Source organism: Carassius carassius, chromosome 45 (genome assembly GCF_963082965.1).
Source record: "Carassius carassius chromosome 45, fCarCar2.1, whole genome shotgun sequence".
NCBI classification, from domain to species: domain Eukaryota; kingdom Metazoa; phylum Chordata; class Actinopteri; order Cypriniformes; family Cyprinidae; genus Carassius; species Carassius carassius.
In genome coordinates this window covers 5,651,203-5,764,489 of record NC_081799.1, presented here as the reverse complement: position 1 = coordinate 5,764,489, position 113,287 = coordinate 5,651,203, and the positions used below count along the sequence as shown (strand labels likewise).

The following is a 113,287-nucleotide window of genomic DNA, read 5'->3' as shown; positions in this document are numbered from 1 at the left end:
TTACAATTATAAATAGTTGTATCATTATTAAACACTTGTTAGGCACTTCCACTTTTATAACATTGTGTTCTTTTTTATTGAAAATAAATTCTGTGACATGTGATGGCAAAAGTGAGAAGAACGAGGTTGGCAAAAGCCGGACTCTAAGACAATCAATCGCGTTAAAAGCTAGTTTTACGTGCCCAAAACATTACTGCCTACACCACTGAAGCTGTTATTCACATGTGTCGTATTTAACCTTATGTGTCGATGGAGGGCGAAGCTACAGTAGATTTGCACTTAGTAATAGACACTCAGAATAATCTTGTTTTCCATTTGCATTAAGATTATTTTTATTACCACACTGGCATATAATTTTACTTACGTAAAATACACTTCATTTAGATCCCCCCAGGAAACAAGTCTAAGTATCTTATATCATTTTCTTATATAGAAAATCAATCTTTATTTTATATATTTTGTTATATATTTTGTACTTTAAAAAAAAAAAAAAGAAGAAAAAAAACACTTAGTAAGAGGAGCATTTTTCCAGCGTGCATTAATTAAGTGTTTAAAAAGGGGGAGGAGACTGAAAGAAACTCTGGGTTTACCGAAGAAAACCTGCTCCTGACCAGGTTAGGTTAGTAGAGTAAGTTACCATGGTAACTGACTCTGAGTATAAGTTACCTCTCTTTCAGAAATGGGCTTGACTTAGCCTGCTTTCTTGGGTTTGACAAACCTCCCATTCTGAAACAGAAAACCTAGAGTTTCCCTCATTTCAGGGTTAACATACTCAGAGCTTTCACTTAACCTCCTTTGTGAAACGTGCCCCAGGACCAGCAGACTGAGGGACAGCTTCATTCATCAACTCCCTCCTGATTTTCAAAAAGTTGCTGTCTAATATAACACCCAGATTTTTGACTGTAGAGGAAGTAACAGTGCATCCGTCTAGTTGCAAACTATAGTCTACTAGATTCTGTGTCCAATAATTAATATCTCTGTCTTATCTGAATTTAATAGGAGAAAATTATTGGTCATCCAATCTTGTACATTTTTAACACACTCTGTTAGCTTAAGTTTCATCTGGTCTCATTGAGATATATAGCTGAGTATCATCAGCATAACAGTGGAAACTAATCCTGTATTTTTCTAATAATATTACCAAGGGGCAACATGTATACTGAAAATAGAAGGGGACCTAGGATGGATCCTTTTGGCACTCCATATTTTACTGGTGATAAATGAGATGACTCCCCATTTAAATAAACAAAATGGTAGTGATCAGACGGGTAGGATCTAAACCGTCTTAGAACCTGCCCTTGAATACCTGTAGTTTTGTTATCGATCTATGAGTATGTCATTATCTATGGTGTCGAACGCAGCACTAAGATCAAGTATCAAGATTCATTCTGTGGAACAGATTCATTTTGCCTCGGTTGAAGTAAAAGGGAGTCTTTTTGCTCACTCACAGAACCTAAAGACCTCACATTTGATCAAGTTGTAAGATCCTTTTTGGCCTTAAGATTATTTTGATAGAAACACATATTTGTTTTACTATATATATTGGATTCTTCTCTGCTCACGACTTGGATTTTTTATTTTAATGTTCCTTGAGGTTCACTTATTATGTTAATAGTTTTTTTTGCCCCCAAAACAAAATTATTTTCAACCCTCATACTGACCCTCTCTAAAGCGACCTGCTTTAAGGGGCGTTGTCAGTAATCAGCCACTGTTATGATTGGCTAACATCATCGAATGGGACATTGGGACTCCATACTTCATGTGAGTGTTTTCACAACGTGATCTAAAACAGAACGGTCTTTCCAGACGAAGCATTAATATGAAATCATTACCTTACAGTTTTGAGACGGCTGCAGTCAGATCTAATACCACTGCATCCTTCAACAAATGTTTCTTTGTGAACTCTCCTTGACACGGTGCCTCGTTTACAAAAACAAAATGCTCCGATCAAGCCTCTGACACGATCTGGGATGATTATAAATAAACTATCCACAACTCTGTGAAGTTGGCACCCCATAAAAATAAATAATCACCAAAATGATGCCATTCACATGTTTTGTGCGATTTAGACGAACTGGGGTGGAGAGTGACGTCACAGCCTCCGAAAATAGATTGGATGCATCTACAGAAGGAAAATAGATAGTGTTTGTTTTAACGGCACAAACGGGCACAAATCGACCACAAACGAAGTGCGCTGGTTTGGAGCGATCTGGGCGACATGGGGTGGAGGGTGACGTCACACGGTCAAAAAAGAATGTTTAATATCTCAAACACCAAACCAGCACAAACGTTTGTTTCTGTGGCACAAATCAGCACAAACGTAGCACAAACGAATGGCATCATTTTGGTGATTATTTCTTTTTATGGGGTGCCAACTTCACGGAGGTACTATACACTTGTTCTTTAGGCTGGGATCCTTCTCATATCTGTAGACACAATAGAGTGATTTAAACCAAGTGTGTCACATTTGATTTTTGTTCCACAAACTCTGATGGCACAGAAACGTATGGAAGGCCAAAAGGGCCAAAACGTGTGAAACTGTCGCGTTAACACGTATTTACGTGTTAACACGCAATTTACGCGTTAACACGTCATTACGCGTTAACGCGTATTTACGTGTTAACGCGTAAATTGCGTGTTAACGCGTAAATGGCGTGTTAACGCGTACCTAAATTTGGGACATTAGCACCACCTACTGGTTTGGTGCTGCTCTTGCTCAAACACAGAGAACCTAAATTAAGCTTGTAAATAGCAGTTTTTAAGGTGAAAATACATGTTCAACAATGACTTTTCAGAATAATTACAGCATATTTTAAATGGGCATATTTAGACAGTTAACTATAACTGTTCAAGCCCTAAAAGTCATGACCATTTTCACAATCACAATAGAAATTGTGTAATATATTTACACATTTCTCCAAACAGTATTTACATGTATACTTTTACTGTAGCATATTTCTAAAGTATCTTTTTATAATTGAACCACTATGCATTATTTGTTAGAGAACCCCTTCTGTTAACACCATTAAGCCTTGAATCTGAGAATTTAGAAGAATCTGAGATTTGAGATGCATTGTTTTGCAGTATTTTTCGAAGATAACAAGCTCAATAAAATATAACAAATAATATATATATATATATATAGGCTATAAAGGTGGTTATAAATTAGAATGTCTTGGAAAAGTTAATTTTTTCAGGAATTCAACTTAACAGGTGAAACTGTCTATAAGCAAAAGTGTCCCAAACCAAGTATTGAGTACATATGCATTATACTTTTCAGAGAACCAACATTTCTGTATTTAAAATCCTTTTTTTGTTGATTTCATGTAATATTCAAATTTTCTGAGATTTTGAATTTGGGGGTTTCAAAAGCTGTAAGCCATAATCATCAAAATTATAACAAATAAAGGCTTGAAATATCTCACTTTGCATGTAAAAAGTGTATATTAGTTTCACCTGTAAAGTTGAATTCCTGAAATAAATGAACTTTTCCATGACATTCGAATTTATTGAGAAGCGCCTGTATGTATATGTATATATATATATATATATATATATATATATATATATATATATATATATATATATTACAAAGTTATATTACAACACACACAAACACAAACACACACACACATGCGTAATAATAATAATCTAAAGTGATTGGCTTGAATTTTTAATAAATGAAATGAAACAGAACTTCTGCTTTTCTTTTTTTACAATGGATATTACATTGTGAAATCATGAATATAGGACCAAAAGTAATAATATTTTATTAATACTACACAGAACAAGAGATTAATCTATATTCTCGCCAAAATGTTGGATAGATTTGGAGTGCTAATACACTCGTGATCTATCTATTCAGTTTCCTGGAAGTTACCCTTCCATCAGTGTCGTTGCTCATGATGGCTCATGAGGTATGTTCAGCGTAGTGCTTGAGTCACTCTATCATGAATAATTCAAATAAAATAAAGGTGTTGTGTCACGGTGACACCGCCTGTCGTTACTGTTTGTAATCATTCTCATGACTATTAATTTGGTGACGCACACCTTCGTTTTATTGTATTTATTCATGAGATTGCGAAAAAGCGCTTACCTCATGGATACGATGAGCCTACGTCACCTGGCATCTTCCGTTCCGTGAGCGCCCGTGATGAGAATCGTATAGAGAGACGGGAATCCATACATCGTTTTTCCAAATTATATATTACACTTCTTTACAGGTAACTTTGAACAAACTAGCTTTCGGTTATAATAAACACTGTTAAACATATTACGGTGGGTTGAAAATAGTTTTTTTTTTAAACTTTATTTAAGTTTGTCATGAGATTGTTGCTTCGCAATTAGCGCGACAGCCTGCCATTATATGCAATACATCAAAAATACCGTTGCATGGAATCCATAAGAGTTGATGTTTCAGAGTTATGCATTTTCTTCGACTCACATATTTGGTCATTTAACCCCCTGTGATATGTCTATTAACAGCGAGTAATAGTACTAGAATAGGCTAGCCTATGTCTTAACACATTTAATCATTTTTTCCCCCAGAGTTTCCCCACATTTGTATGGTATTTACAAGATAATTAAATAATCGATATCAATTATATATAAAAAAATAAATACTTTAAGGCTTTTACTTTTATGGCACAACTAATCAAATAAAATGATGACACAAAAAATCTAGAAATTGGATGCAGTTATTATATAAACTTTATTATAAACTGAATAACACAACAAATAAGTAAAGATAGATAGATAGATAGATAGATAGATAGATAGATAGATAGATGGTTTTACTACAGTTCTATTGTATCAATACAGTAAAACCATAGTAACCATCACTGTAGTAACCATGGTTTTACTAAATTATCTAGAATTACATTCAAGCCATTTTGTTACAACAAACATCTACAAAATAACAACAGAAAGAAAAGTTACCATTCTATGATACAGAGTTGATGACAGACAGACATAACTAGGCTACATAGATATCTATCATAGATAGATAGATGAAACCATCACATCAGCATTATTTCCTAAATATATTCCTAACTATATTACACTTATTTTATTCCTAAGTAACTATATTACACTATAATACACTTCTTTTCAGGAGGATTACAATGGCGCTGGGACAGTTTCTGTCAGATTGCAATAGAGCATTTCGGGAGTGCACCCGATTGGCACAAACAGACGACCAGGACTCTATTGAAACAATAATTACAAGGTAAGTTAACCTAAAAGGCAACTGATTATTAAGAAATATCTGTTCCAGCTCCTCTATTTTTGTATTTGACTTAAATTAAGGTAAGGCTATCCATTGATTGCCCTGTTTCTTGTTAAATTCTGTCTAGAATGGAAACGATGGCAATGGGCAAGTCTTCAATGGGCAAGAGGGAGACTTTGTGAATCCCAACTAGCTGACGGACTCTTAAATTTAATTGACGAGTTTGTGGCAGATGTTCGGCAGCAACGACAACCTGGTGGTATTGTTGTTTTTCACTATGAGAAACTAGTGGATGGGCTGGACTATATCGGAACTCTGATGGATAAAGAAATATACTTTCACATTAGAGGTTTTAATGTTCAATGTACCCACACTATAATGGAAAACATAAATCATGCAGTTGGATAAAGTGTAAAGTAAAGCATACTTGGATAAAGTGTAAAAAAAAACAAAAAAAAAAAACAGTCAAAGTAAGGTGGATGTTAAAGCACTAATCATTGTTATATCTAATTCAATGTTTTCTATTGCAGCTTTCCTTGGTTATCAAGTTCCACGCGTTAGGGGACATACTGGGCGTCCAAAGTGCCACATCACATCTGAACAACTGCAGTTTTTACTGTCTTTACAGTTCACCATACCCCAGATTGCAGAAATACTGGGCACTTCAAGTCGCACTGTGAAACGACGTCTTGGGTAAACATAGATCTTACTTATGAACCCAATGGTATTGTCATAATTTTGTTTAATTGCATAATGATAATTGTCAGCTTGACTTCACTACTTACAAACTTAAAATCATATAGATTTATTTAAAATTAAGTAAAATAAATCAATGTTACACTCAGAATTATCTTTAAATGTTTGATCCTAAACAGATCATTCAATCTATCTCTGCGTGGCCGTTTCACAAACATCTCTGATGCGGAGTTGGATGAAAGAGTCAAACAGGTGGTCAACGGCAATGACTTACTGGGTCCAGAAGCTGTACGAGCAAGACTTTTTGGAGAAGGTCTGCTGGTGCAACGGAGGCGTGTTCGCCAAAGTATGCTCCGGACCAACCCAGAAGGGGCTGCACGCAGAGCCATGTCTTCCAGACTACGCAGGCGGACATACCGAGTTGCAGGGCCAAATTCTTTATGGCATCTGGATGGCAACCACAAGCTAATTAGGTAACTTCCTCTTATATATATATATATATATATAAAATACTTCAGGTCAGGACAATGTTTTTTTAACAAGTGTATTAATATTGCATTTCATTTTCAGGTGGAAAATTGTTATTCATGGGGCTATTGATGGTTTTAGCAGACTTGTTACATTTTTGGAAGCTTCAAACAACAACCGAAGCAGCACTGTGATGGAGAAGTTTGTTGAGGCTGTCGACCAGTATGGTGTGCCATCAAGAGTTCGCTGTGACCAAGGTGGAGAGAACAACGCCGTTTGTCTTTTCATGGAGGTTTTTCGAGGTTCTGACAGGGGGAGTGCTTTGAGGGGAAGGAGCACCCACAATCAGCGGATTGAGAGACTGTGGGGAGATGTTTGGAGAGGTGTTGTTAATGTGTACCATTCACTTTTCACCCTTTTAGAAGACGATGGAGTAGTAGACTGCAACAATGAGAAGCACCTTTGGGCACTCCATTACATCTACCTTCCCCGAATTAACCAGGACTTACATCTTTTTGTCAATCAGTGGAACCATCACCACCTGAGAACTGCAAGGTACATGTCGCCATATCAGATCTTTGTGCGTGGCTGTCTTCGCTTACAGGCTCAAAATCTGACTGGGATTCAAGGAGTGTTTGGTGCTGATGAGCAGCCTGCTCAACTGGATGCAGAAGTGCCTCACTCACCTCAGGTACCCACTTTTAACTGGCCAGACAGCGTTGAGGTCCCCTTGACTGAATATACCCTGGACAATGACCGCTTGGGTGAACTTCAGCAACTTGTTGATCCCTTGGGAGGACCAAGAGACAACCTTGGAGTGGACCTCTTGAGAGAGGCCATTAGGTTCCTTGACTCTCTGTAATAACCTTTTTATTGTTCTTTGTACTGTTTTTACATTGTATTTATGTACAGTACATCTCTCTTTCCCCATTTTAAGCACTGATTCATCTCGCTAAGGTTTGGTTTTGCTTTGTCTAATACATTCAGATTTTCCTTGAAATGTTCATAATATTTCTGCTTCAGAATCCTAGTTATTATCCAGTCAATTTAGTTTAGATGTTTCATTTTACATGCAGTTTACTTGATATCTGCAACATTCATAAGACAATTCTTTCATGTGTTAAAGTCAATAAAACTATAACAATATAAAATATTTCAGCCTATTTATTGTGTGAAATGGTGAACAGGGAAACAGTTCAGTAAAAACATCCAAACACGTTAAACAGGAATAAAAAAACATGAATTTGTTACAAAGGAACAAATGTAAGTAATATCTACTGAAGGCAAGTTTGAAGAACCCAAGTGAAGTATTTATTCAGAACAAGATCAAATATAAAAAAAAGGCATGCCGTGGCCTGGATCTCAAAAAAAAAAAAGTGAACATAGACTTACAAACAGTGAATACAGGAACAATACTTGACAAAGACACACGGCTAACATGAGGGCTTAGATACACAAGACTAATTACTAGACAAGGGTCACCTGTAGACATAATCAAGACAATCAATCAAGGACAACATGACACATTCACATGAGGAACACATGGCAGGATCACATGACTATAACAGGACTGTAACAGACATGAAACAAAACCAAAACATGACAGGAACTCAGATAAAATACAAAACTTGTCTACAAAAAAATAAAACATTTACTGGAAACCAAACTGGTCTGAACAGCCAATCCCTGTTTCCATTGCACTTTTAAACTCCCTATAGGTATTCTTGACTGGAATTCTTAAAATAAGTAAACATGTGTTTGCAGTGGGGTACATTGCCAGTCGTTCATCACCCTCATGGAGGAAGGACAGCTCTGGCTGGGGTTGAAACCCCATTGCTGGAACCCTCTCCAATCCTGTGGCAAATATTAAAATATCAGGTAGAGAAATTGGAGCTGCATCTCCACCTCTCAAGTGATGACAAATATGTATGATTATAAACTCTTTTGTTTAAGTACTTAGTAGAGCTGCACGATTCTGAAATCACGTTTTTTTTCTTTTAAATAGATCACAATTCTCACACAATTCTGAAAAGACAATAAAAAAAATAAAAATAAAAGTAATTTACTCAAGGTTCTGACAAACTGTTTATTGCTGCAGTCAATTTAATAAAGTTTAAAAATTAAAAAAGAAAAAGTTTGAATGAATGATTCAATGACTCTCTTATTAAGACTTCACTTGTTTAATCACTGGATGAATCATCATTTTTGAACAATCTCTTGCATTAATGATACAATGACAAATACATTAAAGGTGCTATCAGTGATGTCACGCGTTTTTTAGGCTAAAACATTTTTTTCACATACCGCAAACATCTCATCACTATCCGCTAGCTGCCTGTCCTCTGAACACACTGTAAAGAAACGTGGTCTCTGTAGACAGCCCAGGCTCCACAAACACAGCTCAAACAAACTGAGCAACAAACAGTTCGACCTGTATCACGAAACATAACAGACTGTTCCAGCCAATAACCGACAAGAATGATGTGGGGTGGGGTTTAGGGGGTTATTGCACGGATGAGGAGGAGGGAGGGTCTAGCTAGCTTATGTTTGATAATAATTCAAACATCAACAAGAGGTTATGCCAACCGAGATCACTGATAGCACCTTTAAACAGTTGCTTGTCTGCTGATGTAACAACGTAATTGATACAATCTTTATTTGAAGCACTTTTATTTGAAGTTACTTTCAAAAAGTGATTTACTCTATTATTTTTATCACTGTTATCCAAACTAAAAACTTGTATCGCAGTTCTTCGATTATCTATGATCATTTGAATTATTTTAACAAAAATAATTATACGGTGTGGTTGAAAAATACAATTTGTGAATTTCTGAGTTTGAAAACGGTCTTACCCTCCACCTCCAGAAGCCAGTCCCGCCAGAATGCAATGGTCCTGGTCTCTTGTCTCCTTTTATGGGAGCCTCTTGTTGAGCTGAATTGTGGCTTGAACAGCTCCACAATGTCAGCAGCAGTAATTTGGGCATCAGTTTTCAGAAATTGTTCTTGAAAAACTGTTGGGTGAGCCACAAGCTCATCTAGGAGCCCAAGGGCATTTAGACCTTCTTTGAACCTAAAGTAAAGATGGTAGTAGGAAAAATATTTTGTGTAAATACTAAATATATCACAGAGTAAACATTTTTAAACCTATTTGACCACTCAATGACATCTGGGTTCCAGAAAGTACAATGTGCAATTCTTTGAGAATAATTTAATATTAACACAATTGAAGAAATTTTCATGTATTTTCATAGAATTGCATGTACTATAAAAACAGTTAGTCCATTTCACAAGCACTACACTTATTAAAATCACACTACTGCTGTACGAAATTAAGAAATCTTATCATGGTAAAAACAAGCTCCACACACCCTGAATCTGAATGCTTTACAAGCTTCATTACGTCTCTTAGTTGGAATAAAGACTTATTGATGCATCTGCCACACAAAAGAATTCCTCTTCATCATTTTTCTTCATTCCTTAAACCATAACTTACTGCTGGAGTGCGGCATGAATACGGCCCTCTGTGTAAAACTCCAGGATTGCTGTCATCAGTTCGTCTCTCTGGGCCATGGAGTTTAGGTAGCATAAAGCTCCCATAAGAGACAGCTCATCTGTGGCTCCAGTGATTGCCTCTCTGGCCTCCTCTAATGTACCAGCACTTGCTATCTAGTATGAGAAGGAAGGAAGGAAAGGAATGTAAAGCACAACTGGAAGGCAGATATCTACATTTTCTGGAGAAAATGTGAGTGGTGCTTGCTGTGGCAAAACTCAGCAATCGTTTGTTAGGGTGCTTTACATGATTGCATACGAGCCAACAACCATGTCTGTACGATAGTGTAGGGCTGAAATATGTTGCAATATGGTTTCTAGGTGGCTCTAAATGGTTGCTGGGGGGTGCTAGACAGTTTGTAGTTGACACAAATGGTTATTATGGAGTTTTTATAGACTTCTTAATATGTTATTAACATGTTAACAATAGAGGAGAATTTGATGCTTCACTAATGGGAAATTTCTGAAGTTATAACAAACTCTCAAATCCATTTGTCCTTTATAGACAATGGATATATATCTATTAAAACTACATATTTAATTAGTAATTACTACTATTAAAATAAATGCATGGAAACACTTTAACCTCTTTACATGTGTGATGTGAGAGTTACAGGTCCAGTTCATAAAAAGAGTCATATCTACAAACCAGTACATTGCCGCTTGACTGTTCTAACATTCTAATGATATTACAGTATAAAGTAATTTACAAACTTGCCTTGCGCAATTTGTCCTTCAACTCTGGGTCTGCCACCTCTTCTATGGAAGGGGCAAGCGGTGGAAGGCCACAGACTTGCCTGAAGAGCCGATCGGAGAAGAAGTGTGGAGAAACCCCTCCCTGAATTAGGCAAACTGCTACCATTTGGCCCACAAGCCTATATATCCCGTTGTGCAGAGCTATAGAGGAAAATTGTTTAAAATGTAAGGTCTTGATGCATTACCATTTATTAGTGTTTAGTGTAGGATACCCAGTGACTAATGTTATAATATAATAATATTAATATATTAATATAATAGTATTAAAGTGACATTTAAGATGATTGTGTGGAAAGCAAACATACCAACACTGTCTAGAGCCAAAGCTCGTGATTCGGAAGGCCCTTCAAAAATATGGTGCTCCTGGAGCTGGACCATGAGGAGACGACAGAACTCCCTTGTTGGCCCACCTTCATCAACAGCCCCTTCACCCACTCCACTCTCATCCACAAACACCACATCCAGCCTGGACTGAGGATCAAATGTGGACCGACTGAAAGCTCTCACCGCACAATCAAATTCCTCCCCACGGAGGACATTAACTTGATTGGCAGTGATAGCCCTCTGCCTCACCCTCGACCGCAGGCAAAGCATAATGTGAGTAATGTCCAAATGTCTGTATTGTAGATAAAAAATACATTGACATAAAGAAGGAATTAAATTACATATCTTTAAAATGCTCATATTCTGATACACAAGCTTAAACATGTTGTATAACACTTGGATGCTACTTTTCACCAGAATAAAGACTGGTAGATCTACAAAACAAGAGAATTTCACTTCATTGTTTTTTTCTTTTCTTGCAAGTTAGTTACTTGGCAGAATAAATATTGACCTACAAATGCAAGCATGTTGTGTTTTTAATTGCTTAAGAGCAGTATTGTCTGTGAAAGCATTAGAATTAGTAAGCATTCACTACTCACTCTTCAGGTATGCCAGGTGACAAGAGAGACATGTCGGAGCTCGGGGGTGAAATGGCGGGCCGTGGAGGTGAAATGACGTATAGTGGGGGAGAAATGGCGGGCCGTGGAGGTGAAATGACGTATAGTGGGGGAGAAATGGCGGGGCGTGGAGGTGAAATGGTGGGGCGTGGGGGTGAAATGGTGGGGCGTGGGGGTGAAATGACGTATAGTGGAGGAGAAATGGCGGGGCGTGGAGGTGAAATGGCGGGGCGTGGGGGTGAAATGATGTACCGTGGAGGTGAAATGGCGGGGCGTGGAGGTGAAATGGCGGGGCTTGGGGGTGAAATGATGTACCGTGGAGGTGAAATGGCGGGGCGTGGAGGTGAAATTGCGGGTCGTGGGGTTGAAATGATGGACTGTGGGGTTGAAATGGTGGGGCGTGGGGTTGAAATGGCGGACTGTGGGGTTGAAATGGTGGGGCGTGGGGTTGAAATGGCGGACTGTGGGGTTGAAATGGTGGGGCGTGGGGTTGAAATGGCGGACTGTGGGGTTGAAATGGCGGACCGTGGAGGTGAAATGGTGGGGCGTGGGGTTGAAATGGTGGACTGTGGGGTTGAAATGGCGGGCCGTGGAGGTGAAATGGTGGGGCGTGGGGTTGAAATGGTGGGGCGTGGGGTTGAAATGGCGGACTGTGGGGTTGAAATGGTGGGGCGTGGGGTTGAAATGGTGGGGCGTGGGGTTGAAATGGCGGACTGTGGGGTTGAAATGGTGGGGCGTGGGGTTGAAATGGTGGGGCGTGGGGTTGAAATGGCGGACCGTGGGGGTGAAATGGCGGGTGAAAATCCAGTCGATGAGATGTCTGTATTTGTAAGCAATTCCTGAAATGATAACACATTCATCACATATATTGTACACTTATACATATATATACTTATACAATATTATATATATATATATAGTTGAGGGAGTGAAACCTGCCAATGAATGAAAAATATCTGTAGTTATTCAATAAAGAAAATAATAATGATAATGCACAGATAATTACTATTTGTAGTAATCACATAATAACACACATGTATCACATGTTCTTACCTGTACCTCATCCGAAGATAACCACAACACATAAAGAGTGGAAGGCCCATCTATGCCATGATCTTCTAGGGTACCTACTAGATTGCTATATAACGGAGTTGGTGAGAGTGGCAACTGCACTGAGAACACTTCACTTGCCATGTCATCAACACCAGCAAATGCAACCAGGTCCTGTCAGAAGCAAAATAAATTATCAGTAATTGAAACAACTTTCTTCAACAAATTAAAAAGTAGATAATAAAATAGCAATTAACCTGAAATGACTGAGAGACATTGAATCTCCTCTTCAGGATTCTCCCATCTGGGTATTTAAATTGTATCATAAGACCATCGGCCGGCTCAGGAATTGCTGATATATGCCTCCGGCGATCATCTATTGCCTTTTTAAAAAGTTAAACATTTTTAGTTACATACACAGAAAAAAATATTGTGGCCAAATTTTTGACGACATCATATTTGAATATACCTTTCTGCGTCGCCTTTCACACTCTTCCATCTGTCTCCTTCTTATCTCCTGTTACATTTGAAAATGTACAAACACAAAATAACATATTTTGAAGAACAGTTTCTTGTCGACATTGACTTCCATAGTATTTATTTTCCACTGTGGAAGTCAATAGCTACAACCAAGTGTCTGGTCACCAACATTCACAAAATATCTTATTTTGTGTTCAACAGATTTTTTTTTTTTTTTTTTTATCATACAGGCACCAAACAACTAGTATTATTTGTATTATTATAGGCCTACTTACCCTTGCTCTGTCAATTTCCAGGGAGTTTTTGTACTCTATATCTTGTTGTTGCCTTAGGGCCCTCCATGCCCTTAAATCCTGCACAGATCCATATAAACACATGCTTATTTAAGAAAAAATAATATAAATGTTGATTTTGAGGTAGTAGTGCAGCATATAACACAATAAGAAATACTACTCAATTCTGTTTGTAAATAGAATGAATCCATGAATAATGAATGGAACTGATCTAGCGAACAACAGCTTGGTGTAACTCTGGTCTATTAACCTACTAATTGTAGTGAAACACTTTTTCATTTACATTTTTCCCCAATCACATTTTCAATCATAAAAAATTAGGTCACTCAAAAGCTTAAACACTCAAATTTCATCCTGTGAAAATCGCCAGAAGCTGTTCTTAGAAAAGAGTTTACAGTACACAAATATTACTTGCTGAACAAAAGTTTCCTTTTAATATCTTAAACAAATTGTTACATTGTCATCTTGCACTATAGCTTCATCCTCAGCTGGCTCCAAAACCTGAAAAAGATCAAAAAGCTGTTCTTAGAAAAAAACATATCCCTTGCTGTAAACTGCCACACATGTTAATCATGTATTGCTTTCAATATCTTAAAATTAAAAAATTGTTACATTGTCATCTTGCACTATAGCTTCATCCTCAGCTGGCTCCAAAACCTGAAAAAGATCAAAAAGCTGTTCTTAGAAAAAACCCATATCCCTTGCTGTAAACTGTCACACATGTTAATCATGGATTGCTTTACATTTTAACAATTGATAAATTTACATTGTCATCTTGCACTAAATCTTCATCTCCAGCTCGCTCCAGAACCTAAAAAAAAAAAATATATATTCTATCAAAACAAATTACTTGCTGAAGAAGTGTCATTTAATCACATAAATGATCTACTACAGTTTTTCTTCACTGCTTTTGAGCATTTCTCAGATCAGATAGGAAATTCTCAAAACTGATTGGTCAGATGCCACATCACGTTGACACTTGTGCAAAATGCACATAAAAGGAGCTGAGCTGAAAAAACATTTAGATAGAATCATACCCTTGGTCTAATGTACACAGCAGAACGTGAGTTCCTGAGTTCTTGGCAGGACTTTATGGTAGCGGGGCAAACTGTGGGGAGGATTAATGGGATAATCTGCCTGTGCCGATTTAATCGGCAGAGTGTGAATTCACACTGCTGCACTTCAGGAAATTCCTCCCTTATTTTTGCCACAAATTCCCTCTCAGACATGGAATGTGGGACAACCAATAGTTTTTGTGTTGTTCCAGCTGTAAAGAGGGGTAAAAAAAGGTTTAGGCAGAGCATGAGAAAGAACAATTTGATTGGTTACAAGATCCACTTTTAACAGCTGTTTTCAGAAATAGCTTACTGCACATTTAAAGGCCCCATATTGTTCACCTTTCTAAAGTTTTATTTTAGGTTTTGATGTCCTTAAGAATATATATTTGCTGTATAAGCACCAAAAAGCATCTCAATATTTATTTTACAGCTCCTTTCTCAGGAGCTCTGCCAAGAACAAGTCGATTTTGGTCTGTCTACTTAATATTCATGAGCCTCTCTTCTGATTGGCCCGTTGTTTTCTGAGTGAGCCACCATTGGTAGGGGTGGAGACTGAAGGCGGAGACTGAGTAGTTCTGACATCACATTTATACAGAAGTCACAATGGCTCCTGAAATGGCACAGCTATTTTAAAACAGTCGTCTGTGGATCGACTGTTTTGAAACTTATATTATAGTTTTACAGACCCTAGAGCTCTGTTATCATGAAGAAAGCCAAGGGATTTCAGTTTTGACAATATGGGACCTTTAAAATAATCTTGTCATGTACAAGTTATGTGAAATTTTACTTTACACTGTAAAAAATTTGTAACCCTCCCAAATCAAAAATTTCAATTGACCGATAACATCTAAATTTTTCAATTGGCCCAAGTGAAAATCTGTACATTTAATTTTAGAATTTACAGAATTTCACTTGGTCCAATTGAAAAATTTAGATGTTATCGGTCAATTGAAATTTTTGATTTGGGAGGGTTACAAATTTTTTACAGTGTAATAGTTACATATTTTAGCATAAAATATGCACTTACGCCTTGGCATATATATTGTGTCATTCCCATTTTGAATCAAACCCATTCTTATTCTTGCCAGGCGCACTCTCGGTGGTCGTTGTGTCGCAGATGTTCCCTGTCCCCTTTGGAACATCCTCAGTCTTATTCAACACAAAATACAGAACACATTACTTAAAAAATGAACAGGTATAACTTATCAAGAGCCCAACTAAAGCAGTCACTAATCACCATCATGGTAACTAAAACAATAAATCAACAACATCTAAACCTCTGTTAATTCTCAAACAGAACTGTAGCAGAACAGAAGTTAAGTCAGTCTGGTTAGTAATAAGTGAAGCTGGTAATGCTGTTTGTGAGTGTTGTTTAATCCTCCTTTGCTGAGATCTTGAGGGATTTTATGTTTTTTATGTTAATTTGATTTCATCAAGGCTGTGTCTGAAGTAAGATGTAGTTATTGTGTTTCTGCTCGTCGCTTCTCTCTTCTTTCTGTTCTTGTTATTTCTCTAAATTGACATTCCCAAAATTCCCTGCGTGAGACTTCACATTTAATGTTATTTCATTTAAATAATTATGTTTCTTCTTAGTTTTTGTTTTCAGTTATGTACATTTGGGGTTTATATTACATATAATTTGTTTAATTAATGTCTATGGCATTATTTGGAGTCATGCGTGTCACTATGATGTTTTGCATTTGTAGACTGTACACCATCTTTACATTATCATGTACAATCAACTTATGGAAAACGAATGGTGGTGATCTTTGAATCATCACAATCTATTAAAGTTACTGCATTGTTATAGGCAGAGAAAGTTTGGGGGTTTTTTCTTGGAGTGTGCGGGTTTTAAGTATAGCAGAGGTTTTAAGGTGGAAATCATCAATATAGACTAGGCCTATTTATTAGCCTATTTAAATTATTGTTCATCCATAGGTAATTTTGATCAACGGCGAAGGTTTTACTGCAAATAATGTGGTAAAACCATGGTTAATTTTCATAAGGGTACAAATTACTAGTCACATTGGATAAAAGAATCTGATAAATGCAATGCAAATGTATCTGGGTCATTATACGAAAACGTGCCATTTCCCACTTTTAATGTTTGATTTTCAAAGTACTGTTTTGAAAATCTTTAAGCCCCTTTTTGGATGGAGTAGATCCTGCTTTTCTGATGTATCAAATACTTATGTCATGCAATAAAATGCAAATTAATTACTTAAAAAATCATACAATGTTATTTTCTGGATTTTTGTTTTAGATTCCGTCACTCACAGTTGAAGAGTACCTATGATAAAAATGACAGACTTCTACATGCTTTGTAAGTGGGAAAACCTGCAAAATCGGCAGTGTATCAAATACTTTTTCTCCCCACTGTATATTATGTAAATACTATTAGTAAGAAAAGTACGTCTGTGAAAATTCTCAGTCACCCAGGTCATAGTTATCCAAGAAGGGTTGGCTCAGGGGTGACAACCCCACAGAGGTTAAATACCTGGCACTCCCCATCAGTCATTTAGAACTGAAGAAACCCCTTGGATGAGAGGCAAAGTCCAGTTGCCCTTGATTTAACCCTTCTTGGGTTTACAACATGGGTAAGACACACAAAAGCATACTTTCGTCAACCCTGTTACCCTGGAATGATAACAGGGTTGACGGTAACAGGGTTGACGAAAAATGTTATTGGCTGCCATTACTAGCCATGAGGTATAGGTAATGACACCACATTATGTGCCTTATTGAGAGGCTTAAATGTTGTAATATATGTACATTTTTAAATATGTACAAATAACTTTTTAACCTATGCTTTTCTGGTAACAGGGCTGACACAATGAGCGTGTCCCTGTCTTTCAGACATTACATAAACATAAAGAAAATTCATTAAAAGAAGATAACACTTACTTGTTTTCTACCATCAACATCATGAAAGGCAGATGATGTCACTTCCTGGAACTGATGCAACTTTTGGAACAGTCTATTATCTTTAAAGAGGTGTTTTCATAAAAAGTAACAGGGTTGACGAGAACCTAGGGACCCGACTAAATTGTGTTTTTTTTCTAAATTTGACACATGTTAAGAATAAAATCCATTCATGACTAATGAACTGACACTTAATGCTTTATACAAGTATATGGTTTTTTATGATATTTTGACTTTTTTGGCCTCAATAGCAAGTAGAAGTAGAAAAATCATACTGAGGGACAGGCCATTTTCAACATTTCTGCAAGATGCTTTGCACAAAAATGTGATTAAAATCCTTTAAAAACAAAAGAAACAGAAATTAATTTATTCTTATATTATGAGACATATTATGGAAACTAAATTATAAAATATTTTATTTGTTTTATGGTTTATTAAGATTTACAGAGCTTTTTTTTCTGAGGGACACAAAATGGCACGTTTTCGTATAATGACCCATCTATTTCATCTGTTAACTGAAAATTAATGTAATAAAAATAAATTTGCAACTGCCATTGAGATTGGTGTACATTGCTTTTTTTTTTTATCCATTATAGTGAATTTTGGTTAGCATGAGTAACTGATTATAAATCGTGGACCAACCGTGGTCCGCCAGAAAACACTTATTATAAACCAGCGGCACGATAGCGGACCACCGTCGGGAAAGCGTCGGTGATCCGCCGGTGGGCCGCCACTGGCCCGCTGGACTCATGTTAGCTGGGTAGGCTTTTTAGAACGTATGCATAATAATAATAACAACAATAATAATAATACCGTAATAAGAAAAAGAAGAATAAGAACCCATTCTACCATGCGAACCTACAAGTTAAGCAAGCATTACTAGGCTTACCTGTCGATTAGTCCTTCTCCTGCAGAATTTTCTCCGTCTTCTGCCAGTCTGTTTTGAATCAAAGAACTGAACCTATCTGCCAGAGAATTCAGCCTTCTGTGTCGCTCCATCAGCTCTCAAAGTCTCAATATCTTGATTGTCGAAAACGAAGACCTCAAATCACAAAATGGAGTTTAAATAATGCGCGGGCAGATTCCTAACCAATGGACGGCGGCGGCGTTTCTTAGTGCGAAATTTTGAATTCGAATTCTACCCATAATTCTTCTCAACGGGGCTATATGGCCTATTATTATTAATAATATTAATACTAATTGTTATTAATAATAATATTAATACTAATTGTTATTAATAATAATATTAATACTAATTGTTATTAATAATAATAATAATAATACAGGGCTTTTCTTGGGTCAAATTATAGTCTTCGGTGGTGGTCTTTTTTTAAGATGTGATTTTACCACTGGATTTCATAGCTTTTCATAGCTTTTCTATTTTGTTGACCTGATAATTATGTTGGTATATAATCATTAATATTAAAAAAGTAGATGGAAAAGAAGCAATGAAAAAGTTTATTTTGTAATTTAACTTTTTTTATTGTTCAACAGTCAAAACTTGGAGTCCTCACCATTATTCAGTAATCATCTTTGCAATTACACATTCAGCCAGTAGGCTAGCCACCATCAGTCAAACAAAACAAAAGCACATAAGAAATAGCCTAGTTAAGGGACCCGCACTTCACAATTAAATTTTCAGAGCCTAATGCAAATGCAAAAATTAAAAATTAAAACCAGACATACTTTTTCTTGTTTTTCCAGTATCAATGGATAGTTGCCTTTTCTCCCCCTTTTTAAATTAATTGTGCTAAATTGTGACTTCAGAAACAAACATTTGAATAAATGAAATATAACAGATTTTCTATTTTTTCGTATTAAATTTGCGCCGTGCACTAACTTTATCATTTCATTGATGCAACGGCTTTATTTACACTGCATGCACGTTGAGAAGTTTGAAAGACGGAACACAGGACGACATTTTTTACCCAAAGTAGCAGTTTTTATTGTTAATAACTGCACTGTTAAGTGTTAACCCTTGCGGTAGCCTAAATAAAGGCCATATTCTGACAATATCATTTTCCATTAAAACAGTGTTGCCAGTATTTTACTGTAAAAAAAAAAATGGTAAGGTCTAACAGTCTGTGCTAACAAAACATTGAATAAGCTTGGTTGAGATAATCTAACATAGCCAACAACAACTAGGCTATGCGGAAAAATAATTCGTATTCGTAAAGCATAACAAAACAAACATAACATAGAACAAAGACGCTGCTTCTCTGTCTGGAACGCATCTCTCTCTCGTTTCTTCTCCTCATTGCCGTCAACCTATGAGAAAGAGAGCTGCGCGCTCATAGAGGCAGAGCGACACAGAAGGGAAACAGAAAGAAACATAACATAAGACATGGACTATAACCACCGACCGTAATAGCCTATATCATAACCTATAACAAGAATATCGTTGTATGGGTCTAAAGACAAAACCTCAATAGCTAATAGCCTATATGACATAACAAAAATGACATTTACAGTCTAATGATCAGATGCCGTTCATAATTCCGGTAGTTAGTGTAGTTAGATGTTCCAAACATATTTTCATACATAGCCTATTATCCTTTCCACTCAATTGCCAAAATGGGGACATGCAGAAAATGCTTCTTTTTTTTCTTTTTTTGTAGTTTTTATTATCCTAATGTTTTTAATTATATATTTAAAATTTGTAGTTAGCTTAATGGACATTAGGCTTAATAATAAAATGTATTTTAGAGTTATTTTTTCATGCAATTTTATTGCTGTTTTATTTTATTTTATTCCTGGGGACAGAAGAAAAGACATTCCCTTTCGGTGGAATGACTCATAGGCTATAGGCCTATAGGCCATCTGCGCATCTATACTTTACAGCTATTATATGGAGATAAATTTGCTGCCAACACTGATTAAGAATACACTATTAATAAACAATTAAAATGCTATGTAATTTTTTCAGACACATTTATTATCATTAGCCCACTTTTGCCGGTGCTTTGCGGCAATATGCATGCGCTTTGCACTCAGGATTGAATATAAACATGCGATTAGTCCGTGCTTAAATGAATGACCCTAGGAAAAATATTTAGTCTATGGCAACTCTAATCAATAGCCCATTAAATAGCTGACATGATTTAATTAGTAGCCTAATTAGTTCCCAGCTCTTACATTAAACTGAGTTAGCATAATTAGTTAATTAACTAATAAAATCACAAAATAAATTTTCATAAGATGCTAACATATAGCATTGCTTATTCCACCACACAAATGACTGTTTATAAGGTGACAATCCGTTATACGATTGTAGGCTGCATCTTGAAGATTTTTGTATTTTATTGTATCTTCGATCTGTTATAAACACGAAGATTGACATTTCGTTAATAAAATAAATAATAACACAATGTTGTAAAAAAATAAACAACTCTAAGTTCTGGCTATTGTCAAAACGCGCTGAGTGGAAGACAGACTAGAACAGGATGATGAAGAAAGTTTCTTTAATACTCAAAATAATTTCCAGAACAGAGAGATACTCACACACATGTAGCCAGGGCCGTTTCTAGGCATAGGCAAACTAGGCAGTTGCTTAGGGCGCAAACAGCCGGGGGCGCCAGTAAGAGCCCTAGTCACACCAAGAGATTTTTTTCTCGCCCAAGCAAGTGGAAGAATTTTTTTTTTACATTTCCAATAACAGACAGTATATTTGCACAAAATTCCTGTGTTTATGACAAAAAGACACCTGCCACTAAATATCTACAGTGGGTAGGTCGTTGGGCGCGAGGTGATTGAAAGTAGCTTTTTTTACACATTATAATGTATAATGTGCAAAGTGTGTGTTGATATATATACGATATATATCAATCAGATTCACAAGGCTTAATGTGTTATCAGAAGGGGCTCTCTAACAAATAATGCATAGTAGTTAAATTATAAAAAGATGCTTTAGAAATATGCTACAGTAGGAGTGTAGGCTACATGAAAATACAATTTGAAGGAAATGTGTAATATTATCCTAACACAACTTCTATTGTGATTGTAAAAATGGTCATGACTTTCAGAGGCCAATTTAAAATATGCTGTAATTATATGTAGGCCTAGTTGTAACCTATATTCTGAAAGGTCATTGTTGAACATGTATTTTCACCTTAAAAACTGCTATTTACAAGCTTAATTTAGGTTCTCTGTGTTTGAGCAAGAGCAGCACCAAACCAGTAGGTGGTGCTAATGTCCCAAATTTAGGTACGCGTTAACACGCCATTTACGCGTTAACACGCAATTTACGCGTTAACACGTAAATACGCGTTAACGCGTAATGACGTTAACGCGTAAATTGCGTGTTAACACGTAAATACGCGTTAACGCGACAGTTTCACACGTTTTGGCCCTTTTGGCCTTCCATAGAAACGGATTCACACAAGCGAGCCTCTTTCTCTTGTTCAGGTTTCATGTGGGGATGGGTTGGAGAAAGGCGAGCAAAAGTATTTAAAGTAGACCTGGGTTTGCATAACCGAACAAGACTTTGTGTTGTGCATAAGAGTCTGAAGCCAAAGAAGGAACAGCAGGTTATTTAAATAAGCAACTCGAATGACCAAGAAATAAAGACCTCCAAGCTTTGAACTTAAGAGTTATAGGAAACACAACTATAAAACGAGAAAGACTGTAGAATTACATTTGTAAATGTGTGTTAGAACAACATGCATTGCACAAGAATAGGACACAAGACCACAGATCTGCTTCTTGCATGTGAAAGTACAAGTAGTTTCAGGCTATAATTCATTATAATTACTTTAAGACTTCCAATACAAACTAGACTCTCTTTGGTTTCACAATCCCATTAGATCTCTGTTCTGGCATTAACCCTGCGGCTTCTTTTGTGAAATGCTGTGTCAATATTTATTGAGAAAGTACCTGCCGTTTCGACATCTTTGGCAAGTTTATATGCAACAAGCTCTTTTCTTGACATTGGACTTTGCATGTTAAAAAATAACATGAAATGGTAGATTTTTTTTTCAATCATTTTTACTGAAAAGTGAGGCACACCATATTTCTTGCAAATAATATATTTTTTTATTAGATCAAATAAATAAATAAAAATGCATCAGCTGACAACAGTGGTGGTAATGGCTGGAGTAATCAGAGCCTACAGGAAAGAGAAAAAGAGTCATAAGATTAAATTATGAGTTAATGTATGAGAAATTTTTTAATTCTTTACAAATAATGATTTTTCATCATTCCCAAGATCTATGACCATATTTTCTATGTGGAATACAAAAGGGGAGGTTTAGCAGAATGTCCAGGCTGCTCCTTTCCATACAATGAAATTTGTACGAAAATAAAAAGATAAATGTTCCACATTTTTGGATAAATGGATTAGGCTATTATAGAAGTAAAAAAATTATATATATTTATTTGCAAAAATAGAGATCCAAAAAATGTATATTTATAAATTTAACTCACAAATCTTACCCTATTTATTTGTGAATGTTTATTTTTTGTACATTTCTCATTTATTTGTGGATCATAATCTATTTATCAGGAATTAAACCACATAAAAAGAAAACTATTCTAATCCCATACCATTTACTGTCATTGTACTGTATGCAAAACAGCCGTGTAAACGTTCTCTTCCTGTTCTCTAAAAGAATGTCATACATATAAATATATACACACGCGTTAGTATAAGATTACAGGAACCTCATCGTACCGTACCTCATCAGGATCGTACAACTCATTAGCAAAGTTTTGAGAGTAGGTTGTGCACTCTTCCACTTCAGTCACAAGTGTTTGTTTTTCTGTGGCCTCTTCCCGAGCTGCTTGTGCTCTTCTGCAAATATAATGGGGGGGGGGGGTGCAGTTAGCATCTATGTGCTTTGTACAGTAACAACTTTAGACCGTTTACAGTGTAATAGCTTGAATAATGTGCAGTCTGTGCAAAATATGAGTAGTGCAATACATGTTATATATATAATACAAGTATGTGCTTAATAAAAATCCAGATCTATTATAATTAAGAAATGAACCTCCTCTTGAGGATGACGGCGGCTATCAGAGCACCTCCGAAGAGAAAGGTGAGTGTGATGGCGAGCGCAGTGCTGCTGGAGGCGGCGTTCTGACACAGATCCCCGCTGTATCCCTCCTCACACTCACACACCGCCTCACCCTCCACACTCACACACGTCCCGTGACCGCTGCAGCGCTCCGCCTCACACGACTCACTGCCAACAGCAGAGCCCAGAGCAGGCAGACGGGCCGCTCCAGGTTTGGATGAGACACCTGGTTTGATTTTCACACTGCCACCTGCCAACAAGCAGCACATTACGGAGGATTCAAACAGCTGATAAAACACCACAATAATCCACACCACTCCAGTCCACCAGTTAACGGCTTGTGAAGTGAAAAGCTGCCTAAGAAACAAATCCGATATGAAGATGTTTTTGACTTCAAATCTCCATCCAAAATACTTTCTCCAGTGATAAATTCATCTGGTCTCAAACAGGTGAGGAATATGCACAGTTTACAAGCCAAAACATTCCCAAACCGTTCTAAACAAATATGTGGAATGGAGTTTTTCAATGAAGGAAGCGTTGTTATTATGAACTCATATTTTAGCCAAAAGTAAAAAAAAAAAAAAAAAAAAAAAAAAAAAAAAGGCACCTATAACGCAAAATTTACTTTTACATTTTGTTTGAACATACATGTGTTAGCAGTGTACAAACCTGCGCTTTACTTTTTTTTTTAATCCCAATAAATCATAAGCAATCACGAGCTGATCACAGAATCTGTAAAATGACATCATTTTACAAGCCCCGCCCCCAACTGTTAACAGACACTGCTGTATTAGCAGAAAAAAAAAAAACGCTACAGCATATAAAAGCAGAATTCTAGGAAGAAATGTCTTATTAAATCTACATAAGTTATTCAGTCCAGAGCAGTGAGGGATTTTCTGCTTTTATTTTATTGTTTGGTTCATATTAACAGCATAGACCGCAGTAGGTACTGTATATTACGCTGCTTTCAATTAATACACAGACCTAATAGAAAAATGCGATTTCTTTCCCAGCCGTTTACCTTCACAGACATAACCAACTGTTTTTGTAACTCACTTTGTGTTTTTAACTTGTATTTGACAGTTTAAGCGCAAAAATACATGAAAGAGAACAGCCTTTTTCTGCTTCCACTCAAAATAGGCATTTTTAAAGTGATGTAATATCAGGTCCCCCCCAGAATGTGTCTGAGATCATTTATTATATCTTGGCATAATGGGTGCCATGGCATAATGATGGATTTGTTTTTTTACAATCACACAGCTTTTCGCTTCATAAGACATTGATGGACTGGAATGCTTTGGATTGCATGTGGATTACAGTGATGTTTTTATCAGATGTTCAGATGCTCATTCTGATGGCACCCATTCACTTCAGAGGATCTATTGGTGAGCAAGAGATGTAATGCTATGTAAATTTCTCTAGATTTGATGAAGAAACAAACTCCTCTACATCTCGGATGACCTGAGAGTGAAGTACGTTTTCAGCGTTTTCTTTAATTTTTTGGTGAACTACTCTTTTAAAACACAAAAGGATCTGCTGGTCAGATAATCTAAAAAGAAAAAGTCTCCTAGCAATGCCCAAGAAACCATCGAGAACACCTTTGCAACCAACAAGACCGCTCAAGCAACTTACTGGCTATGTACTGCCTAGCAGTTACTCAGGACACATTAACACGGTTGCAGTGAGTCTTTAAACTAATCTAGAATATTGCAAAATAGAAATCTGAGAATGACAGTCGTGCAGAAGAATGAAGAACCACTCACACTCCTCATCCGAGCCGTCCTGGCAGTCTGGGATCTGGTCACAGAACTTGGCCAAAGCGATGCACTTGAGGCCGTCTCTGCATGCTTTACTGCCCACGGGACACTTGAGGTTGGAAACACATTTGGTTTTGTTGACCGAGAGGTAGTCTTGTGCGCAGCGACACGAGCGTCCACCTGGATACGCCAGACACAGGTGACTGCAGCCCCCGTTGTTTTCAGAACAGACATTGGTCCCTGGTCAGGAAGAGAAAACCAGACAGAGACAGAGGTTACATACACCACTGTTATTCTATGGAAGTAAAATAATGACTTATGTCTTTGAAACAAAAAGCATGCTGAATAGCACTAATTGAAAAATAATGCATTGAATTAACAGTACTTGCATTTTAATGCCTTGAATTTCCAGGGCTTGCATTGTTAGGTCCTGAAATGTTATAGTTGTTCGTTTAAGCTGTGAATATTTCAATTCAAAATATTTCACACACCATTTCATAATTAAAAAAATCAATAATTCATATGCACGTTCCAAAATTCAGGTGGTTAAAATTCGGCAGATAATTGGCCCTTTCACATCCGGGAGCTGCAGGAATAGCAGTAGAGCACAGAGGCATGATCTCCAACTGCTGTCAGTCGCTCACCAGCAGGTGGTGCAAGCGGCTTCTGATGAAGACCAAAGTAACAGGTGGATTAAGTAATACAGTTACAAAAACTGATCTGCAGAAATTAAGCAAGCGCTAGGTAGAAGTTTTGATTATCGGGGCATTTGGAAAAGCTGATTGTGCGTATGTTTATTTCAAAATCTTTGCTGTTTCCAAGTAAGCAGCATTCAAAGGAGATTATAATGGTGTTTTACCCAACGCTGAAGTACAGAACTAACATTACATCTAAGGAAGACACATATTGCTTTCGGTTGTTTAGTTTCCGTAACTTTGTGTCATGGCTTGTGCCTCAGCTTTTCCAAATGCCCCGATAATCAAAACTTCTACCTAGCGCTTGCTTAATTTCTGCAGATCAGTTTTTGTAACTATTACTTAATCCACCTGTTACTTTGGTCTTCATCAGAAGCCGCTTGCACCACCTGCTGGTGAGGAACTGACAGCAGATGGAGATCATGCCTCTGTGCTCTACTGCTATTCCAGCAGCTCCCGGATGTGAAAGGGCCAATTATCTGCCGAATTTTAACCACCTGAATTTGTGGAAGTGAATTTGGAAAGTGAAATAAAATGGACCGAAATTTGCCTGTCGAATATTATACTTCATATTTTTTTTTTAAGCGATTTAATATTTTGGAAGTGAATTCTGGAACGTGAATATGAATTATTGATTTTTTAATTATGAAAAGGTGTGTGAAATATTTTGAATTGAAATATTCACAGCTTAAACAAACAACTATATAAAATTTCAGGACCTAAAGATGCAAGCCCTGGAAATACAAGGCATTAAAATGCAAGTACTGTTAATTCAATGCATTATTTTTCAGTTAGTGCTATTCAGCATGCTTTTTTGTTTCAAAGACATAAGTCATTATTTTACTTCCATAGTATTCTCCCTTGTTCAGTTCACTCTGTCACAGAGATGCAAACTGTGTTCAGACTAACACACTGAAACATCAAACAAACAAATAAAAAAATATATTTTTTTTTATTTAGTTATATATCATATTGAATGATATATATATATATATATATATATATACACATACATACATATACACACACACACACTAAGACGAAATAAATAATTTTTGCTTGTTATTTTTTATATGTTTTTATCTTATTTATAAATTTAAATAGGTTAATAGATTAAAAAACATGCATACAAAAATAAGTAATGTAATTTGATCTAATTTACTTATCATATTCTAAGTAAAATAAGAAAGAAAATAGTTAAAAACAAATAAAGGTTCAAATAAAAAGGTTGAGAAAGATAGAAATACAGACAAACTGTATATTAAATAAAAATTATATTTTAGAAAAAAATTAACTGAATACAATAAAGATTAAAATAAGATCAAATTAATGATGATAGATACAAACAAAATAAACTATAAAAATAAACAAATTAAAGAGACGGAGATAATAAAAAAAAATTACAATCGAGAAAATGTACATATACACACACATATATATGTATGTGTGTATACATATATATATATATATATATATATATATATATATATATATATATGTATGTATAAGTCGCCATGATTTTGCCAAGTACGACATGTTCCTGGATCGACATTAATTAAAATATATTTTTAACCCAATCCCTACCCCTTAACCTAACCCATAATTTGTTCCTAAAATCAGTGGGAAATTATAGCTGATTAACAAGAGTGTAGAAGCACCATATATATATATAAATGATACAATAAAGTAAAAAAAATTAGATTAACATATCAATATTTTTAATCAAATATGTAAAATTACCTTTTGTCAGACCAATGAAATTGTTAATGATAATAATAATTCTGCAATCACTATGGTTTATTCATCAGACTGGAAAAGTAAGGCCAAATCAAACACACTGTGGGATACAGTACTAGGTGCAGTGAACTCTGCTGTGCAGGTGTGATCTGGGCATTTCAAATATACAGGACATTCATGCACCAAAAACAACACGCATACTACATACTGTACAAAACAGAGCAGTAAGAGTCAAGCTGAGGAGCGGCGAGTGAGTCTGTGCTGCACAGCTTCCCTCCACACACACACACACACACACACCTCGGATCACACAGAAGTACCTTTCTGACTGGACCTGCTGTAGGCCTTCAGCTCAATGACGTTAGCCTTCACCTCAAACCACATGTGTTTGGGCTGGAAACCATCCGTGTACCACACTTGAGCAGTACCTGTTTAAAAAAGATCAAGATCAAACTTAAACTCTGATAGAATATTTTAAGGTTGAAAGACTGGAAGTCGATGGCTTCATGTTCTACACAAAACATCTCAACAGGTCTGAGATAGTTACCGTTGTCCAAAGTGATCCAGAAGAAGATGTTCTCAACACGAGCAAAAGACAGAATGAAGGCAGATCCAGTGCTGTACTCCTTATAATCAGAGCCATCCATATTAATAGAGCTAATCATTTCATTCCCTTGGATAAAAGGAAAAAAATACAAATAAATATCCGTTAGCATTATTGATTGGTTTGGAAGAGATCATTTCCACAGCATTAGATAAGACATTAAATTTCATCTCACAAAAACTTTTACAAAAACTAATTGTTTGCTTTTGTTTTGATAGAGTTAGTAAGAGTTAGCCTGATTTAACAAAGCTAGCTAAAGACCAAATATTAGTTTGTAGTCCTAGATCAACTTTCTCAGATGACAAACCGTATTAGTGGATTTAATATAAATTATAATAATATATTCATAAATGTGTATTTTTCAATAAACAAAAACAGTTTTCCTAAAAAATAATAAAAGATGAATTTTTAATTTTCAAATAAAATGCATTTTGTACAATAAATAAAAATAATACTATAAGTCTATTTCCCCAAATAAATGAAAATAAATGTATTAGTGCTTTTATAAGAATAATTATCATATCAAATAAATTAAATTGTATTTTATAATAAGAATAATAATATAAATAATAAATACAACAAATACAGAAGACTATCTCCCAAACAAACATAAAAATTTTATACTAAATAAATGTTTATATATTAGTGTTTTTAATTTTTATATCATAATATATATATTATACTAGTACTACTAAGTGTTCTTGTTTTCTTAAAGTGTATAAAATATGAATATATTTTTGTTTTAATATTGGGACATCAATCTGTACCCAAATGTGGAAAGTGTAATTAAATGTTTGTTTTTAACGCACCAACATCTGCCCAATACAGCGTTGTTCCTTTCTCAGAAAAGGCGAGTGAAGCAGGCATCTTGGCTTTGCTCCACAGCAGCGTGCGATTGCTCCCGTCCATGTGAGCGCAGTCCACCTGAGGCAGAGATTGGGCTGCCCTCCGTCCCACTGCGGTGAAGCACAGGCGGCCCGTGGGAGGGTGCAGGGCGATGGAGATGGTTCCCTCCAGCTCAGCCGGCAGCACCAGGCTGGTGTATTTCCCTCCGGGGGACGTGACGTACAGCTGGGGGCTCTTGACGCTGCTCCAGTAGAGGTTTCGGGTGACCCAGTCCACAGCCAGAGCGGTCAGCAGGTCCCCTTTGAGCTGAAGCACGTGACCGATGGGTGTGAACCCAGAGCTGCTGAGTTTGAGCTGAGCTACAGATCCTCGTCCGGCGTCAGCTACAGAGACGGTGCGGTCCTTGAGGAGCAGATCGAAGTCTGAAGCTTCATTCACGGCCGGCAGAGCCAGAGCACGGTGCTCCGGCCACGTCTTCAGCCCCAATCCTGCCTGGAGGCTCTTAGTGAAGATCTGAGCGGGGGACAACGGCTTATTATTGAGGGATTAGGAAAAGTGAAGCTTAATCAGTGGCATTTTGAAAAAAAAAAAAAAAAAAAAAAAAAAAAAAAAACTTCATTTTATTTTATTCAAAAGCATTTTATTTTATTCAAAAGCATTTTATTTTATTATAAATTCTTTTGAATAATTGTTCACACATTATACATTTTTACAGATTGGCCAAACTTCCATTCCAGGGGACTTAATGTAACCCATTTAATTTTTCTTATTTTTTGCAAAATAAATAAACAAAAAATAAAAATGACAAATAAATAAAATAAATAAAACAATCCTGTATAAATAAAATTAGAACTCCACTTTGTACCGAACATGACTTTTTTTAATCATTTTTAAATCTTTTTAACCATTTTATTTTAGGAATTTGATGGTGAAAATATTCAATTCAATGAGAAAAAAAAAATTCTCAATATAGTTTAATTGATATATTTAATAATTATATTATAAATAATTTAGAAGTAGATATATATATATATATATATATATAATATACACACACACACACACACACACACACACACACACACACATACAGGTATATACACGCACACAAAAAAATGAAAAATTGTAATTATTTGTCATGTCAATTAAGACATTGTTTCATTTAATTATAACATTATACATTACTTTTAAAAACAAAATTACATTTGCAATTAAAAATAATTCAAATTACACAATGTAATAAATGAATTATATTTTAATTGGATCATAGTTCATTTGTTAGTTACCAATTTATAAATAAACAATTTTGGCTTTTGGTTAACTAGGCAATGTCAGCCAGAAAGTTAAAAAGAATTTAAAACCATCAAATACTTAAGAATATAATACAGTGTGATGCCAAAGGTTTTACTCCATAATCAGGAAAAGCCATTAAATCATTGTTCTTGGGTTGGAGCACCTGTGTAATCATGGTAGGAGACAGCAGCATCAGGAAAGAGGAGGAGGAGTCCACAGGTGTGGTGCAGGTGAAGCCGTCCGAGGCTAAGAGAAGCCCCACGGGGCAGCGACAGACCGCTTTGGGCCCCGGAGCCAGCAAACACACATGAGAGCACCTGAGCTTCTCACACGGGCCGGACACATTGGGCTGCAAGAGCGCGTGCACAACCTAGAACAGAACAGGACGGGGAAACAATCAGTAACGCCAGATGTAGAAGACGACTGCGGCGACATTCAGTAACGTGCACAGCATGTATCCTCACTTTGAGGTCGAAGGGCTGTCCGGGTCTCTTAAGAAGAACTTTGCGGTTCTTGCCAGTCAGTTTATTGGCCCCTTGAACAGATCGTCTGTGCGTGTCGGACCAGTAGACCATGTCATTAAACACCGCCACAGAGAAGAGACTGGGCATCTCCGACAGCTGCAGCAACTGAAAACACAAAAATGGTTCAAAAATGTAAATTGTGCCATTTATTGTTTGTGCCCTCTTGTAGCATTCTGTATTACCTTTATGTGTTCTCCATCCAGCGTTGCTGAGCCTATACACCGGAGCTTCTCGTCAGTCCAGTATAGTCTGTCAGTCAATGTGTCCACCGTCACGCTGACAGGACGCTCGAGTCCGCGGCTGACAACCACCTTCCTGTCTGAGCCATCCATGCCAGAGCGCTCGATCTGTGCCTGACCTCCGATCTCTGACCAGAACATTATCCTGCAGACAGTATCTGGAAACATTCATCTGCATCCATACACTGAGTCTCGTAACTCATGTAAGAGGGGCTTCTTACCCCTTCTGAGGCAGCAGCACAAGCGAACGAGGCTGATGCAAATCCTGTTCCACAACTACTATGTAGTTTTGCGACTTTACAATACTGCTGGTCAATCTCACAGCTAGAATCTGCCCAGCAACACCATCCACCCAGTAAAGGTTCCTTCCCATCCAGTCGACAGCAATGGAGTCTGACTTCACACCTGAACGTGCAACATTGTTTGGTTACAGCAGGGATTTCCAAACCTTTTTTTTGGTAAGCCGAAGACTTTCTAAAATATATTTCCATATTTTTTTGGAATATAATTTACCATTTTTTTTTTTTACCTATATTCCAAAACAACTTCCAAAATGCATTTAACATCAAGCAATTGTTACTTCTAATTGAGGCCATACTTCACTCTACAATAAACCAACTTTACAAAAAAAAAAAAAAAAAAAAAAAAAAAAAAAAAAATTGACATATACATACATATATATACACGTATGTATGCATGTATGCGTGTGTGTGTGTGCGTGCGTGTATGCGTGCATGCGTGTATGCGTATATGCATGTATGTATATGCGTATGTGTGTATGCGTGTATGTATGTATGTATGTATGCATGTATGCGTGTGTGTGTGCGTGCGTGCATGTGGGTGTGTGTATGCGTATATGCATGTATGTATATGCGTATGTGTGTATGCGTGCATGTATGTATGTATGTATGTATGTATGTACATGAATTAGCAGCAGCTTATATGGATGAACAGAAGTTTTTAAGTCTTATTGTCATGAGAGCACCAGATTTAGTTTGGTGCTTACACTGCACTTAGCTATACATTTTTTTTTTTAATTAATAGTAGTTCTTTAAATTAAAGTTTAATACTTAGTATTTATTTAAAACTCAATTTAAAAAAATTGTTTAATATAACATTGTATCTACTTTTATTTCTTTATCTATGTTCTTTTTTACCTTTGACGATAGTTCCAGTGTTGTCCTTTTCTCCGTGAAAGGCGTATTTGATGCTCTGTTCCTCCAGACTGACCCAGTACACCCTCTGCTCTCTCCGGTCGTAGTCCAGAGAGAAGATGGCCTTCCGTCCTGGTGCGATGAGGGCTTGGATACTGGAGCTTCGCAGACCCAGATTTAACAGCTCATACTGCTCAGAGATCAAAAGACTGGGTTCCTCTGCACAAAAAAAAAAAACATGACTTAATCATAAGAACAATAATATTAAGAGAGAAGAATAATAGTCAGAATATAAATACTATTGGATTGCAAGTAGATACGGTTTATGTACATTTCCACTATTTTCAGCATCTCCTGTGTGCATCACCCATGTGTGCAGTTATTTAAATTCATTTTAAATATATTATTGTAACATTTCAGGTGAGACCATCCCTTAAAAGGCATGCAAGTGTAATTGTGGTTGGTCACTTTCAAAAAAAATAAATATAAGAAAGTTACTTCCTGGTAATACTTGACTAGAAACAGCAGCAAAGTGAATCAGATATTGCAGTAATAATCAAAAGTTTGGCTACGTAAGGCTAGCTAGCTGCTTTAAACCGATACCTGCGGTCTTGCAGCTGCGCCCATCCGGCTCCAGTATAAATTCAGGGTGGCACTGACACAGGTAGGAGCCTGGTGTGTTGAGGCATTTATGACTGCAGGCAGCAGGCTGAATCTCTTTACATTCATCTATGTCATTGCAGGTTAAACCGTCAGACTGAAGCCTGAAGCCAGTCTTACAGCCACATCTCTGGAAACACAAGAGGATGTTTGAACACAGCTTTTTGCGTTCCACTAAATCTTGCACATATCAAAAATATACATTTGATTTGACTGATAATTTGTGTTTTGGATAATTGAGGTTATGATAAATCTTTTCTATAAAGCAATAAATGAATGTTTAACCGCTCCGTGTGGAGTGTTGATGCAGTAGTGCTGGCATGATGGGCGGCTGGGACTGGAGCAGTTGTTCTTCAGACACCCCACACCCTCATCAGAACCGTCTGCACAGTCAGACGCCCTGTTACACACCAGATCTGGCTCCACACACTCCCCACTTCCACACTGGAACAAGTGTGTGGGGCATTTCACTTGACCACCTACAAAACAAGCCATTTTTACACTTTAGTATTATTGAACAGATTCTAATACGGAGTTTAGAACGGATTTCGAACGCCCACTCACATCCAGATTCATCACTCTCATCTTTACAGTCCTTTACACCATCACACCTCCATGTGATCGCAATGCATTGAGTTTTAGATGCACACGACCACTGGAACGCTCCACACTTCAGTGGAGTCAGCCTGCAGTTCTACACAGGAAGAGAAGAGGTTGTATGGGGCAGATGGATACATTGCAATCATGTGTAACCTTCTGAAAACATGTCTGCTTAGGACTACTTAGTTTGAAATAGACTTGTATTAGAGACACTGCATTAAAAAAAAAAAAACAAAAAAAAAAAACACCAAAACGCTACTAAATTAACAAACACCACCAAAAAATACTCCACAGGCACCAAGCGAAACTCCACAAACAAAACACCATTAACAAACCACAAACACCAAACAAAAATGCCACAAACAACAAACCATCACACTGCAAAAACAATATACAAAAACACCAATACCACAAAAACCACCAAAAAAAACAAAAACACTAAACAAATCTCACATATGAAACAATGGCAAAAACAAACAACAACACTACACACAACAAAAGCAGTAGGTTCTCGTAGAAGTGGATGACTGGACCAGTGTGGTTCCTCACCCTCTCATCAAACCCATCACTGCAGTCCTGGTCTCCATCACAGAGCCATTCTTTCAGCAGACACTCGTGTGTGTGGGGGCAGCGCTGCTCCACAGGACAGTGTGGGGGCTGAGGACAGCCCTTCTCATCCGAGTGATCACGACAGTCAGCGTGCCCATCACAGCGGAGAGCCAGCGCCACACACTGACCGTTACTGCACTGGAACCGCTCTCCAGAACAGGGCTCTACAACTGCAGGACGAACAAAGCCCATGTGTGAGAAACAGTCCAAGCTGAACTAAGCATTAAAAAGATGAAAATATCCGAAGTATTAATTCGAACCAGATGATTCCCATTTAAAAAGGTACACTTTTCAGCTAGCTCACCAGTGACAAAAACAAGATTTTTATCAGAGCAGACACCACTGACTGCAATGACTGATAACTTTAACATTTGAAAGGATACTATGGCAAAGTTATTGCTTTCTTTATTCAAACTGATTTTTCTTTTACATGAATATATGGTTCATCTAAAGAATGAAAGCGGTGTCATACACTTGGAAAATCGTGAGCTATATCGACACTAGCATGTGACAATACACTTGGCTCACGAGATGAGAAAATACACATACTTGGTTCACTCGAAAAAGACAGTATTTTGATACTATTTTTAAGAACTGTTTAAATGACAATATTTGTCTCTTAATTACAAAATGTAAAAACGCAGTTGTATTTAGAAATATTTTAATCTAGGGCTGTATGATGATTATTTTGGTAATCCAGTAATCTACGGATTATTTTGACGACTGAGTAATCAGGGCTGTTTGTGTTACTAAAAAATGTCAAAGTGAAAACCAGGCTTTAGTATAACCATTTATATATAAACTAACGATGAAGGAATAATAATTGACTGAAAATATCAAAACCAAGAAGTTACATGATTGCACTGAACACTGTTAAAATACATTATGTCATTTGCCTATATATAATATGAACAAACAACTTTGGTTTGGTACAAGTTTCGACTTTTTTCAATCGTGGATCTAATGACGTAGACAAAATCGGTCCTTATATGAGCATTTCTCCTGGAAAAGTGCATCCGCGCACACGTAGGCTAGAGGAGAGCTATACCGCGCACATCAACGCGCTTCAAAATCATCAGCAGCGCTGCATGGGATTTGTTCGAGAATGCCTCCAAACAAGTGCATTTGAGACTGACCACAGATCCTTATCCATTAACTTGCTACCATAAACACTTCATGCCGTTGACCTACCACAGTTGTCTTCATCAGTGCCATCCGCACAGTCTCTCTCTCCGTCACAGAGGAAGGTTTCAGGAACACAGCGGGTTTTATTGTCACACGGGTGCCTGCACTCCTCTGAGAGCTTCATGCAGTTGATTTCATCTGATCGGTCCTGACACTGAGGTGTGCCGTCACACACAAGCTTCACGTCTATACACTTCCTGCCGTGAGCGCATTGGAACTGGCCTAGAAGGTTGAATAAATAGTATATATAAAAAATGTCCAGTTTAATTCCTCAACGAATAAGGATAAATTGTATTTCTACTGTACCTTTTTTACATTTACGTTCACAGTTCCTCTCATCAGACCCATCTTTGCAATCTTTCTCTCCATCACACACATGGCTGTACAGGACACACTCTTTCCCATCACTACAAGGTTTGGATCCCAAGGGACATTTCAGTGGTAATGCAGCACTTGCAGCCACACGACCAGTGTCTGAAGAAAAAAAGAAAAAGAATGGAAAGTTGCAATTAAACCTAAATAGTTCACCAAAAATTTTAAATCATACAACTCGTCTCATGTCATTCACTAAAAAAAAATAAATTATAATATACAACTAAAAGATATTTATGCATGCACAGGGACTTACAGCAGATTTTCTCATCTGAACCGTCTCTACAGTCTGGTTTTCTGTCACAGATCTGCTGGCTCGTCAGGCAAACACTCTTCTGGTCACAAAGCAAAGCACAGGTGGGGCATTGTTTCTCATCCGAGCCGTCAGCACAGTGTGGATGACCATCACACACCAGAGAGCTCTCAACACACTTCCGTCTGTCCTTGCACAGAAACTGGCCTGATTGGAGTACAGGGTCATCATTTCATCAATTCGGAATTGACTTATAAATATAACATTTAAGAAAAGGACAAATTCCATCTGTTACCTAGATCTGGACATGAATATATACAAGACTGCTCATCAGCTCCACTGGGACAGTCCGTCTTTCCATCGCACAGCTGGGACTGTGAGATGCATTTTGAGGTTTCATGACAAAATACAGAAGGGCTCAAGCAGACTGGCTGGTCTGTGACAGATGGGCCAGTAATGGGAGCTACAAAACAAATCAATGAGTACTTTTTTATATAAATGCATATTCTTTAAAAAAAAAAAATGTTTTAAATATCTCAAGGGATTTCATTTCTCATAAAATCAGACATGCCATCCTATAAATATTACATTTTTTTCCCTCAGATTTTCATGCCAAAAAAAAAAAAGTTAATTTGTCATTTTATATATATATATATATATATATATATATATATATATATATATATATATATATATATATATATATATATATATATATATATATATATATATATATATATATATATATATATATATATATATATATATATATATATATATAAAAAACAACAAATAGTGAATAAATAAATGGTGATAAATACATTTTACAATAACTTTTTTTAAACAAACAGAAAGGTTTAAAACTTAAGCTTGGTATTTAATTTCCATAATCAAGAAGGCTTCAGGGCGTTACCACAGTTGTGTTCGTCAGTGGCGTCCACACAGTCTTTCTCTCCGTCACAGAGGAAGCTCTCTGGGATGCAGCGAGTTTTATTATCACACTGATGTCTGCATTCGTGTGAGCGACTGAAACAGTCCAGTTCATCAGAGCGATCCTGACACTGAGGTGTGCCGTCACACACCTGCTTTCTGTCGATACACATCCTCCCATGAGCGCACTGGAACTGATCTACGAGGAAACATCGTCAGTGACACTCGTCTGAGTTACACCAGACACTTATGTATTAATTTCATGAGCTTTACCTGCTTTACACCGATATTCACAGTCGTGTTCATCTGATCCATCTTTACAGTCCATCTCTCCATCACACACATGACTGTACAGCACACACTCACGGCCGTCCTCACAGGGTTTAGAGCCCACACGACACTTTAATGGTGTGGAGACGGTTTCAGGAGCAGTGGTGGGACATCCCGTCTCATCTGACCCGTCTGTGCAGTGAGAGCGGCCGTCACACACCAGATCCCTCGCCACACACTTCCTCCTGTCCTCACACAGGAAGTCACCTATAAGAAAAAAAATTAATAGAATTGTGACTACACATGCTTTAAAATAGCCATATTTTTCCATTATTAAACTGAGTACCTGCATTTGGACATCGGTCAAAGCAAAATGTTTCATCATATCCATCAGGACAGTCTCTCTTCCCATCACAAAGCATGGTGTGAGGGATGCACAGCGACCCGTCACGACACAACACCGCAGGACTCTCACACTTCACCACCTTTGTGGGGTACCCTAAAGACCAAACCAATAAAATTGATTAATTTCATTAAATGTGTAAAATCAAATCACATGTAGCACAGAAGGAACGATTCCCACCGCAGTCAGATTCATCAGTGCCATCCACACAGTCTTTCTCTCCATCACACAGGAAGTTTTCTGGGATGCAGCGAGTTTTATTGTCACAGCGATGGCTGCAGCTCTTGCTACGAATGAAGCAGTCCCTCTCATCTGAAAAATCCTGACACTGTGGTTTGCCATCACACACTAGTTTTGAGTCTATGCATTTCCTCCCATGGGCACACTGAAATTCCCCTGAGGAACAACAATACCACTAAGTCAGAGATTTGAAATCAGTAGTAATCAGGACACAGTTTTTACCAAGTCTCTCCTCAAAAATATCATATGAAAGGTATAACTTCTCTGCCACTGTATATTTATTAATTTACAATTGTTTTATCACAGTCGTGGCCAACAGTTTTGAGAATTACAAAAATATTAGTTTTCAAAAAGTTTGCTGCTAAACTGCTTTAAGATCTTTGTTTCAGTTGTTTCTGTGATGTACTGAAATATAATTACAAGCACTTCATACGTTTCAAAGGCTTTTATCGACAATTACATGACATTTATGCAAAGAGTCAGTATTTGCAGTGTTGGCCCTTCTTTTTCAGGACCTCTGCAATTCGACTGGGCATGCTCTCAATCAACTTCTGGGCCAAATCCTGACTGATAGGAACCCATTCTTTCATAATCACTTCTTGGAGTTTGTCAGAATTAGTGGGTTTTTGTTTGTCCACCCGCCTCTTGAGGATTGACCACAAGTTCTCAATGGGATTAAGATCTGGGGAGTTTCCAGGCCATGGACCCAAAATTTCAACATTCTGGTCCCCGAGCCACTTAGTTAGTATATATGAATGTGTGTGTGAGTGTGTGTGTTTTTTATATATATATATATATATATATATATATATATATATATATGGTGGGCATAGATTATTTTTTTTCCATCTAGATTACCTTACGCCTGTTTCACACATACTCCATCTGCAGTGTGTATGCGTTGCATATTTTTTTACGCACCCATGTTAACGGATTCCAGTTGCGTTGCGTCTGCAGCAGAGCAGCGATAGTTTACATATCCGAGTAGCGAACTGCAAACGCGTCCTGTGTGAAAGCACATACACCACATACGTAACGCACACGGACTGCATACGCACTGCAGACGGAGTATGTGTGAAACAGGCGTGAGCAGACGGAGCATGTGTGAAACAGGCGTGAGCAGACGGAGCATGTGTGATACAGGCGTGAGCAGACGGAGCATGTGTGAAACAGGCGTGAGCAGACGGAGCATGTGTGAAACAGGCGTGAGCAGACGGAGCATGTGTGAAACAGGCGTGAGCAGACGGAGCATGTGCGAAACAGGCGTGAGCAGACGGAGCATGTGCGATACAGGCGTGAGCAGACGGAGCATGTGCGATACAGGCGTGAGCAGACGGAGCATGTGCGATACAGGCGTGAGCAGACGGAGCATGTGCGATACAGGCGTGAGCAGACGGAGCATGTGCGATACAGGCGTGAGCAGACGGAGCATGTGTGAAACAGGCGTGAGCAGACGGAGCATGTGTGAAACAGGCGTGAGCAGACGGAGCATGTGTGAAACAGGCGTGAGCAGACGGAGGCCGTAGCTGGGGTCAGCGGGGACACGGTGAAGGTTGTACCAGTGGGCCCTGTTTGAAATTGTTTAATTTGTATGTTCTTTTATTTTTATTTATTTGTGCTATTTACACAATGTTTAAGATTTTTCAAGTTTGTAGGCGTCAAGGTACAGAAACCAAATAATTAAATGTAAAATAGCACTGGATAGTCTTCAATGTAAAAATGAAATCTACAATCAAACCTACATTTATTCAGACACCTTCAACATTTCTCACATTATTACAGTGTCTGGTGTCTGTAGTTTTAACAGTCAAACCAAAAATTATTCAAAGTAATTCAGTCAAGAGCAGTGAGTGATTTTCTTTCATTTTCTTGGATTAACATTACAGCAGCTAGAAGCTAAATTAGGCGCGGTCACTTTAAGAGACGATGAACGCATCCAATATAATACACATCCCATGTTTTTCCTCAACTGTTTACTTTCACTTAAGAAATAACTGACAGTTTTTTCGAGCATAATTTCCAAAAATAAGTCAGTCGGTTATATAAAATATCAAGGTGAAAGTCATCATGGCTTGCTTAGTATAGACCCAGCTCCCAACCCAACTTTGAGAATAGATACAGTCGGCATCTAGTCATAGTTGGGAGCGTGGCAAGGGCGGAGTCGGCGTGGGGGAAAACACTGCGAACATCGTGTGTATCTGAATGACAAAAATGCACATATTGAGCACTCATTCCCAGAGACACGTAGAACAATTGTAGTCTCTTTTAACTTTAATATTCATATACACTAGTCCATATCGATATTTGATTCATTTTACAGCCCTAATATAGATGTATTCATTCAAAAATAGCCAAATTCCGTGACGTTCTGCTTTATACAGCAAATTCTATTTTTGACTGGATTCCGCGATTCAATCGTTTCGCAAACACAGACGGGGTGAATTTATGAATGAAAGTGTAAAAGTTCTGACACAAAACTAAGTTGTTACGTGTCCACACGCTTTTTTAAGTGGGTTTATTTTCGACACTAGGCTAACGTTACATAGTTTAGCTTCAGGTAGAATGATAAGGCTAATTATATATACATGCCACTTTCTGAAACAACCTTACACAGTTTTGATAACGTTAATAATGAACACGATGTTAATATAGCCTGCCTGTGATGAAATGCCTACTGCACACACATACACATGCTTAGTCTTGGGATTCCACAACTTCCTTTGACCATCCTCACAACTTATTGCTTGTAGCCATTTTGTCATCATTTCCGGTTCTGTATGTTTATTAGGAAGGATGTAGAACTTCATTTCATAATTTGTTAGTTTATTGGAGGTACAGAAAATGAAACAATAACTCTTCAGCATGATTGTCCCGTGTATTTCAATTAGCGCCAAGGCAATGTTTTCCCCCACGGGCTAAATTCACATCATGTGACGGGGCGTTCCCGGGGGCGTTCCCAGACCAACAGTCTGTATCTATAGATTAACGGCGATATTTTTTTTTTTATCGCCCGATAAGAGTCTCACGTAAACGCCAATAACGGCCCACCACTAATATATATAAATAAATAAATAAATAAAAGAGACAAATACATATGAATATAAATACAGAAATAAGTACATATAACTTACACATAAAATTATCCTTTTGATTATAAAGTGTTTGTTTGTCTGTATAAAATGATCTCTGGCTAAACTACCTGCTTTACAATTAAAATCGCAGTCAGCTTCGTCCGATCCATCTTTACAGTCCATCTCTCCATCACACACATGACTGTACAGCACACACTCACGGCCGTCCTCACAGGGTTTAGAGCCCACACGACACTTTAACAGCACTGTGGTTGACGTTTTAGGTGCTGTAGTGGGACATCCCATCTCATCCGAACGGTCAAGGCAGTGAGAACGACCATCACAAACCAGATCCCTCGCCACACACTTTGTCCTGTCTTTACACATGAAATCACCTGGAAGAAAATGTAATTGCGAAGCTGTAAGACAGCAGGAACTTCATCCCAAGCAAAGCATGTTACCAGTAAAAAAAAAACGGTGTTCATTACTGCGATATGGGCAGTTGCGAAGACACGGTCTCTCATCAGAGCCATCAGGACAGTCTTTTCTCCCATCGCACAGATATCGCTGCAGGATGCACAGGGATGTCCCTTGACAAGCCACGTAAGGGCTTTTACAAGGTGATGGTGGAGTGGGCATAGCTTAAAAAAAATTTAACATTTAAACTTGATTTTATTTCCATTTAGTGAAGTAACAAGTGATGTGCTGAATCTTTTTGAGGCGCATTGATCCAGAAACACATTTTATTATGGTGTGAAGTAAAAAAAGTATTTAAATAGTTACATTCCCTTTTTACTTATTTTGGCGTCAACAGTGGTGCAAAACCTGCTCATCATTTGTTTTTAGATCCCATATGTAAAAGCAAATGTGTAATTTCTGATGCTTCTACTGCAAACTCACCACAGTCTGCCTCATCTGAGCCATCCCAGCAGTCCCTCATACCGTTACAGACGAACACCTCTGGGATACAGCGACTGTTCCCATCGCAGCGGATGCTGCAGCTCTTGGTGGGCTTCCAGCAGCCCGCTTCATCCGAATGATCAGGACACTGAGGAGTCCCATCACACACCTGTCGGAAGTCAATACACTTCTTCCCCTGAACACACTGAAACATCCCTGAAAATAGAGAAGTGTAAGTCAAGACTCTTTAAACATCATAGATTTAGTATCATATATTTATTATTTAGTGATATCCATAAAATACTGTAACATTCTGAAGGACATTCTAAAATATTTGATATTTGGATATTTTCCAACTGGAAATTATCCTTAAGTTTATTTAAAAAAAAAAATTTAAAGTTAAAATTAAAAACAATCTGTGACCATCATACACTGAGACTTCACATGAAATCTGTCATTTCAGATCTGGAGACTGGGTCTAAGGTTTGGAAGCTGGCGTCTACTTGGCCAGATTGTAAATAGGTGCAAAAATCTGGGAAAAAAGTTATATAGTGTATTCAAGCCTTTAGTCAAAATTGTTGAAAATGGGTCAGAGTTGAGATTGTGAAATCATGATCGCACCTGGATTGCACTGAAGTTCACAATGTTCTTCATCAGATCCGTCCTTACAGTCCATCTCTCCATCACACACATGACTGTACAGCACACACTCACGGCCGTCCTCACAGGGTTTAGAGCCCACACGACACTTGAAGGGTGCAGTGGTGGTGGTTTTAGCTGCTATGGTAGAACATCCCATCTCATCAGAACCATCAAGGCAGTGAGAACGACCATCACAGACTAGAGATCCCTCAATACACTTCCTCCTGTCCTTACACAGAAAGTCACCTGTATGAACACAACAGTATATTAGGCACAAGTCATGACATATCTCTTTGGTATAATGACCTGCTGGAGAAGGAGAAATCCAAGAAATATGAGTAATAATAATAATAATAATAAAAAATAAAAAGAGGTGGAGAAAGTGAAAGAGAATGAGAACAAGGAGCATGAGGAGAAGAACAATGAAGAGAGAGGAACAAGGAGGCAAAGGGGGAGGAGCAGGAGAAAGAACAAGAACAATGAGGAGGAGTAGGAAGTGGTGAATGAGGATAAAAACAAGGAGAACAATAATGAAGAGAGGAACAAGGAGGTAAAGGGGAGCAGAGGAAAAGAGGTAAGAGGAGGAGGAGCAGAGGAAAAGGAAGAACAAGGACAACAAAATGGAACCGAATAAGGAGAAAGAAGAGAGAACAACAACAATGAATAAAGAGGAACAAGGAGATAAAGGGGAGAACGAAAGAGGTAAAGGAGTAGGAGCAGGAGAAAGGGAGGAACAAGTAGGAGAACAAGGAAAGTTTTAGAAAGGTTTTGGGCTATTCAGGGTGAGAGATGAACTAAACCGGACTACACCAACCAAGGCTTAAACCACAAAAGCAGTTTTGTTTTTCTAGCTGAGAGAAGTTGACTTCTTTTACCTGGAGCAGCACATGCATCTATACAAGAAGCTTCATCAGATCCATCGAGACAGTCTCTTGTGCCGTCACACAGCTGAGCCTGAGACACACACACTGACGTCCCCGGACACAGGACAGAGGGACTCTCACAGCTGGTCTGAGCTGGTCTGGATACAGCTGTCAACAAGACATGGAGCAGGTGGAACCGTACAAGGTTATTTACAGCTTCGGGTAATATTTCATTCTTCCACCAGACAATGTATTTGGAAAGTGGAGTATAACACTTATATTGAGTAAATGCTGGAAAGTAACGAGCAACTAGTGATTGACTAATAAAAAGTCACACTTTTTGAAGTTTGGTCTAATCCCACTGTAGTCAATTCTGGTTTAGAGCAAAGATGGCTAAATCAGGGATCCAAGTGAAGACGGGCTAGAGGTGGGCTCAGAAGGCTGTTAAGGAGGCTGAAGAAAGGCTGTGAAACAGGAGGCAGGTGAAAGTGGGCCGAGGAGTCCACAGGGGTGTTGAAAGTAACAGGAGAACGCTTGAACTGGCCCAAACATCCAAAGACTACCTTCTTTCTTTATCTTGACTTCAGCTGCTGTTTGAGATCCACCAAGAAATACCTGTTCCCTGCAGATGTTCCCTCAAGATGTTGCAGCCACTACCCTGGAATTGGACATTGTTTCTGTGTCCGAATCTATGTTGATGAAGCTGACAGTCCAAACACACAGGACTGGCCAGCGATTGTTAGCAGGCTGGATGGAGGACTAAGGGTCTCCTAGTGGAGGTGGGACAAAGGATTTGCAACCCATTTGTTAATCAGAGCCTTAAGAATTTGGGTATTGCAAGAGAAGGAAGAGAGACATCTGCAGTAGTAATGAAGTGGCATTGAGGGCATTAAGTTCCTCTCCATCTAGACACAAACTGGGGTCACCTTGAGCAAGGTGTATGATGCTTAAAAGACCTGAAACGGCCAGAGATTTCAGGAACGTCACTGTATGCGTACACCTACTGATTCTTCTCGTCACATGTACAATGTTGGATGTTTGTCAAAATATGAAAGAAAGCCCACAAGCTACCTCCGTTTCTTTATATTGCCAATTTTGACCCTCTCTGGTAGTTTTTGTGCAGTGTTTTTCAACCATTCATGACATATTTTTAGATGAACTAAGCATTCTCCATGATCAGGAGAGCTGTTGGCTTACCACAGTTTGCTTCATCAGTGCCATCTAGACAGTCCCTAATCCCATTGCAGATGAGGACTTCAGGAATACAGTGAGTGTCCCGGTCACAACGCATGCTGCAGCTCCTTGAGGGTTTCCAGCATCCTGCCTCATCTGACTTATCCAGACACTGAGGAGTGCCATCACACACCTGATTCATTTCAATACACCTCCCACCAGAAGTGCACTGGAACTGCCCTGCGATGGAGGAACAAGGACACAGTGAGGTCAATGATTTGGATATAATGGCCATAATGTTGATATGAAGGTTAGAGTACTGGGATTTGTCTAACCAGGTTGGCACTGACGACCACAGTCGTGTTCATCTGATCCATCTTTACAGTCCATCTCTCCATCACACACATGACTGAGCAGCACACACTCACGGCCGTCCTCACAGGGTTTAGAGCCCACACGACACTTTAATGGTGCAGGTTTTGAATTTCTAGCCACCAAGTAACATGCTACTTCATCAGAGCCGTCAAGGCAGTGAGAGCGGCCGTCACACACCAGATTCCCATCAACACACTTCCTTCGGTCCTTACACAGGAAGTCACCTGGCACAACATTACAGATGTCAGTGCTTTGCTTTTTCTTTGGAATAAAATATCATTAACACTGAAGACAAAGCAAAGATTTACCAGGTTTTGAACAAGTGTCTACACACGAAACTTCATCAGAACCATCCGGACAATCTATCTTTCCATCACACAATCGAATGTGGGAAATGCACAGTGATGTTCCCGGACACATCATGGATGGACTTCTACAGACTGGAGGAGGAGGAGGTTGCAAACTTTTTTCCTTGTTGCCTTTTAGTGTCACCAAATTTATATCCCCTCTTTTAATCTCAGCTGTGAACATAGATCAGGCATGATTAAATAAAGGTTAAACACAGAACCACAAATAAGACTGTGCTACTCATTCCACATGTAAAGATCATGCAATTGGTTAGCTAATCATAACAGATAATAAAGATCCTAAAGGTATAGCACCAAAACAGGAGTTGCAATTGACCTATCGGTAAACTAATGTACGGTGTACGTCAAAAACACAAATGAAGGTCTACATTTCAGTGCTTCCATACTAAATTGGTTCAATGTAAATTAATCACACTCTGCTGTACATCAACAGTGTTGATCCTGGATGCAAGTAATCTGCGATCATGACAGCTGTAGAATGAGGTTTCTCCCGCTTGCATTGTGATCTGTAAACCCTCACTTCCACCTCGTTACCCATCATTTTATTTTAGAATATTTTATATTTCCTTCCTTGGCATATTTTAGTCCCACTTGAATTCTTTTTGATGAGAGGTGGTCGTATGACCAAGATTTATCAAAAACATCCTGGGACAAGGTTTTCAGAGTGACAGCTGTCATTGTAAGAGAGTTGGCAACTCCGATTGTTAATCGGAGTCAGCAACAGTAATTAAGGGGGCGGGGCTTAACGATAGGTCAATTATTTTGACAAGAAACAAATAAAACTATTAATCAGGGCTCCAAACTGCTACTAAAATGGTCTCATTTGCAAACAAATCACATTGTGAGTGAAGTTTTTGCTGAGGTTGTCACTTGCAACTAGGCCTATGTATTTGCGAATACAACTTAAACATGAGAGAGAGAGAGAGAGAGAGAGAGAGAGAGAGAGCGAGAGAGAGAGAGAGCGAGAGAGAGAGAGAGCGAGAGAGAGAGAGAGAGAGAGAGAGAGAGAGAGAGAGAGGGAGGGGGAGAGAGCGAGAGAGGGAGGGGGAGAGAGCGAGAGAGCGAGGGAGCGAGGGAGCGAGCGAGAGAGCGAGGGAGCGAGCGAGAGAGCGAGGGAGAGCGAGCGGGAGCGAGCGAGGGAGAGCGAGCGGGAGCGAGCGAGGGAGAGCGAGCGGGAGCGAGCGAGGGAGAGCGAGCGGGAGCGAGCGAGGGAGAGCGAGAGGGAGCGAGCGAGGGAGAGCGAGAGGGAGCGAGCGAGGGAGAGCGAGAGGGAGCGAGCGAGGGAGAGCGAGAGGGAGCGAGCGAGGGAGAGCGAGAGGGAGCGAGCGAGGGAGAGCGAGAGGGAGCGAGCGAGGGAGAGCGAGAGGGAGCGAGCGAGGGAGAGCGAGAGGGAGCGAGCGAGGGAGAGCGAGAGGGAGCGAGCGAGGGAGAGCGAGAGGGAGCGAGCGAGGGAGAGCGAGAGGGAGCGAGCGAGGGAGAGCGAGAGGGAGCGAGCGAGGGAGAGCGAGAGGGAGCGAGCGAGGGAGAGCGAGAGGGAGCGAGCGAGGGAGAGCGAGAGGGAGCGAGCGAGGGAGAGCGAGAGGGAGCGAGCGAGGGAGAGCGAGAGGGAGCGAGCGAGGGAGAGCGAGAGGGAGCGAGCGAGGGAGAGCGAGAGGGAGCGAGCGAGGGAGAGCGAGAGGGAGCGAGCGAGGGAGAGCGAGAGGGAGCGAGCGAGGGAGAGCGAGAGGGAGCGAGCGAGGGAGAGCGAGAGGGAGCGAGCGAGAGGGAGCGAGAGGGAGCGAGCGAGAGGGAGCGAGAGGGAGCGAGCGAGGGAGAGCGAGAGGGAGCGAGCGAGGGAGAGCGAGAGGGAGCGAGCGAGGGAGAGCGAGAGGGAGCGAGCGAGAGGGAGCGAGAGGGAGCGAGCGAGGGAGAGCGAGAGGGAGCGAGCGAGGGAGAGCGAGAGGGAGCGAGCGAGGGAGAGCGAGAGGGAGCGAGCGAGGGAGAGCGAGAGGGAGCGAGCGAGGGAGAGCGAGAGGGAGCGAGCGAGGGAGAGCGAGAGGGAGCGAGCGAGGGAGAGCGAGAGGGAGCGAGCGAGGGAGAGCGAGAGGGAGCGAGCGAGGGAGAGCGAGAGGGAGCGAGCGAGGGAGAGCGAGAGGGAGCGAGCGAGGGAGAGCGAGAGGGAGCGAGCGAGGGAGAGCGAGAGGGAGCGAGCGAGGGAGAGCGAGAGGGAGCGAGCGAGGGAGAGCGAGAGGGAGCGAGCGAGGGAGAGCGAGAGGGAGCGAGCGAGGGAGAGCGAGAGGGAGCGAGCGAGAGGGAGCGAGAGGGAGCGAGCGAGAGGGAGCGAGCGAGCGGAGAGCGAGAGGGAGCGAGGTTCAAAAAGTCAAAGTGAGAATTATTTTACCCATCCCAGCTTTATATCGAAACAGTAAAGCATTTGTAGGTAAATTGTTCACATGAGTGAACAGATTGAAAATTAAAAACAAAAAAAAAAAAAGACCTAACCAGAGATGTGAGTTTGGGTTGGAGTTGTTTGTCAAACTAATGAAATGTGGAATTTTTGGGAAACTTATTGGGACACAGTCTTGGGAGACCGGTTTGTAATTCTGCTGGTGATGTTAGCGATTATTTCCACTTTAAATACTCACTGACTGGGATAAATATAAAGATGCACTTAACATGATAAAACCTGAATTTTGTGTTAACTCACAGCAGTTGTGTTCGTCAGTGGCGTCCACACAGTCTTTCTCTCCGTCACAGAGGAAGCTCTCTGGGATGCAGCGAGTTTTATTATCACACTGATGTCTGCATTCGTGTGAGCGACTGAAACAGTCCAGTTCATCAGAGCGATCCTGACACTGAGGTGTGCCGTCACACACCTGCTTTCTGTCGATACACATCCTCCCATGAGCGCACTGGAACTGATCTACGAGGAAACATCGTCAGTGACACTCGCCTGAGTTACACCAGACACTTATGTATTCATTTCATGAGCTTTACCTGCTTTACACCGATATTCACAGTCGTGTTCATCTGATCCATCTTTACAGTCCATCTCTCCATCACACACATGACTGTACAGCACACACTCACGGCCGTCCTCACAGGGTTTAGAGCCCACACGACACTTTAATGGTGCAGGTTTTGAATTTCTAGCCACCAAGTAACATGCTACTTCATCAGAGCCGTCAAGGCAGTGAGAGCGGCCGTCACACACCAGATTCCCATCAACACACTTCCTTCGGTCCTTACACAGGAAGTCACCTGGCACAACATTACAGATGTCAGTGCTTTGCTTTTTCTTCAGTGTTAATGATATTTTATTCCAAAGAAAAAGCAAAGATTTACCAGGTTTTGAACAAGTGTCTACACACAAAACTTCATCAGAACCATCCGGACAATCTATCTTTCCATCACACAATCGAATGTGGGAAATGCACAGTGATGTTCCCGGACACATCATGGATGGACTTCTACAGACTGGAGGAGGAGGTTGCAAACTTTTTTCCTTGTTGCCTTTTAGTGTCACCAAATTTATATCCCCTCTTTTAATCTCAGCTGTGAACATAGATCAGGCATGATTAAATAAAGGTTAAACACAGAACCACAAATAAGACTGTGCTACTCATTACACATGTAAAGAGGTCAGTCATAACAGAGGTCATTTGAATGGCGGTCTTAAAAATATACTATAATAAAAAAAAAAAAGGTCAAGGGGAACTTTTTTTTTAGCAGAAGAAACCTCATTAAAACATTACTGGACTTCAGGTGAAAGGCCACTTTAAAAGGTACACCTGTAATTTTTTTGATGATACTTTCACCAGGGGTTGAAAGATACTTGGGTTACTAGAACGTTACACTATTTAATACTATAAGACATTTTTAAATGACAAAATATTTGTCTTTAAAATATTTCAAAATACAACTGCATTGTTTTACTTTTCGTAATTTAAAAGCTGCAGTCCGTAAATTGCTGCTTTGTCGCCATCTATGTTTGAAAACCTGGAATTGCAGTTCCTTGCAGAATTATATTCCATGTGTGGGTTGTGATATACAGTCTATGGTTGTGATCCAGCGCGGATGAATCTGTTCTGAGGTGAACGTGTAGCTGTCAGTCATCACACCGGTGTAGATATTCTCTGTACTTCATAATCACAGATTCTAGCCTACATCTTGGAATATATGACCCAAATAAGTATTTTCACCATATATTGCCATCTGAACAAGTAACAAGTCTGCCATGCTTTGTTCTGACCAACTGAGGAAAAAAGCATCACAATAAATTGCGCTACCAATTGTGATTTAATCTAATGATCGATTAGCTCATATCACATCAAACCCTGGAAATTATTATCATTGTTCTACTTTATTCTCAATTTATTAATGTTAACTACATCAGCATTGCGTGACTAGGAGTATAGTGTGTATTAGGGTGTAGATTTACTTTTCTGTACAGTCTAATCTCTAATTGTCCCATCATTTGAATTTCATTAAGAAATTATTTTAACCCAAAAAGCAAACTATGCTCCCATCGAACTTGTGTAAACCCAGTCTATCTGTAATCAGAAGCATTTGAAACTGGAATATAAATCTTATTTAATTTACATGCGTTTCATATAATCTTTCTCTATTACAATCCTCCATCACAATTATTTTTCTTTTACATTTAATTATTCCAGCTGCTGTGGGAATAGGCTATAATTAAACGATCCTCCACCTGCAGGATCCTCACATGTGATAGCCTTGTAGCAGAGACAACTTCATGTTTATAGACATGTAATGATGCAGAGCCATGCTCGAATTTCCTGCGAAAACCTCCATGAACCACTCATATTAGAAAACATTATAATAATTTAACCGTTGTGAATCGGCTATGATGATGGTTTCAAACACTGGCTGGTTATGTACTTGCTCAAATATTGATTTTGGATAATACTTAACTCAAGCGCTACTGAGCGCAGCTTTAACTAATCTAGGGCTGTAACTAATGATTATTTTGGTAATCAAGTAATCTACTGATTGAGTAATCTAAAATATTTGCAGTAACAATAGACCTAAGTGAAACCCAGGCTTTAGTATGACTATTTATATTTTAAACTAATGATGAGACACAAATAGTTGGCTCAAATAAAATATAAAAAAAACAAGCAATAATGATTGTATAGAACAAAATTGTTAAAATACATAAATGTAATATTCCTATACATAATATGAACCTAACCAACTTAAGTACATTATGTATTATAACGATCACCTGCAGAGGGCGCCAACGGTATGGTGACGTTTCACTTTACAGCGCGATTAAATAAGGTTTAAATATATAAAACGTTAATATTTGGCCAAATGCATACATACAATCGCGATGAACAATAAATGGAATATTTAGAAATGGGTTTATGTATTTTCCTGTGTTGGCAAAGGTTTACAAATGACTTGTTAAAAATCTAGTGATATAATGCACAGTTTTTCCAGATGAATGTTAATTCAAATTCACAGCATATACACAGAGGAAAAGTTTAGCACCTTTCACACATACAGTCTTCACTGGTTAAATTACCAGTAAGTTACCATTAATAGATCATGTGTGAACAGGACCTTTTCAAAAATCCCGGTAAATATGTTCTTGCAATCATATTCTTATGGAGATTACATGATTACTCTGAGCTGTTTACAAATGCTCCACTTTTTAATTAGTTTTCCTATAAAAATATGCGTTAGACGGACATCTGCAATTGGATACTATTTTTTGCGCATCTCTTGTTTATAAGAGCAACAAATTCTGATTGGTTAGTAATGTTAGTTTGGTTGAGAGTGAAAGCGGTGCTCCTCTCATACCATTGTTAGACGAACTCATGGACTCGAAAGTGATAAACAAGTTTTTTTTTTAAATGTAGGATTTTTTTGTTTTTTGTTCCGGAGAACTTTAAGCCCCGTTTCACGTATTCCAGATTTATACCATAGGAAGCAATAAATGTAAGGCATTTCTAGGATGATATTCACAGTAACACACTGTTACACCATAAAAAAAATACAGATACATTTTTAGATAAAAAAAAAAAAGAAAAAAAAAAAAAACCTCACAGCAGTTGTGTTCGTCAGTGGCGTCCACACAGTCTTTCTCTCCGTCACAGAGGAAGCTCTCTGGGATGCAGCGAGTTTTATTATCACACTGATGTCTGCATTCGTGTGAGCGACTGAAACAGTCCAGTTCATCAGAGCGATCCTGACACTGAGGTGTGCCGTCACACACCTGCTTTCTGTCGATACACATCCTCCCATGAGCGCACTGGAACTGATCTACGAGGAAACATCGTCAGTGACACTCGTCTGAGTTACACCAGACACTTATGTATTAATTTCATGAGCTTTACCTGCTTTACACCGATATTCACAGTCGTGTTCATCTGATCCATCTTTACAGTCCATCTCTCCATCACACACATGACTGTACAGCACACACTCACGGCCGTCCTCACAGGGTTTAGAGCCCACACGACACTTTAATGGTGTGGAGACGGTTTCAGGAGCAGTGGTGGGACATCCCGTCTCATCTGACCCGTCTGTGCAGTGAGAGCGGCCGTCACACACCAGATCCCTCGCCACACACTTCCTCCTGTCCTCACACAGGAAGTCACCTAGTGAAGCACAGGTTTAGATGCTAAAGATGTCAGCTATCTACTTTGCGTTTGCAACAGCAAAATTAAAATCAATTTACGCCAAAGTTAAAGTAGTTTACCAGGTTTTACACAAGTGTCAATGCATGAGCCTTCATCAGAACCATCAGGACAATCTCTCGTCCCGTCACACAGCTGAGTCTGGGAGATGCACAACGACGCTCCTGGACACATAATAGATGAACCTGTACAGACTGGAGGCAGAGACGCCGCAAAACCTGAGCTTGCTTTGTTCACTGGAATCACATTTACGTCCCCTCTGTTAGTCTTCACTGTGCAGAGAAAAGACAAATAGAGCATTGATCATTAAATGTTAATATAACAAGTAAATACATGCAAAAATAGGCATAAATCACTAATTATAGTCAAGCACTAGAGCAACAAAACCATCAGTTTAAAGTAAACATAAAACAGCACTCATTGGCTAAGAAAAACCTGGAAATTGTTTATAAAAACATTTGTACAGAAAATAAAAGTGTATTTATAAAGTGTAAAATTAAAATAATTTATAAAATAAAATGCACTAAAAATAATGAAATTGTGTTTACCTGTGAAAGGAGTGAAATTATTTCTTTATGGAATTTACTTCAAGCCAAAACTCAGGAAATCACAGAAAACAGATACCATGCTGCCATGCAATAAAACGGATCTGGAAAAGAGATCTTCAAGGAGCGCAAACACCTATCTCCTTGCTCATTTCTGACCCCCTCCCATCCCATCCCTGCCTCGGACTCTCACTCTTCTCCCCCAAAAGCAAGAATATCCATATGCAATGTTATATCTTGTGAAAATGTTGTTTTTGTCCACTTCATGTTTCGTATTTTTTTAAAAAGGTCTCTGAAATTGAGACCAATTGACCAATCGCACACAGTTAGAAAGATTGAGAACTTCAGTAGGATTGTGTTCTGCGGAGAAGAGGGTGTCCCCCTTTAGGGGTCTTTGAGCATGTTTAACTCCAGCCAGGTTTGACCCTGATGTAATCATGGGAACCTAAAGAAACCAAAAGGACTTTGTTTTTACAACTGCTTTGAAGATTTCTTTGCTGTTTGGTCTGAGTATTTAAGAGAAGTGACAAAACAGTACGGGGCGATTCTGCAGTCAGATCAGCCCGTAGTGTGGAGTGAATCTCATATGCTCCATATTATGTATCTTTTTGAAGTCAGGTATATTATTATAATTTATTATTAGTGAGGTAAACTTATGACTAGTAAACTGTGAGGAGGCTTTTGTTACTGCAAATCTATGGCCAAGAATAAGTCAAACTGAAGGCTGGAGAATGATAGGAGCAGTAGGCACGTCATCGGAGACCTTATGATTTCTGTCTATCGCTGCTGTTAGCAAATTGTATGAGAAAAGACTAAAACTACACTTTTGTCACAAGCAAGCAGTAGGCGGCAGGCAAAACATGTATTAATCTACCTACATCCTCTAACTAGCATCAGAATGGCGAGTTTGTGATCGTAAGATCCACATGAAGCTAGCGTGAGACTTAAGAGACATTAGGTCTCCAGTGAATGGATAATTGAAGGTATAGTGAGTCTAGGATAATCAAATATAAAAATGTATACATAATCAACCTTTGAGATCAGTTTTTAAATAGAAACATTGTCTAAATTCAGTGATCGCTTAAAACTGGAGTCAGATTGAAATTCAGAAGTGCAAGTAAAAGACCGAATATGCATTAAACCTTCGACCAGGCCGCTGGATTCTACTATTTGGGCCGGCGGGTGGATCCTTACACCTGCAATGTCGTGTAACATGTAACAATCTCTACCTTAGTGCAATCAGGACTGACAAATCCCACAGAAAGAGAGGAAAACTCACTCATCAAAAGGTGTTCGGAAAAACTATAGATTCAAATATAATCTATATTCACAGATTAGGCAAAAACCTCAAAACGCATAAAAACATAAAAACACTCCATATCTTCAAAACTCACAGCAGTTGTGTTCGTCAGTGGCGTCCACACAGTCTTTCTCTCCGTCACAGAGGAAGCTCTCTGGGATGCAGCGAGTTTTATTATCACACTGATGTCTGCATTCGTGTGAGCGACTGAAACAGTCCAGTTCATCAGAGCGATCCTGACACTGAGGTGTGCCGTCACACACCTGCTTTCTGTCGATACACATCCTCCCATGAGCGCACTGGAACTGATCTACGAGGAAACATCGTCAGTGACACTCGCCTGAGTTACACCAGACACTTATGTATTCATTTCATGAGCTTTACCTGCTTTACACCGATATTCACAGTCGTGTTCATCTGATCCATCTTTACAGTCCATCTCTCCATCACACACATGACTGTACAGCACACACTCACGGCCGTCCTCACAGGGTTTAGAGCCCACACGACACTTTAATGGTGTGGAGACGGTTTCAGGAGCAGTGGTGGGACATCCCGTCTCATCTGACCCGTCTGTGCAGTGAGAGCGGCCGTCACACACCAGATCCCTCGCCACACACTTCCTCCTGTCCTCACACAGGAAGTCACCTGAAGGAACAATTTTTTAATATAGTTTTTACTTGCTGTATAACAGGTCTCAAGCATTTAGAAAACTTAAAAGCAAAGTAATACAGGATTCAAACAACATGAAGGTTAACAAATGATCTTTTAATAAAGGATTTGAGTGAACCATGCATGCATGTATGTCAAAGTATACCTGGCTTTGCACACACATGCACGCATGAGGCTTCATCAGATCCATCCGGACAGTCTCTGTTCCCATCACACCGCTGAGATTGACTGATACACACGGCTGATCCTTGACAAATGACTAGGGGACTTTTGCAAGTCACCTCGGTAGGACGCACATCTTCCTCTGTTGTATCTAAAATGCATACAAAACTAAAAATAAATAAAGCTTAGACACAAAAAAAACAAGTTGAACATTACAAACCTTGTTGGACTTCCCTAAGGGCTACAGATAAGCTAACAACTCCATTCTCTACCGCCACTCCAGAGACGCGAGCTCGATCTTTGCGATTCCACACTGTCAGGATGTTATTGAACAAGGTCACCATGTAGGGTTCATAAGCAGCCATGATGGAGCCAGGAACGACCCAGTCTTTACCAGCAGAGTACCTTCTCATCTTCAGTAGACTCATAACCTGCAAGTCTGAAGCAAACAACATCAATGAAAACCTGTAACATGCAGACAAGTAGTTAATTCAGAAGGAAAAGCCACTAACAAGACTCAATGTTCCAAAGGAAGCCATTCGCTTTGCGGTCAAACACAACACGGTCGACTCCATCCTCCTCAAAGCTGAAGGCAGTTTCGGCATTTCCACCAATCAGACTCAGTTTCATTCTCATGACCTGCTTTCCCTCCAGCCAGTACAGCTTTCCTCTCCGCCAGTCCACAAAGAGGTCTAGGATTGCGGTTCTGGCTTGATACAGCTGTCTGGAGATACTCTGGTCAAGGGGGCCAATGGTAGAAACGCCAATGGAAAGTTCATCACAGGCCAGCCAATACAGATTCCCAGTCCTCTGGTCAACTCTGACGATGCAGGCTAGAGGAAGGGACACAAGCGAAGAGATGTTTATAGTCTCAGTCTAGGCCATCTCCATTAAGTATTCAAAACAAATCCATCCACAATGCACTGAATCAAAACGTAAACTCAAATCAAACTCCAAGCCAGAAACTGATTTTTTTCCACAAGTACACAAACACCAAAGATTATCCGATCCCTCACGAGCCCATGCTCTCATAGTACATGACAAAAAATAAAAAATAAAATAAAAATGTAGTGTAACGATCAGGCGAAAAGTTATACATTTTTCCTTACATCTACACATGCGAGTATACAAATCAGTTTTCACAAATATAATATACTTTTAAGGAAAATAAATGCTTTTACAAATATCATAAATTACATTTTACAGTCTGGTGCTAACCTTGCAATGTCAAAGAAAATTTATATATATTTATATAAAAAATAAAAATAAAATTGCTTGAGAATGAAATCGTTACACTTTTTCTTCTCTTAGAAAACAGTAACAATTGCGACAAACTACTTTGAGAATTTTATTATTTTAATAAGGCCTTTTCCCCGTTACTAAATACATATGCACTTTTACAAAAAATAAAATAAAACGCATATTTTAAGCTTAATTAAAACAAAGATTACAGAACAAGAATAGGCTACATGTGAAAGTATGGTTTACATGAAAACACAATCAGAATTTCATGATTAATTCACTAGCTGATTCTTTGTAATTAATTTACTAGCAATTTCTATTTTTACTGATTTTCAAAAAAATAAATAAATAAAGATTGTACTTCTATAGAGTATGTTTCAAGGTTTTAGTTGAAAAAGTAACAACATACCAGGTTTTAAAGTCAGGATGTACTCAGACAAGTCCTGAGACTGTTTGTTAGTCTTTACGTGGCCCGTCCCATTAGACCAAACCACACATCCTCTCCGCCAGTACATGTCAAAGGACTGGATGTCTTCATCTGAAGTAAAGAGTTCAGTTTTCACAGGAGTCTCTCCAGCAAACTCCAAACTGTATATAGCCGTGGCTGTTGCATAGGCGACCTTAAAATCTGACAATGAGAAGAGATGAGCATATCATCAAGAGGCAGCTCATTTTTAACTAAAATGCTAAATATTGGATGCTAAACAAACGACACACTTTCACAAGATCCCCAAGACATGGGCAGCGCTCCCTCAGGACACAGACAGGTGAATCCAGCAGCACTTTTCTTGGAGGGCAAACACAGCTGGCAGCCCGAGTCTTTACACGGCGCAAAACCTACATCACAAAACACTATAAAGCTTGGAGCCAATGATGTGGGTGTAACCACCACGATCAAGTTCACAAAAAATAATTCACCTCTGGGCTGCTGAAGCACATGGTAGATGTTCAAGACAGGAAGCGAGGCTTTTAAGATGAAGCCATTTAGTGTGTCAGAAGATCTATTTTGAGGAGCCTGCCAGAGTTTTTTCTCATCAGCCAAGTAAAACCAGCCGTTAAACACAGCCAGGGTCTGAGCAGGACGTCCTTGAAAGAAATCCCAGAAGGTGTGCCGTCCCGAGCCGTCTGTCCTGATGCTCTCAATTGACTGGAGTACAAATTAAAAAAAAACTAAATATAAACACACAATCAATAAACTCAGGTTTTTGACGAAACGCAACACACCGCTTTGTAAACACTGATCCAATACAGTCGGCGCGCTGCCACATCCATCGTAAGACTCCTCGGGAGCTGTGCAGTAATGAAAACCAGTGTAGTCCGGTTCAAACCGTCCATCTCTGCCCTCTCGATGGTCAGCTCGTCTTTCGTTCCTTTATTAATCCAAAATATGAAACTACAGGGGGAAAAACAATCAAACATATAACTTTGCTCCTCAAATCTGTGCTAATACAGTAAAAAGCAGTTTGTACCTCTCAGTCGGGCTGAGGACCATCTCTCTCGGGTCCATTTCTTTGGACATGACCATGCCTACAGCACTGCCATCAGCTGCACCTGTGAGGACGGCTTTCTGGGTAACACTCGTCCAGTACAGCTGTCCAGTAAACCAGTCGATGGCTAGACTGTGCAAACCAGACTGCCCTAGTAAGGGGAGAAATAAAAATGCATATGGTTTAGGTGTAGGCCAACATTTTTAGACCGTTATGCATGCATGTAGCACTCAACTGACCTTTATAGAGAATCGTGCTCTTCCGGTTCAAAGCCTGGTAGATATTCCCATCTTTATCAGCCCAGTAGATGAAGTTCCTCTGGATATCGTAGGTCATGGCTATAGGTTCGCTCTCAATTGCAAAGAGCGCCTCATAGACTCTAGTCTTCACATTCACTAACCCAATCAGCCCCTTCCTGGAGGTCAAGATCTTCGTCATGGCTCCTAGTAAAAACAGTTTGATGTTACTGGACTTGTGTATACTTGATATTAATAGTAAAATCTGAAAATACATGCCATAAGTTACCTTGAGGTTCACAAGAGCCGTTTCCAAGAGCTTTGAAACCATTCTGGCACAGACACCGAAAAGAGCCGGGTGTGTTTGTGCACAAGTGCATGCAAGGTCCGAATGACTGGGCACACTCATTGACATCTTGAATAATAAAATAAGCAAAAACACTTAAGTCAAACTGAAAACACTGCACTATATTTCGACTATTCATATCAAGTGCGAAATTAACATTAATACTAAGAGTATATTTGGAACTAATAGTATATAGACTTAACTCATATCTTGTATCCTTGCTTAACATTACAATTATACACTCTTAAAAGTAATTATCAAGTAGCAATACACCAAATGCAATGATGCACAATCGTATGTAGTACAGCATACGGGGTTTTTAAATTTTCGAAACAAAACATTAAAATGCGTTACAATAATTTTCCAAATAAAACTTAAATTTTTTTTTTTTATATATTCTATGGAAAATTCTTAATTTTGAGGTGTGCAGATTTGGTCTACCTTAGAAACAAATATGGCCGTTTCATTTTTTTGAAGTTATATGCCTATATAAATGGTGTTGAGCTCTGCCTCAATCAAAAATCAACACCAGATCCAGAACACATTGTAAGCAGTATTACCCAGTATTGTGCACATCTAGAGAATAGTATATGCTGCATATTGCAGAAATGATAATACTAGTTTGGTAGTGCACGGTTCAAAAAATATTCTGCTTGGAGGCAAAAGTGCAGCTACTGTACCTTCACAATCAAGTCCATTTGCAGAAAGGGTCATCCCAGTGGGACAAGTGCACAAAGCTCCCCAAACCTGGTCAATGCAAGCATGACTACAGCCACCGTTCCCATTAAGACAACTTTTACCTAGGACACATAAGGATGAAACAAAAATAAAGAAATCAAGCTAACCTCAGGCCGGTTTTATAAAACAACTTTACCAAATAAGCCAGGTTTATTTTAGTTAGTCTGACAAGTATTCTCAGTCAATTTGGTTTAAAAGAAGTTAGACTACCTGAAATTAGACTGGCTTATTAGGTAAACTTGTTTTATGAAACAGGCCCCTGTTGTCTACAGCAAAAAAAAAAAAAAATTATAATAAAAATGAGGGTCTTTATGTACCACATGTAAGAGGCTCATCTCTCTTATCTGAACACTGAGCAACTCCGTCACACCTCTGTCTTTGGGTTAGACACGTGCCATCAGGACAGCGGATGTTCATCTTCCCACAGGAACCTAGAAAACATGTTCAGGCAAATACAACATGACTCTCAGACATCATCAATAAAAGGCTGTGTGATATTCTAAATATCAACAGAAATACATATGTACAGTGTGCTGATGAATGTTTTGTGTAAATCGAGTTCTGCAATGGAAGCTTTCAGTATACAGAATATGTGTGTGACAAGGTTACCCCAATTTTGTGTTTTATTTTATAAACTTGGTTTAGGTCAAATATAAAATTGAAATGTTTTTTAGTATCAACTAGGAGACTTCCTGGAGTTTGCTATACATGGAACCAGGACAATAAAACATCATAATGCAATGTGTAACAGTGTGAAATTTTTATATTTATCTGAATTTTTCCTATTTTGCATTTATTGCACCCTTTCCCTTTGGTAGAGCCCAGATAATTAGAGGTCGTGCCTCTTCTTGCATTTATTTTAAACAACTGCTCCTACAAAAAGTCACAGGTTGATCTTAGGCACTGCCAGTCATACATTGTTTAATGAGGGCTAGAGCGTCTCACCGCAGGTTTCTTCATCAGAGTTGTCACCGCAGTCGTTGATGTCATTGCAGAGAAGCTCTTGTGGGATGCAAATGTTGTTCTTGCACTTCCAGTCACCTGACAGACACCCTAAACGCCTGCTGCAGTCCCACTCATCTGAAGCGTCGGGACACTGGGGACGCCCGTCACAAACACCCGACCCAATCACACACCCGGAGCCATCCGCACACTGCAAATCTCCAGGCTGACATACTAACGGCATAAAATATGATCGTTTATTTGTGTTCTACTTTCATAGAAACAACCAGATGCAATCGGATCAATTCAATAAGTGAGCATAAAGACCGACAGGTTTTCAGCAACAGATGGTGTCTGATACATACCACAGTCCATCTCATCAGACCCATCCTGGCAGTCACTGACACCGTCACAGCGCCATCTGTGCGACACACACACTCCATCATCACACTGCCACTGATTTCTGCTGCAGGCGCCGTCAACACCTGAAAGAGTCACAGCTGTCACTCACTGCACAGGCTTCTCACACATGTGGATTATATGAGCAATCAGTGCTTTATACAATCTGGATGAGCCAACTAAAAAAAGGGAAAAAATAGAAATGAACTAACACAATATAAAGATTTTAATTATTTGTGGCCCATTAAATAGTTTTCTTCCTGCCATAATGAAAGAGATACGAGCTCTATGATATTTAAAGGTTCATTGCTGACTTCTGAATTGAGTGAAAACTGGAGTCATTTCCAAGGCTGTGAAAGGCATGGTCTTGAAGAACGTATACATATTTAACACATGCTGACTTTGAACAATAATGATTTAACCAGTAAACAATTATGAAACAATTAAATAACTTTATCCAATAAATACTGTAGTTAATAAAAGTTAAAACAGAAAACATGCAGTCTTCAGAGTCACATGATCTTCATAAATCATTATGATATACTGATTTGATGCTCAAGAAACATTTTTTTATTATTTTTGTCAATGTTGAAAACAGTTGTGCGGTTTCATATATTTGTGGAAAGGTTGATCATTGAAAATCAAACTCTGGAACGTCATTGTTTCTTCTGAACGATAGACTACATGGTTTTATGATGTGAAGTTTACCTAATATTAATATGCTATAAGTAAAATGTCATTAGAATTTCAGCTTAAAGGGAAGAATTCATAAAGTATTCTAGTTTAAGACATACGAAATCAATCAACAGAACCACACACACACACACACACACACACACACACACACACACACACACACACACACACACACACACACACACACACACACACACACACACGAAACTGGACCTTTCGCTCAAAACTGAGATGTAGCTTTGTGACAACTAGCCCCAGGTTCTCCTTTATTCATCAATAGTCTATTATTACGATTATTTTATTTATTTATTTATTTTAAGAATCGGACGGATTTTTTTAAGGCGCATAAATATCACCGTCCGCCAGCTTCAATAAAAGTTTATAAAATAAAATTACCTGACAGTAAGACAAACACCGCCACGCAGCAGATTAAACGCCGCTGGTCCATCACACACCTGTTTGAGCCACGCGCGTCTGCGGACCAATCACAATCCTTTATAAGATCCCGCTGCGCGAGACCTGCTCAGTCATGACGTCATGCACGCGTTTGTAAATATTTAAGTAAATATACATCGATCAAACTATATATATATATATATATATATATATATATATATATATATATATATATTACTTACGCTTATTTGCTCAAAATAGGCTACAGTAAAAAGAGTAGGCCTAATATTGTGAAATTAACTTCTTTCTATTTAAAATGTACTTCATTCATGTGATTGTAAAGATGAATTTTAAGCTTCAGAAATCATTCTAATAAGCTGATTTGATGTTCCGTTATCATCAATCATTATTGGTGCTCATTTGGCCTATTAATAATGGTCTTATTATTATTGATGAAAACAGCTTTTGCTGCTTAATATTTTTTAGGAAATTGTGATAAATATGTATTTTTATGATTCTTTGATGAACAAAAAAAAGTTAAAAAGAAAAGCATTTATTTGTGTTTTGTGACATTATGTTTTACTGACCGTTTTAAATAATGTAATGCTTCATTGCTGAATAAAAGCCTCCATTTCAATATTAACGTAACATTTGACAAAATTATTTTTATTGGGACAGTAAGTAAATAAATACTGAATCTGTGCATATCCTCTCATTACATCATCAGTGCAATATAAAAAGGAAATGATCCACTTAAAATGAGTCATTCATGGACAGCATCACAAACATCTGGTCTGTGGTTTGATTTGCAGTCAAATTAATGAATGTTAACAGACAAAACCTGAATAATCTTCAGCAGATTTTCATGCCTCAGCTTTTATATTACATTGCAAGCTTTTCATCAGAATTTCATTTTAATGTGTAGCAGCTAAATCAGTCTAGTTAAGGCTTTACACAAGGTTTAATATAGTACAAAACACTGAGTTAAAATGTGATACAAACCAGATTTTAAGATGTAGTTTTTGCCAAATTATACGGAAAAAGACATTGACTCAGAGTTTGACTCAGAACTGCTGTCATTGTTTTACAAATAGTTTTGTTTAATAACTTTCACATAAAAAACCCCTTCCTAATATAAAATTTCTGACAATGTCATACAATTTTCACACAATATTTTCGTTTAATTAAATAAATAATATTTAATTAATTATAGTAGCTCATATGCTTGTTTAAATTGTGAATAATATGACCAGAGTTTGGCCTCTTTCTCCAATGTCTTTTTTCATATATGAAGCCTATATATGTCATAATAACATGAAATTGCATAACAACTTTTGTATGTCTTTTTAATAAATAGCAAACCAGAAAAGCCTGAAACATACTGTACTCGTCCATTGACAGTGATTAATTGTCGGACAATAGCGCCATCTAGTGTCTTGAGCTGGTGCTGCTTCGCCTGCTAATATGACCGGGCTTTGTTTCACCATCAAATATATATTACATTAATTCACCATCGTGAAAATATATGTAGCACAAACCTTGACATAATTTTCCATAACCTGTCATGCACACTTCTTACTCTTTTGCCTAGTTCTCGATGTAAAGGCGAACATCATCGTACTGTTGAAGGCATAAAACACTAAATTGTAAAACATTTCTGTGTGCAAGCTTAATATTTTTATAGCTGTTGTATTACTGCAAATATGCACAGGTGTTTATGCGGTAGTCTTATTTTTACGTGCTGAATGGCGGATGAACACACACAAACTCCACAATCAGATAGTAATTTAGAGGCAGTAACTCGCTCGCTGAGTCCCTCCCCGCTCGGTTCCAGTCTATTATGTCAATAGATGGACAGCTGCATTGACAAACCACTGCCTCCTGCCAGAACCTAAACATCACTGATTAGAAGACACCGTCTGATTAGCCAATAAAAATCGACTGTAGTTTGCATATTCAATTTTGATCGAGATCGACGGTTTTATAAGCCAATCGACGGGAAGAGTATTCATGACTGGCTTCTCGTTTGACCAATAGAAAGCTAGAAGGCGTGGCTTATGCAGAGCCCGTATCGCGTTACGTGCATTAAGGTTAGGTTGCGCGCGCGCTGGAGGCCGTCGTCTGCTGCTGTAATTCGGGTAGAGTGGGAAGGAAAATATTGTTTAAAATCGACTTTTAACTACTCGCGAAGAATCCGTTTCGCTCGGATTTTAAGCTACTCCTTCCTTACAGAGAAAGCGGCTCGCTGAAAGGGTGAGTTGATGGGTAAACGAGAAGATAACGGCTCGTAAACACGTTTGAAAGCTGTTTATTTTTCTGTCAAAGAAAGTAGCGCAGGCTGCTAACGTAGCGGTTTACACGAAATCAATGCTCACACACACTCACACACCGCGCACAAGCGGCCAGATCTCGGCTTTTCGTTCATGCACCGATGAAAGAGTTTGTAATGCAGCGAGGAATGTGAATGTATTGATCTTAGGGTTTGTTCTATTGTAGGCAGAACGGGACAGAGAGTCGGTTAGCGGCCCATGCAGCCATAAGGAGCCCGCGATACACCATCAGACTGCTGGAGAAGGTAACAATGCGTTCATCAATCATTTGACAATCATTGTAAGCTTACAGATCAGATGATGGTTAGGGTAAGCACGGTTGATTTATATATATATTATTAGAATGATACCAGCAGTTAAATATGGTGATGTTTGTTTTGCCCATTTAGTTTGCTAAATATCAAATTGTTTTGCTGAGAGAATACTGGGATATATCTCACACCTGCCTTATTGGCATCTATGTGTTTCTCATTTCAGTCTCTGGCTGTGTGTCAAAACTTTGAGAGCTGCCTACCTAGACGGCATTCTCGGGCATCAGAGTCGCGTTCATAAATGCTGCCACAGTCGAACATTCCAATACGGCGATTATGGGCGAAAAATGTGGTGTTTAAATTCTGTGAACGTTCCAAACGTTCCAAGATATCCGGAATCGCTTGGGGTGTTCCAGAATCCACATCTGGATTTGAACGTTCTGTACGGGTTTATGATGCCACGGAACTTTAAACGTTCCAATATACAGGCCTTTCACCCACCCGAAATGATTTGAAGTAAACCGTTCAAATAACCGTTCAGGACCGAAATGATTCACGTGTTCCATTTACTCCAAAATGCTTTGAACATTTGTTTTGAATCTTCCAAATGCGATGCTCTTGAAATCTGCATGTTCCAAATGTGCTTCTAATATGCAATAAACAATGTAAATTGTTCAAACTGGCATGTGATGTCCAAATTGCTGTCAAGGTTGAGAGGTCACTGGGATATGGTTTTTATTTATTTATTTCTTAAGTTCTGCATTCTTAAAATCAGAAATGGCAATATCGAATGGTCACCCCCTTTTTATTTTTATTTATTTTTTTATACATATGAACAGGCTACACACAAAAGCAGAACTTCCTCTGATAGGTCAACATATTAAACACTTTTTTTTTTCTTCTTCTCGACTGTGGCTGGTAAGAAACTCTCACAGCTCAAAACTTCAGAAAGCTGAGCCCATTAAATCTTTCCTTATGTCATCCATCTGCAACACATCTTTTGGTCTGTTTTAAGAGAAAATTGTCATGATCATGCTGTCAAACATCTTCATTTTGTCCTCATCTTAAGTGAATTACTTGAAGTAGCAATTCTAAGTATTTACAACAATCTTTTCTCATGGCCCATCGATTTTTGTAAGAAATGGCACTCAGATTATGTTGTAAGCCAGACCATAGTGATCAAGATGTTTTACTTCCACTTTTCTTATGCTCACAACATGGCAATATTCGACTGGTTTCTCTGGATGGATTTTGTTGTTTTGTGAAACCTCTTTTTAAATGAAATTATAAATCCTTTTAAATGAAGGCCTTCTGTGGTATTACCTTTTCTTCTGTATAAAATGATCGTTTCAGAGAAATCCCTCGTTTGGTGAATAGGGTTGAGTCACTACCAATATCTGAGTGGCAGAGACCAATACCAGAGAAGCAGTTCTTGGTAAAACAAGAAGACCCCGATCTTTACTATCCTTTATTTAAAGCTGAAATCTGATTTCTGCTCTACTATTTTTACCAGAACAAATTGCAAAAATAAGGATGTTTTAAAACTTGTTTCCCAAAGACTCACCCCCCTGTCATTGGTCAACAAACAGACATTCCTGACTCCAACTTACAGCATTGGTTACACTCATTTTGCTATGTCAGGTCACTAGAAATGAAGTCTTTATCTTGGTATATAACTAAAATAAGTATTTACACTACTGGTTAAAAGTTTAGGGTCAGTATGATATTATTATTGAAAGAAATGAATACTTTTATTCAGAAAATATGCTTTCAATTAATCAAATGCGACAGTAAAAAGGTTAGAGATGTTCCAAAAATGTTTTTATTTTAAACTTTGAACTTTTTATTCAAGCTTTTGAAATGTTGCTGTTTTCACAAAAATATTAAGCAGCACACTTTTTTTTAAACAACTTTTTGTTCCCCAACATTGCTAATAATCAGAAATGTTTCTTAAGCAGCACATAATCATATTAGAATGATTTCTGAAGATCATGTGACACTGAAGACTGGAGGAATGATGATGATAAATTCAGGAATAAATTACATTTTAAAATATTATACCAATCCCAAACTGTATATAAAAACACATCAAAACTAAAAAGAAAAAAAAAATAATCAAACAGTGGTTCAAAATTTTCAAGTAATTATTAGATAATAAAGCATCCAAATATGCAACCCCAACCCCCCCTCCCCCCAAAAAACAAAACAACAACAACAATACTACTAGTAATAATAAAGAAAAAAATTGCCATCCCAGTTGTACAATAGATTTAAAAAATACTACAAAGATGAATTAAAGAGTCAACAATAAACAGGATGTAGTTTGTATTTTACCAAGTCTGTCATTGGCTCGTCTTGATTTCTGCTTCTCTCCAATCAGGTAACTCCTCGCCCCCCATTCCTCTCCTGTTTGCTAAGCTCCTCTGTCCCCTGCCCCTCATAATCCGCCCAGAGACCCTCTTCCTAAAGACCAGTTAGGAACGTTGGGTCTGTTCCTCCCCATTTTCCCAGCCTCCATCTGTCTCTCTAACTCCACCTGCCCAGTAGGGGGCTGACCGCTTATTGGACTCCCCAAAAACATGTCCTCCATCTTGCCTTTTACTCCGCCCGTGGTGAAGCGTCTGCTGGGCTGGAAGAAGTCGGCCAGTGGTTCGAGCGGAGAGCAGAACGGCCAGGAGGAGAAATGGTGCGAGAAGGCGGTTAAAAGCCTGGTGAAGAAGCTGAAGAAGACGGGTCAGCTGGACGAGCTGGAAAAGGCCATCACCACACAGAACTGCAACACCAAGTGTGTCACCATTCCCAGGTACGCCAACACCAAAAGATCACTGCTGTCCTGCTTTCAGATCAGTGTCCTCTTACATTTGTCAGTCTAACACATTGAAATCAAAAACTTTGGGGAAAGAATGAAAATTGTTGTTTACTCATCCTCTTGTTGTTCAAGAAATAAGCTCTAAGAGAGAATCCGGTTTATTGTTAGTTTGCGTAACAATTAGTGGTCGACCGATGTGTCGCCAAGGCTGCAAATTTGACATTTGTGACTCTGGACCACAAAACCAGTTTTAAGTGTACATTTTATACAAGCTGAATAAATAAGCTTTCCATTGATCTATGATACACCTATTTGAATATCTTGAAACTGAGGGTGCAAAAAATCTAAATATTGAGAAAATCAGCTATAAAATTGTCCAAATTCTTGGCTAATTATTTTACCAAAAATTAAATTTTTATATATTTAGGGTAGGAAATGTACAAAATATCTTCATGGAACATGATCTTTACTTAATATCCTATTGATTTTTGGCATAAAAGAAAAATTAATCATTTTGACCCAAACAGTGTATTATTGACTTGTTACAAATATTCCCCAGCGACTTTTGTGCTACAGGTTCACATTCAATTATCAGCATCGGCCAATATTTATTTTCTTTTTGGAGGATATGTCTTTTATTTTGACATTGCTGTGAATGGTGCTCTTGTTCTCCGTCTTAATTCGTTTACGGTCTCTGTTTAACCGTTCTGACTAATAAATTATACTTGCACTGAGCAAAGTAAATGGAATACTTTGCTGCTATGACGTTTTAATGTCATATTTGCTGAAATTAACATAAAAAAAAATATATATATATATATTTATATTTATTTCAAGTAACGGTTACATTGAAATATACTATAATAGAATTGCAGAATCAACTAAATCTAAATAAATAACTTTATTTTACAAAAAGTGTATGATTTACAATATGAAAATTTTTCTTTTTTTTTCCATTATTAAATTATATAATTTAGTAAGTAGCAGTGTTGGGGTGAGTTACTTTTAAAAGTAATGCATTCTGATATTGCGTTACTTTTTATGGGAAGTATTGCATTGCGTTACTTTAGCATGACTTTTTGTTTCATGGGATGGCCTTTAACTAACAGAAAATAAGCAAATGTTACATTTTTGGCAACTTTCTCACCAAAAGTGAAATTAATAAGCTTCAAAGGAAGTGCCTCTGCATTAGTGAATAAATTGGAAACCAAAGTAACTTACTTGGAAATGTAAAAGTAATGTTACTTTACTAGTTACTTAAAATGTAATCTTATGTAACTCGCAATTAATTGTAATGTTACCGCTAACACTGGTTAGTAGTATGTCATGGAAATACATTTAATTTCTATAATTATATGTGTGCTTTTGCTTTATTATTAATATTATAATTTTTTTTTTTAATAACGTGTTTTTACTTTTGAAAAAACACGCGGATGAGTAAGTATTGACTTCCTTTAAGATGTGTAGAATTGCAAGCTAATGGACTTTTTGTTCATTTAAGTCTTAATCTAATTATAAAGCAAGTCCTCTAATGAATCCGAAAGGCTTTTATTTGATTTTAGAAGTGACCTTAGCCGTATCATTGCATGTGTTGCTCCGTGAGTGAAGGTGAAGGCAAGACGCTGAGTTGCGTCTACCGTTGCCAAATATCAGCATTACTTCCCTTTGTTTCTTTAAGTGATTTCTGCTCCATCTGTCTTGACTTGAGTTAAGGTCATTCTGTGCATCTTCACATCACCTCCATTCAGAGCGCACAGAGGCTTCTCATGCTGTATGAATGTCTGCCATATCAACCATCAGGCTGCTTTTATTCCATTTCTCATGACAAATGGTGGAGTATCAGCGCTGCTATTTTAGGGAGATGCTAAGAGGAGAGTATGATGGATGATGGCTCGTGTGCCCGAGCCACAACATATCAATAGATTGAAACCAGTATGGTGCAGATACACAAGGGTTGGGTGATATGTCTAATACATTCAATCTGTTTGTCAGCCTGTTTGGTGATATTTGAGAGAAATACATTTATTTGCAATGGAATTGCTTTAAAGCATTTACAAAAGTATTGATGTACAGATGTACAGTAGGAGCTAAAAAAATTTTAAAATTTATTAACGCTAGCGTAATAACGCATCAATATTTGTAAACGTTCTATAAATCGTCCATTCCTAAGATACACCACAGCTATTTTTAATGTTTAGATCATCATCTAGTAGGTTCTCATCTAATATGCAGCTTTATTTCGATGCGAGTTTCTAAACGATCTGGAAAAGGGCATAAGCACATTTCCTGGGTTAATTCAGTGGGAAGGTGTTGTTGAAATGGGTAATGCTATGCAAGCTTGTTGTATCGGAAAACAGGCATTATCCCTTTTCCTACAGAGATTTATTTCCATTGAGTTCTTGTTGGATCAATTTTACCATCTGAGATCCACAGAATCATTATAGGTTTGTAATTTAACAAACCCTGGCCTGAATGTGCATCTCCCTCCACTGTTAGAAAAATTGTGCAATGGTTATTGTGAAAATTCTGTGCAATTGAATGCTTGATCAGGTTCACTTAGCAAAACCTCTTGGACTGTATGGCCTACAATAAATCCAGGTTAAAATGACCTCCCTCCAGTTGAAATTTGATATTAAAATGATGACTTTTCTTTGCCAACTACGGACTTAGATGCAGAGCTCCGCGCAGAAAGGTTTCATCCAGAGTGCTTTGTCTTCCCTTGAGAGTGGATTCAAAGGGTGGGAAACTTTGCTCCCAACATGTGTTTTCTGCTGCTAATCTATTCTCTAACCTTGGAGGCTTGTGGGAACGGCTGGATCAGTCATTGTGTTCGTCACTTGTCGTGTTTGGTAATGGCTCCCTGGCTGTCCTCTCCAGCCTCCCTCACATACCGGTGAACTAAACGGCTCAACTAGACTATTTTCGGGTGTTTTCAATTTGACTGGTCGATGTTTATTAAAGTCATAATAACTTGTAAATGAAACGAAGATTGGTTTCAGATTTGTTCCGTTTTGCTGTAAATCGTGTTCAGTCAGACATCAGAATGAAACATTTTCTCCTGTGTTTTTTTCAGTCTTGAGTGCATCGCACAGCATAGTTTGGCCAGTGTAGTAGTAAGTGAGCTCCAGTGTTGTTTGGTTGCCAATATTTGTCAAAACCTCTTAATGACTGAAATTCATTTTTATATTAGGTTGGAGTATTTTTTAACATTAACGCGTTTAAATACATTCTACAGATTTTTGACAAATTTTCTATTCAAGTTACCGAAAATTATCAGCCAAAAATTGTAATTTTCGTTTTTGTCCGAAAGAGAATAACGGCCGAAAATATATGCTGCTAATGTTTTTAATTTCTATGTTATTGGCTTGTTCAGTGTCATTAAAATTGAGGTAAATAAAAAAAGAATTTAATTAAAGAATCAGTTATTTTATATTATTTAATTACATTATAATTGAAAATTAATAATTATTATTGTTATTAAAGCAGTTTCGGTGTCGGTTTTCGGCCAAGTGCATCCAGAATTGTTGGTTTTTCGGTGTATCCCCATGATTTCTTTGTATGTTCAAAGTTTGTATATACTTGGCTAGTTCACAATTTTTTATTTTGTTGTACTAGAGCTAAATGGATTCCTGTCTTTGTCGGGAAGTGAATCAGAGCTAAATATGAAATGAAATATGAAACGCTAAGCAGCCTATCTGTATTAAAACTGAAGTGACTAGAGTTTTTAAGGTGATGATTGCACAAGCAGCATTGAATAATTTATCATGTGCTTTTAAAATGCCATGTAAAGGCCAGTTTTTGTGCCAGAGTCATGATTAAACCACCCTGTTGCCCTCCCTAAGGGATATTTATCCAGTAATAGTACATTGCTGGCTCAATCAGTTGTGTGTAATCTCGAATGAAAATCAGGAGGTGCATTGTTCACTTGTTCTGTTTGGGAAATCGGTCTTGAAATCTTCCATACAGATCCAGCTGTATGCCGTGTCTCTAATTTGCTCAAAACGAACGCAATCAGAAGATTCCCGCATACGAACATCCAGAACTAAACCACATGAGCAAGCGTTAAATTTGAGCTGATGTCTGGTCCTTTTCATTACTTGTGACGTTTGTCTTGTTTAAAGGGAAAACAAACCCATATCTGTCTCGACCTGACTTCCTGTTGGAGATCTCAGCAGGCCGTACTATCAGCGCAGGTCTTTTGTGTAGAAGTGCTGATAGTGTGTCTGCAAGATGCCTTCAGTGAGTGTAAGAATGTGAAGAGGGTTTCTGGTGAGGACCGAGTCGACTGGCGCTGCAGGTTTTTTCAAGTCTATTGATTGTAACCTGAAGACTGTTGTCTGTCTGGCTTTCCATGCTATAATTAAGACCCAGCTTTCATTGGGATTCATAAATGATGTTAGATTTGAGGTTAATGTCCTTCTACCAATGTTTTCTTGATGAAAGCTCAGACCAGAATTTATTTGAAATGCTCGTTTTGTCAGTAAAGTGCTATGAATTAGACTCTGTATTATGGGAAATAACAAAAATGCAAATCAATACTACTGAAATCAAGAGGAAGAGACTATCAGGTTAGCCATATAAATAAAAGGATACCAGTGTTATGAGTAGGCAAATCGTTTTACGTTGTGAATTAATGAAGCATTTCAAAATATCAAAATAAATTGCTTGTTCAGACGTCTTTCATTTGAATTAAGATGCTGGTCATTTGGCTCAGCCTGAAATGGGACACTCATTGACTTGGTCATTTGCAGGAATCATCCTGAGATTGGACAGAGACATATGGCTTCCTTTGTGAAGCTTTTTTTTTTTTGGCCTGGGGTCCATTTTAAAACTCGACCCATACGCCTGCTAAACCTCTTCATTTTATATTAAGACTAACTCATTGTCTTCATTAGCTAGTCACCTGGTGCACGGAGAAGTCGTTGCTTTAAAAGAAAAGCCTTTTTGCTTTTATCTCGAGCCAAGTGTAGCTGGAGTGAGGGTAGATGGTGGCCAGCAGATGGACTCTCAGTGGTTTAGTGGGGATGGGGTCTTCACACACCAGGATACAAGGGTTAATACCCTAAAAGTGTGTCATCCGTCTGGGATGTGGATGCCCAGTCATACTGGTGTGAGATCCGGGTCTGTCAACTAGATTTTGGGTATTTTAAATTGCTAATATGAGCATCCGTCTTGTGCATATGATCAACTAATGGAAGTTAGTAATAATAATGAATAAACCAGTGCATTTTGGGTGCAATTTTGTTACATTCTTCAAAATTTTGACTAAAATCGTCTAATATTGATGCTAATGGTTCATAATAGGTTTGTGAATTATCATTATCATGCTTGATTGCACAACTGATTGGCCATCTGCTTTATTGTTAATTTGAGGGTTAAAACTGAATCGGGTTTCTGTTGTGTGTGTGTGTGTGTGTGTGTGTGTGTGTTTTTAAGACTATTGGGAATCTACTGGTGTTGAAACTGAAATCCCCATCCCCCTAAAAGGGGTCATGTGAGTTCATCTAAACTCACTGTGGTTTCACTTCTTTTAATGGTTTTCATATACATTCACTGTTCTTTTTCTTTTTTCCCCTCTTAATGCTGCCTGACATTTCACTTTTAGTATTGGAGCTTTTTTTTTGATAAATTGATATTGTAGGTTTAATTGTGCATACTAACACTTGAAGTTAATCATTGAAACACTACATTTTAGGGTTTAGTGTTTTAAATCGGTTTAGAAACAAAATATAGAATTTATATAGCCATCATTTAATGGTTATCAGCCATAATATAACCTTCAGAAGAACTGGTCAGAATATATATTGGGTCATTGCTAGCAATTATACTGTTCAAGTAGATGTTAAATTATGCGTAAATACTCAAGGGAATTCTTTCTCTAGTGTCACCATGTTGAATTTTATAAGAAATAAATGGCTGCTTTTTTATTTTTTTAATGCTTTTAATGTTCTACAAATTGAACTCCTCACCTTTTAAAATGTCATTGGCGTTTGTCGCTGACTGAAAGTGTCTATTGATCAAGTTCTCTGGGCGTCATGAAATCTTAATTTCCTGAAGGAATAAGGTCATGCTGTACTCTGAGCAAGCTTCACACAATATCTCGGGTGACCTCGTAACATCAGGGTCGGTCTCATTAACTTTTGACATCAGGTAGCAGTGAGTTTACAGGTCGAGGGTTAGCGATACATGCAGTGCTCACATAACCTGCTCTAATGTTAATGTGCTCCTCAAGGGTTGTCTTTCACACACTTTGTCTAAAAAAAAAAGTTTTTTTATGTTGGTTAGTTTGATGTATAAATGCTCATTCTTAGTGTTTGGATGGCTGCTTTAAGTTTCAAGACACAAACACAACAAACTGTTCTTCAATTGTTAATTAGTTATGAAAATCATCATTTACTCAACCTCTTGTCATTCTAAGCCAGTAAGACTGTTCATCTTCTAAAAACAAATGAAGACACTTAAGGAAAGCTGAAAGCTTTCTCTCCCTCCTTTGAATGTCCACACAACCAAAACTCTGATACTTCAAAAAGTTGAGTAAAACTTTATAAGAGTAATCCATATGAATTGAGTAGTTTAAGCAAGTTCTTGTGCATCAAGCAAGTTTGAGACTCTGTGTTTGCCATATTTGCTGTGCTCTTTTATATGCGTGTTGATCAAGGTTTTAGTGGAATGGAGTTTAAATGGAATTATATTTGTTTTATTAATGTCTTCATTTGTGTTTCAAAGATCATATGGGTTTGGAATATGACGTTTGGGCGATATGACGTTCAGTAAATGATATCTGGTCTAAATGACATCAGGTAACTTCGTTAAAAGATTTTAAAGAGCCAATATACTGTATTAACACATTTTTAATAAACTAATAAAACTGTGTCAAACGGTGGTGAACAGCAGTTTAACAAAATATGTATTTTGCTTTAAAACAAGGTTCTGGGAACCTTGAGTAATCACTATTGTTTTAAAAAAAAAAAAAGGAATTAAAACAAAGTCCTTTTAAGACAAGTCGTATTACTCTGCGGCCATCTTTTGAAACACCTCTCAACATTGATGTGCAAATCGTATCTCTTTGAATTGGGAAACATCAAATTCTCCAAAACAATTCACTAAGCTTACGATTAAATTTCATATTTGAAATCGCCAAAGAAATCTGACAACAACTGTGTCATAAATATTATTTCTTTTGCTCAAATAGCATTATAAAAAGCTTACTTTTCAGGCTAGATCAAACTCTATAGTCTAGATTGATGTGTTCTGTTAATGCATAACCTTCATTATTTGAAGTGCGCTTAATAAACAAAGTAGGTTATCAGCTTTAAAATTCTGTCAAATTCCTAACGAAATTCAAATACGGTTTTGGCGCTTCTTAATTTAGCATGATCGACTTCTCTTTAGCGCCTCAGTTTAAGTGGCACATTAACTTACAGCTGCACGATAAATCGAAATGAAATCACGATTCGACAGAAGCTGCAATTGTCATGCGTATCTTTCAGTGAAGCAGGGTTCTGTGATCAGCAGTAAATCTCCATCCGAAGGCCAGAGGGCACTCTCGCTCCGAAACTCCAAATACACCCCGCAGAAGAAACCCAGGAAATCACTCCAGCTGAATGAACAGAAGATTCAACTGCTTTCATTAATTCAACGTGACTAATAAATACATAACTACGATAATATATGGCTATATCCGAGTATGTCTTATTATAATTTTTATTATAGAAATGTTTGATAATGCAATGCTAATCGACATAGCCTTTATCTCGCTTAGAATACTATGAAATATGTTGCATGCCTTATTCTGAAAGTGTGACTTGACATTCAGCCAAGTATGGTTATCCATACTCAGAATTTGTTCTCTGCATTTAACCCATCCGAAGTGCACACACACAGAGCAGTGAACACACACACACACTGTGAACACACACCCGGAGCAGTGGGCAGCAATTTATGCTGTGGCGCCCGGGGAGCAGTTGGGGGTTCGGTGCCTTGCTCAAGGGCACCTAAGTCGTGGTATTGAAGGTGGAGAGAGAACTGTACATGCACTCCCCCCACCCACAATTTCTGCCGGCCCGAGACTCGAACTCACAACCTTTCGATTGCCAGTCCGACTCTATAACCATTAGGCCACGACTTCTGCGTAAGAAGCCACATCATCTCAATGAAGGATTTATTTAAATCACTCGACTGATGCTATGAAGTGAGTTTGGAGTAAAAAGGACAGTTAGATTCAATAAACCGGTTGAAGAAAAATGGTTCACCGGTTCTTTTGTGCTCAAAGTAATGAAAGAAGTGAGGAAAATGTTTTAAAAAGCACGCGAGAGTTAGACGAATTAATTTTGTTCTGCTAGTATGTCATTTTAGCAGTGGAGACATTAGCAGAGAAGGAAGATAGGAGTGACTGATAAACATTAAGGTCAGTAGCTTTTCTGGATTTGCGCCACACCCTTTCAGCAGCTCTAAGCTTAGAACAGTGTTCGCGTAGAACATCAATTAACCAAGGGGAAGAAGGGGTGTTACGGGCTGGCCTGGAAGATAAGGGACAAACAGTGTCTAAACAAGATGTAAGAGTGGAGCAGAAAGTATCAGTAGCACTGTTAGCATCCAAATTTGCTAAAAGTTTAGGGGAAGGAAATGAAGATGAAACCATTGCAGATAGCCGGGAGGGTGAAAGTGTGCGTAGGTTACGTCGAAAGATGACATGTGAAGGGGTAAGTGATGTGTCAGGGACCATGTTGAGGTTAAGAGTGAGGAGGAAGTGATCCGACGTGTGCAGTGGAGTAACCAGAACATGATCAGTAGACCAGTGTTGCGTATAAATAAGGTCAAGTTGGCTGCCTGATTTGTGAGTAGCAGTAGTTGACACTCGGTAGAGATCAAAAAGAGGCAAGCAGAGTGTGGAAATCAGCATACAGAGGTTTATCTAGGTGGATGTTGAAATCTCCAAGCATAACTAGGGGAGTAACTTCCTCGGGAAAGGTTGAGAGCAACACATCTAATTCATCCAAAAAGTTACCCAGTGGTCCTGGGGGTCGATAGACAACTACAAAATGTATTTTAAGAGGGTAGGTAACAGTAACTGAATGAGATTCAAAGGAGCTGTTGATACCCAAAGATGGTAAAGGATTACATTTCCAATCATTAGAGATGAGCAGACCAGTACCTCCACCTCTTCCAGTCAAATAGGGGGAGTGAGAAAATGAGAAATTATTGGTGAGTGCTGCAGGTGTAGCAGTGTTCTCTGGTTTGATCCAGGTCTCTGTTAGGGCCATGATATTAAGCTTTAAATGACTAATAATAGAAGTAATGTAATTGTTTGTTTTAATTTGTTTACAGCAGACTGCCAATTCCAGAGACCAATATAAAAATAAAGTAGTGTATTAGCAGATATAGGCAAAGTGCACAGGTTGTTAAGATTGCGCTGCCTACATTGTGTGATGTGTTGTTTGAGAGTAGTAGGGATCTGGAAACACATAGTAAGATTTGGTTATAAACAAAAAACAACTGAAACAGAAATGAAACAAAGAGAAGGAAAAAGAGATTAATAAAAACAATACTTATATTCCCTGCCCGTGTACCTGCACGGTAGAGTCAATGGTCTTTACACTCTTCGGTCTTCACACGAGGAGGGCTTAAAGGGTTAGTTCGCCCAATTTGCAAAATTATGACATTAATAACTTTCCCTTATGTTGTTCCAAACCCGTGAGACCTCTGTTTATCTTTGGAACACAGTTTAAGATATTTTAGATTTAGTCCGAGAGCTCTCAGTCCCTCCATTGAAGCTGTGTGTACGGTATACTGTCCATGTCCAGAAAGGTAATAAAAACATCTTCAAAGTAGTCCATGTGACATCAGAGGGTCAGTTAGAATTTTTTGAAGCATCGAAAATACATTTTGGTCCAAAAATAGCAAAAACTATGACTTTATTCAACATTTTCTTCTCTTCCGTGTCTGTTGTGAGACAGTTCAAAACAAAGCAGTCTGGATATCCGGTTCGCGAACGAATCGTTTGATGTAACCGGAACTTTTTGCACCAGTTCACCAAATCGAACTGAATCGTTTAAAATGGTTCGCGTCTCCAATACGCATTAATCCACAAATGACTTAAGCTGTTAACTTTTTTAATGTGGGTGACACTCCTTCCGAGTTCAAACAAACCAATATCCCGGAGTAATTCATTTACTCAAACAGTACACTGACTGAACTGCTGTGAAGAGAGAACTGAAGATGAACACCGAGCCGAGCCAGATAATGACTCGTTCACGAGTCAAGAACCATTTCTGTCAGACGTGTCCGATTCGAGAACCGAGGAGCTGATGATACTGCGCACATGTGATTCAGCGTGAAGCAAGCCGACACACAGAGCGTCTGAACCGAACTGATTCTTTTGGTGATTGATTCTGAACTGATGCTGTGCTAATGTTATGAGCCCAGGTAAACCGAAGGCTTGAATCAAGGGCAATTATCGCCAATGACGCCATTACGTCGAGCGCTAAAGAACCAATGAACCGTTTTCTTCAACCGGTTTATTGAATCGAACTGTCCGAAAGAACTACTGGTGATCCGAAAACCGATGCAACCGGTTCTTGACTCGTGAACGAGTCAGTCTTTTGTTCGTTATCTGGCTCGGCTCGGTGTTCATCTTCAGTTCTCTCTTCACAGCAGTTCAGTCAGTGTACTGTTTGAGTAAATGAATTACTCCGGGATATTGGTTTGTTTGAACTCAGAGGGAGTGTCAGCCACATTAAAAAAAGTTAACAGCTTAAAGGTCCCATGACATGAAAATTTCACTTTCTGAGGTTTTTTAACATTAATATGAGTTCCCCCTAGCATGTATTTGGTCCCCAAGTTTCTAAAAATTTTAATCGGTGTAAATCGAGATTTTACTGTCTTTCTCTGCCTCTGAGAAAACGGAAGCTCAAACGGCTGATCTGGAATCTCCTCTTTGTGACGTTGTAAAGAGAAATGTTACCTCCCCTTTCTCTGCTTTACCCGCCCAAATATTTACATATAATTCAGTCGCAATGTCAGCAAAGGCGTTACAAACAGACTTTAATGATATGGATTCGACAGCACCGGCACAAACAGTGAGTAACAGTGTTCATTAATGCCTGATCTGTGATCAGTGATTTCTGATGTGTAGTTAATCATTCAAGTTCACACAGACTTTCTTTCTAAATCGTTTAATACTGTTTATGCATTGAATCAAGCCAGTGACTAAACGATCAACTTCACGTTGTTTCTCTTAGTAGCATGAAACAAATCTGTTATTTAAATTGTGATTTAACTACAGAGAGCGATCAAAGAACGCTCCCTTTTTTTCGGAGCTGTCACACATCGCGAGTACATCTGCACACTTGCCTAAACTGCCGTTACAACAAATGACGCTGTTATGCTGCACAACGGAGCTCCTACTGTATTCATGTGTTTGCATATATATATATATATATATTTATATTTGAGAGGGGTTCCACATGTAATACGCATTTCAAATGCAAAGATGTCAGCCAATCACAACAGTTGTCGTTTCCTCGGAGTCTCACAGCAGACACGCCCCTTCAAACAGAGCATTCAAAGCATTTAAAGAAAAGGAAATAATCCATGTCATGGGACCTTTAAGTCATTTGTGGATTAATGCGTATTGGAGACGCAAACCGTTTAAAACGATTCAGTTCAATTTGGTGAACTGGTTCAAAAAGATCCGGTTACATCAAATGATTCGTTCACGAACCGGATATCACAAACGGAGGTCTTACTGGTTTGGATCGACATGAGGGTGAGTCATTGATGACACAATTTTCATTTTTCGGTGAACTATCCCTTTAAATGTGGTATTTTTTTTCAAGTGCTTTCAGATGGAGCAGCATTTACTACACAGAACTGTAGTTCACTAACAAGCTACACAAACAGCTTTCATTATCGCAAAATTTATCATATCTTTCTCATTGCTACTATAGTATGATAAAACATAAATGAACATCAAAGGGTGTTTAAAAGAAGAGCTTACAGTACTTAATGAAATGTCTCATGTAACTGCTCATTCAGTGTTTCAAACTGTGGAAAATGTGTAAAGCTTGTAAACAACACCACATAACATTTCCCTCTGAATAACTTACTTACTTACTGCCCATTATGCCTCTGGCATGTAGGGCAGCAACGAAGGTCCTCCACTCTGGTCGATTCTGGGCTATTTTCTGGACATCTCCCCATGTCAGGTTCATATATTTCATTTCTTCCTCTACTGTACGACGCCAGGTGATCTTTGGTCGTCCTCTCTTTCTTCTCCCTTCGGGTGTCCAATGAAGGGCTACTCTTGGGATGCTGTCTTGCTCTCTTCTCAAAATATGGCCAATCCAGTTCCAGCGCCGCTTTGTTACAATGCTACCCATGCTGTCTTGTTGACATCTTGTTAATAGATCCTCATTTGATATCTTGCTTGGCCAAAAAATCCGACAGATTCTTCTCAGACTCCTTGTGTGGAAGACTGACAGTTGGCATATGTCACTTGCTGTCATTCTCCAGCATTCTGCGCCATACAGTAAGGTGGATAGAACGCAGCTCTGATATAATTTTAGTTTTGTCTTGGTTCTATACTGCTGAGACTCCCATATGTTGTTTAGCATTCTGAATGCATTTCTGGCTTTGTTGATTCTGTTTTTAATGTCATTGTGTGCACCCCCATCGTATCTTACAGTACTCCCAAGATAGGTGAACTCATTTGTTGTTAGTAGAGCTTCTCCATTCACGTGTATCGGTAATGGATCTAGGATGTTTAGCACCATTACTTCAGATTTCCTCTGGTTTATCTTCAGGCCAACTTGCTGTGCAAAGTAGCTGAGACGTGTTGTTTTCTCTTGCATGTGTTGGTGAGTGTGTGAAACTAGAGCCAGATCATCAGCAAAATCAAGGTCTTCCAATGTTGAGAAGAGGGTCCATCGTATACCTCTTGATTTATCTTCTGTTGTGCGGCGCATCACCCAGTCGATAACAATGTTGAAGAGCAATGCTGACATTACACATCCTTGTCTGACTCCTGTCTTTACCTGAAATGCCAGGCTACTGTTTCCCACCCGGCATTTGAAATTGGCATAAAAGGTCTTGATGAGGTCCACTGTGTGTTGTGGAATTCCATACATCCTTAAGATGTTCCAGAGGCCGTCTCGGTGTATACTATCGAATGCCTTTTCAAAGTCTATAAAATTGATGTACATTTGCCTCTGCCATTCTGTGCATTGTTCTATGATATTACGAAGTGCAAATATCTGGTCAATGCACCCTCTCCCCTTACGGAATCCTGCCTGTTCATTCCTGAGTTTCTTATCTACTGCTTCTTTAAGTCGTCGCTCAATGATTTTTGCCATGATTTTGCTTGGTATAGATAGGAGTGTGATTCCTCGCCAATTGTTACAATCTCTCAAGTTGCCCTTCTTTGGTATCTTTATGATAATTCCTTCCGTCCAATCATCAGGTATTTCCTTTTCCTCCCAGATATTTTTGAATAGTGGTTGAAGTATTTTTGAGGCGAGGTCTGGGTCTGCTTTGAAAAGCTCTGCATTCAGGTTATCTTGGCCAGGGGCTTTTCCATTTTTTAGGGATTTAATGGCTGAGACAATTTCTTCCTTTGATGGTGGTTCAATGCTAATGTCCAGGTCATTCTCTGCATGCTGGACATCTGGTTCTATTGTGGGTGGTGGTCTATTTAGAACTTCCTGGAAGTGCTCTGCCCATCGGGCTTCTTGTTGTGACTCAGTTGTCAATAGCTGACCCTTTTTGTCTACTATTGGTGCCTCAATTGTTCGTCTGTGTTTGCCACTCACTATTTTGGTGATCTTGTAGACTTTTCCTTGCTCCCCTTTTCTAGCTGCCTCTTCTGCTTGACTTGCGAGATCTTCTAGATATGCTCGCTTGTCTGCTCTGGCTTTCCTTCGCACTGCTTTGTTTGTTTCTTGGTATTGTTTCCTGTATTTTTCTTTAAGCCGTTCAGACTTTGTCTCATTTACTTTCTTCTTTAGGACCCTTCTATTTTCTACAGTTTGCCATGTGTCGTCACTTAACCATTCCTTCTTTTCCTTGTGCTTGTATCCAAGACAGGCTTCACTGGTCTTCACATAGGCTGTTTTGGTCTGTTCCCACAAAGTGTTGATATCATCTGGTTTAGGCTCTGTATGATCCAACATATCTGCTAATGCCTGAAATCTGTTCTTTAGTTGTAGCACAAAACAACCTTTGACCTTGGTATCATGTAGCTTTTCGACATCAAATTGTTTTCTGGCTGTCTTTCTGCTTCCTGTTTTCCTAAGCTTTATTCTCAGCACAGCTGTTACCAGGTGATGATCACTACCAACGTCTGCTCCTCGTTTGACCTTAACATCAAGTAAAGAGCGTCTCCATGTGCCATTTATCATGAGATGATCTATTTGATGTGCATAACCTCTGAATAACCATCCTGCATAAATAAGCTCCTCAGTCAGCCAGAAAAATATCTATAAAGTGGAGCTTTTTGCTAAGTTTATGTGCTATATTCATATTTTTACTTAACCTGTTGTCCACATGATAAGTGTATGCAAGGAGCTAAAGCTATAATTCAACAGCACCTATATAATAGTTATGTTACTTAAGAAGAAAACGGACTGGATGTGTGAAAGACACGACATAATGTTTATTGAAGAGCCCAAACGACACCCAGATGATGCAGACATTATGGTCCATGACATTGGCTGTGTTAGAAACGGTTTTTTATATCTGTATATAGTTCTCCATTTGAAAAAGACATTTATCTCTTAAGTGAACCTTATTTCCCAGGACATCCACAAGAGGAATTAAAATGCTGATAAGACATAAAACAGATGAGACACAAACACATGACAGTATGATTGAAAAAAATTAAATAAAAATCACTTATTTTTTGACACCATTAAAAAAAAAAATATTTGATGCCTAATTTTGTTTCTTATAGGAGCCAAAGCCTTAGTTGTTTTTTTATTTTTATTTTTTTTTGTCTGGAGCCCTGTAGGAACTTTCTTGCTTTTTTTTTTTTTTTTATATCAATGCATTTTGTTTTTTTTGCTTTGAGGCAATATTCTTAGACTTGAATTGGATTCCTGAGGCTGACTTTCTTTCTCCAGTAAGTGTACAGTACAGCAAAGCTGCATTTATATTCATTTGGTTATTGCCTGTGTGTACAGGAAAAATACTTCTGTTGCCCATAGGCCCGCTGCTGCAGGAAAAATGTAAATGAGCAATTTAATAAGTGAAATCATCCAATCTCAGTATTTGGAAAGGTTTTCAAGTGCACTTGTGGTAAGAACAGGCCGATGGTGGAGTCTGGCACGTGTTTCTGAGTCCCTTTTCAGAGACTGTTAAACCACAGGGGGCCAAAGCTTCATTCATCACATATCAAGTCTGTGCGAGTCGTGTTCCTGTCACGTCACCGTGTCTGTTTCTCATCCCATGTTTCTTTTTCAGAACTACTGAAGGTCTGTGTGCTTGTCTGATCGACTGATAGCCTTCTTTATCTTGAGTGTGATGTAGTCAAACGACAGTAGGTCATATGCTCCTGTCCTGTGCTGCATGTTTAAATGTTGATATCTGATGTGAAATTCAACCCCTGAATGAAACGTCTTTTATAATGTTAATTGCCCTGTTCATCTCATAACACACCGCATGATGACCGGGGAAGAGATAATGCACTGTAACTAGAGCTGGGCGATGTAGCAGGAAATATTAGCAGATATTAGATATCGACGTAGCATAGAAATGTAAAAAATGACAGGAAACATAAATATTAATCAACTTTAGTGTAATAACTTAATAAAATTAATAATTTAGTGTTCCTTTAGCTCAAGTGGTAGAGCATTGCTATAGGTTGGGGGTTCGAATCCCCGGGAACACATGATAGGTAATAATGTATAGCCTGAATGCACTGTAAGTCGCTTTAGATAAAAGCGTCTGCTAAATGCATACATTTTAATTTAATAACTAACATAGTGCTGTTAAAATAAACAAGGCATTGCTTTTTAACTAAATGAACGAGAAAACAATTTTGTACAATTGTCAGACAAGTAATAAATGACAATTTATCTAAATTTATTACAAGGTTTCAGTAAATATGGAAACATTTGAGTACGAATCCGTTAATTTACACGAACGATCTGAGATGACTCCTAGAAATGAATGTCTATTTTCCATTGTGAATATATTGTGAATGTTCAATATATCGCCCAGCCCTATCTGTAAATTTGAAATACATTTGTCAGTTTCTCTTCGGTTTTCTCATCTCACTGTTATATGTGAATTTTCCATTAGAGTGGCGTCTTTTATTCGAGGTGGGCCGCGTTGTTCGCCAACTTCAGGTGACCTGCGCGAAACATCTCAAATAAAAGAAACGATGCCCTTCAATTGTCCCGCCATGGTACTTCATCTTGGTATTTTTGAATGAATCATGCCCCATGTTTATCATTTTTTTGTTTCCTTGTGTTTTTTTTCTTTCTTTTTGTTTTTGTTTTTTTACTTTCTGTGCACAGCAATTGCTCTGAAATTTGGGGACTGAGTACACCAAATACGATAGAACAGTGGGATACCTCAGGCCTTTACAGCTACCCTGACCAAACCAGGTGAATATCCTCTCCTGACACTGTGCCACACTCACCCCACGAGACACAGGTGGGGCTGAACGAGCACAGCGGGCTCTGGGGGCCGCCAAATAAACACTTTAACGTGCTTAGTTATAGTTGATGTAGAGTTAATGTCCTGAAGATTTCTAATTCTAAATGTTACAATAGATTTAAAGCAGATGGATACGTTTTCATAATTCCATACATTCCCTTCACTAAAGCAAGTTTAAAACAGTGGTTCTCAACTGATTTTATTTATTTATTTATTTATTTATTTATTTATTTTTTGACCCAAACAAAATATTACTGAATTTATGCAGAGGTGAATCTTTTATATTTGCATTCATATATACTAATGTTTTATATATATATATATATATATGCACTGAGCCAAAGTTTGGGGTCAGTAAGGTGTTTTGTTTATTTTTATTTTTTTAAAATTCCAACTAATGCTGCTATTCAAGCAAGAATAGACATTTTATAATGTTAAAAAGGATGTCTGTTTCTTATAAATGTTGTTCTTATGAACTTATTAATCAAAATATATTCGGGAAAAAAATCACTATAGAAACAAATTCAAATATTGAGCAATATTTTAAGAATAAAATATATGAAAAAATAGAAAACTGGTATTTAAAGTTTTAATTTTAAAGATTTGTTTTTAATTTAATGTTGAAAATGTATGTATATTTATATATCGTAGATGTATATGAAGTATTATTTACTTTATGTATTTATTTATTTTTGTTTTTTAATGATCAAATAAATGAGCAATTAGTGAGCATAAGAAACTTTTATAAACATAAAAAAAAAGCCTGCCGACTCCAAACTTTTGACTGATGTCCTATATGTAACAAAGTAATATATTTTGATTGTTTGTGCATTAAAATAAACATGAAACACTTTCCACATTTTAAAACTTTTCACTGTTAAATGGATTGTTTTTCTTTGTCCCATGATGCATAGCACTCATTTTTGGGGTCACCAACCATTAGTTGAGAACCAGTGGTTTTAAAATATTAGTATTCTGTTATTGTAGCTCTTAGATGTTTTAATGATAATAGATGAATTGTGCATCTCTGTTGTTACGATGTGCTGTCTAATCTCACCATCTCCCCTCTTCCCTCCATCCATGCATGTCTTTCTCTGCTCATTTGGCACACTCCCTCTCTTCCATTTCTCTCGCCCTCTCTCTGTGGACGCTCGGGTCAGATCTCTGGACGGCCGTCTGCAGGTGTCTCACCGCAAAGGTCTGCCTCATGTCATCTACTGCCGCCTGTGGCGATGGCCCGACCTGCACAGCCACCACGAGCTGCGCGCCATCGAGACCTGCGAGTACGCCTTCAACCTCAAGAAGGATGAAGTCTGCATCAACCCCTACCACTACCAGCGGGTGGAGACACCAGGTATGGAAATTGGCAGCTGAATTGCCAAAAAAGCTTTTCGGCAATATGTATTATTTGAATGGAAATAGCTTTGCTTTTTCCTGTTGAGCATTCATTCAATCATCTGAACATTGGCTCCTGTAGTTCTTCCTCCTGTCCTCGTGCCAAGACACACGGAGATCCTGACTGAGCTGCCTCCTCTGGACGACTACACCAACTCCATACCGGAAAACACCAACTTCCCAACAGGGATCGAGCCTCCTAACAATTATATACCAGGTAGGAATACACACCAAAGACTGTATATGTTATTGTGTAGTTCAAGAGTAATAACAAGTTGTTTGTGATTTCTGTGTGTTCAGAAACTCCTCCACCGGGATACATCAGTGAGGATGGGGAGGCCAGCGACCAGCAGATGAATCAAAGTATGGACACAGGTACATTCCCACTGTGACACCACTACATGGGAAGGATAGCCACGTGTGTTTGTACTTTAGACCATAAAGCACAATCCTGCTTTTACTGCAGTAGTTTGCTTTCTGTGCTCCAGTCAGATTTCCCCTAAATTATCTTCTGATTGAATTCTACTTAATAAACCGTTAGTTCACCCAAAAATGGAAATTCTGTAATGTCTGTAATCATGTCGTTCCAAACTCGTAAGCCCTTCGTCCATCGCCGACTCCTGCATCAGCAACACCATGTATCGTGGTACTCTTGTGAAATGGGCATCGAAGACTGGCACGGAAGAGAAGGATTGTTCAAAGACATTGTTTTCTTTGCACACAAAAATTATTCTTGTAGCTTCATAATATTACGGTTGAACCACTAGTATCACATGGTCTATTTTAACAATGTTCTTACGACCTTTCTGGGCCTTGAAAGTATCAGTTGCGTTGTTGTCTATGGAGGGTCAGAAAGCTCTCGGATTTCATCAAAAAATATCTTGATTTTGTTCTGAAGATGAGCAAATGTGGGTGAGTAATTAATGGCAGAATTTTCATTTTTGGGTCAACTATCCCTTTAAAATAATGAACTTCTCTAATCTCCCGAGTCCCAGGAAAGAACAAGTGTTTTTTAGTACACCACACAACTTGTAAAATGTGAACAGCGTTTAGCAACCTGAAGGACGAAAAAGTTTAACTTAGGATCTAGCTATCTATCTATCTAAAAACACTTTAAAATTTAGATTTGTTTGAAATAAAAATTCCCAATTTTCTAAATGAGTGTGATTTTATTAATTCATCCTTGCATTTATTAATTTAATGGTACTGTAACATGATCTTCCAGTGAAGTGACCGATTTCTCTCTGATGATGTCATAATTGCAAGTTTGCATTCGAACCTGCCTTGTCCAATCATAAACTAATGGATAGAACCAACACCATGCCCTGCGTTGGTATTTTAGTTTTTTGTCTCATTACAGAAGAGAAGATCGGTCACTATTTATTACACTGCTAATTTTAGTTTTCCAGGCTGTTGTGTCCAGAATTTCATTTCTACCAAGAATTTCCATTTTACCGCTTTTTGCTGCCATTCTTACTTAGAATTTAGTGTTCTGTTTGGAACCTTTACCTTTAGTAACCTTTAGTAAATTTTGCTTATGCTATGGACAGGAATCATTTCTCAAATCACATGCATATTTTGAGTGAAAGAGGATAAAAAAATTGTGAGTGTGTGTGTGTATATTTATTTATTTATTATTTTTATTTATTTTTTCAGGTTCTCCTGCGGAACTGTCGCCAAGCATACTCTCGCCCGTCAATCATGGCATGGGTAAGACCTTACTAACGGCTTTAACTCACTCTCAATACATCTTCAGAGACCTTACAATCTTAAAAAATTAGTTTTACTACCATAGTCTGAGCTTGTCAGGTTGTTCTTACGTTTGGTCTTTTTTCATCTTTCTTTCAGACCTTCAGCCAGTAACTTACTCAGAGCCTGCGTTTTGGTGCTCTATAGCTTACTATGAACTCAACCAGCGGGTCGGAGAAACATTCCACGCCTCTCAGCCGTCCCTCACTGTGGACGGCTTCACAGACCCCTCCAACTCCGAGCGCTTCTGCCTGGGCCTGCTGTCCAACGTCAACCGCAACGCCACTGTGGAGATGACCCGGAGACACATAGGTACCAAGACCTCTTCAGCTGCTCTGTTATCAAGTGTTTCAGTTGAAGTTTAGGAAACAGTTCACCCAAAAATTACACTTGGCATATTTTATTTGATCATGTCATTCCAAACCTGTGTATTACTTACTTGGTTTAATGGAAGATATTTTGATGAATGTCTTTGTTTGTACAATGTACGTCAATGGGGTCCAAAACTAAATTTTTGTGTTGATGTTTTTTTTTTTAATAGGACGAGGGGTCAGGCTGTATTATATTGGTGGGGAAGTGTTTGCCGAATGTCTTAGCGATAGCGCCATCTTTGTTCAAAGCCCTAACTGTAATCAGAGGTATGGCTGGCACCCTGCGACAGTCTGTAAAATCCCTCCAGGTAAGAGATTCACTCCCTCTTTACGGTCCTCTGCACAATACAGTTTATTTTTTTATTAACATCCAACCATTATGACGTAATGATACTCTCTGTCTTAGGCTGTAACCTGAAGATCTTCAATAACCAGGAGTTTGCGGCACTGCTGGCTCAGTCGGTGAACCAGGGCTTTGAGGCTGTATACCAGCTGACCAGGATGTGCACCATTCGCATGAGTTTCGTCAAAGGCTGGGGAGCCGAGTACAGGTATGGACAATCAAATGGACTTGATCTGAGAGTTTTTAGTAAAAATAAATGGTAAAAACCTGATATAATTTAGCTTTAAATTTTGAATGCATACGTTTTTGACCTTTTTTTACATAATAGTAAAAATGTGTAAAAAGCTTGGTTTAAATTACACTTACAGTGAAATGTCAATTTCTCAATGAATTCACTAAATGAATTAATATAGTTGATATATGATACAGCCTGTGAACGTTGATTGTTGTGTAGACGGCAGACGGTGACGAGCACCCCCTGCTGGATCGAGCTTCACCTGAACGGCCCCCTGCAGTGGCTGGACAAGGTCCTGACCCAGATGGGCTCGCCCTCTGTACGCTGTTCCAGTATGTCCTAATCGCCGTGACCAAGCTCTCTGTCCTCTGCCCCCAAAACGACTGATTCTACAATCACATCAACCGACAAAACGAAGAACAACAGACTTACTCGAACCCCGCCCCCTCTTTCTCTTTCATAGTAATCGTGAGCCTTTCTCTATCTCTGTCCTCCTGACACTGATGTTCTCTCCGTTCGGACCTGAACGCAGCACTTGCTGTCTCATCAGCTTCATGCACCTTTAATTCTCTCTTGTTTTCTTTCATAAACCCTCAATATTACATGTATTAGTAGTAGAATTTGAAATGTATATTGGTTTTTATTTGATTTTCATGGTTTTCGAGAAGGAGGGAAGGTGCGTATGTTGTGTGGAAGTTCAAGAAGGCAGTAAATAACTTCACACACTTGTAGCGGCAAGGCTTTTCTCCCCCTGATGAAGTAAATACTCTGAAACTACGATAAATTTTCCTGGATTCCGTTCCCAATCCCGTCGTTCAAGGAGGTTACTTTTTCTGGCAAAAAGTCGCATTCTTTGTTTTTATACACGTTATTATTGATGCAGATTGACACGTTAACTTAATCATTTTTTTTGATTTTCTTCAGTAATGCCAAAAGATACTTGTATTTAGTTAATTTTATTTCATTACTTTTTTTTTTTTTTACGACTTATTTCCCCAGACCACTATATAAAATGTTGCCTTTGATTTGAGGTATGCTGCAGCAAGTCATGCTTCTTTTCTTCAGACTTATAGAATGTTTAACGAAAAAAAAAAAGGCCCACGTTCAATTTGAACTTAACGCCGCCCCTCAGAATTAACTTTTTATTCACTGGGTGAAATATTCACTAGTTAGCTGTGGAGTGGTTTTGGAGTCTGGTTTCTTCAGAAAGTGGCTTCTTTTAGGGACTTTCGAAGGTTATTAAAGCGTCTCGCGCAGTCCAGATCTTTAAAATAAAAATGACAAAAGAATAAAAAAACAAATCAAGTATTTAAGCTTTAAGTGTTTATAAACTAGGTTATCCTTCACAATTACGATATTTCCCCCCCCCCCCACTTTATCTTTCTTTTAGCTACGTTTTGTATTTTCATGTATTTTTATATATAAATATATTTAAGATCTTTAAAGCTCTCTTCCTTTTTATTAGAATTGAATATTTTTTTAGATCATGCCCTCTTTTTAAAGGATCATGGCTTCATAATGAAATGTCCTATCATACGAAAACGTTATTTAGCATGAAATTTTTATAAGCGCAAATATCTTTTCTCCTCTGTCTCCGCTTTCTAATTCAATCTGTTGTCCCAGTTAACGTACCCCATCTTACTTTATTTTTCTTTCAGTTGCTTTCGTCCCATGTTCACAACACATTACTGTATAACCCCGCCCCTCAAAGTATGGTTACCTGAAACCATGGCGGTGTTCTATTCGTTTGCAATTGGGGAATAAAAAAAAGACTAAACAGGTTGCTTCTACAGGGAGAACTGTGCAACTTTAGTGTGCGTGCTCGTTGTACAACTTTTGCTAATGACTGTGATATAGCTGTCTGTTATTCTTTACTTGTTGTGGCAGTGACCAGGCGTTGCAAATATCCATTCCCCTCTTCCCACCTCTGTCTCCATATTTTCCTTCATTGATCTTTACTACTCTTGCGATTGTACTTTAAGTGCATCTAGTAAAAAGCTGACGAAGATGTGGTGGCCCGTTTTTAAAGCCGATGAGCAGCCATTAAGACACTGGGAACATTGTTTGCCATTTTTGACTGGGTGTGGAACGAAAACCAAATAGAACTGAAAGTGGACCAGACATATATGCATATAAATGTGTATATATAATTTTATTTGACTTTTTTTTTTTCTATTTTGCAAAGCATTTAACAGTTGGTGAGCTTGTTTTACCATTAGAGAGATGTATTGGTAGGACGTGAACTTCAAGCGATAAGCTTTTCAGGCGTGTTGCATATGCAGACTTCATAAATACACTAATAAAAAGTTTTAATTCTCATGTTAACACCTGTGTTGAGTATTTTCTTGTTGCACTACTGCCATCAAAATTGTTAGTTGATGCCACTTGAATGTTGTCTCAAGATCTTTGCCAACAGTACAGGGTAAATACGTACAGTGGGGAAAATATTTATTTGATCCCTGGCTGATTTTGTAAGTTCGCCCACTTGCAAAGAAATGAAGGGTCTGTAATTTTTTGGTAGGTTTATTTTAATGGATCATGACAGAATTCCAAAAAAAGCCAGAAAAAAACCCCACATTTATATAAAGGTTAGAAATTGATTTGAATTTCAGTGAGTGCAAGAATTCTGGCTCCCTCAGATTGGTTCTCTGCCCATGTGGATCACAGATTAGTCCCGTTTACTTTAAGTAGTCACTCCTAATGTCAGGTGTATAAAACACCAGTCTACACAATCTGGATCTTCCATTCAAACCTCTCCCACCACCATGGGCAAGACCAAAGAGCTGTCAAAGAAGAAATACAAAACAACCCTCTATCAGGCTATCAGCCTCTTTCTGGAGCTCTGTGCAGGATCTCGCCTCATGGAGTAAAGCTAATCATGAGAAAGATGAGGGGATCAGCCCAGAACTACACAGGAGGAGCTCGTTTATGATCTTAAGGCAGTTGGGACCACAGTCACCAATCAAAACATTGGTAACATTACACCGAAATAAACTGAATTCCTGCAGCGGGTCCCGCAAGGTCCCCCTGCTCAAGAAGGCCCACTGTGGTCAGACGAGACCAAAATTGAGCTCTTTGGCATTAACTTGTCTCGCTGTGTTTGGAGGGAGAGAAATGCTGACTACCCCAAGAACTCCATCCCTACAGTCAAGCACGGAGGTGGAAACATTGTGCTTTGGGGCTGTTTTTCTGCTCAGGTTAAAGGATGACTTCACGGCATTGAGGGGCAAATGGACAGAGCTATGTACTGTAAAATCTTGGAGGAGAACCTCCTTCCCTTAGCCAGAACACTGAAGTTTTCCAGCATGACAATGACCCGAAACATACCGCCAAGCCAACAAAGAAGTTGCTCAAGAAGCACCTGACCTCAATCCTATAGAAAATCTGTGGAGGGAGCTGAAGCTTTAAGTTGCCAAACGACAGCCAAGAAACCTTAAGGATCTAGAGAGGATCTGTAAAGAGGAGTGGACCAAAAACCTTCCTGAGATGTGTGAAAACCTGGTGACCATCTACAAAAAACATATTGCCTCTGTGCTTGCCAACAAGGGTTTCTGCACCAAGTACGAAGTCATGTATTGCTTGGGGATCAAGTACTTATTTCAACGAATGAAATGCAAATCAATTTCTAACATTTTATATAATGTTTTTTTGGTTTGTATTCTGTCTCTATACCTTAAAATAAACCTACCATAAAAATTACAGACCCTCCCTTTCTTTGTAAGTAGGGAAACTTACAAAATCAGCAGGGGGTCAAATATTTTCCCTACTGTACACTAACATTTGAGAGCTTTATTGGAGATGAACTTAGTGGCTGTGGTGTAAGTTAAGCAGCAAATGTGGGACAGTCATAATTTTGGTAAGACTAAATAATTTGTATATCTGCTCTTGAAAAGTAGCTAAATGAAATGACTGTCAAGGACTTAATCTTTTTAAAAAGTAAAAGAGTGCCATTTTGAATGCAAAATGCATTCTCTTGTGTCTACAATATTATGCCTTGCACACAAAATCTGACTTTAACTTGTCCAATTTCATGCATTTCTGGAGTAATTTGCCACAAAATGTCAATAAGCAGAAGTGTCATTGAGTACCCTACAATGGTAGCTCTCATTTGAGTTTCTTGTTTGCATTAGGACCAGATACCATTCCAAACTGAATCAAACATAATGCTCTAAGATATACTGTATATACACCATGGACAAAGATATTGGGAAACCCCCATCTAATGAACTGGTTTGACTAAAGTAACTTCAGTGAGTACAAATCTTAATGTATAAGCATATAAAGATATTCTAGGGAATTGTGTGCTTCTAATTGTATAGCAACAGTTTGGACAAGGCAAGGTTCAAAAAGAAATGATTGATTCAGTCACTGGAAGAACTGCTGTGGCTTGATGAAAGCCAAGTCCTAATCCCAGCAGAACACCTCTGGTGTGACTTGAAATGAAGAGCTTGAGTCAGAAATCACCAAACACCAATGACTTGTACAATCACTAAATAGACAAAGGTATTGGATCACCACCACCTTTAGAACAGAAAACGGCACTTCCAAAACTGTGGCAACAATGAAACAATTCATGCATTTAAATTGTATTTCCATCTCAGTTTCAACAGTTTTTGAAGTGTCTAAAATGACTGTACCTACATGTACAAGTCATAGGTGATTGGTGATGAGTTTTTGGCTCGAAGTCTGGATTTAAAGTCACACCAGAGGTGTTCAGCTGGAATTAGGATTTAAATAAATTACACCTAACGTCTGAACTAATGTAGAATATAAATTAAAATAAGATACTTGTTCTGTAGTTAAAATAATTGAAAAACAATTGAAAATAATTGCAATTGAAAAACAGCACTAGAATACCATTAGATAAGAAAGGGCTCTTTGGTCAATGGACTGGCATAGACAGAACTAGGCTGATAAACCTCAAGTACAGCAGTTTTAATTAAAATAAATAACTATGCTGCTGTGCTTCCTTTCTTTGACCACCAGGGGGAGCAAGAGCTTCAGTAACATACGATCGTTTCTGAGATCAGTTTAGCTGCCCATAAAATGCCTGTCTTATAGCATAGTTAATTTTGGTCTGACGATAAGTTTGAGATTTAATTGTCACTTTATGAGGCTCAATAAATGTAAATATTGTTATAATCATCACGCTAAAATCTTGCACGTTTCATTTTCATTATAACAAAGCCCTTTGAGTCCTTTAACGTTTGGTGACTGTGCATCAATGACGACTTGTAAAACTAATGTATGTGCACTCGTTTGTTTATTAGTAGTTGATGTCACTATTATCAGAAGCAGAAGTGTTTAGGCCACATCACTCTGAATCAAGGTCTCACCGTTGGTTAGGTCCATAGGGGTCCTGATGTTAGGCAAGACCACACAAATTGGTTGCTAAAAGCTTGGAGGCATGTATTGCAGCATTCGTTAATCATTGCTCTCTCGTTAAAACCCCTCTCTGTGGTCGGGATAGGCACTAAGTAGTTTCTCCAAGTTACACTGTAATAGTTTATAATTTATGTGGCATTTAGTCTCGAAGTTGCATCTGGTTTGGCAGCATTTCACAGTATAAACCCCAGTGGCTCGTTAATGTGCGCCAGAAAACATTTCCCAAAAAAGTATATTTACTTACAAACTGACTTACTGGAAATGTATTGTAAATAGGCCTATTGGGTTTGCATCTCGAATGGGCATACAATCAGAGGACGCTCTTCTCGATACTACTGTGGTCCGTTGGTCCCGGTGAGTATTTGGGGTCAAACTGTTATGTCCGACTATCGATAATGTAAGTATGATACTGTTTTCCATTCTGAGGTTGCTGTCTTGGGTCTCTTCATTCACATGATTGGTTAACTGTAAGATTTTTTTTTTTTTTACATATAATACCCTTATCGACATTCACAATGCCTCCACCGTCTTGTGTTATTGTTCTCGGATCATTCAAGAGTAGCTCCATTGTGGAATTTTGGCCATAGGGAAAGAGCAATCATTTATAAGTTATGGCCAACTAATTAAAACATCATCCTAACCTATACTTGACCCTGACTCCTTTACAATGGCCTCTACGGATTCTTTTGTGCACTGCCCTCTGACTTGTCCAGTGTGAAGTGTTGGATGTCTTCAGAAGTCTTTTTCCTGGTTCTTTGGCAAAGGTCTGCAGGGGTAACTGGAGCACAAGGGCCCTGCAAAAAATTAATTAGGCTCAAATGAGTTTTTCCAACCATGGTAAGCAGTGACAATGACCAAGGTTTATACAGTCATCAGAGGGGTCATGTAGTCTCCCAGCCCGTGTCCCCCAAGAGACCTTAGAAGGCAGGAGTAGTTAATAGGTTAGTTTGCCCAGAAATGCGAATTCTGTCATGACCAACTTTACTTAAAAGTATATAAGGTGCCATTTCATGGCAACATCTTGTGAAAGTCCTGAAATAAAATTGTAGTGATTGTCCAGCTGGCAATTCTTAACTTAATTCTTTTCGAAAGGTCTTATTTAGTGGCGGATGGTTGTTGGAACATGAAAATAAATAGAAAATTATACATACTTTTAGCATAATTTTAATTTGCTGGAAATCGCCTACCCTTGTACCTCTTGTGCACTGAACACTGTTATGCACATTGTAACCAGCAGCAGGCAGCAGTTATAAAGTAAATCACTTGGTGGGCCGACAGCCAAAAAATGAGCTGTGAATTTGTGTTGCTCTTTATTGGCAGGGTAATTAAAGCAATTATACAGATTATTGCTGTTTTAACCGATTAATAACTGCTTCAGTAATGAACACTTTTATTTGCCAGTGAGATGGCTTTAACTAACAGCTCTGTTTTGGTAATCACAGAAGTCATTTGAAGTGCCAGCTGCTTATTACCCAAGTACTTGCTGTTTGGGTGTCTTTGAATGGAGAAAAATAAACCCATGTTAATGTTACAAAGAGATTGCAAATTACATGACCTTGTTTTGACCTGAACGAGGTGACACTCCACATAGAAGGGAGGTTATTTAACTGACAGTGATGGTTTGACCTTAGGGGTCAAGCTGCATATGAGTAACTGGAGTCTTGGACGAGGATGATTTTGACATGAAAACCTTTTTCAAAGGTTATATAGATAATTGCAATGACACTCTGTTCACTTTGCAAGCACTAATAAGAAGATAGTTTTGAAAAGGGCCTAATATATAGCCCTGCTGAACCCCTCAGTTATTTCTGTGCATGAAAGGCTGAATTAAAAAGTATGTGTCATAGTTTCCTACTATGTAAACATCACATTAGAACAAAGGAGACAAGAGCCATGAGTATCAGTGATACTTAGCTTCGATGCACGACACTGCATGTAAGAGATACTGAGAGGTCGTGAAGATGCGAACAAACGTCCTCTCATTTGCAATTTTCTGAGGTAACACCCAAGCGATTTACCATACCCCTCTCCCACCCAAAGACAAGCAGGGGAGAGTTATAAAAAACTGTTACGCTTAATAATTGATGTGCTGCATTTCAATCAATTTTACCATGGTGCTAGGCTAATTAAGGGTTGTCTCTGACTCCCAGGGGTAATTTAAAGAAAGAACGCAGAAAAGAGTTTATTCTCATTCTTTCTTCTCTCTCTCTCTCATCCTCATCCTCTTTCCCACTCTCTTTCCCTTCGTAGCAGCTCAGTTCATGGGAATTCGCTATTTCAGGAAGCAGAGATCCGTTCCTCTCCATGCGTCTCCTGGGGTAGAAGCCTAAATGCAATTAATACAGCCGCTTTACTGCCTGCTAATTATTAAACGATAAAAAGAGATTATTTTACACCAGACTAATTTAAAGTTCATAGATGATTGTTTTAATTAATTAAATAAGAAAAAGTACACTTTAAGCATGACTAACGGCATTTGCATATGAAGGTAATAATTAGCCACAGCGACGGTTCTCACCTAGCTGGGCTTTATGAAGGAGAGGCGTATTAATGAGAGCTGCTTAAAAGTGCTTTTCTTTGGGTATTTAACAGTAAAATTAATAACTAAGGAGCTCAGTTAAGGGAAGGGGGAGTTGCTAATCCTTAAATATACAGAGGCACCTCCTCCCTCCAAAATTCATTCGTGACTCAGGCAAAAAGTCAGCTTGATTGAATCTTTAGGCTTGTTTTTGCTCTGGCATTGACTTCAAATTTATTTCCTTTGAATATTTCAAGGTCAGTTTTGTCAAAGTGCCGTATAGTTAATGAGCAACATGAACGTTGAGAAGTTTTCTGCAGTAATCACAGTCAGTGATTTGAAAATGTATGAAGAACAATGAAATTCAAGGGTCAGTGATGTCTAATTTTTTGTCCTTTTTATTTATAGAAAAAAACATCAATTGCATCAAATATGCAATTCATATGACTAAAATGCCCACTTCTGTGAAAAATCATAATGAAGCATGGAGCGAACCTCTGCAGACCCTCATTAAAGTGTCAACAAGGTCTGGAAATATTTTATTGTATCAAATAATTAGACCTTTTTATCACAAGCCTAGTTCAGGTTTTAGTATGTCTTTTGGTTCAGTTCTCATAAAAAACATTCATGCATTAACTATTTAGAAAAAAATAAAAAAATAAAATCCTACAAAACCCCAGAATATCAACATTTCTAAGAACTTCTAAGAAAGTAAGTCTAAGGTTTGGATCAACATAAGGGAGAGTAAATGACAACAGACAGACTTTTCATTACTGGCTGCTCCTTCGAATTGCCAGTTGTTTAATAGTGTTATTTGTAGCATGTATTTTTATGTAGAACCTTCATGTAGAGCGTAGCTCAGGCACCTAACCTTGCTAGGGCTGGTGGAAATGATGGTGTAGTGGACAATCTAATTAAAAAGTGTGTCAGAACAAGAAAGAAAGTTCCCTTGTGAAGTGGGGACTGATACAAGGCCCCTGAGAGAGGAAGCAGGAGAGGACTTGCTCTCGAGTGTTGATCCTTCCTGAACAGCTATTGAGAAGATAAAAAGGGAGCCATGTGCAACTCTATTAAGCATTGCTTCACTGTGCTTTGTGTTTGTTTGTTTAATTCTGTGTGCTCCTCTCTCTGTCGGTTTGTGAAGGAGATGTCTCCTCACCAAATAGCGAAAAGGAGGCGAAGGGAGGGCTTTGTCAAAGATGAAAGAAAAGCGAGTGTGTTGAGAGGTTTGGTGGCAGGAATGGAGGCCTTGAAAATGTGCGATGGTCTCAGGTGTTGAAGGAGCCTCCCATTACACTTGGAGCAGTTAGAGGCAGGGGCTGCTGTCAGCCGGATCCCCGCTCTACATCGTCTTCGGCAATGCCATTTTTGTACGGATAGCTTATTATCCATTTTGAACAACAGCCGTGTGCTGCACAGCATAGCGCTGGCCCTTGTACTTTTGTCTTGAGTGTTTCCTGCTAATCAATTTCATTCTCTGTCTTTTATTCAGAACAAAGAAGATACACTTGACAATATACGTACCGACTGTGGCTAAGTTCATTTTCTTAGAGAAGACAGCAGTAATGCATGCTAATAGAATCACTATCATGGCTTTTGTTCAAGTTCATTAAAGCCTAAAACACTTTCATTTAAGACAACACGTTCTCGTTAATTGCAAACATTCTTGACACAGTACACTCTATAGGTGTTATGTTTGCAAGCTGTAAGCCTTTGATAAAATGGTGTTCTTTAGTGCACAAATAAACAATTGCATTGGCAAAATAAATGAGCAGTCTCATTTTGTTAAACTGAACATTAGTGATAGTGATCTTGACTAAAATTAACAGAGGACTGGTTGGGTAATTTTGGGACACCGTAAGCAAACAATATTTATTACCCTGGACTCTCTTGTAGAGGAACATTTCAATGTCTACATATCACCATGTTACTGAAACTGCAGGAGATTCTGCAACTTCACATGCAAATACCTTTCTTTATCAAGTCTAATCTAGCTTATGATGTGGCTCGATCCCAGACTGTGCATCCTCTGAAGTCCGTCCTCTGAACTGAGGTAAGGACCTGTTTTTCTCCACCAGGAGTTGGCAGCCTTTGGCATGCAACCAAAGGTCATTATGTTCAATTAGCAGTACAGCACTCAGCGAGCTCGTCAAGTCTGACATTGACACCCAGATCGTAATGAAGAACTATGAGATGTCATCCTGACAAATTTTTGCTATTCATAGCTCAGCTGTTCTACCAACATGTCATTTGCACCATATCTGACATGCATCATATGGACATACTGAGTACAACAAATCTCACATATCTCATGATATATGATATATGAGTAATATGAACCAGTAGCTAGACCCCTGGACGGTCCCATCCTCTGGCAAGTTAGAGGGTGGTGTTGACCCCAGGCGGGGTCGGGGTGATGACGGATGGCCGTGCTGTAATGTTGGGGGCACATAGTAGAGGCCTCGGGGGTTCACTGCGGCCCTACTCTCTACCCTCGTCCGGCCGGGCGTGTGTGTTATTGATGCTTCTGCCCCGGGGGAGGAAAGGAGGAGGCTGGGAAGGGTTAGTGGAAGGGGCTTGTGGGAAATGGATGCACAGGGGCAGCTCACCGTTCTGTCATCAAACAATGGGCTTGTGAAGGATGGGCGGCACTCAATATGATCAGTCATCTGTTGATCAAGACTGACGTCGCCACTCTATCATTGCATATCGATGCATGAGTCCTTTCTTTTTCTTTTGTTTGTCTTTAGTTTGACTTCCTGGTTTTTGGATTGGGGCGGTAAATCAAGACAGAATTCTGTGTGTGTGCGAGAGATCCACACACTCTACAACACCCACTTCATCTAATATCATATAACTGTGGCTACTGAAGACCTAATGCACATGAACAGGGAGTCTCACTGTGGTGAATAGATAATGCGTTATATCAGAGTGAAGTGCTCGGGCTATTCTGTGGCCTGACCGCAGCGCCTCTGTTTAGTTCCCGCAAAATACATAATGCAGCAGTGCTGACCGCTGCCAAAGTATTTACGCTTCTCCATTCACATTACATTAAGAAGCTCTCTCTGACTTAAGTATCCTGAATAAACATGGGCTGAGGGATTGCAGTTAAACAACAGGACAGATGTAGTCTAACAGCTGAATGCATCTTGCAGGAATATTATCATAACTTTTTAAGGAAACAGTTGATCACTCTAACAATATCTCTATCTGTCAGAGATGCCCTCCCACTAGCGTTGTGTACTGTGTCATTCTGTAAATTTGGTAGTGTATTTTGCCACAGAAGGAGTTTTTGGTATGCCCAGAGAGTTATGCCGGTGTCTTGCCATGAAGAGAGTAGTGGCCATGGAAGGAGCTGAGAAAACAATTTCATGAAACTATAAGTCATGATTTGATGAGAGTCTTGCCACAGAAAGAGTGCATGGCCACAATAAGAGCAATGGCAAAACCACTATGCCACAACAAGAATTTCACACCATGACAAGAGGCAAGAGCTCCATCATATAGAAAGAACATTTTGCCATGGCACAGAACATCATGCTACAGTTTCCCAGTAATAAGAATGTTATGCAACTACAAGTATGACATCCACTGATATGAGAAACGTGCCATAGAAAAAAAAAAAAAAACGGCACTAATAGGAATTTTTTGGAAATGCAAAAACATCACATCATGATACAAGCATCACAACATGGCAGGAACATCATTCCACTATAAAAGCATTTTTCTAAGACAAGAATGTCATGCAGCTACAAGTATGTCATCCATCGACAAGACAGTCTTGGAATGGAAAGAGCACACAAGGGGCATGTCATGACCAAACCACGTTGGGAGCGTCATATCATGGCAGGAAATTTTCGCCATGGCAGGAACATCAGGGTTTACTGCAAGTACATCATCCATTGACTGCCACATTAAGAGCACTATTGAAAAAACACTATGCCATACCAAAAATTTCACACAACGAGTGGCATGCCATGGCAAGAAAGTCAAGGCATGGTGAGAGTGTCATGACATGGCAAGGATATTTTGACATGGCAGGAACATCACAGTATGACTGTTTACCTGTGCCAAGAATGTCGTGCTGCTGCAAGAGTCTTGCCACAAAAAGAAAACATGGCCACAGCAAGAATTTTCACTCTATGACATGAGCAGCACGTCAATCCATTGTGCAAGGTCAGTTCATTGGGAGACCGTAATGACAGCAAGAAGGTGGTATGTTATATTTTGCAAAGACATGCTATGCCAGAGTAAGGATATTTCAGAAGGAAAATGCCACAACAAAAGTGTGTTAGCTATAAGCATGCAATGACAAGTGCCTTGCTACATTAAGAGCATGTGAAAGACCGCAAAAGAATGTCAAATCAAACCATAGCAAGAGTTTTTCCACAACAAAAGCATTGTTTCGTGTAAAGACCATTTGAAGAATAATATTAGCAAAAATATCAATTTTGTCTCTAACATTGTGGTTTAACTAAACACACCTTACTCAGGTCCTCAGTTCATTAGTAGAGACTCAAAGACCTGAAATGGTTGTGTCAGACACAGAAAACCTTCAAAATGTGCAGAGGTCCAGGAATAGGGTTGAGAACCAGTATGTCAGTCTATTAACTAAGAACAGAAAGAACTGAACTTCTCATATAACATCATTAAATCTACTGATAGCAATGCATTAGTGTCTAAGAGGGAAGAGGCAGTGATTAAACTGCCATTAATGAATGAGCTTTGTGAATATTATGAAAAACATAAAGCTCTAATTATGACTGCATAAGCATAATTATCAGTCATATCTAGGGACTAGACGCTCTTTTGACTCGGGCCAGTAAGGAATCACCAAGAACATTTTACAGTAGCAACACAATAAACAATCACTTAGAGACCTGGCAACCACCGACAACACTGTGGATGTGACTTGTCTTATCGAAATGTTAAAATATAGTTGTGCTTATGTTTGTTACCTCAAATCTCAATTCTTCTTAAGGAATGCCCTTTTTTTCACTTAAATAAACTTGATAGTTCAACCAAAAAATTCTGTCATTAATTAGTCACCCAGATGTATAGACCCTGCACAGACAGCAACACAACTAGCACGTTCAAGGACCAGAAAGAAAGTAAGGACATTGTTAAAATAGTCCATGTGACATCAGTGGTTCAACTGTAATGCAATGAAGCTACAAGGATATGTTGCACAAAGAAAACAAAAATAAAAACTTTATTCAATGTTTTCTTCTCTTTCGTGTCGACTTTGTTTTGCGTTGGTACGACAGTACCATGATGCATGCATGTGCATTCCTCTGCTTGCCTTTAAAGGCATAGTTCATAAATAAACTTTTAAAAAGTCGTCATTTTCTCACCTTCAAGTTGTTTTAAATCTGTAAAAGTTTCTTTCTTCTGTTGAACACAATCAAAGAGATTTTGAAGAATGCTGGTAACCAAACAATTGCTGGTAGCCATTGACTTCCATTGTATTTTTTTAGTTTAATGCTTTTCTTTGGCCTTTAAGTCAACAGAACACTGGACAAATTGGACAAAACATTGGACAAAAAGAGTCTAAAGAATGAATCTTGAAAATATTTTCTTTAGAGTTCCAAAGAAGAGAGCGACATGAAGCTGATTAAACGATCACAGAAATATATATATATTTTTTGTATATTTTATATTTTGTATATATTTTATTTGATATCTCTTTAAACAAAGGACAAGAAACAGCTGCATACAATGCTATAACTCACTGTGACACATGACGGCTCTCACTATACTTCTGGGGCAATGTGTGCCTTTTTGCCCTGTAACGTTATCCATCTCTTTAAAGCTGGAAGCATACGCCTTTGGCTGACCCTACTGTCTGACCCTAGTGTAAACACCATGTCATGTTTAGCCCTCTTAAATAGCCAGAGCTCTCATCAATGTTTCATCCTGGGGTAAATATCATATGCTCTTGACTTATTTACATCCGCTCGAGGAGCTCTGAAACCCTTGTCCACATGAAATATTCATCATCATTTTAGCAAATGCATGTCTTTGTCAATACGGTTGGCTTTGGGTGCCCACCCTATCCCACTCTGCCCGGCCCTCTGCTCTATTGCCTGGATGAGGGCTTTATGACTTCATAGATGTGGGAGCAATCCGGTTTCGATGAATTACATCAGCGCGAGGTATCCTCCACGTCCCGTCGGCGCAAAACACGATCCTGCTTTTATAGGGCCACGTTTGCTGATAGTTCATTTTAGTTGGGAATCAATGTGATCCAGAGACGAAATGCCACATTAATTTGATTTCTGGTGATCTGTCTACAATGGAGAAATGAATATATGATATAAAGAGATCTTTAGACCTTGAAATTGTTTTGTTTTTTTCCTGAAACAGTATCTGGAGGATTGCTGCAATGATAAGCACCGTCTTTTAGAGCTGATTTTAATGAGCAGACGTACTGTAAGGCAGTCTTTCTTCTGTTGTTAAATCACTACGCTCCCAGCAGCCTCAGGTGTTAGATTAGACTTCATGAATACAGTCTATTTAACACTGGATTCGTTTTAACAATCACCTGTCTCTTCTTTTTCATCTTCGTGCTTTTATGTTCGCTCAGTCTTTCTTCACACCGACTCGGTCTCTGTCTTTGATTTTAAATTGGAACTTCAAAACGCTGTATGAGTTTTGCTCTTTGTGTCGCCCTTTTTCGGTGGACTGATATAAAGGGGTGACATATTACTCTATTTAGCAGGGTCCATTTTCAAGTGGCAGATGTGTCAAAGAGGCTTCAAGCCAAAAGTACACAAGTTTCTCTTGAAAACATTTTAGTGATTTAAATGGAAAAGATATGTAAAAAAAAAAAAAAAAGAAAAAGAAAAGAAAGTGTGACAGAGAAGTGGTTTTCCTCAGGTTATGCTCCCTTATGTTGCATATGTAATGTTTGTGCACTTGACTTTTTAGTGTCAGTGAAATGCTTGTACTGATTGCAGAGCAGTGTCTTCCTCTCCATAAATCTGAGTTTGCAGTATGACAGGCGTCAGCGTCAGATCAGCGTCCCTGCAGCTTTCTGTGCATTTAGCTTCAGACCGCAGGGACAGACAATAAGTGAAGCAGCTTATCAAGCTTCACATTTCACCTCCAGCGCTCATTTTAAGTGTTTTGCTTTTGGTTTGAATTATTTAAACAAGATTTTGAGTATTTGTTTTTAATTCTCTATATTAATAGATGCACTAGTGTGATAAATATATCTTAAGGTTACTTTTAAATAACATTATAATGTCCTAAATGGTGTAGAAAAATGTTTTTTTTTTTATTATTTCCTCCTTATAAGATGCTCTGTGTGTATGAAACAAAGATTAGATATAGAGCAATATAGCAGAATAACAGCCGGTGTTGCATCAGAGGTATTTCTGAAAGCATGTGGACTGAAGGTAAAACTGGAGCCATGACATTATCCCTTGCATATTCCTTTCATTCTCTTTAAATTCATTTTGAGATGATTTAACCAGGTGTTGTTGAATTCAGGTGTTCCAGCAGGTAGTTCACATTTACTACACTGTAAAAATGACTTTTCAATGGTTTTTGGAGGTTGTTTTACAAGAAAATACTATTATTTTAATAATAATAATAAAAAAATAATAATAATTTAATAAAATGTTTTATTTATTTATTTAAGTGTGGGATGTTTGGGAAGAGAAAATTTTTTATTAAAATTAAAATTGTGTTCTTCCTTCAATAAATAAATAAATAAATAAATGTGTGTGTGTGTGTGTGTGCTCTTGTTTTTGTGACATATCAGGACACAACTCTGTATAATGACATGGGTATGACACAGGTATTACAAGGAGAGGGTGACTTATGAGTTTCAAAACGCTTATAAATCATACAGAATGAGTTTTTTTGAGAAAGTAAAAATGCACAAAGTTTCCTGTGAGGGTTAGGGTTAGATGTAGGATTGGTGTAGGGCCATAGAATATACAGTTTGTACAGTATAAAAACCATTACACCTATGGGATGAACACACTTTTCACAAAACAAACGTGTGTGTGTGTACACATTAAATGAAAAAAATCAACAAATAAAAATTCTACTTCAAATTACATCATACTTTATCTATCTATTAAGATAAAGAAGACAAACAAAAAACAAAATCAAGCAGCATTAACAACAATGTTGACATTCTCACTCTCAACCCCCACTTCTGTATTTATCAAAAATAAATATTTTATACCTTCTTTTAAATTGCAACAAATTAACACTTTCTTTGATATATCCATTTAATCTATTCCATGATATCACGCCACAAATCGAAATACACATACTTTTGAGTTTTGTCCGTGCATTTTGCTGTCTCATATTTAAAGGCCCTCTCAAATTTTAACACCCGTCTATCTGTGAAAAATTGTTGTATATTTCTAGGCAGCTGTTTATTTTTTGCTTATATATATATAAAATATTTGTGCAGTTTTTAATTCTACCAGATCATTAAACTTTAAAGTATGGGATTTTAAGAACAATACATGCAAAAATCATCAGCAAAAATCACAAATTTTATGAGATTTGTCACCCTACATATGTAATTTATATACAATATAAATAAAATTGGACCCAAAATTGACCCCTGTGGGACTCCGCATGTAATATCTAAACATTCTTTTATTTTTTATTTATTTATTTATTTATTTTTCATTTCAAACTTGTACATTCATATATGACTGTGCGTCATTTGCTCATAAAGGCCTCTTTATGTCAGATATCCAAGTTCTTGTACATGTGTAAATGTAATGTCATTCGGCCCGTGTCTGAAGGTGACTTGTTCTGTGTGATGGTACGACTTTGTCTCTGAGTTTGTCCGAGGTAATGAGGAGACTTGGTGGCGGTCTTCTCTGCCCAGGGTGAAATTATGATAATAAGAGAAAGCAAAGCTATTACTGGCGCTGGGCTTTCATTATGCAAATGATATTAAAACAGGCCGCATGGATGGCCTCTGGCTACAGGCTAATCTCCATGCAGTGATTACAATGTGTCAAACTCAGTCATTTTGATTATGACATGTTAATTACACGCCATGTTTGCACCTGCACAAATAATAGGTGCACTGTAAAACAAAAAGAAGCCACAGCCAGACAAATATCAGTTTTGGAGATCAAAACACAATTAATTGTTAATTAATCAATTAATTGTGGGGGGGATCTGTCACACTGGAGGTGCTCTGCTGGAGGGATCAAGGCCCAACAATGCAACGATTTAAATACTTGAGAAGAAATGGCTAGTAAAATATTAAAATGTACAATAATTTTACAACCTGGATTTTATTTATTGTTTGTTTTGTTTGTATTTTAGGTAATGCAAAGACATCAGTTCTCATTTTCATTTATTTTAACTTTGAACTAATGAAAAAACTACAATTAAAATGAATAAATAAATATGAGTAAAACTATATAGGCACATTAAAAAAAGAATAAAAATAGACAAAACATTTATTTTTGTTGTTGTTTAAGCTTTATATATATATATATATTTTTTTTCTCTTTGAATATAATTTATTTTACAAAATGTTTTTACTGAATTTGATTTGTATTTAATTTATTTTCTAGTTTTACAAGTAATCAAATGGAATAAATCTTGTGTCAGAAGTGAAAGACAAGAAAAAGATCAAATGATGCATGTGCTCAATTATTACAATTCAATAAGAGTCCAAAACTAATAAAACCAGCATTTCATTTCAAAGCGGAGTATTTTCAATATAGTCTAAGCGTTCCATTATTTCTAAAGAGCATTACAAACACACTGCGGAGCAAATAAAATCATTCCGAGTAATACAAATCCCCCAAAGATCTTCCGAGACCTTTCCCTGCGTCATTAACTTCTTCAGTTACAAAAATATGAATTTCCATCTATATATGGACACGTTTCCTCACAGCAAGAGTGCCTCCAAACTCCAGGCCAGCATCTCGCATCGCTGTGCTCTGTGTGGACTGACCTCTTCCCTCCCACAATGCATTGTGTCTGTGCTGGCCCTAATGCAGGCCTCTCGCTCTGAATGCAGTGGTTAGGGCTTCTTCAGCCGCGCACACACTGACTGTTTATGTGCTTCATTCTGCTAAATCCTCGGGGATTCATAAATATTGATTGGAGGCAGAAAATGGATGGAGTCCTGGCCCAGGGAATCAAGTCGATTTCTCAGACTAGCCCGAGACCACACACAACGGGATAAATGCTTCACAAATTGCTCTTGATATGTGCCTTTTCTTTCTTTCTTTCTTTATCCCCCCCCTTTCATATCATGTCTCTCTTTTCTTCTTGTGACATTTCCAGCTTGTCACTGTGTTAAGCAGGAGAGCGTGTTGATTTCATTCCTTCATGCTGTATTTCAAGCGTTATATCCTCTGGGGATATTCATATCACTGATCAATTGAGGTGCCTTCTATTTAATTAGATGTACATGTAATATTTGCTACATTTTATCTGTTTCTTTTAATAGAGAGCAAACTATCTAATTATGTGAACTATATGATAAATGACTGGTCTGATTCGAGTCTCTTTATAGAGGTTTGTATTAGATTAGACTGTAAATTTGACATAAGATGCAGTGTGAGCACAAATCCTCCCTCATGTGTCAGAGAAATATTATGAATGTACATGATTAGTCCTGTCCTCTTCATGAATTGGTCCTCTAATATCCTATGCGTTATTTTTTTTTTTTTGGGTGGGGGGAGAAACAGGGCCAATCCATAAATATTTAGCTCTGAATTATTGAAAATGTACGAATGATTATATGTTAAGACGATGAAGTTTGTAATTCATCCTTACGTGTAACAAAAATTTTTCTTTTTCTTTTATTATAATTTTAGTATAATTAAATAATTGCTTAGATATATGTACTGATATGTGTAAATATGACATATTTAATATGTAAAATATTACAAATCATCTAAATTTTTTAAAATAGATAGGCCTACTTCTTTCTTTTGACTAATAGTTATAAAGAACAGGTTCATATGTATCTCTAAAAAAATTATAAATTATAATATTAACTGTACTAAAACGTTTTATGTTATGAAAGCTTTGAACACTATTTTTTTAATTTATAAACAAATGACCACAAAAATATATGTACTGATAATGTTTAAGCATGAAATATATTATGTATTTTATGAAGTATGTTAAAATTTATATAAAAAAATATTGTGTATATTAATATATTAGATAGATATAAAAATAGATATTTTAATTCTTTCTGTGAACAAATAAATTAATAAAAGTTAACAAATTATTAAATGAATTAAAAGTTATAAATGACTAAATCTTTATTTCTGAAAATGTTTCCATATGGACTGTTTGTTTGTTTGTTTGTTTGTTTAAAGAAATGCTTCTTGTGTTCATTCATAAAACAATATCTGGTTCTGTGCAACCTGTCAGTTATGAAAATTCTGTATTGCAAATAAAAATGTGCTAATCCTTAAGACAAAAGTATTGTTTTTGCAAAATAACTGGTATCTGATAGTTATGAAAATGTTTTGACTTTAAAAAATACTATTTTTTTTAATAAGCACTATATATATATATATATATTATTTTTTCTGTTGACAAATAGTTATGTCTAAATCTGTATGTTTACAAATCACTTTATTTTCATTCAATGAATTCACTATTTTTTGCCAACACTATAAAAACATATTTCCTGCTGTATCACACAATATTTTAAGGCTAAAATCAATAGCTTCAGCTGCACTTGTGAACTCTTTACAGTGCAGGTAGATTTCCAGTCCATCTTTGAACAAAATGTTTTTTTTTAAAGTAGTGTAAGTGCTAATGTTTACGGACAGCTAACTTGTCCCAACACAGCACTGTCATCTCTGCTTTAGACAGACACCTTCTCCCAAATTAGAGCCCTTCATAAGCAAACCCTGCAATTTTATGCTGGAGAACAGCAGCGTGGGCCGAAATGGGAACAACAACAACTTATTCAGTACCTGTCACCTCCTGTTAATAAATAAGAATCTCTTTTTCAGAGGGCGCTCTCGGCGTCCCGGGCCGTCGCTAGATTAAACATCTTGTCTAGTCCGGCAGTGTGTTAATGAATAGCAATAGAGATTCACTGTGTTTTAATGAAGAAGACACAGCTTTTACAGGGTGCAATTTATTGGGCCAATTCCCCCTGTCCATCACGGCGTGGGACCCCGTCCCCTCACACTGTCAGGGAGAGCGCAGGGGAAATTGGGCGAGTGTCTGATGTAAGGCCAGGGCCTCTGACTCAATTTACCCACTGACATCTCTGATCTTGCTCCCTGGATCAGTAAGCACTTCTGGCAATGAGATGCATGGAAATTAATTACTTATTTGTGACCCCGACACACACGGGCGATGTTCGCGGTCACCCGTTCTGCTGAACTCGATTGCTTTACATACACTCGTGTACTCAGGATTGCATGCTCAGTCTGAGCGGAAGTGACATGAACACGTCTGTGCTTGAGTTTGAGTTTCTCCTCTAACATTATGGATCTGGACTGCAATTCTAATTGTTTAAAATGTGACCAAGGTTTTTTAACTATACTGTGATTATTATTTCGATTTTTGAGGGGATTTGATGACATATGCAATATTTATAAAATACTTTATTTGATAAGATAAAAGGAATTTATCCTTTGACATGTTGGAGTATGTCACCCAAAAATGGGATAGTTTACCCAAAAATTCTGTCATCATTTACTTGCTTTCATGTTTTTTTCATGAGTTTTTTCTTCTGCTGAATACATAAGAACATTTTTGAAGAATGTCCAAACTGACGTAATCTTTGACTTCCACAGTATTTTTTCCCATATACTTTAGAAGTCAATGGCTACCAACAATTGTTTGGTTACCAACATTCTTCAAAATATCTTCTTTTATGTCCAACAGAAGAAAGAAACTCATACAGGGTGAGAAAATGATGACACAACTTTCATTTTTGGGTGAACTATCCTTTTAAGTTTTAGCTTTGCAACTAAACCATTGAAGTAATGAAATAAAGTGAACTAGTTGCGAGTAAAGACAAGACTTAGCTTTTTTTTTCTTCTCTCTTTAGGCATTGGTCATTTTTATATATATTTGAGTCTTTGCTACTATAACATGTATTCTGACTAGTCGAAACAAGTGTTATTTTATATCACTTTATCTGTTTGTGTCCGTAGATCAATTCATTGATTCATTGATTCATTAATTGATTGATTCATTCATTCACAGACATTGTGGTTTTTATTAATATCTATTCTGGTTGTTTTTATAGAGGGGTTTATTCATATATAATTTTCTTGATTTTTGTATTTAAAATTTATTTTGTTGCAAATTTGCTATTCCACTGTGGTGTCTTTACTTAACGTAGATTTGTTATTAAATTATTGCTTTTGCTTATTCTATTAGCTCAAAATTATTTAATTATTTTAAAATATTAATATTATGTTGTGCGAATATTAAAGGGGGATAAGACTAGACTCGAGGCCAGAAACACTTTCTTGACATCAGTTAGTGTGTATCATTTATATGAAGAAACATTTATAGTTTCAAGTATTTATACATTGAGTTTGAGTTATTAATTACCAGTTTTCCTAGTTTTATGGATTTTAAAAGCAATAATAAGGAATGTAGATATATACATCCTGATTCCATAGTGTGGCATTTCAAGTACTGTTTAGAACTATTAGAATATTATTATTAATGACCCTTTAAACTTTACGGTATAACATTAAATGTAGCGTATTCCTCGTTTGTAAGTGCTTTGGTTAAAAGTGTCTGCTAAATGAACAAATGTAAATGAAATACTATTTCAAACTTAACTAAATTGCCATTATTATTTTTCCCCTTTATAATCATCCATATTTGTAATTATCAAAAAACTATTACGGTTATAAGTTAATATTGTATTTTTTTGACCTTACAATGAATACAATTTCATGCTCTGTGGTTTCTGTTTTGAATTTAGAATTTTGAAAACTTTGAAAAGTAATATATAAGAATTTATTTTAAAATTCGAAGTAATAAAATAACTCTAATTTCTCACTACACTATAAATTAATTTGAAACTATTCTTTCTTATATTTTATTGATATTATATTGGCTTTATTATACCCCCCCCCCCCTAAATCATCCATATTTTAATGACCAAAACTCTTAATGGTTAAACAAAATTTTAAGAATTCAGAATTATTATTATTATTATTATAATTTTCCAGCCTTCAGTGAAATGTACTGTATATCATGCTCTGTGCTTTCTGTTTTGAAAAAGTAATATATAATAATTAATTTTCAATGATAAATGTTAAAATATACTATTAACTGTAATTTCTCAAAACATAGATTTTCAACTCTTTTTTTAGTTTATTAAACAAGCTGAAACTCCTTATTACGTTTCCTTATATTTTAATTTATTTGCAAATATCTATATACTCAAAAAGAGCAAATTCACACAGTTTCTAAATCATAAATGTCACAAAAACATAACAGGACATGATTTAGTCCTATATTGTACAGTGACACTACAAAAGTGAATCAAGTAAATGATGTAGTTCACTCACTATCAGTCTCAGTATGTCCAAGTTTGTCATTCATTACATTTATGCAAGCATGTTTTGTTCCAATTAAGACACAGAAACACAAGTCCTGAATCTGTGGTTCTTCTGACTCGGGTGCTGTGCTGACGTCCCGATGTTTCAGCATGAAGCAATTAACCCAGCAGCGCCTCTCCAGCGGTGAAGGACAGCAGGTTAATTGGCAGCTTGGCTTAGACAATCTGCTGGAGTCTCAGGCTGGGTTTAAGGGGCCACGCTTTGCTTTGTAGGAATCCAGGAGGCACACGAACATCACACATGTCCCTAAAGAGCCATGCTTTTACAGATGATGAGTTCTGCCAACTTACAATTTACCCCCAAATCACTCCATTTTAAACATGACTCCAACCTGGACAGAAATGACCAGAGAGGTTCAATCGGGGACACTTATTATGAGCCTGCAATAATGACTTTTCTTTTTAGGGCAGGTGAAAATATATTATTCCTTTATCGGAATTAGTTTAAATCAGGAGAGTCTAGCAATTATAGCAGAGACGCTCACGGTTTTTAATAAAAGGATGTAAGTGTACTCCCTACTGTATGTGGACTTATAGTCAACATGACATGGCATTAAACTATTCAACTAATGATTAAAATATAATAATCAGTCTGAATGCAATGCGACTTGAGTTTCTCCATCAGCTTCGGTTGGATCATAAAAACCAAATGCTATGATATTGTTGGTTCATTTTAAAAATAGAGTCACTGGGACAACTTATTGGCATTATTACATTATAATATGGTGGCATTGTTTTATTTTTCCCTTCTAAAATCATCTACATTTGTATGACCAAAAACTGCAAAAGGTCACATGAAATTATAAACATGCAATTAAAACAAATATGATCCCATGGCTCCATGGCTTCTGTTTTGAATAAATAATATGTAGCCATTAATAATACATTCTAAATATTACAATTCTCACAACACTATAAATAACGTTTGAATTGTTTTTATGATCATTTCATTATATTTGAATTATATGTAATTCATTATATTTATAGTTAAATAATGAAGGCTGGCACTCGAGTTTCTATTGTAGATTCGATAAAAACTATGCCGCAATATTATTAATAATAATATTATTCAGTTTTAACGCTCAGCCAGTACCACATATCACATTTTTAAGCATGCAAAATTAACTTAGACCCTATGCAAATATAATACCATGCTTCATAGTTTCTGTTTTGAATAAATAATACATAATAATTTATAAAAAAAAATCAAAATGTTAGTGTACTATTAAATCCCAGCTCTAACAGCAATAAATTAATCTCTTTTTTATTAACATAAAATTATAATTATTTATGTTTAAATACTGTAGGTTGGCACTTGAGCTTTTCCATTGGATTTGATTGGCTCATAAAAACTATATCTACGATACTAACTAATTATACGATATTGTTGGTTATTAATATTTAGTTTCAATATTCAGCCACTGGAAAAACTTAAGCACCTTGTGCATTTTACCTCACACTTTTTCCCATTAGTGTGAGAAAAATGCTTCATGGTTTGTATATAATGCATATATTCTTCCTGTGACTTAATGTAAATATAGGAAATGTCTATTGTCTTTTATTTTGAAATTTGGTCATTTTCAGTTCAGTTTTCAGTTCAGTCACATGGGTTGAGGTGAGTAGGTCTATACCTGAGCGTTATGGAGGTGAAGGGGGTGAGTTGGGACACTAACTTCCTGTTGAGAGTTTTATTTATTTTTTTATTGTTCCTTCCTCCAATAATTGCTGTTTATTTATCATCAAAGGCAAAAATAAATACATAAATTAATAATAATATGAATACTATCAGCACACCGCTGCACCTTGTTTTAGTTCAGTCATAGTCATGTTGCAGTAATAAGTCCTGCGAACAAATTCTTAACCTGTGGCCACAAAATACATTTTTCTCCTTCTGACAAATGCAGGGCTCTATACTTAGACCTATAACTTTTCTTATATGCAGCTTTCAGTCATTGTGCTCTCTCACACAGCGTTATATATTTAATCTTATAAAGACAATGTTTGTCTGTAGCTGATGTCATGACGCTGCTCTTGGTCTTGACACTGCGTCATCAGTCTTCTGTACTGCTAGCTGTCAGCGCTAATCTCCGCGCAGTGGAAACCGATGATTGCTAAATCGGTATTTAACGCTCACTAATTGCTACTTAGCAACTTTAGCTGACTCACCACGGCTCAGCTGCTCAAGCTGTGAAACGCCAACTCAGTGTTTTATTTGCTTGAAGAAGACAGAAGCAGAAGCTCAAATATACTGTTAAAAACAAAGCTTATTTAGCAGTTAACTCGTTTGGAATGGGTAAAAAAAAAATTTGGCTAAAATTACCAATAATTTCTTTAAAGAACCAGTTATTGTAACTGAAACAAAGAAATAAATAAAAAATAAATAAAATGGGATTTTTCAATGAGTGTTCAGGATCAGGATTATTCTGCAATCTTAATTTCTTGTCTTGATGATAGTTTAACATTAACTGTATAATTTCACCCTAATATAAAATGTAATTATTTTATTTTATTTTCCCGTGATTTAATAACGAAACTAAATACAATAATATGAATTTTATGGTTTGAATTAAAACATAGCATGTTTGTGCATGTAGGTATTTTATTGTACTACTTTTAATTTATGAAAAAATAATAATAAATAAAACCTAGCACAATGAGAATGGCATGACAACTCGCACTGAAACAACAAGCTGCATCAGTCTAATTTGCTTAATTGCCAAGAAAGTAATTTTACAAAAAAAATTTTTTCAATGCAATCCAGATGTTTTTGTGAGATTTGTCCTTAAATAATTTTTTTACCTGTAAAAAACAACAATTTAACAAGAATCTCGCTCTCATTTAGTGGCCACTAAACCCCCTGTGGAAATGATTCGGGGGGCTATTCAGGACTGGATGGGGTCTTGAATCACATTTGGATCATATGGAGATTTTCCAGTTAACCTGCCAGATTTCCGAATCCCCTGGCTGTGGGAGCACAGAGGAGGAAGCAGGCCCTCATTCAGGTTCAGCCGCTGGAAGCACAGGGCAGCTCTGAGGGGGTTAAGCAGCGTGTGGCCCGCGGCTCTCTCTCTCTCTCTCTCTCTCTCTCTCTCCACCCCCCGTCTGCAGGCCGTCCCGCTGAGCCCCATCAGGCTGCGCTCTGAGTACTAAATGGGGGGAGACTGTGGAGTGTCTCTGCTCTGGGAAGGAAGGACAGGCTTGTGAACCATGGCTTGCTTGAATTAGCATTCGTCTCATTGGTGTCTTTGCTTTGCCGCACTTTCATTCTCGTTAGCAGTACACTTTCTGACATTGGTCACTTCAGATGGTGTAACAAAACAATGAATGAAAATGAGTCCAATAGTAATTAAAGCATGTTTCTGTATAGGTTGAATTTATAGTAATTATCAGTTAATCCCTGTTCTCAGTTAATCTGATCAAAAAATCTAACTTTTACTATAGTAACAGCAAATGCAGGTGGAGTATTTTGTAGTTTGTTTTTTAAATAAATCAATACTCATTTCGATTACATCTGTGGTATTTAGTGCACAGAAAATAAAGATACTTTTAAAAAACACAATAAGATAAGAGTGTTTCATATATACATGTCACACCCAGGGGCTGGCTATGCTTTAACTAAGCCACACCCCTTCTCAACTTCCACCTCGA

The 113,287-nt window shown here is 38.0% G+C and overlaps 2 protein-coding genes across 5 annotated transcripts; one reads left to right on the top strand and one right to left on the bottom strand.

Moving 5' to 3' along the window:
- Positions 1–25,125: 25,125 nt before the first annotated feature.
- On the bottom strand, positions 25,126–61,102 carry si:dkey-88l16.3 (low-density lipoprotein receptor-related protein 2). Of its 3 annotated transcripts, XM_059539629.1 has the most exons (52): positions 61,026–61,102; positions 59,900–60,019; positions 59,538–59,768; positions 58,910–59,023; positions 58,535–58,654; positions 57,798–57,923; positions 57,512–57,715; positions 57,255–57,423; positions 57,010–57,178; positions 56,704–56,932; positions 56,503–56,622; positions 56,195–56,413; positions 55,056–55,376; positions 54,764–54,982; positions 54,527–54,694; positions 54,094–54,357; positions 53,804–54,019; positions 51,927–52,136; positions 51,562–51,825; positions 51,272–51,487; positions 48,539–48,748; positions 48,191–48,454; positions 47,901–48,116; positions 45,155–45,367; positions 44,807–45,070; positions 44,496–44,711; positions 43,311–43,466; positions 42,415–42,681; positions 41,794–42,009; positions 41,382–41,534; positions 41,022–41,288; positions 37,763–37,978; positions 37,526–37,678; positions 37,183–37,446; positions 36,893–37,108; positions 36,275–36,442; positions 35,983–36,186; positions 35,661–35,828; positions 35,361–35,576; positions 34,110–34,339; positions 33,525–33,654; positions 33,246–33,439; positions 32,904–33,090; positions 32,304–32,519; positions 31,368–31,551; positions 31,090–31,291; positions 30,848–31,012; positions 30,547–30,753; positions 29,054–29,603; positions 28,188–28,313; positions 27,961–28,068; positions 25,126–25,448 (listed from the first exon to the last, which is right to left on the bottom strand). In XM_059539629.1, the coding sequence occupies exons 1-52, from the start codon at positions 61,075–61,077 to the stop codon at positions 25,141–25,143; spliced, it is 10,605 nt and encodes a 3,534-aa protein (XP_059395612.1). In that variant the 5' UTR covers positions 61,078–61,102; the 3' UTR covers positions 25,126–25,140. The 3 variants fall into 3 exon arrangements, with proteins under 3 accessions (XP_059395612.1, XP_059395613.1, XP_059395614.1); XM_059539630.1 differs by lacking the exons at positions 37,526–37,678; positions 37,763–37,978; positions 41,022–41,288; ... (1 more) ...; positions 41,794–42,009; positions 42,415–42,681; XM_059539631.1 differs by lacking the exons at positions 41,022–41,288; positions 41,382–41,534; positions 41,794–42,009; ... (4 more) ...; positions 45,155–45,367; positions 47,901–48,116.
- Positions 61,103–63,093: 1,991 nt separating this feature from the next.
- smad2 (SMAD family member 2) lies at positions 63,094–89,489 on the top strand. Of its 2 annotated transcripts, XM_059539423.1 has the most exons (12): positions 63,094–63,278; positions 63,522–63,600; positions 65,987–66,409; positions 82,930–83,019; positions 84,232–84,425; positions 84,549–84,683; positions 84,767–84,841; positions 86,123–86,176; positions 86,315–86,527; positions 86,757–86,894; positions 86,993–87,137; positions 87,384–89,489. In XM_059539423.1, the coding sequence occupies exons 3-12, from the start codon at positions 66,186–66,188 to the stop codon at positions 87,505–87,507; spliced, it is 1,392 nt and encodes a 463-aa protein (XP_059395406.1). In that variant the 5' UTR covers positions 63,094–63,278; positions 63,522–63,600; positions 65,987–66,185; the 3' UTR covers positions 87,508–89,489. The 2 variants fall into 2 exon arrangements, with proteins under 2 accessions (XP_059395406.1, XP_059395407.1); XM_059539424.1 differs by lacking the exon at positions 63,522–63,600.
- The last annotated feature ends 23,798 nt before the right edge of the window (positions 89,490–113,287 follow it).

What these genes read in the sequence shown, in the direction of transcription:
- smad2 (XM_059539424.1), top strand. Translation starts at nt 66,186, where the DNA reads ATGTCCTCCATCTTGCCTTTTACTCCGCCCGTGGTGAAGCGTCTGCTG. An exon ending in CCAGCGGGTGGAGACACCAG is followed by an intron (nt 84,426 to 84,548) that starts GTATGGAAATTG and finishes TGGCTCCTGTAG; the next exon opens with TTCTTCCTCCTGTCCTCGTG. An exon ending in TCCTAACAATTATATACCAG is followed by an intron (nt 84,684 to 84,766) that starts GTAGGAATACAC and finishes CTGTGTGTTCAG; the next exon opens with AAACTCCTCCACCGGGATAC.
- si:dkey-88l16.3 (XM_059539629.1), bottom strand. Translation starts at nt 61,077, where the DNA reads ATGGACCAGCGGCGTTTAATCTGCTGCGTGGCGGTGTTTGTCTTACTG. An exon ending in GTCTGATGAGATGGACTGTG is followed by an intron (nt 59,769 to 59,899) that starts GTATGTATCAGA and finishes TTATGCCGTTAG; the next exon opens with TATGTCAGCCTGGAGATTTG. An exon ending in GACAGCCCTTCGACCTCAAA is followed by an intron (nt 30,754 to 30,847) that starts GTGAGGATACAT and finishes GTTCTGTTCTAG; the next exon opens with GTTGTGCACGCGCTCTTGCA.